Genomic DNA, 144,179 nt, shown 5'->3' with positions numbered 1-144,179 from the left:
GAAAAGGCTTGCCTCTCTTGTAAAAAGAAATTCTACAGTTGAGGTGATGGCTGTGTTCTGCCTGGAAAGAAACAAAGACCCCTGGAGAGAAGAAAAGATCTGGGAAAAGAGAAGTTGTTGCTATCTGTGGAGAAAGGCTGCTTTGTTGAGAGGAAGCTCTGTATTTTTAAAGGTATCAGATTCTTATTGCCTCCAGTCTCTGAAAAATCTCTGCCTCAGGAGTAATTCCTGTTGCCTCTTGTGTTTTGGGAGATCACGAAAGCTTCTCTTGCTAGACTGCTATTTCAAAATCCAAGTAGACCTGTTGTTACACCCTTTGCTGAAAGATCTGCATGATGCTGCTGCAGACCAAGAGCCGTGAATGCCTCCCCATCACAGACTGTTCATCAACCTTGCCTGGAGAGACTTCGCGTGACATCCAACTATTCAACTCTGGGACACCTCACCAACCCAGAAATATCCTACCAGAATGTGACAATCTAATTATTTTATTATTCCTAAAAAACAGTTGTAAACTAAAACATCCTTTTAAAACCAGTTAACCATTTTTTATTTTGAATCTATATGTGTGTGCATGAGGGTTAGGAAGAATAAGAAGTTTGAAAATAATCTTTTCCACATATAGAGTTTATCTCATTATTGTTTAAGACTTTGTTTATTAATAAATAGTTAATTTTGTTGTTGTTTAAGAAACCTGGTTTGGTGTGCTTTATACTGGGGGACAAATAGAGTGTTTAATTTGGCTATTTCGGTAAGTGGGAAATTTTACTAATATGCTATGACCTGTGGAGTAGTGGGACTGAATTAACAGTGCATTACTCCCGCCTTGGTCATAACACTGTCAATAATACCACATCTGCTCCACAGTGAATGCTTTGAGAACAATATCTGAGGGATCAATTCACAAGTAACAATCACGGCCTCAGCCAAGGCATTGATTCTGTCTCTCGGCTGATCAGTCAGCCTATGTTACTTTATTCTACTTCTCTGGCATTCCTGCCTCTGGGTGAACCTGGCTCTTATTGCTCTGAATGTGCAAGCACCTAGCTGTAATTTGCTGTGCCATTGGGCAGGGCTGAGTGGGAATATCACCCACCTTTCAGCACAGTTTGGGGCTGCAGTGATGTGGGGTAGGGGCAGTGTAAGAATCCTCACGCTGACACTTGTCGGATTTAACTGGCCCTTGGTTAAACAGGGCCACCCTGAACCTTTAGACAGGTTCTTATTTTATGCAGTGCTTTTGGAATGAATTGCTCTCACCCACGCTCTCAAGAAGTTTAAGATTTATGTGACGTCTGTGTGTGTATAAGCCCATACACAGCTCTCAGACGGGCCTCACAGTTCTGTTCACAGCTAGGCAACATATGTTAGGATCTGTGAAGCTGTGTGTTGATTTTATTGTTGCCAGCCTCACATTGATATGTACAATATAAATGCAGCCTCTGGCTGTCTTTATAGTTCTATATTGAGGCTGCAGGCTTAAAAAAAAGAAAGACTTACATTTATGTAGCTAATAAGAGCTGAACCATTGACCCAATATCCTCTCCATCACCAAGTCCACCTACTTGCACGTCCATAACAATCACCCATCTCCATTGATCTGCTGCTGAAACCATCATCCATGCCTTTGTTACCTCTAGACTTACCTATTGCACTCCTGCTTGGCCTCCCATCTTGCACCCTTCGTAAATCTGAGTTCATCCAAAACTCTGCTGCCCATATCCTAACTCACACCAAGCACCGTTCATGCAACACACCCTGTCCTCGCTGACCTACATTGGTTCCGTTCCGGCAATGTCAAAATTTTAAAATTCTCATCCTCGCCCTTTAACCCACTTTCCAATTCTGGTCAAACCTGATTTGCATCACTCCACCATCAGTGGCTGTGCCTTTAGTTGCCTGGACCCTAAACTCTGGAATTCCCTCCCTAAACCTCTCTGCCTTTCCATTTCCCTTTGTCTTTAAAACGTTCCTTGAAACATGCCTCTTTGATCAAGCTGTATTAACATCTCCTTATGTGGCTCTGTTTTTATGAAAGGAAAATCGTGTTTGACAAATTTATTAGAGTTTTTTGAGAATGTAACTTATGCATGGTAGATAAAGGGGAACCAGTAGATGTAGTATACCTGGATTTCCAAAAGGCATTTAATAAGGTGTCATACAAAAGGTTAATAGGCAAGATAAGGGCTCATGGAGTTTGGGATAATGTAGTAGCATGGATGGAGGATTGGTTAACATACAGGAAGCAAAGAACATAGAACATAGAACATTACAGCACAGTACAGGCCCTTCGGCCCTCGATGTTGCGCCGACCTGTGAAACCATCTGACCTACACTATTCCATTTTCATCCATATGTCTATCCAATGACCACTTAAATGCCCTTAAAGTTGGCGAGTCCACTACTGTTGCAGGCAGGGCGTTCCACGCCCCTACTACTCTCTGAGTAAAGAAACTACCTCTAACATCTGTCCTATATCTATCACCCCTCAACTTAAAGCTATGTCCCCTCGTGTTTGTCATCACCATCTGGGGAAATAGACTCTCACTATCCACACTATCTAACCCTCAGATTATCTTATATGTCTCTATTAAGTCACCTCTCCTCCTCCTTCTCTCTAACGAAAACAACCTCAAGTCCCTCAGCCTTTCCTCGTAAGACCTTCCCTCCATACCAGGCAACATCCTAGTAAATCTCCTCTGCACCCTTTCCAAAGCTTCCACATCCTTCCTACAATGCGGTGACCAGAACTGCACGCAATACTCCAGGTGCGGCCGCACCAGAGTTTTGTACAGCTGCAGCATGACCTCATGGCTCCGAAACTCGATCCCCCTACTAATAAAAGCTAGCACACCATATGCCTTCTTAACAGCCCTATTAACCTGGGTGGCAACTTTCAGGGATTTATGTACCTGGACACCAAGATCTCTCTGCTCATCTACACTACCAAGAATCTTCCCATTAGCCCAGTACTCTGCATTCCTGTTACTCCTTCCAAAGTGAATCACCTCACACTTTTCCGCATTAAACTCCATTTGCCATCTCTCAGCCCAGCTCTGCAGCCTATCTATGTCCCTCTGTAACCTACAACATCCTTCGCCATTATCCACAACTCCACCGACCTTCGTGTCATACGCAAATTTACTAACCCACCCTTCTACACCCTCATCCAGGTCATTTATAAAAATGACAAACAGCAGTGGCCCCAAAACAGATCCTTGCGGTACACCACTAGTAACTAAACTCCAGGATGAACATTTGCCATCAACCACCACCCTCTGTCTTCTTTCAGCTAGCCAATTTCTGATCCAAAGCTCTAAATCACCTTCAATCCCATACTTCCGTATTTTCTGCAATAGCCTACCATGGGGAACCTTATCAAACGCCTTACTGAAATCCATATACACCACATCCACGGCTTTACCCTCATCCACCTGCTTGGTCACCTTCTCGAAAAACTCAATAAGGTTTGTGAGGCACGACCTACCCTTCACAAAACCGTGCTGACTATCGCTAATGAACTTATTCTTTTCAAGATGATTATAAATCCTATCTCTTATAACCTTTTCCAACATTTTACCCACAACCGAAGTAAGGCTCACAGGTCTATGATTACCATAGACCTACTCCCCTTCTTGAACAAGGGGACAACATTTGCTATCCTCCAGTCTTCCGGCACTATTCCTGTCGACAATGACGACATAAAGGTCAAGGACAAAGGCTCTGCAATCTCCTCCCTGGCTTCCCAGAGAATCCTAGGATAAATCCCATCTGGCCCAGGGGACTTATCTATTTCCACACTTTCCAAAATTGCTAACACCTCCTCCTTGTGAACCTCAATCCCATCTAGCCTAGTAGTCTGTATCTCAGTATTCTCCTCGACAACATTTTCTTTCTCTACTGTAAATACTGACGAAAAATATTCATTTAACGCTTCCCCTATCTCCTCTGATTCCACACACAACTTCCCACTACTATCCTTGATTGTCCCTAATCTAACTCTAGTCATTCTTTTATTCCTGATATACCTATAGAAAGCCTTAGGGTTTTCCTTGATCCTATCCGCCAATGACTTCTCGTGTCCTCTCCTCGCTCTTCTTAGCTCTCCCTTTAGATCCTTCCTGGCTAGCTTGTAACTCTCAAGCGCCCTAACTGAGCCTTCACGTCTCATCCTAACATAAGCCTTCTTCTTCCTCTTGACAAGCGCTTCAACTTCTTTAGTAAACCACGGCTCCCTCGCTCGGCAACCTCCTCCCTGCCTGACAGGTACATACTTATCAAGGACACGCAGTAGCTGCACCCTGAATAAGCTCCACATTTCAATTGTGCCCATCCCCTGCAGTTTCCTTCCCCATCCTACGCATCCTAAATCTTGCCTAATCGCATCATAATTTCCTTTCCCCCAGCTATAATTCTTGCCCTGCGGTATATACCTGTCCCGGTCCATCGCTAAGGTAAACCGAACCGAATTGTGATCACTATCACCAAAGTGTTCACCTACATCTAAATCTAACACCTGGCCGGGTTCATTACCCAGTACCAAATCCAATGTGGCATCGCCCCTGGTTGGCCTGTCTACATACTGTGTCAGAAAACCCTCCTGCACACACTGGACAAAAACTGACCCATCTAAAGTACTCGAACTATAGTATTTCCAGTCAATATTTGGAAAGTTAAAGTCCCCCATAACAACTACCCTGTTACTCTCGCCCATGTCGAGATTCATCTTCGCTATCCTTTCCTCTACATCCCTGGAACTATTCGGAGGTCTATAGAAAACTCCCAACAGGGTGACCTCTCCTCTCCTGTTTCTAACTTCGGCCCATACTACCTCAGTAGACGAGTCCTCAAACGTCCTTTCTGCCGCTGTAATACCCTCCTTGATTAACAATGCCACACCCCTCCCTCTTTTACCATCTTCTCTGTTCTTACTGAAACATCTAAATCCCGGAACCTGCAACATCCATTCCTGCCCCTGCTCTACCCATGTCTCCGAAATGGCCACAACATCGAGATCCCAGGTACCAACCCATGCTACAAGCTCACCCACCTTATTTCGGATGCTCCTGGCGTTGAAGTAGACACACTTTAAACCAAGTTCTTGCTTGCCAGTGCCCTCTTGCGTCCTTGTAACCTTATCCCTGACCTCACTACTCTCAACATCCTGTACACTGGAACTACAATTTAGGTTCCCATTCCCCTGCTGAATTAGTTTGAACCCCCCCGAAGAGCACTAGCAAATCTCCCCCCCAGGATATTGGTACCCCTCTGGTTCAGGTGAAGACCATCCTGTTTGTAGAGGTCCCACCTACCCCAGAAAGAGCCCCAATTATCCAGGAAACCAAAACCCTCCCTCCTACACCATCCCTGCAGCCATGTGTTCAACTCCTCTCTCTCCCTATTCCTCACTTCGCTAGCACGTGGCACGGGCAACAACCCAGAGATAACAACTCTGTTTGTTCTTGCTCTGAGCTTCCACCCTAGCTCCCTGAATTTCTGCCTTAAATCCCCATCTCTCTTCCTACCTATGTCGTTGGTGCCTATGTGGACCACGACTTGGGGCTGCTCCCCCTCCCCCTTAAGGATCCCAAAAACGCGATCCGAGACATCACGAACCCTGGCACCTGGGAGGCAACACACCAACCGTGAGTCTCTCTCGTTCTCATAGAACCTCCTATCTGTTCCCCTAACTATGGAGTCCCCAATGACTAATGCTCTGCTCATCTTCCCCTTTCCCTTCTGAGCAACAGGGACAGACTCTGTGCCAGAGACCTGTACCCCATTGCTTATCCCTGGTAAGTCGTCCCCCCCAACAGTATCCAAAACTGTATACCTGTTGTTGAGGGAAACGGCCACAGGGGATCCCTGCACTGCCTGCTGGTTCCCTCTCCTTCCCCTGATGGTAACCCATCTACCTACTTCTTTTACCTGAGGTGTGACTACCTCCCTATAACTCCTCTCAATAACCCCCTCCGCCTCCCGAATGATCCGAAGTTCATCCAGCTCCAGCTCCAGTTCCCTAACGCGGTTCTCGAGGAGCTGGAGTTGGGTGCACTTCCCGCAGATGCAGTCAGCAGGGACACTCTTGGCAACCCTTACCTCCCACATTCTGCAGGAGGAACATTCAACTGCCTTAACCTCCATTCCCTCTATTCTAAATTCCTAACAAATCTACTGAAAAAACAAAAAAAAAAGTCAAAACATGTTAGCTTATCAATCCGACGGACAGAACTTTTTAAATAAAAAGCTTACCTTATCAACAAACCAGAGTCCTTTTTTTTTGGTTAGAGGAGGAGGATGGGTGGGAGACACTACCCGAGTAGTGTTTCGGGTAAAGCAACCGCCCAAATATGTAACCTCACTTACCCAGCAGTCCCCTGGTCCGCCGAAACTTTAAACTGAAACTGACCTCTCAGCTGTTAGCTCACTCGCACTAAAAGCTCCCGAAAAAAGCCGCTGTACCAAAGGGAAAATCAATTCAAACTGCCCAAATATGTATGCTTTTACTTACCCAGCAGTCCCCTGGTCCGCAGAAACAAAAGGTAATTAACTTTAAACTAAAACTGACCTCTCAGCTGTTAGCTCACTCGCACTATCAGCTCCCGAAAAAAGCCGCTGTACCAAAGAGTAGGCATAAATGGGGCATTTTCAATTTGGCTTTGACTAGTGGAGTGCTGCATGGATAGAACCATAGAAGCCATAGAAAAGTTACGGTACAGAAAGAGACCATTCAGCACATCATGTCTGAAAGCTGAAAAAACTTGCTGCCCATTCTAATACCACCTTCCAGCACCTGGTCTGTAGCTTTACAGGTTACAGCACTTCAGGTGCAGGTCCAGGTACCTTTTAAATGAGTCGAAGGTTTCTGTCGCCACCACCGATCTGGGCAGTGAATTCCAGACACCCACCACCCTCTGGGTGAAAAAGTGTTTCCTCATGTCCCCTCTAATCCTTCTACCAATCACCTTAAATCTGTGCCCCTGGTAATTGACCTCTCCACTGGGGGAAACAGGTCCCTCCTGTCTACTCTATCTAGGCCCCTCATAATTTTGTACACTTCAATTAAGTCACCCCTCAACTCTTCTGTTCTAAGGAAAACAACCCTAGCCTATTCAATCTTTTCTCATAACTGCAATTTTCCAACTCTGGCAACATTCTTGTAAATCTCCTCTGTATTCTCTCCAGAGCAATTATATCCTTCCTGTAATGTGGTGACCAGAACTATATGCAATACTCCAGCTGTGGCCTAACCAATGTTTTATACAGTTCCAGCTGCTTTTGTATTCTATACCTCAGTCAATAAAGGAAAGCATTCCCTATGCCTTCTTCACTTTATCTCCCTGTCCTGCCACCTTCAGGGACCTGTGGACATGCACTCCAAGGTCTCTCACTTCCTCTACCCCTCTCAATATCCTCCTGTTTATTGTGTATTCCCTCGCTTTGTTTTCCCTCCCCAAATGCATTACCTCACACTTCTCCGGATTGAATTCCATTTGCCACTTTTCCACCCACTCAACCAAACCATTGATATCATTCTGGAGTTTACAGCTGTCTTCTTCATTATCAACTACATGGCCAATTTTTGTGTCATCAGCAAATTTCCCAATCATGCCTCCCACATTTAAGGCCAAATCATTAACATATACCACAAACAGCAAGGGACCCAATACTGAGCCCCGTGGAACGTCACTGGAAACCACTTTCCATTCACAAAAACACATGTTGACTATTACACTTTGTTTCCTGTCACTGAGCCAATTTTGGATCCAACTCGCCACATTCCCCTGTATCCCATGGGCTTTTACTTTTCTGACCAGTCTGCCATGTGGGACCTTGTCAAATGCCTTACTAAAATCCATGTAGACCACATCCACGGCACTACCCTCATCAAATCTTCCTTGTTACTTCCTCAAAAAATTCAATTAAGTTGGTAAGACATGTCCTTCCCTTAACAGATCCATGTTGACTATGCCTAGTTAATCCATGCCTTTCTAAGTGACAGTTTATCCGATCAGAATTGATTCTAATAATTTGCCCACCACCGAGGTCAGACTGACCAGCCTATAATTATTGGGCCTATCCCTCGCACCCTTTTTAAACAATGGTACAACGTTCGCAGACCTCCAATCCTCTGGTACCTTACATGTATCTAGTGAGGATTTGAAAATGGTCCTCAGAGCATCCGCTATTTCCTCCCTGGCTTCTTTTAACAGCCTGGGATACAATCCATCCAGCCCTGGCGATTTATCCACTTTCAAGGATGTCAAACCCTCCAGTACTTCCTCTCTCATTATGCTTATTGTATCTAATATTTCACACTCCTCCTACAATGCCTGCACCAACCCTCTCCTTTGTGAAGACTGAGCCAAAGTACTCATTAAGAATCCTGCCCACATCTTCTGCATCCACGCATAAGTTACCTTGTACATCTCTGATCGGCCGTAACCTTTCCTTAGCTATCCTCTTGCTCTTAACATACTGATAAAACATCTTTGAGTTTTCCTTGATTTTATCTGCCAATATTTTTTCATGTCCTCTTTTTGCTTTTCTCATTTCCTTTTGTACTTCACCCCTGCACTTTCTATACTCCTCTAAGCTTTCTAAAGTATTACATTTTTTGTGACTGTCATAAACTTTTCTTTTTCTGCTTTATCTTACCCTCTATGCTTCTATATAACCAGGGGGCTCTAGATGTGACAGTACCACCCTTTTCCTTTTTGGGGACATGTCTACACAGTGCCAGTAGAATCTCGCTTTTGAATGCCTCCCACTGGTTTGCCACTGATTTTCATTCAAGGATCATCATCGAATGTACAGTAGCTAAATTTGCCGACGACACAAAGATAGGAAAGAAAGTAAGTTATCAAGAGGAGGTAAAAGTCTAAAAAAGGATATAAATAGAATAAGTGAGTGGGCAAAAAATTGGCAGATGGAGTATAATGTGAGAAAATGTGAATTTATCCACTTTGGCAGGAAGAATAGAAAAGCTGTATACTCTTTAAATGGAGAGAGATTGCAGAACTCGGTGATTCAACAGGATCTGGGTGTCCTGGTACATGAATTACAAAAGGTTATTCTGCAGGTACAGCAAGTGATTAGGAAGGCAAATATTGATGTGTATTGCAAAGGAACCGAGTATAAAAGTAGGGAAGTTTTACTACAGCTGTACAGTACCTTGGTGAAACCACATCTGGAGTACTATGTACAGTTTTGATCTCCTTATTTGAAAAAAGGATATAATTGTGTTAGAAGCAGTTCAGAGATGGTTCACTCAACTCATTTTGGGGATGAAGGGCTTATCTCATGAAGAAAGATTGAACAGGTTGGGTCTAGACCCATTGGAGTTTAGAAGAATGAGAGGTGATCTTATTAAAACATATAAGATCCTGAGGGGACTTGATAGAGTGGATACCAGGAGGTTGTTTCCCCTTGGGGGGAGACTAGATTTATGGGACACTGTTTAGGAAGAAGAATGGTGATGAGGAGAATTTTTTTTTCTCAAAGGGTCATTAGTCTGTGGAATTCTCTTCCCCTGAAAGCAATGGAGGCTGGGTCATTGAATTTATTCAAGATTGAGTTAGATAGATTTTTGATAGACAAGGGAGTCAAGGATTATGGTGGACAGATAGGAAAATGGAGTTGAGACCACAACCAGATCAGCCATGATCTTATCAAACGGTGGAGCAGGCGGTGGCATAGTGGTATTATCACTGGACTAGTAACCCAGAGACCCAGGGTATTGCTCTGGGGACATGGGTTCAAATCCCACCACAGCAGAAAGTGGAATTTGAATTCGATTACTAAATCTGGAATTAAAAAGCTTGTCTAATGATGACCATGAAGCCACTGTCGATTGTTGTAAAAACCCATCTGGTTCACTAATGTCCTTTAGGGAAGGAAATCTGCTGTCCTTACCTGGTCTGACCTACATGTGACTCCAAACCCACAGCAATGTGGTTGACTCTTACATGCTCTTTGAAATGACCTAGCAAGTTGTATCTAGTTGTGTCTAACCGCTACAAAGTCAAAAAAAGGAATGAAACCGGACGGACCACCCGGCATCGACCTAGGCACCGGAAACGACAACGGCAAACCCAGCCCTGTCGACCCTGCAAAGTCCTCCTTACTAACATCTGGGGGCTTGTGCCAAAGTTGGGAGAGCTGTCCCACAGCCTAGTCAAGCAACAGCCTGACATAGTCATACTCACGGAATCATACCTGGCAATGTCCCAAACACTGCCATCACCATCCCCGGGTATGTCCTGTCCCACCGACAGGACAGACCCACCAGAGGTGGTGGCACAGTGGTATACAGTATGGGAGTCCTCAACATCGACTCTGGACCCCATGAAGTCTCATGGCATCAGATCAAACATGGACAAGGAAACCTCCTGCTGATTACCACCTACTGCCCTCCCTCAGCTGATGAGTCAGAACTTCTCCATGTTGAACAGCACTTGGAGGAAGCACTGAGGGTGGTGAGGGCACAGACTGTACTCGGGGTGGGTGACTTCAATGTCCAGCACCAAGAGTGGCTCGGTAGCACCACTACTGACCGAGCTGGCCGAATCCTAAAGGACATGTCTGCTAGACTGGGTATGCGGCAGGTGATGAGGGAACCAACAAGAGGGGAAAACATACTTGACCTTGTCCTCACCAATCTGCCTGCCACAGGTGCATCTGTCCATGACAGTACTGGTAGGAGTGGCCACCGCACAGTCGTTGTGGAGACAAAGTCCCGCCTTCACATTGAGGATACCCTCCATCGAATTGTGTGGCACTATCACCGTGCTAAATGGGATAGATTTCAAACAGATCTAGCAATGCAAAACTGGGCATCCATGATGTGCTGTGGGCCATCAGCAGCAGCAGAATTGTACTCAAGCACAATCTGTAACCTCATGCCCTGGCATATCCCCAACTCTACCATAACCATCAAGCCAGGAGACCAACCCTGGTTCAAAGAAGAGTGCAGGAGGGCATGCCAGGAGCAGCACCAGGCATACCTCAAAATGAGGTGTCAACCTAGTGAAGCTACAACACAGGACTATCTGCGTGCTAAACTGCATAAGCAGCATGCAATAGACAGAGCTAAGCGATCCCATAACCAACGGATCAGATCTAAGCTCTGCAGTCCTGCCACATCCAGTCATGAATGGTGGTGGACAATTAAACAACTAACTGGAGGAGGTGGCTCCACAAATATCCCCATCCTCAATGATGGGGGTGCCCAGCACATCAGTGTGAAAGATAAGGCTGAAGCATTTGCAACAATCTGCAGCCAGAAGTGCCGAGTTGATGATCCATCTCGGCCCCCTCCTGAAGTCCCCAGCATCACAGATGCCAGACTTCAGCCAATTCAATTCACTCCGCGTGAAATCAAGAAACGACTGAAGGCACTGAATACTGCAAAAGCTATGGGTCCTGACAATATTCCGGCAATAGTACTGAAGACCTGTGCTCCAGAACTTGCCGCACCCCTAGCCAAGCTGTTCCAGCACAACTACAACACTGGCATCTACCCTGCAATGTGAAACATTGCCCAGGTATGTCCTGTACACAAAAAGTAGGACAAGTCCAACCCGGCCAATTACCGCCCCATCAGCCTACTCTCAATCATCAGTAAAGCGATGGAAGGTGTCATCAACAGTGCCATCAAGTGACACTTACTTAACAATAACCTGCTCAGTGATGCTCAGTTTGGGTTCCGCCAGGGTCACTCAGCTCCTGACCTCATTACAGCCTTGGTTCAAACATGGACAAAAGATCTGAACTCAAGAGGTGAGGTGAGAGTGACTGCTCTTGACATCAAGGCAGCATTTGACCGAGTATGGCATCAAGCAGCCCTAGCAAAACTAAGGTCAATGGGAATCAGGGGGAAAACCCTCTGCTGGCTGGAGTCATACCTATTGCAAAAGAAGATGGTCGTGGTTGTTGGAGGTCAATCATCTGAACTCCAGGACATCAATACAGGAGTTCCTCAGGGTAGTGTCCTTGGCCCAACCATCTTCAGCTGCTTCATCAATGACCTTCCTTCAATCATAAGGTCAGAAGTGGGGATGTTCCCCGAAGATTGCACAATGTTCAGCACCATTCGTGACTCCTCAGATACTGAAGCAGTCCGTGTAGAAATGCAGCAAGACCTGGACAATATCCAGGCTCGGGCTGATAAGTGGCAAGTAACATTCGCGCCACACAAGTGCGAGGCAAAGACCATCTCCAACAAGAGAGAATCTAACCATCTCCCCTTGACATTCAATGGCATTACCATCATTGAATCCCCCACTATCAAAATCCTCGGGGCTACCATTGACCAGAAACTGAACTGGAGTAGCCATATAAATACTGTGGCTACAAGAGCAGGTCAGAGGCTAGGAATCCTGCAGCGAATAACTCATCTCCTGACTCCCCAAAGCCTGTCCACCATCTACAAGGCACAAGTCAGGAGTGTGATGGAATACTCTCCACTTGCCTGGATGGGTGCAGCTCCAACAACACTCAAGAAGCTCGACATCATCCAGGACAAAGCAGCCCGCTTGATTGGCACCCCATCTACAAACATTCACTCCTTCCACCGCCGACGCACGGTGGCAGCAGTATGTACCATCTACAAGATGCACTGCAGCAATGCACCAAGGCTCCTTAGACAGCACCTTCCAAACCCGCGACCTCTACCAACTAGAAGGACCAGGGCAGCAAATGCATGGGAACACCATCACCTGCAAGTTCCCCTCCAAGTCACACACCAGCCTGACTTGGAACTATATCGCCATTCCTTCACTGTCGTTGGGTCAAAATCCTGGAACTCCCTTCCTAACAGCACTGTGGGTGTACCTACCCCACATGGACTGCAGCAGTTCAAGAAGGCAGCTCACCACCACCTTCTCAAGGGCAATTAGGGATGGGCAATAAATGCTGGCCTAGCCAGCAACGCCCACATCCCATGAATGAATAAAAAAACACTTAAATAAGTGCAATTATGAGGGCATGAAAGCAGAGCTATCTAAAGTGAACTGGCAAATCAGGTTAAGGGATAGTTCAATGGAGATGCAGTGCCAGACTTTTAAGGCAATATTTCAGAACACACAGAATAGATACATTTCACCAAGAAAGAAAAATTCCAAGGGTGGGACCCGCCATCTGTGGTTAACTAAAACAGCTAAAGATTGCAGCGGTTCAAGAAGGCAGCTCACCACCACCTTCTCAAGAGCAATTAAGGATGGGCAATAAATGCTGGCCTGGCCAGTGACGCCCACATCCCATGAATGAATAGAAAAATACCTCTTGTTCCCTTTAGGGTTGTTGCCAACTTCCAGCATACACGTCTCATTCAGTCAGGGGCACTAAGACGCAAGCAGAGCAATATTAAGAGCAGATATGGGCTGTCTCCATATTACTTACATTATTAATCCAGTGCTTTTCTTTTATGGATCGCAAACAGTTCCCAGTAGCTGTCCAACTCCAAGTGGATTATATTTTCTCTTCTTATAAAGTGAACACAGCTCAGAGTGAAATAAACTGCTCAATAAACTGTGGATCATGTTGCACTGGCAGTGTGGCTTGAATGTACAGCAGTGACAGCAGTGGAGAATGAATTGTTAATTGTGATCATTGACCTAGTCACAAAATTCTTCCATGGTCATCGTAGTCCTATTGACTTCGAGAAACCAATTACACTACTGGCTGTCCCTGGGATTTGCTAATGAATGATTTGTATTGTGTGTGCTGAGTGGAGTTAAAGTGATGTTACCTGATACAGGGGAAGAGGTAGCGAATTTCCTCCCTGTCGGGCTTTCAAATTCGACATATGTCAACAAGACTCATTAATTGGAGCCTGTACACATCTATGTCTTGAGCCTGAGATCAGTAACAAGGTTATGGCTCTTTTCATGAGTGAGAGCTGCTTTGCACAAGAACGATAAAGGAAGCAAGGGATTCGGATCCCAATCACACAGCTTGCTGTGTAAAGGCACCACATGGTGTAGTACAAGCTATGCCCAAGCCAGAAGGATGCAAGTTTAGGTTTATGCTGAGTTAGCTAATCTCAGCCAGGGTGGGTATCGAGCAAAAAGAATCTGAATTATTATCTCCAGGCCAGAGGTTTCCTGCTCCTCATTGGCCCCTGCTGGAAAGTATTTGGTCTTTAGGGGAGCAGAGGTCACCTTGAGTTTGATATGCTTCTGTGATCAAAATTGACTTGTCGGTGCTCATTGTGTTGTCTGACACACGAAGGGCAGCATTTTGTGTGAGGTAAAGGAGTGAACTCAATTGTTGATCACCCTCCTCTCGCATCTCATAAGGAGCAACAAGGAGAAAAAGATAAAGGGACCTCGTGCAAAGTACCTGAAGGGACTTTTTAAAAAAATATTTAGTCTTGGGATCTGAGCATTCTTTGAAGATGTGACAAAACACATTGATGAAGGAAGAGCAGTGGATGTGGTGTATATGGATTTTAGCAAGGCGTTTGATAAGGTTCCCCATGGTAGGCTCATTCAGAAAGTAAGGAGGCATGGGATACAGGGAAATTTGGCTGTCTGGATACAAAATTGGCTGGCCCATAGAAGTCAGAGGGTGGTAGTAGATGGAAAGTATTCAGCATGGAGCTCGGTGACCAGTGGTGTTCCACAAGGATCTGTTCTGGGACCTCTGCTCTTTGTGATTTTTATAAATGACTTGGATGAAGAAGTGGAAGGCTGGGTTAGCAAGTTTTCCGATGACACGAAGGTTGCTGGAGTTGTGGATAGTGTGGAAGGCTGTTGTAGGTTGCAACGGGACATTGACAGGATGCAGAGCTGGGCTGAGAAGTGGCAGATGGAGTTCAACCTGGAAAAGTGTGAAGTGATTCATTTTGGAAGGTCGAATTTGAATGCGGAATACAGGCTTAAAGACAGGATTCTTGGTAGTGTGGAGGAACAGAGGGATCTTGGGGTCCATGTCCATAGATCGCTCAAAGTTGCCACCCAAGTTGATAGGGTTGTTAAGAAGGCATATGGTGTGTTGGCTTTCATTAACAAGGGGATTGGGTTTAAGAGCCGCGAGGTTATGCTGCAGCTCTATAAAGCCCTGGTTCGACCACACTTGGAATATTGTGTTCAGTTCTGGTCGCCTCATTATAGGAAGGATGTGGAAGCTTTAGAGAGGGTGCAGAGGAGATTTACCAGGTTGCTGCCTGGACTGGAGGGCATGTCCTACGAAGAAAGATTGAGGGAGCTAGGGCTTTTCTCATTGGAGCGAAGAAGGATGAGAGGTGACTTGATAGAGGGGTACAAGATGATGAGAGGCATAGATAGAGTGGATAGTCAGAGACTTTTTCCCAGGGTGGAAAGGGCTATCACCAGGGGACATAATTTTAAGGTGACTGGAGGAAGGTTTCGGGGAGATGTCAGAGGTAGGTTCTTTACACAGAGAGTGGTGGGTGCGTGGAATGCGCTGCCAGCGGTGGTAGTAGAAGCAGATACATTAGGGGCATTTAAGCGACTCTTGGATAGGTACATGGATGATAGTAGAATGAAGGGTAGGTAGTTACTTGGATCTTAGAGTAGGTTAAAGGTTCGGCACAACATCGTGGGCCGAAGGGCCTGTACTGTGCTGAACTGTTCTATGTTCTATGTTCTATGTTCTATAAGCTTCAGCCTTGAAGGTCTGAAGATGGCTGGCAAAAATCCAATTTGAAGTTTAAAACACTGCTTTAATTGGAAACTCTGCTATTGCTTTATTTTGCAGTCTAAACTTGAAGACATGTTTTACTGACTGTTTTTAAGTAGCAAATATCAAAAAATTGGATATTGGTTTAAGGGAGAGAAGGATAAACAAAGGAGATATAGGAAAGATTCTGTCTGTTTAAAGTTTGTTTAAGAGGCTGGTGTTAAATCTTTTGTTATAAGAATGTTAAATAACTTCTTCTTTAGTTTTTGGTTTTATTACAGTCATTTGAAAAAGCGCCTGAAGAAAGAACAAGAAAAATGACGTAATTTACCATCTTTAAAAAAAAAGCACGTGCTATTCTGTTCTGTGTGTAATTAATAAGTATTATAAGTTAATAAGTCTGAATTAAATTATACTATTAAGGTTAACTGACCTGTTAAGTTGAAAAACTGGAAATTTCATTTGTGGCCACAATGAACTTTCAAGTTTATTTTGTCAAGTTTGGAGGAGTCTTCAGTTCCGGACATAAGACTTGTCCATATAACATTGGCAGTTTTGATTTTTAAATATTTATTGCAGTGAATTGGAATTTGGAATCAGCTTTGTTATTAAAAAATCCTGGCATTAGAAACCTCTTGCAAAAGATATTAAAAGTTTGGTAACAACTGGATTTTAATCTAAAATGCTGTCTTTCCTGATGGAGATGCTTTCCTTTGAAGTTCATAATGTTCCTAATGATTTTGTTGTTTTCAAACCCTAAAAATACCAAAAGGATTGAAAAAAGGTTTAAAATGGAGTAGTTCTTTTCGATCAGAGAAAAGGTTACGTAAAGTGACGCAGCTGAGAATATTTTGCTCCGCCCCCTTGGAGACAAACAAAGAAATTAACCCTGCTGCAGCTATTATTTTTCCACTTAATCCACCACACAATTTTTGCATTGCTGAGAGTAAAATTTATACATATTGGACATTATTAAATTTTAAATTTCTAAATTGACAGATATAATTGGACAAATTCACCCATTGGGCTCAGGGGCAGAGCCACAATGGATTCTTTTTTAAGCAGGTGATGGTAGATTCCAAGGCCATGTGAGAACTGATGCCACAGCAAGAGATCCAGCAACTTTAAGAATTTAAGAATTTAATTGCAGACATCAAATGTCACAGCATCTTTATCCTTGAACTCCCCCTTCCGAAAGATATTAAAGCTCTCAGATCATTTTTGGGCCTTGTTGGGTATCGCAAGAACCTTACTGATGGATTTGCCTTAAAGCCAGCCCCTTTATATAATCTCCTGAAAAAGAACTACTATCTGCCTAGCGGACAATTTAATCTGCTGAGTATTTCCAGCATCTGCAGTATTTTGCTTTTATTTTAGTGGACAATTTAATCTACCAGGTGTGTCAGGTTTTGACAGCAAAGGCCCTCCAGGGATCTTTTGTGTCAAAATCATTGGAGGGTGTACAAGGGAAGGAGCCAGCAATCAAACCAGCACTCAAAATTTATTAAAAGGACAAGAAGCACCAACCCCCAGGGTTACCCCCACATCCGAATTACTGACGAGTAAGGTTACAACCCAACAGCCACAAGTGACTGGTCTCCCTTGCCCTGCCTTAACTGCAGGACCAGAAAGTGGACTTCCGATAATAAAAACTAATAAAATTGTATAGATAATATAAAGCTTGAATTGGTACCAGTAATATTGAATATCTCAGATATCCAGCTATCTGACTGGTGCCCTGAGAAGACCTGAGAGTTGTAACTTTATTACTGTCACAATTGCTAAGACAAGAATTTGGTGATGAGGGAATAATAAAGGGAAAGAGACGTAAACGTAGTTTCATGAATGACGCAGCCACTGTCCTTAATACGGGAACTTCAATTGTCAATACTATAGATTTGGAAAATGTGGACCAGAAGGTTAGAACTCTTAGTCAGCTAGTAAAGGATACTTTGAAAAAGGAACAAAAGGGACAGAGTGGTGTAACTAAAGTAGGAAAGGATTTGATGAATACGGTGACAGGAAGGGTGATGAGACTGCCAAGGTATGTCGTAGCAGGTAGTGAGGAAGTAGGACCCACGGGAAGATTTGTTAAGGAGCTGTGCAGACAACTGTATGAGCTGAGGCAGGAGATTCTATAGAAACAGACATGAAAGAGGAACAGACAAAGGTGCCTGTTGTGGGAGACAAAGTAATGGTAAAAGGGAAGGGCCGATGGAAACACTGGTCCCAAATGAAGGTATATAAAGTCAACAGCAAATGGCAGACTCCAAAATAAACACCACCTGGTATGCAAAGAGATACCGGGAATGGAAGAAAATGAACTCATGACAGGACTGGTGAGAGTACAAGAAGGTCTATTAATGATATCATTTCAAATAATGAAAGTGTTTGTAGTACATATGGTCCGTGGATATTAGAACAAACGAAGGAAAATTGGAGGCAAATTGATGTGGGACAGGTGCCAGTTTGGATAAATGACACCCAGTTGGAGGACTTAGCTAGTCACACAAATGATAAAATTACCAGGTGCCAACTCAGAAAACTTGTTAAGGTATGGAAAGGTCAAGAGTGTCTAAGTACAAGATTTATGAGTATTGGAGTAGTGTTGGGAATATCTGTAATTCTGAGAGATAAGTTAGGGATGCAATTATATGAAGTAGAAATTATAGGGGTGATAAGGGGAAAGGAGTACATGAAATACCATGATATTTTATCCTACATTATGGAAATTGGAAAAAGGTAGTTGGAACAACATTGTCTGAGTGTAGTCTGGAAAACCAGGTGGTCATATGTCCTCATCCTATATATAAAACTTCAGAATCAAAACGTAGATTTAATGCCACTGTAAATTGCACCATGGAGACTAGGAAAGCATTGTCAGGGCTAACCCATGGGGCCTATCTGGGAAAGGGGAGATATTGCTTAACCACCACAACGAAGGAGTACCAGTATGGACATAACCGGACTTGTCCGGTGAGCAACAGTACGTTTTGTTTCAACCCACAAATACCAACCAGAGTGGGGAAGATGGAGTTGGTAGACATACAAAAACGAAAGACAGAAAGTATTAAGGAGGGTTTGACAAATTACCTCCGGGAATATGAATATACTATTCAGCCATTGCCCACACGCTTGGTTAAAGAGAGACAGCAGCTAGAAGCCATTGCTGTAGGGCACTACAATCTGGAACAACAGTCGAAGATGCTACAAGATGAGATTGACGAGATAAATGATTCTACCTGGTGGGAGGACTTATGGAACTGGGGGTCAAACATGCAGATACACCCCTGGTTTAGAATTATCTCCCATGTCCTGATAGTGGTTTCGGGTATCATGATGTTATATGTGACCTACTTAATTTGGCAACTTAAGAAATTAATTAGGCGATGTGAGAGGATGTATGAATACAGGTTGGACAGCTACCTGAAAGGCAATCTGTGTTCGAACTTGCTCTATAAAAGGAGAGACAATTAGTTATGCCATAAAAGGGTAATTGTATAACCTTTTCATATATACTTAAAATGAGTTAATGAATGATCAATGTACTCTAAGAATGAAATTGTATTATGTTTGTACAATTGATTATGTAATAGTGACGCTTAAATTGTGCTTTCATTAACATTACACTGCTTATGCTTTTGCTTTGAAAATGAAATTGTAATTGTACAAGTGTACTACCTAATAGACATGAGAGTGTGATCCCTTGGGCATCGCCTTGCAGGATCAAAGGGGAGTACTTGCGCCTTGATAGAGCCCGAATGCTGCACCTACATTCCAGACAGCTCCGAAGAGATCTCTAATCTGTCGGAGCACATCCGAAAGGAGGTAGAAAAGCTCAAACAACCCCCAACTCCCACCTTATGGAGTTGGGCAACTGGGTGGTTGGGCTCAATAGGGACCTCAGTGGTACAGGGTTTGATCTTTTTTGTTATAATCATAAACTTTGTATTTTATGTTTTCGCTTATTAAGTGCTGTTGTAAACAAGTAATTGGAGCCCCTGCCAAGCTTATGCCTTTACAGAGATCCCACCGTCTCCTTTTGTGGCGCAAGTGGGCAACGTATTAAGCGCAACCCCTCCGGGTGTTGAAGGCTGTTTCTAGACAAGCAGAGACCATTAAAGGCACCAAGGCGGGATTGATGGAATGATTCTTAAAGGAGTTTGAAGAATCAAAGGGGGGACTGTGGGAACAGAGTAAAAGTAACTGTGAGAACAGATTAAAAGTAAGCTCTGAAGCTGTGGAGTCAACTTGTAACAATAACTTGTAACAATAACAAGCAGAAGCTAACAGGACAACTGCAGATAGCTTATTAGCCACCCATCGTTGATGGTCAGTCTAACGAGTATACCAATCAGGCTCTGACAATACGAAATTGCAGAAGTCTGCAAACCACTCAGAAACAAAGGGGGGGGGCGTTACGGGTTTTGTTTGAATAACTATAAGAAAGGCTTGCTGTAGTGAGTTCTCTCTCTCTCTTCCCTCTTCTTTCTTGTTCTTTGTTTCTTTCTTTGTTTCTTTCTTTTGCATGTTCTTTGTTTTTTTTTTGTTTCGTTTGTAACCTTGCAATGTAACAACCATATACAGCAATAAAGTTTCTAAAAGTTACGGTCGGACTTTGTCTCTCCTTGTAATCGATGGGATCCATGTAGAAATGCAGCAAAACCTGGACAATATCCAGGCATGGGCTGATAACTGGCAAGTAACATTTGCACCACACAAGTGCCAGGCAATGACCATCACCAACAAGAGAGAATGTAACCATCTCGCCTTGACATTCAATGGCATTACCATTGCTGAATGCCCCACTATCAACATCCTAGGGGCTACCATTGACCAGAAACTGAAATGCAGTAGCCATATAAATACTGTGGCTACAAGAGCAGGTCAGAGGCTAGGAATCCTGCAGTGAGTTACCCACCTCCTGACTCCCCAAAGCCTGTCCACCATCTACAAGGCACATGTCAGGAGTGTGATGGAATACTCTCCACTTGCCTGGATGGGTGCAGCTCCAACAACATTCAAGAAGCTCGACATCATCCAGGTCAAAGCAGCCTGCTTGATTGGCACCCCATCCACAAACATTCACTCCCTCCACCACTGACGCACAGTGGCAGCAGTGTGTACCATCTACAAGATGCAATGCACCAAGGCTCCTTCGACAGCACCTTCCAAATCCGTGACCTCTACCAACTAGATGGACAAGAGCAGCAGATGCATGGGAACATCACCACCCGCAAGTTCCCGTCCAAACCACACACCATCCTGACTTGAAACTATATCGCCGTTCCTTCACTGTCGCTGGGTCAAAATCCTGGAACTCCCTTCCTAACAGCACTGTGGTTGTACCTACCCCTCATGGACTGCAGCGGTTCAAGAAGGCAGCTCACCACCACCTTCTCAAGGGCAATTAGGGATGGGCAATAAAAGTTGGCCTGGCCAGTGACGCCCACTTCCCATGAATGAATAAAAATTTTTTAAAAATTCTTTACCCACTTCTACAGTGTAACAAGAGTAAAATAACCACTCCACCTTTCGCCTTCAGTCCTGGCTGCGGGTATGAAATCTCACTCTTGAAACCATCTACCCGACAGGGCTGTCTCCGATTTGGAATCAGCCTGAACTGAAGCTGGAGGAGAATTCACATAAATTGCAGAGCTGGAGGAGATGGTGAGGGTGGGGTGGGGGGGGGGGGGAGGGTGCAGGGAGCACCAGTGTGTGGGCATTCTCACGGGCGTGGTGCTGCTGGATCCAGGGAAACCAGCCAGGAGGACAGCCTGGAGGAATACATACCTGCTGTAGAAGCAGGCATGTTAACTATGATTGGATAAATTCTTGAAGGTGTCATCACATGACCTCCTGCCTCCAACTGTACGCCCCCATGCTCCCGCCATTGGTCACCCAACATATCCATCCTTGCACAGCCCCGCCTTTCCACAAAACAAATTGTAAAGCAAACACATTCTTCATTGCCGAATTGGATGATTGCCATTATCAGTCAAACAGCCTTTGTTCCCATCTCATCTATTTTTATAACTAATAACTATATGAGGTTTCTCCTGGATTGCTCACAGCAGTGTCCTGGAGATTCACTACTAATTTCTGGAGACTCCAGGGCAATCCAGGAGAGTTGGCAACTCTGGGGAGAATTTTATGCTCTCCTCCGTGGTGGGTTTGGAGGTGGGGAGAGCATAAAATCGGATGGGATGCGGTGGGGGGGGTTCCTGCCACCATCCTGCCTCCACCAGAACTTAGTCCAGGATGGGAAAGCCTGTGAATGGTCTATCCGACCCGCCATCAACTGAGGCCTTTATCTGGGCAATTAACCACAATTAAGGACCCTGCCACCGCCGCAATTAGCCATGCAGTGGGCGGCCCTGTCACCACACAGGAAGCACGCCTCGGAAAACCGTGCAGGCTGCTCCCTGGCTCTGAGGGTGGGGTTCCCCCATTAAAAAGCACTTACTGCCTGAACGAGGGACCCAGCATCAGGAAGGGGGGTGTCCGCAGAGGGCCACCCCCCCCAGGGCTTGCTGCCAACCCGCTCCCCCAGGACCTCCGCCTCACAAGACCCCTCCTGCCCTGACCTACCTGAGGCCTGGTTCCAGCTATGCTCCTCAGCCTCTGGCAGGTGCACTTGGGGCAGCAGCCACTGCCTCTGTGGTGGCGCTGCAGCTGATGGCCTCTGATTGGCCAGCAGCTCTACAAGGGTGGGACATCCGGCGCCGGTGTCCTTCATCTTGTGGAAGGCCCTCTGCTGTCCAGTTAAATGCCTGATTGGCACTAAATTCGGCGGGCTTTCCAGAGAAGAGGTAATGCAGAGATCTCGGTGTCAGTTTCTCCAGACGTCGAGACCCAGAATCACAGAATTGTTACAGTGCAGAAGGAGGCCATTCGGCCCATCTTGTCCGCACCATCTCTCCAAAAGGGCAATTTACTTAATGCCCTTCCCCGGCCTTCTCCCCGTACCCTGCACAATCTTCCTTTTCATATAACTGTCTAATTCCGTTTTGATTGCTTCAATTGAACCTGCCTCCACTATGTTCTCAGGCAGCGCATTCCAGACCTTAACCACTCGCTGCGTGATAAAGTTTTTCCTCATGTCACTTTTGCTTCACTTACCAAATACTTTAAATCTGTGCCTTCTTGTTCTCGATCCTTTCACGAGTGGGAACAGTTTCTCTCTATCTGCTCTGTCCAGGCCCCTCATGATTTTGAATACCTCTATCAAATCACCTCTTAGCCTCCTCTTCTCCAAGAAAAACAGTCCCAACTTCTCCAATCTATCTTCATAACTGAAGTTCCTTATCCCTGGAACCATTCTCCTGAATTTTTTCTGTACTCTCTCCAATGTCGTCACATCTTTTCTAAAGTGCGGTGCCCAGAACTGGATGCAATACTCCAGCTGAGGCCGAACAAGTGTCTTATATAAGTTCAACATAACTTCCTTGCTCTTGTACTCTATGCCCCTATTAATAAAGCCCAGGATGTTGTATGCTTTATTAACCGCACTCTCAACCTGTCCTGCCACCTTCAATGACTTATGCACATACATACCCATGTCCCTCTGCTGCTGCACCCCCTTTAGAATTGTACCCTTTATTCTATATTGTCTCTCCTTGTTCTACCTACCAAAATGAATCATTTCACATTTCTCTGTATTGAACTTCCTCTGCCACCTATCCACCCATTCCACCAACTTGCCTATGTCCTTTTGCAGTTCTACACTATCCCCCTCACAGTTCATGCCGCCAGAATAAAAGTCCTCCCTCTGTGTGGAAGACAACCCTATGCTTTAGCCTCAAACAGGGAGATAAATCTCCATTCTTACCCATGAGTATATAGAGTAATAGTTACCAGATCAGGGAATATAGATCCAAAAATCTCCCTCTGGAGTTGACCCTAAGGGTAGAGTCTATGCTAAGGGTAGGTTGTACATGGTAGGGGAGATTTACTTGGGCTGGTGCCCAGGCACCCTGATGACCTGGGCGTAGCATGAGTTGGGCATTTTGGAGCTCACTCGTCTAAATGAACCTGTTGGATTTTACCTCCACTTACATTAGTGAGGTAAAACTGGGCGTGTTCCTTTACAGGTGTATCTTCTGATATTTGCTTTATTCAGATGATCCAGGTACAGAGCCAGGTAACTCTCCTCCAGGCTTTAACAGGTGAATGGCCTTTTGTAATTCCACACTTTCTTATAATCTTAACTTACTCATAAGGTCAGGTAACTCCTTCATGGAGCAGCACTACACATCTTCCACAATGCTGTTAATAGCAGGGATTACTACTGGTCAGGTTATGTGCTTTTAACAGCCTGACCTACTTATTTCAACACTATTTAGCGGCTGTGCTGCAGCCATCAAATATTAATGTGAATTACTGACCAGTGTTGTGAGTTGGTGCCAGTGTCATGTAAACTTTTCATTGTCCTATCAGCACTACTTTTGTAACTCTCTTTCCTTTGCCAGGTTCAGTGTGTGTTTAGCTTGGCCATAAAATGGCAGTGGGCAAGGACCAAAGACCAGGGGCAAGTGACTACAATTGTTTAGAAGGGACCAAGGACCATGGACCATGATCCAGGGACCAAGGACCAGGGAACAGGGAACAAGGACCAGGTATTGAGAACCAGGGAACAAGGACAGGGACCGAGGGCCAAGGACCAAGAACAAGGGACAATGGAACAGGGAATAGGGACTAGAGACGAGGGACCAGGCACCAGGGACTAAGGACCAGGACCAAAATACCAACGTACCAAGGACAAAGGACTAGGAACCAAACACCAGTAATCCAGTTGTTCCTGGTCCTGCACCCAGGCAGAAGAGGGCACAGGAAAATCAGCCTTCAGCTCTCACATTACTGGAGGTGGGAAACCTGCTCATGCAAAGTACAAATATCCCCACTATATACCTTAAAGAAATCCAAACCTCACATTCACATAAATGCTATTCTATTCAGGGAGTGTACCACGCACGTACAGCAGGCTATTACAGCTTAATAGCCCATGTATGAGTCTCAATAGGATCAAATATATCTTTCATAGACATTAAACCTGTGTAATTAGACAGTCGATAGCTCAATAAATAATTCACTGGTCAATGCACTGGCAGGCGGCAGGGGCTACTGGCCACATACATCAGTCAATATTCCAAGCAGTTTAAAAGCAACTCTTAGTAAGGGAGCCATGTCCTTGTATGCATGACTGATAGGAGTCATGCAGGAGCAGTAGGATGAAATTTACCGATCAGAGATGGACAAGGGCATGACCAATGTTGCCTCTAACTTCTGTTTGCAATGCACGTCCAGCTTGTTGCACTGTGTGGTCCATTTAAAGCTGACATATAATCGCACATGCTTGCATCTTAAAGGGGACGTTACTTGTGCATGGCCTCTTTGTTCCCTGGGTGCCACATTCCTGATTGCTGCATAGCAGCATACCTGCGGATCTTGGAGGGAACATTGATCAGGAGTAGGAGTCTACCTGATGTTTCGAGCCTGGGGTAACTGGGATACTCTCCCAGCTGAGTTGAGCTGACTCAGGCCAGGAATCAAAGGTGCCATCTTCCTAGTTTGAGCGAGGGTAGGATTGGGCTCGGCATCTATGCCCCCACAGTCCAGTAGCCTGCTACCCCTTACCGATGAGGCTCACGCATTAACAATAAGCCCTTGGGTGGAGTACTGGAAGGTGCCTACCATTGTTTCTCTTTTTAAAAAGAACAATTATGAGATTATAACTAACTTTGATTTCCTGTTATTGGTTCCTGTTTTTAATTTGACAGCAAATGCTGATGATATGAACAAGGAGACTAGTTTGGATGAAGTGCTCAATCTTGTCAGGCAAGCTCCCCCACCTGCCAAGAATAAGGAAAATTAATTTTGCCACATGAACATTGATTTTAAACTATTGTTGGTGAAGAAAGAACTTGCTTTAAAAAACAATTGGAGACTTTTACTGGAGAGAGACATTAGCATATCAACAGACAGTACTTCAAAGGACAAAGGAGCTATTCCCTGCTCCAATTTAATCCACAATGGACTTTTAATTACCGACATTGAAGCATTCCAGGTTAACTACTAAGATGGCCAAATACACAAACAGACGTGGTTGGACTGGTTTGGTCACATGGATAGCTGACTGTTGGAGTTTTTTGAATTTGAACTTCCAACAAGGAATTTGAAATCAGAAAAGCTGTTTTCTCCTGGACTGAGAACACCTCCGTCCTGTCTGCTCTCATCTCACTCTCACCAGCTTCGAAAACTATTGAAGACCCATGAACCCCAAGAGAGAAAAGTCTCTTACAGTGAACAAGGTTTAAGAAGAATACTGGGTCCCAACAAAAAGCAAGAGGACTACAGTGAGCTCGAAGCAGAGTAAACAATGCCTCAAACCTCTCTACTTTATTTGTCTTCTGCTCTTTTCTGTCCCTATTTGATATGTGTATCATGTGTGCATGCTAGCATGGGCACATCATATATTTGTAGGCATTAATCGTATTAGAGTTTAAGTTTAAGGTTTAATAAATTTCACTTTTCTTCTTTAAACCTAAGAAAGCCTGCTAATGCTCATTTCTTTGCCTGAAAATTGGAAAGTGGTGAACAAGGATTCACCAAAGGGGGTGCTCAAAACATAGTGTGTTTAAAATTAAACCCTGTTACAATAAGACCAGGTGAAGACAGCGAAAAGACCTGTAGACACCTTTCTCACCTGGTCATAACAACTTGGATAAATTAAATGAATATTATCTGCTGGTGGACTGTCAAAATCTGCTGAGGTGTGGTGCTAATGACTGGTACTGATATTTAGGTTGTCTCTCAAGCATTGTCAGAGTTCACAATGCCTCTGTTACAGCTGATTTATTTCCCAATTATTTTGCATGACTTGTCCCAGGCTGTCTGAGTCTTCCCTACTGCTCTGTTCTAAAACACTCTCCAGTATAACATTGCTGATTTGGCACCTCAGAATGTCAAACCATAGCAACAGAAGGAGACCTTGTTTGCTATTTTCAACACCAACTCACTTTTCTTTACATCTCTCAACATCCAGACTTCCCAAGTAAGTTATCCATCTCCCTTCTAAACATCCTATTGTCTTTGCATCTATAAAGAAAGAAAGGCTTGCATTTATATATCACCTTTCACAACCTCAGGACTTCCCAAAGCACTTTGGAAATACTTTTGAAATATAGTCACTGTTGTAATGTGGGAAACGTGGCAGGCAATTTACAAACAGTAGGGTCCTACAAACAGCAATGAGATAATGTCTAGATAATCTGTTTGTATTATAGTGTTATTGGTTGAGGGATAAATATTAGCCAGGTCACCAGGGAGAACTCCCCTGCTCTTCTTCAAATAGTGCCATGGCCACCTGAGAGAGCAAAAAGGGCCTGAATTTAACATCTCATCCAAAAGACAGCACCTCCAACAATGCAGCACTCCCTCAGTGTTGCCCTAGAGTGTCAGCCTAGATTTTGATTGCAAGTGTCTGGAGTGGGACTTGAACCCACCACCTTCTAGATCAGAAGCAAGAGTGGGACCCACTGAACCCCTTGGGGTAGAAATTTAATCACATATGCAAAGAGCCTAATGCCTGTTTCAGGGATGGGCACTGTATGATTATGTTGTTTCTTCGATCCCAACATAGCAGGCAGTGAACTTCCAGATGGAAATGTGCATGTAATTGGGACTTAGCAAGGTTTGAGTGCCTGAAAATCTGGACTAAATTTCTAGGCTATTGTGTTCCATCCACTTCCAACTCTTTGTATATGAATTTTTATTTTCTGGATTGCCTTTGATCTACATCAAATCTGCTTAATTTGAATCCTAAAATGGTATCCCTTTGTTCTGGGTTTGGGGCCCCATTGACCAGTGGTTGACCTACACTACTGTTGGTTCTTCCATTTAGACTCTTCAGTTTCAACCTTTCTTCACTTTCTTTCGCTCACTTATCAACCCTCCCATAACCCCTCATCTCCTCACCTCTTCCTCTGCTAAAAACAGAGGAGGGTTTGTTTCCATGGTGACAACCATCCTTCATTACCTATCCAAATCGTCTATTCTTGCTGTGTTACTCTTTACAATGAGTGTTGGCAGCCTACCCTTGCAGCCAGAAACTGCTACCTTCAGCAGGGATCACTGAATATCATAACTGATTAATTTTGGGATTCAGACTTACAGCATCCATTGTTTCAAGCTGTCAGATTTGTTGGGCCTGTGTCAGCTCTTTTGAATCTGTTTGCCAGTGAAAACAGTTTTGAAGTCTCAACTCGGTAGGGTCTGAATTACACTGCCCTTTCACCTCAGGCTGAATTCGCTCAGGCTGATACGATTAAGATCTCCCCATCTTTCTCTCTGTCTGTCTGCTGGCTGGAAAGGTCCTGAGTCTGAGTCATCCTTCCCAACAGTACAACAGTGACTGCATTTCATAAAAGTTCATTGTATGTAAAATCTTTGGTACTCTTGACGTCATGAAAGGTACTATATAAATGCAAGTTTTTCTTTTTACCCAGTTTCTGGTGGGTTCCAGATCACATCAGTCCATAGTTTGGCAGTAATTAGCAATGAATTTGCACAAAAAACAAATTTGGTCATTCTCAACTCACTAGTTAGTATATGCCCATATTTTGAAAGGCTTTACATTTCACCATCTCACTTGTTGAGGCAGTAAGGAATAATTGGTTTCAGAAATGGAAATCTGCTGATGTTGGCTTTATAGTACATTCTTGGGACAGGATAGAGAGAGCTTTATGCTACATCTGACCTATATGACACTAAGGTTAACTGTTAAGTGTCAGTCTTGGCTTGATGGTAGCACTCTTGCCTCTGAGTTAGAAGGTTGAGGGTTTAAGTCCCCATTCTGGAGACTTGAGCACATAATCTAGTGTAGTGCTGAGGGTGTGCTGTACTGTCAGAGGTGCTGTCCTTCAGATGAGGTGTTAAGCCATAGCCTCATCTGCTTTCTCAGGTAGATGTAAATGAATGTGCGGCCCTTTTGGGAGAAAAGCAGGGAAGTTCTCCTGGTATCCTGTTCAACATTTAACTGTCAACAAACTTTGCTAAAACAGATTATCATTCATTGCTTTTTGTAGGACCTTGCATTGTGCAAATTGTCTGCTGCTTTTGCATGAAAACCTTTGGAAACTAGAGAGGAATTTCCCATATTATGTTTTCCTGAATTGGCCTGAGGTTTTTTCCCCTCTGGTGTTTTCACCTCCCACTGGATAATGAGACTGGGTGGGGGGCTGGGGGAGGGAATTTTTGGTACCTGTAGGCTGCACTTTGGAACAGGCTGAATGGAGCAGTTGATGTGATTCCTGATCTCTAAGGTTTGATATCACTCGCTTGTAACAGCTGAACCATCATGAGGAAGACGTCTGTGTGAGTTAACATTGAGTCACTGAGCTAATAATATCACAGGAGCTCTGAGACATACTGAAGGATGACCTTCATCTTTTGGAGGCTTGTGAATTATCAATTCTTCATTATGAGAGAGGGAGAGAGAGACTGATAATGAAAATCAGATGCCAGAACCGCACTGATTGCCTGTGCTCTGTGTCAGGTTTCTTGTCCAGGGTTATTAGGTGCAAAAGCACTTTGAATAAGTGAGCAAAAAAACACAAAGAATGACTTGACAATGAGTGTGCCACCAGTGAGTCAGATGTACAGCAGCTCACACAAAAAATAAATCGCATTTATATCATTTTTCAATCCTGGCATAATGCACAAAGGCCCCAGGGTCAATCCCCAGGCAGTGCGGTATTGGCTGATCTCAGTTGGAGCGTCAGAGGGGCCTCAACAATTAGCCTGAGTGTCTCAGGGAGCTGAGACAGGGAGGGGTGGGAATCAGCAAGATTCCTGCTCCCAATCTCTATCAAGTGAAAGAAAGTATGCATGGACATTAGGGTAAGGATAGGAGCAGGCTCCGCCACGATGCCTCTCATAGTCAAATTCACTCTACCTAGGCTCACACATGGACAAGAAATAAGAAGTCTACTGGTATCCATGGAACCCTACAGCAACTTGGATCAGTGCCTTTAGGACATGATTTGAGAAAATTGGAGTGGGAATGAAAGAAGTTAATTGGAAAACAATAGGCTTCATGGACATGAGATTCTCAACAACATTAGTAGGATGGAGGGGGAGGAGAGAGAGAAAGTTAAAAATAAACACATTTAAAATTCATTACTCGAAGAAAGGCAGGATGGTGGCAACAGAAAGTGAGCGTGTGCCATCAGGACAGCTTGTGCTAGCTCTGCAGGTTGTATGCAAGTAATTTAAATAGTGTCATGTTCAATCCTCCTGTGAATTGAAGTTTCATTCTCAACAGATGGTGAGCTGAGGCAGTTAACATACCTCGCTTTTCTTGAATTTCACTTTTAAACTCTTCATCTTCTGTGTTTTATGGCGCACTCCTGCCTGCCTTTGGAATGCTGCAGATGAGCTGGCAGGTGAGGAAAGGAATAGTCACTATCACAATTGGTTAAACCACTTGATCAGTCAGTGATCAGAACCTGTAAAGATTACATTTTAATAACTCAGCTTGCACTTTCCATATATATATTATACGGAAAGTACTCTGTAATATACACAAGGGATCAATTAATCTGTAATACACAGGGGATCAATTAATCTGTAATATACAGCAGATCAATTACTCTGTAAAACACAGCAGATCAATTAATCAGTTGTACACAGAAGATCAATTAATCTGTAATATACACAGGGGATCAATTACTCTGTAATACAGAGCAGGTCAATTAATCTGAAAACTAGACAGGGAATCAATTACTCTGCAGTACACAGGGGATCAATTACTCTATAATACACAGGGGATCAATTAATTTGTAATATAAACAGAGATCAATTATTCTATAAGACATAGCAGATCAAATAATCAGTTGTACACAGGGGATCAATTAATCTGTAATCTACACAGTAGATCAATTACTCTGTAATACAGAGCGGGTCAATTAATCTGTAAAATACACAGGGAATCAATTACTCTGCAATACACAGGGGATCAATTACTCTATAATACACCGCAGATCAATTACTTAGTAATACATAGGGGATCAATTAATCTGTAATATACAGGTGATCAATTAATCTGTAATATACATAGGGATCAATTAACCAGCAATACACAGGGGATCAATTAATCTGTAATATAAACAGAAATCAATTACTCTAGAAGACACGGCACTTCAAATAATCAGTTGTACACAGGGGATCAATTAATCTGTAATATACACAGTAGATCAATTACTCTGTAATACAGAGCGGGTCAATTAATCTGTAAAATACACATGGATCAATTAATCTGTAATATACACAGAGATCAATTACTCTATAGTACACAGCAGATCAATTAATCAGTTATACACAGGGGATCAATTAATCTGTAATATGCAGGAAGTCAATTACTCTGCAATACACAGGGGGTCAATTAATCTGCAATATACACATGGATCAATTAATCTGTAATATACACAGAGATCAATTACTCTATAGTACACAGCAGATCAATTAATCAGTTATACACAGGGGATCAATTAATCTGTAATACGCAGGGAATCAATTACTCTGTAAAATACAGCAGATCAATTAATCTGTAATATACACAGGGATCAATTAATCTGTAATATACACAAGGCATCTTATCACACTGTAATATATTGATTATTATTTAAGATACATAAAATATGTATGATTGTCATGTGTTATGACCGAGGCTGGAGGAATGCACTGTCTTTCTCTAGTTCCACTTCTCTACGGGTCACAACATATATTTAAATGTTTTACCCAGTTGCCGAAATGGCCAACTATATACTCTGTTTTTATTTCAGAATAAAATTCACCCACCAGGTTTCTTCAATAAACAACAAAATTATTAATTTATTGTAAAACAAGATGTATTCAATAAAGATGCAAAGCATTAACTTGCAGGTTGAATTATGAAAGATCCCTTCTAAATTAACACAACACTCACTCACCCACACACACACACACACACAAACTGGTTAAAGAAAAAAATAAAGAAGTTTTCTCTGCAGAGATCTTTTCACAAAAAGACAAAAAAAAATACTTTGACCAAATACTTGTTAATTCTTGAAGGAAAAGGATAAGATATGGAATGATATCAGTTGTCCCTTTATTCTGGCATCCCAAATACAAGTAGATATCTGTCACTGGGATCTTCTTGGACCAGTTCTCTGCAGGCAATGTTGTGGATTAGTCTGACAGGCTTTCCAGGAGAAAGGCAGCATCAGGGGCTTCAGCTATCATACTGTATTCTCAAGGTTTCTCAAAGAGTTGGAGAAAGGATGAGTTGGTGGCTTCACTCTTAGCAGGCTTACCCCCAACTGACTCAAAACAATATCCAAAATAAAACCAAATCTTGACCACCATAAATTTTGACATGTCACTTCTCTGTAAACGACTTCCCTAGTCACCCAGGCTCCTGCTATTTACTTAGCTTAAGACATGTGAAATCCAGTAAGGGTTTGTTTTTAAACAAAAGCTCAAGTCCTTCCAGTGACCTTTTTTAAAAAAACAACGCCCAGCATCTATGGAATCTCTTCAGTCTTTCAAATGAATCCATTTCCACCATTTTTAAACACGAGTCCTCAAAATATTAAAAACTGGAAGCACTTTCAAAACACTTGTAAGCTATTGAGGGTATATGATCATTCTTGTGGTACCAAGAGAACACATCAGCCAGAGTGCATATTTCTGATTGATCCTCAGTGATCCTTGTTGATGGCATGTGTGTGGATACTGAGTAAGAATCGGATTTGATCAACTGTGGTATGATCCACATCTGGTTCACCTGCAGACTTTCATCACCTTTCACAGCTGGGTAGCTTGTCGACACTCATTGTACCCTACAGCTGGGTAGCCTTACAATATTTACTGTCCCCCACAGTCAAGTAGCCTGACTAACAATCACTACTCAAGTACAACTAACAGCCACTTGGGCTAGTTGGTCATTGCTGTGTTCACAGAGGGAGTCAATGTCTTCCGGAGGGAGAAAATTAGAAAGAGAGATGATAAATCTTGGAAAGGAATACAGTGAAGGGTAAATCCAAGGAAAATATTTAGAAAGTAGAGGAAGTAGTAAGGCAGCAAGAGGAATAATGAAGGTCAGGGATTAGCAGGGTAAACATAACTGAAAAAAATGTGTTCTGTTAACAATTGAAAAATTATACAGAGCAGAAAGCTGGTTTATAGATGCAAGTGTTCAAACAGGACTCCAGGGTCTTGTGTTTTTAGCCTGAGGTGCAGATGCGTATTTCTGGTATCAGGCAAACCCCCCACCTGCCAAGACTGAGGCACACATGATTTCACCACATGAACATTAAAACTTAAAATTGCAAGCCCCGGACTGGAAAGACACTTGCATAGTAACAGACAATGTTGAAACAATGGGGACCCAGCAGTTGCTTCCCCAATACACAGAAGTGGTCAGACCAGTTTTAGTCACATGACTCACTGGCTGTTTCAGAGGTTTGAATTGAGAGATTTAAATTGGGGAAAACAGTACTGGAGATCAGAAAGCCGTGTGCTCATGGACTGAGAACATCTCCTCTCCTGTTTGCCCTCATCTCACTCTCACCAGCTTCAGAAACAATTGAAGACATGTAAACTCAAAGAGAGAAAAAGTCTCCTACGTGAACAAGGTTTAAAAGGAACACTGGGCCCCAACGAAACACAGGACCATATCTTCAATCAAGGACTACAGCGAGCTCGAGGCACAGTTAGAAGAGATTGCCTCAAACTGTTCTACTTATCTTTTCTTCTGCTCTTTTCTGTCCCTATTTGTATGTGTGTATCGCGTGTGCATGCTAGCTTGGGCGTGTCGTATATCCATAGGCGTTAACCACATTAGAGTTTAAGTTTAAGGTTTAATAAATTTCATCTTTCTGCTTTAAACCAAATTATAATTGGAAACTGTGAACAAGGATTCACAAAGGGGGAGCTCAAAACACAGTGTGTTTAAAATTAAACCCTGTTACAATAAAACCAGGTGAAGATAGTAACAGACCCCTCGACACATTTCTCACCTGGTCGTAATACTGGCCTTATTTATTATTGAGGATAGCATCTCCTGAAGAAGCTACAAGCCAAGGCAGGGTCAGGAATATAATAATAAAAATATAATTTTGTTCTAGAACTTAAAGATGTCACTCCAACAATGGTGTCCTGGCCCGGGATAGAGAATTGAGACAGAAACAGGGCCAGTGACAAAATAATACATAACTTCTCTGGAGGCTGCATAAAACCACGCAACTATAAACAATGAAAAGTGATCTAATTCAGCTGTTTAAGAACATAAGAAATAGGAGCAGGAGTAGGCCATTCAGCCCCTCAAGCCTGCCCCATCATTCAATAAGATCGTGGCTGATCTGTCCCAGGCCTCAACTATTCTTTCGGGCGTGCTCCGCATAACCCTCAACTCCCCGATATTTCAAAAATCTATCTACCTCCTCTTTAAATACTTTCAGTGATCTAGCCTCCACAACTCTCTGAGGTAGAGAATTCCAGAGATTCACTACCCTCTGAGAGAAGAAATTCCTTCGCATCTCAGTTTTAAATGTGTGACCCCTTATTCTGTAATTATGTCCCCTTGTTCGAGATTCCCCCACTAATGGAAACATATTCTCAACATCTACCCTGTCGAGCCCCCTTAAAATCTTATATGTTTCAATAAGATCATCTCTCATTCTTCTAAACTCCAATGAATAAAGGCCTAACCTGTTTAGCCGTTCTTGATAAGACAACCCCTTCATCCCAGGATTAAGTTGATTAATGGATTTTGTTAGGACAGATAGAGAGAAACTATTACCTCTAGTAGAGGGAGTCTAGAACAAGGGGGCATAACTTTAATATTAGAGCTAGGCCATTCAGGGGTGATTTTGGGAAGCAGATCTTCACACAAAGAGTTGGAGAAATCTGGAGCTCGCTTCTGTAAAAAGTTGGTGAGGACGGAGGTCAATTAGAAATTTCAAAACTGAGATGATAGATTTTGTTTGGCATATCCTTGATCAAGGCAGGTAAATGAAGTTAAGATACAGATCAGTCATGACCTCATTGATCAGCGAAACAAGCTTGAGGGGCTGAATGGCCAGCACCTGTTCCCGTGTACCTCATTTATTTTTGTACTTTGTGTGGAATTCCACTCAACGTTGTCACAAGTAGTTCTTGATTCGATTGTATTTAGCCGACACAGATAATTCTGGTGAGATTCTGCTTTTCCTTGAATCCATTGAATTTGCAGTGTGTCACCAAAGAAGGCACAAGGGGATGTTAATGCTGAATAATATAAAGGTGGCAAGAAGCTGAAAGGCACAGGCCGTCCGCCAGGCACCTGGCACATTAATAAAATATAGAATATAGCCCAACAAGCAGATGGTGCAGGCTCAGTCATGACGCTGTCTCACTCCATCATGACATTGAAAGGTGCTGTCACACAGAATTAGCCTCTCTGCTGCTGCCTACAGTGGATTCTTAATAGTTATAAAGAAAAGAAAGATCTTGTACATTTATATAGCACCTTTCATGTTCTCAGGACATAGAAAAGTGCTTCACAGCTAATGAATTACTTTTACTCCTTCAGCTGCTTCATTATTAACCTTATTGAACGCCTTTCACATGAGACGTTAAACCCAGACCCTGTGTTCCCTCTCAGGCAGATATAAAAGATCCCATGCACTATTTTGAAGAAGAGCAGGGGAGTTCTCCCCGGTGTCCTGGCCAATATTTATCCCTCAACCAACATCACAAAAACAGATTATCTGTTCATCATCACATTCCTGTTTGTGGGAGCTTGCCGTGCACAAATTGTCTGCCACGTATCTGCAATACAGCGGCACTTCAAAAAGAAGTACTTAATTGTCTGTGAGGCACTTTGGGACGTCCTGAGGTAAAAGATGCTATATGATTATGATTAGAGATACAGCACTGAAACAGGCCCTTCGGCCCACCGAGTCTGTGCCGAACATCAATCAACCACCCATTTATACTAATCCTACACTAATCCCATATTCCTACCAAACATCCCCACCTGTCCCTATATTTCCCTACCACCTACCTATACTAGTGACAATTTATAATGGCCAATTTACCTATCAACCTGCAAGTCTTTTGGCTTGTGGGAGGAAACCGGAGCACCCGGAGAAAACCCACGCAGACACAGGGAGAACTTGCAAACTCCACACAGGCAGTACCCGGAATCGAACCCGGGTCCCTGGAGCTGTGAGGCTGCAGTGCTAACCACTGCACCACTGTGCCGCCCCTATAATGCAAGTCTTTCTTTCTTTCTTTTCCCTTCCATCATAAGGTTGTTGTTTGATGATGGCTCTACTATATTAAGTTCCATTCCAAATTCCTCCAATAATGAAGCAGCCCATGTCAGCCTACAGCAAGGCATGGGCTGGCAAGTGGGGATTAAACTTCACACCACAAAAGCATCAATTAATGATCACCTCAAACAGCAGAATGCCCAGGCAACTCTCTGTGGCCTTTGATGGACCACCATTGCTGATTATCACAATACCAGGATCCTGGGGACTACCATTGACCAGGAAATGAACTGGACCAGCCATATCAACAATGTGGCTACAAGAACCGAGCAGGAGCTGGGGACTCTATGATGAGTGGCTCACCTCCTGACTGCTCAGAGTCTCTCCAACATCGACAAGACTCAAGTTAGGAATGTGATGGAATGATCACCTGGAATGGTGCAGTCACAAGAATACAGAAGAAATTTGATACCATCCAGGACACAGAAGCCCACTTGATCACTGGAACTGCCAACAAATCCCCCAATCAGGTTGTTGAGATATTAAAATACTGACGCATTTGAATATAAAAGAAAGACCTTGCATTTTGATACCACCTTTCACAACCTCAGGATGTCCCAATTTGATACCACCTTTCACAACCTCAGGATGTCCCAAAGTGGTTCGAGGAAATGAAGTACTTTTTGAGGGGTAGTCACCGTTGCCACAGCAAGATCCCACAACAGCAATGAGATATTGACGAGTTAATCTGTTTTAGTGATGTTGGTTGAGGGATAAATATTGGTCAGGACACCAGGAAGAATCCCCTGCTCATCTTCAAATAGTGTTGTGACTAGATTCCAGCCCGTAACTTACTCCCAGGTACCCATTATATTATATATTTAAACCGTCTAAACTCATTGATTAGTTAAACATTGGGAAAATCAAAGCCATTATCTTCATTCCCTGCCACAAAATACCTTATATCCCCCTTATTCTCTATCCCCCTCATTCCATATCTTTCCATGGCCATTGCCTTAAGGCTAAGCAAGATCATTCACAACTTCGGCATCACATTCAACTCCGAGCTGAATTTCTGACCCCTTCCATTCTCCGTTATAAAGACTGTTTACTTCAACCTCTGAAACAGTGCCCAACTCCGTCCCTACTTCAACACATTTACTGCTTAAATCTAATTAAACGTGTTTATCACCACCAGGCTTGACTGTTCCAATGTTCTTCTGGTTGGTCTTCCACCCTCCCATCCAAAATCTTCATCCAAAATTCTGTACTGTCTCGCTCACACATCACTCCTGTGTGCACTGACCTACATCGGTTCCCAACGTCTCAAATTGAAAACTGTCGTCATTGTCTTTAAATTCCTCCATGGTCTCTCTAGTTTTTAACCTCCCCAAGCCCTACATCCCCCAGAACTCTCTGTTCCTCTGACACTGGACTGTTGTGCATCCTCCTCCCTGCTCCTCACCACTGGTGTTCATAGCTTCAGCAGCCTAGGCTCCAAGCTCTGGAATTCTCTTTGGAAACCCCGCTGCCTCTCCAACACTGTCTCCTTCTTTAAGACCCTCCTCAAAGCCTAGCATTTTGACCAAGCTTTTGGTTACCCCTCCTAATATCGCTGCCTTTGGCCCACTGTTCTTTGTGAAACCCCTTGGGATGTTTTTCCACCTTGTGGGCACTATATAAATGCAAGCTGTTGTTGTTCGTGATGGTTACATTTCAGTTTGTACCTCACTCCCAGGTATCATTATTCTACACATAAACCTCTAAACCCCTCAACTCGATTCCAGCCTGAAATTCACTCCCAGAAACCATTATACCATATATAAATCTCTGAACCTCTCGTTTAGACTGCAGCCTGTAACTCACTCCAATAATCCAGTATCCGCTAGACAATCTCTAAAATTTGAGACAAGTCAGTGTGTTAAGATAACCCAGTGTACAGAACATCATCAAAGAAAGAACAATTCTCTTAGTAAATGTGTTCAACTGAACCTGCTTCACGCTAAGGAAATGTACCAACACCTCTCTTTATCTGAGATCATCAACGACCCAATTGTTCCCTCCTGTATTAAATATCCACTGGCAATGTTTGAAGTAAAACTCACCAATGGTTCAAACTTGCAAGAAGTCTCCTATACGTATGCTGATAATGTTTGGTTATTCTTGTGACCTCCTCAACAAGTGAGCATATTACAATAGTCTTGTCTTTTATCTTTGTTAAAGTATAGCTGTTGGCATATCTCCTCATGTCAGTTTGTGTAGCCTGATACACGTTAATGACTGACAAGTGCTGGACCAATCAGGACCAACAGGAAGCACTCTAAATATGGTGGTGTAATTCAATGGGCTGAGGCTGTGGGTGGGACAGGATGAGCTCACCTGCTGCATTCTTAGAGCTACATTGCTCTGCTTCATGCATTGTGAACAATGTTGAGCAAGATATGGTTTAATGGGGGTAGTTTCGGGATCACAGAAAGCACAGGAACAGCCACAGAAAAATTCACCTCTCACTTTTTGACTTTGTCAGTTTATTATTTTCCAATTCCCCACGGTCGTGACCCTCCTTATCTCGGTAACCTCCTCCAGCCCGACAATTCTCCAAGATATCTGAGTTCCTCCAATTCTGACCTTTTGAGCATCCCTGATTTTAATCACTTCACCATTGGTGGTTGTGCCTTCAGCTGTCTAATCCCTAAACTCTGGAATTTCTCCCGAAACCTCTCCTCCTCTAAATCTCTCCTTAATACCTACCTCTTTGACCAAGTTTATGGCCACCTGTCCTAATATCTTTTTATGTGACTTGTGGTGTCAAATTTGGTTTGATAATGCTCCTGTGAAGCACCTTGAGACATTTTACTATGTTAAAGTTGCTGTAAAAATGTAAGTTGTTGTGTTTCAGCTGTGGAACAGATTTTCATTATCCCTGCTGTGGTGGGGGCAAGTACAATCAGGCATGTGGATAAGGGCCGGCCTATCAGCCACTACCAGTTTTACTCCCAGCAGTGAAAATATAAATCTACTCCCCCTAATGTGGAAACCAGGCGGTGGCAGTGTCAAAGTCCAAGCAGTGAACTTACCCTTTCGCTTCCCATCCACCGCCATATCTTCATGGGTGGCCGAGACACTCGCCTGAATCAGGCAGGATCCTCATAAATTCATGCAAATCGGGATCCTATCATGTACATAGGACCCTGCTGCCAATTTAATGGCCTGTATAGAATTGCTCCTCTCAGTAAAACTTCGCAGAATAGCAGAAAAAGCCCAAAAGGATAAGTGTTAACGGTAAGTGATTGTGGGCCCAGGAGGAAGGGGAGATTTCCTCTGAGCCCTACTGTAATTATATGAGCCGCCGTTGCCCTCCGCTTCCCCACCCAATGATTGCAAACACCTTGATGAGTCTACTTTCCAGTGCCCAATATACATTGGGCTAGAGTTGGCAATCTGCGCCAGGGTGCCCATTCAGTGCATGCAGCTCACCTCATGTCAAAATGGACCAGGCCTCCAGCATGAGGGATCAACTGTACAGCCCACACTCAGCAATGTTAGAATGAATGAGAGGCACAAAGAGAAGAGAGTGAGAACAGGAAGAGAAATACAGGAAAACCACCACAAAAATACAAGGCCTGATGTTAATCCATAAAGCCACTATCTCCAGGATTGTCACTGACCTCAGCTCCTCTGACGATCTTCCCTGTACAGCTTCCCACCTCATAGTCCCACAACCCCGGACAGTCCGCTTCTACCTCCTTCCTAAAATCCACAAGCAGGACTGTCCTGGGAGACCCATTGTTTCAGCCTGTTCCTGCCCCACTGAACTTATTTCCTCCTATCTTGATTCTATTTTTTCTCCCCTTGTCCAGACTCTTCCCACTTACATCCATGACCCTTCTGATGCCCTAAGTCATTTTGACAGTTTTCAGTTTCCTGGCCCTACCCGCCTCCTCTTCACTGTCGGAGTCCAATCTCTCTACACCTCCATCCCCCGCCAGGACGGTCTGAGGGCTCTCTGCTTCTTCCCTGAACAGAGGCCCAACCACTCCTTATCCACCACCACCCTCCTCTCCCTGGCTGAATTTGTTCTCACATTGAGCAACTTCTCCTTCAACTCCACTCACTTCCTCCAAATAAAATGTTGCCATGGGTACCCGCATGGGTCCTAGTTATGCCTGTCTTTTTGTGGGATAAGTCGAACATTGTTTCAGTCCTACTCAGGCTCCTTCCCCAACTCGTTTTCCAGTACATTGATGACTGTATCGGTTCTGTTTCTTGCTCTCACCTTGAACTGGAAAACTTCATCAACTTTGCTTCCAATTTCCACCCTTCTCTCATCTTCACATGGCCCATCTCCAACACTTCCCTTCCCTTCCTCGACTTCTCTGTCTCTATCTCTGGAGATGATTCTATCGGCTGTCCACTAGTATTTATTATAAGCCCACCGACTCCCACATCTACCTTGACTACACTTCCTCATACCCAGCCTCCGCGACACCCTGGTCCACTCCTCTATCATCCTCGACACCTCTTCCCTTTCCCACAACACCTTCCCATGCAATCACAGGAGGTGTAATACCACCTTGTTCCCATGCCCACATTTCTGTCCTCGGCCTGCTGTTCCAGTGAACATCAATGCAAGCTTGAGGAACAGGACCTCATCTTCCGATTAGGCACTCTACAACCTTCTGGACTCAATATTGAGTTCAATATTTTCAGACTATGAGCCCCATTACTTTTTGCTTATTTTATTTAATTTTATTTATTTTTTTACATACATATTCTTTTTTAATTATTTATGTATTTTAACCATGTGCTTGTCTTAAACGTATTTTTATATTTCAGTTATTGTTTCTTTTTTCTTTTTATTTTATTTTAGTTTGTTTCATATTCATTTTTTTTTTATCATGTGCCTGCCCACTGTTTTTTTCATGTTTATGCTTTGGGCCAGGGCTATTCATTTTTCTGTCAATTAACACCCTCTCTGCACAAACACTTTGCTTTCACCACACCATTAACATACCGTTTGTCTTTCCTCCATGACATTCTGGTCAGTTATTCTTTGTGACCCACTGTCCTATCAACACCTTCCCTTTTGTTATCTCTTGCTCCACCCCCGCTTTATTTGCTTAAAACCTATTACATTTCTAACCTTTGCCAGTTCTGATGAAGGGTCACTGACCTGAAACGTTAACTCTGCTTCTCTCTACACAGATGCTGCCAGACCTGCTGAGTATTTCCAGCATTTCTTATTTTTGATTTCAGATTTCCAGCATCTGCAGTATTTTGCTTTTATTTTATTAAACTTACTTTTCATGTTTTTGCTTTCATACAGAGCTGTTCATTATTCTGCCATTAGCCCTCTCTCTGGACTCATGTTTTGTCTTTCGTTACAACTATTTAGCACTCCATTTGCATTCTGTTCCATGACGTCTGTATTTAATCTCTCCCCGCTCTGTCCTATCACAGTCCTTCCTTCTTGTCCTTCTCCTGCACCTCCCACCCACCCCCCCCACCCCTAACCTCCGCATCCCCCCCCCACCCCCGCGCCTTTCACTTGCTCAAAGACTGTTACATTTCTAACTTTTGCCATTTCTGATGAAGGGTCGTAGATCTGAAACGTTAACTCTGTTTCTCGCTACACAGATGCTGCCGGACCTACTGAGTATTTCTGGCACTCTCTGTTCTCATTTCAGAATTCTAGCATCCGCAGTATTTTGTTCTGATTTTAATCTAACCCGCCTGGCAGGAAGCTGCAGAGTTTGGGTTGGAAGCCCATTTAGCCCACCAGATTCTGTTCTCTGCTGACTTAAATGGAGTGTGACATCAGGAAGAGTGTAAAATGGGCAACTGACCTCAGAGATCCGGGGCTAGAGAATGTGAGATAGAAAGAGAGGCACACAGACAGAGTGATAGAGACACAACACAATAGTAAACAGACAGAGATACATAGCGAGAAGAGACTGAGGCAAACACACAAGGGTGGATTTCAAACATCCCCACCCAGCTCTGCCTGCTGCCATCCAATAATTGAAGGGACACAGATTGAAAGTTTTGGGCAAAAGATGCAAGGAGAATATGAGGGAGCACATTTTTACACAGCAGGTCGTAATGCCACGGAACTCGCCGCCCACAAGGGTGGTGGAAGCAGAGATGATCAATAACTTCAAGAGGACATTGGATGGTCACCTGAGAGAAGTAGACGTGCAGGGCTACGGGGATTGAGCTGGGGAGTAGGGCTGACTGCATAGCTCCACGAAGAGCCAGCATGGATTCGATGGGCCAAATGGTCTCCTTCTGTACTGTAAATGACTCTATGACTCTAAGTCTATCGCAGCTTAGTGGTCCAGGAGTGTAGACTTATAGAATTAATGTCAAACCTTTTCCTCTTGGATTGTTGTGGCCAATTCAAGCCATCACATTTTAGAAAGGATGTAAAGGACTTTGAAAGAATGCAGAGGGTTTTTTTTTATTCGTTCATGGGATGTGGGCGTCGCTGGCTAGGCCAGCATTTATTGCCCATCCCTAACTGCCCTTGAACTGAGTGGCCATTTCAGAGGGCATTTTAAGAGTCAACCACATTGCTGTGGATGTGGAGTCACATGTAGGCCAGACCAGGTAAAGACGGCAGATTTCCTTCCCTAAAGGACATTCCTTCCCTAAAATCCCAGATGGGTTTTTACAACAATCGACAATGGCTTCATGGTCACACTAGACTAGCTTTATAATTCCAGATTTATTAATTGAATTCAAATTTCACCATCTGCCATGGTGGGATTTGAACCCACGTCCCCAGAGCATTTGCCTGGGCCTCTGGACAAGGAACTTCAATTCGGTGGAGAAGTTGGAGTTGTTCTCCTTAGACCACAGAAGGTTAAGAGCAGTGTCATGCTCACGCAAGGAGAAATTATGAATTATAAAATGAACTGATGAAATGAACCCAAAATAGACAACTTTTGCTGCAAAACAAGATGGAGTAAGAGGTCAGGTGATCTCTCCTCTACTGTAGATACACATGGTAACTGCTGGAACCCTGAACCAATCGTCATGTCTGGTCAAGTGTTGAAGAAAGCATTGGAAATGTAAATGGCCTATTCAATGTTAATGGCTACCCCTTTTCAACGAATTGGGTTGACAATGGCATGGTAGACATGGTGTCTCCAAATTCAAACTCAAATGAATGGGTGTGGAAAAACACCACTTTATCAAGATGGCATATAGATAAGCAACATCCAAACCCATTGTCTAACAGTGGCCACATCATTCAACACCATTTATGAAAGCACAATGGGAGAGAAACTTTGGTCACCTGACAGAAACCAAAGGCTAAATTTTATTCTTACACCTCCTGGAGCGGCGGCGAGCGAAAAAATTGGTGGCCCATAAGCGCAGGCCGCATGCCGTCTGCATACACCCGCCCTTCCTCCAGTCATGTGGCAGGGACTGGCAACCATGTGTGCCTCTGTGCAGGTACTGGCGCGATTTTTAAAGGGTTGCCGGACCTGAACAGTTGAAGCCCGTACCCACCTCCAAGAAAAACATTGTGAATTGAATTTTGGCCCATATCCCCCACCCATTAGAAAGAAAATAAATAGCTGCCCCGTTCCCACCCCCCAAAACACTTGCATTTAATATGTGACCTTCCCCCACAACTGCACAAAGTGCAGAGGTCACCCCTCCTCCCCCTACACTACACATGTAGATTTGACCCCGTTTACCACCCCCCCCACTACTCTACCCACTACAATAAAAGTCCTAAGATTCCCCCCTTCCCCACCTGGGCACCCTGGACGGGAAAGTGAAGGCATGTGAGTGCTGGCCGCCACACGCAAGATCGTGGACAGCTGGCAAGATTGCAGTGAAAGGTCTGTTAATTTATTCATGTCCTTTATTTAAATATTTAAAGTTGGGCCCTGTTGCCGAGCTGCAGGGGGGGAGGGGGAGGTGGAGGCCACCAAGGAGCCTCACCGCCGCCGCCAGGAATCAAACCTGGCAATCCCGGCGCTGGGCTCCGTGGCAGGCCACTGCCCTCAGCGATCTTCCGCCCCCTCAACGGAGCCTGATGTCGGGAGCTCAACAAAATTCAGCCCCAAGTCTCTGATAAGGCATTTCAATAAGAGACGTTTTCTGTGCAAAAAGCCAGAAGCCAGAAGGAAGAGAGAGACACACCCCAGCAAGAAGAAGGACCCTGCCAGAATACCATCTTTAAACTAGCTAGAGGCAGAGAAAAAAAGGTGACCTTTGAAACTCCCTGTTGAGAAATTGTAACAGGACTTTTGCCATTGAACTGTGACTGAGATTTGACCAAAGAAGCTGCAACAAAGCATCCGCCCACCTGAAACTTTCCAAGGTTTGACGTCAGTGAACCAGGAAAAAGGAAAAACAGGCCTGCACCATTTTTAAATGTCCCTCCCAGAAAACAAACAAGGTTTCACAACAAATGTTTTGAAAACCATCAGACCTAAATGCACGCTATCTTTTAATCACTGTCTTTTCTTGTGTGTGTGTGTATGTGTGTGAGTGGGTAAAGTTGCAAATACTTTCTGGTATTATTTAATAAACATGTCTTTTTTAAACCTACGAGAAAACCTGTCATTTTTCTGTTTATTGATTATTAAAATGTTCAGAAGATAAAACACTTTCTAGAAACACACTGTCTTCGGTCAGTTGCGAGGTGAAAAGGGGAAACCAACCCCATCATTTCCCACCTGTCCGTAACAGCAGATTAAATAGATGTGTTCAAAATTATGAATAATTTTGCTAGAGTTAACAAGGAGAAACTGTTTCCAATAGCAGATGGATCCATAGCCAGAGGGCACAGATTTAAGGTAATTTGCAAAAGAGGAGACAACTTGAGAAAAAAATGTTCACTGAACGAGTTGTTGCGATCTGGAATGACTGAGAGGGTTGTGGAAGCAAATTCAACAGAACCTTTCAAATGGGAATTTGATAAATACTTCAAGGAGGAAAATTTGCAGGGGAGTGGGACTAAGATGGATAGCTCTTTCAGAGAGCCAGCACAGAGGTGATGGGCTGATTGGCTCCCTGAGCTATATCTTCTATGCTCTATATCTACCCTCTGAGCCTATGCCCACCTCCCCAGCTCAGCCCCATTCCCCACCCTCTCCCCAGCCCAGCACGCTCCACAGCCCCGCCCCTCCACTTCCTCTCTCCAGCCCCTCTCCCTCCCTGCCCTTTCTCCAGCTCCTCCCCATCCCCACCTTCCCCCTCCCTGCCTTCGCTCCAGCCCCGCCCCAGCCCCTCCCTCTCTCCAGCCCCTCCCCAGCCCAGCTCTCTCTCCAGCCCCTTCCCAGCTCCGCCCTCTCTCGAGCCCCTTCCCTGCCCTCTCTCCAGACCCTCCCCTTCCCTGCCCTCTCTCCAGCTGCTCCCCTCCCCTCCCTCCCCTCTCTCCAGCCCCTCCCTTCCCTCCCGCCCTTCCCCAGCCCCTCCCCCTCCCCTCCCTCCACTCTCTTCAGCCCTTCCCCAGCCCCTCCCTTCCCTCCCCTCTCCAGCCCCTCCCCCTCCCTGCCCTCTCTCCAGCCGCTCTCCTCCCCTCCCTCCCCTCTCTCCAGCCCTTCCCCAGCCCCTCCCTTCCCTCCCCTCTCTCCAACCCTTCCCCAGCCCCTGCTCTCTCTCCAACCCTTCCCCAGCCCCTGCCCTCTCTCTTGCCCTTCCCCAGCCCCTCCCCTTCCCTCCCCCTCTCCAACCCTTCTCCAACCCTTCCCCAGCCCCTCCCCTCCCCTCCCTCCCCTCTCTCCAACCCCTCCCCTCCCTCCCCTCTCTCCAACCCTTCCCCAGCCCCTCCCCTCTCTCCCCTCTCTCCAACCCTTCCCCAGCCCCTCCCCTCTCTCCAACCCTTCCCAGCCCCTCCCCTCTCTCCCCTCTCTCCAACCCTTCCCCAGCCTCTCCCCTCTCTCCAACCCTTCCCCAGCCCCTCCCCTCCCTCCCCTCTCTCCAACCCTTCCCCAGCCCCTCCCTGCCCTCTCTCTCGCCCTACCCCAGCCCCTACCCTCTCCAGCCCCTCCCCCTCCCTGCCCTCTCTCTCGCCCTACCCCAGCCCCTACCCTCTCCAGCCCCTCCCCCTCCCTGCCCTCTCTCCATCCCTTCCCCAGTCCTCCCCCAGCCCCTCCCTGCCCTCCAGCCCCTCCCTTCCCTGCCCTCTCTCCAGCCCCTCCCCTCAGCCCTACCCCAGTCCCCCCCCTCAGCCCTTCTCCAGCCCCTGCCCTCTCTCCTGCCCTTCCCCAGCCCCTGCCTTCCCTGGCCTCTCCCCTCCCCTCCCCTCCCCTCCCCTCAGCCTTTCTCCAGCCTCTCTCCAACCCCTCCCACCCCCGTCCTTCTCCAACCCCTCCCACCCCCGTCCTTCTCCAACCCCTCCCACCCCCGTCCTTCTCCAACCCCTTCCCCCCTCCTTTCTCCAGCCCCGCCCACTCTCCAGCCCCTCCCCCTTCCCCGGTCAGGCTACCGTTGCCCCCTGGCGGCCGCCCGGTGTCCTGCGTGCTTTGGTGACGTCAGCGCGTAGCTTTGCGTGCCCCGCTCTGTCGGTGTTGTGGTGTCGCCGCTGCCTCCTCCAGCTGACCATGTCCGTCAATTACGCGGCAGGGCTGTCCGAGTACGAGCACAAGGGGAAATGCGGCCTTCCCGAGGTAAGGAGGCACAGGTTGCGCCGCTTCGGCCTAGCGTTGAGCTGTGCCCACTGATGGTGGGGGAAGATGCCGGGCTGTCACAGGGCAGCCCCAGAGTGCGGCCTTGTTGTATGCTGCAGGGTCACTGCACTGGCTCCTGGGGAGGGTTAATATCCAGGCCCAGGCCTGTTTGTGTCTGCAGTTAGATTGGGATTGTCAACAGGAACGGTCTCCCCAAGTGTCCACACAGCTTGGCCACAGAACTGGATTGAAGAAGAGGAGGTTTCCAGAGCCTGGGGCAGGGTGGCTGGAGGTACAGCAGGAGATGGTGGGGAGGGGGGGAACAATATGTCAGAGAGTGGGGGTACTGGTGGTTGAGTGTGGAGGAGGTGAGTGTGGGGGATGGGAGTAAGTATTGGGGGAGGGGGGGTTGTTGGCGAGTAGAACAAGGCCCCTAGTGTAATTAGTATTTTAATTAATTAAGGGAGTAAGTAAGTAATCTAAAGGTAAGTCATGACAGGAGAGCTCGCTCCTCCTGCACTATATGGGAAATCAGGGATGCTTCCAGTGTTCCTGACGACCATGTGTGCATTAAGTGTACCCATCTGCAGCTACTGGCTACCCGCATTACGGAGCTGGAGCTGCGGCTGGATTCATTGTGGAGCATCCGCGATGCTGAGGATGTCGTGGATAGCACGTTTAGCGAGGTGGTTACACCGCAAGTAATGGCTGCGCAGGCAGAAAAGGGATGGGTGACCACCAGGCGGAATAGTAGGCGCAGGCAGGTAGTGCAGGAGTCCCCTGTGGCCATCCCCCTCTCAAACAGAATAACCGCTTTGGATACTGTTGGGGGGGGATGGCCTGCCAGGGCAAAGCAGCAACAGCCAAGCTTGAGGCACCACTGAGGGGTCTGCTGCACATCAGGGGAGGCAAAAAAAGTGAAAGAGCTATAGTGATAGGGGATTCCATCGTAAGGGGTACAGATAGGCGTTTCTGTGGCCACAAACGTGACTGTAGGATGGTATGTTGCCTCCCTGGTGCTAGGGTCAAGTGGTGCAGTGGTTAGCACCGCAGCCTCACAGCTCCAGCGACCCGGGTTCAATTCTGGGTACTGCCTGTGTGGAGTTTGCAAGTTCTCCCTGTGTCTGCGTGGGTTTCCTCCGGGTGCTCCGGTTTCCTCCCACAGCCAAAAAGATTTGCAGGTTGATAGGTAAATTGGCCATTATAAATTGCTCCTAGTATAGGTAGGGGAGTATAGGGACAGGTGAGAATGTGGTAGGAATATGGGATTAGTGTAGGATTAGTATAAATGGGTGGTTAACGGTCGGCACAGACCCGGTGGGCCAAAGGGCCTGTTTCAGTGCTGTATCTCTAAACTAAAAAATAAATAAATAAATAAATGTCATGGAGCGGCTGCAGGACATTCTGATTGGGGAGGGTGAACAGCCAGTGGTTGTCGTACACATTGGTAACAACGACATAGATAGAAAGAGGGATGTGGTCCTGCAACAAGAATTTAGGGAGCTAGGTAGCAGATTTAAAAGCAGAGCCTCAAAGGTTGTAATCTCTGGATTACTCCCAGTGCCATGTTCTAGTGAGTATAGGAATAGGAGGATAGAGCAGATGAATGCTTGGCTGAGAAGATGGTTCAGGAGGACTTTAGTTTCCTGGATCACTGGGTCTGTTTCTGGCAAAGGTGGAAGCTGGACAAGTTGGACGGGTTGCACTTGAACTGGAACGGGATCAACATCCTTGCTGGGAGGTTTGCTAGTCTGTTGTGGGGTGGGTGGGGGGGGGGGTGGGGGAGCGGGGGTTAAACTAATTTGACAAGGGGATGGAATACAGAGTGGAGGTACAGTAAGTGGTGATGCACAGTCAAATATATAACAGAAACTGAGTCAGTCTTGAAGGCAGAGCAAATATAGACCTGCTAAGGCACAAGTGAAAAATGCAAGGCTGGATTGCATCTATTTTAATACAAGGTGTATTACTAGTAAGGCAGATGAATTGAGGGCGTTGATTAGCCCATGGGATTATGATATTGTTGCTATCACAGAGACATGGTTGAGGGAGGGGCAGGACTGGCAGCTCAATATTCTAGGGTATTGAATCTTCAGGCATGACAGGGAAAGGGATAAAAGAGGAGGTGGCATTGCACTGTTGATCAAGGAGTCAATTACTGCAGTAAGGATGGATGATATCTTAGAAGGTTCCTCAAATGAGGCCATTTGGGTAGAATTTAAAAACAAAATGGGGCAATCGCTTGGCTGGGAGTGTACTATAGGCCTCCAAACAGTCAGGGAGAGATAGAGGAACAGATGTGTGGGCAAATCTCAGAGAAGTGTAAAAATAATTGGGTAATAATAGTAGGGGATTTCAACTTACCGCATCAATCTTTGGCCTCCTTATCTCGAGAGACAATGGGTAAGCGCCTGGAGGTGGTCAGTGGTGTGTGGAGCAGTGCCTGGAGTGGCTATAAAGGCCAATTCTAGAGTGACAGGCTCTTCCACAGGTGCTGCAGAAAAATTTGTTTGTCGGGGCTGTTACACAGTTGGCTCTCCCCTTGCGCCTCTGTCTTGTTTCCTGCGAACTGCTAAGTCTCTTTGACTCGCCACGCTTTAGCCCCGCCTTTATGGCTGCCCGCCAGCTCTGGCGAACGCTGGCAACTGACTCCCACGACTTGTGATCAATGTCACAGGACTTCATGTCGCGTTTGCAGACGTCATTAAAGCGGAGACATGGACGGCTGGTGGGTCTGATACCAGTGGCGAGCTCGCTGTACAATGTGTCTTTGGGGATCCTGCCATCTTCCATGCGGCTCACATGGCCAAGCCATCTCAAGCGCCGCTGACTCAGTAGTGTGTATAAGCTGGGGATGTTGGCCGCCTCGAGGACTTCTGTGTTGGAGATACGGTCCTGCCACCTGATGCCAAGTATTCTCCAGAGGCAGCGAAGATGGAATGAATTGAGACGTCGCTCTTGGCTGACATACGTTGTCCAGGCCTCGCTGCCATAGAGCAAGGTACTGAGGACACAGGCTTGATACACTCGGACTTTTGTGTTCCGTGTCAGTGCGCCATTTATCAACTGGGATAGTCTTAGTGTAAAAGGCTTAAAGGGGACGGAATTCTTAAAATACATACAGGAGAGCTTTTTGAGCCAGTACGTAGAAAGTCCTACAAGAGAAGGGGCGGTACTGGACCTAATCCTAGGGAATGAAGCTGGACAAGTGGCAGAAGTGTCAGTGGGGGAGCATTTCAGGGATAGTGACCATAACTCTAAGATTTGAGATAGTTATGGAAAAGGACAAAGACGGGACAGAAATAAAGGTACTGAATTGGGGGAAGGCTGATTTCAATATGATAAAACAGGATCTGGCCATAGTGGACTGGGAGCAACTACTTGTAAGAAAGTCTACATCAGACCAGTGGGAGTCATTCAGAGAGGAAGTAGTGAGGGTTCAGAGCCAACATGTACCTGTTAAGATGAAGGGTAGGACCAACAAGTCCAGGGAACCCTGGATGACAAGGGATATAGAGGGTTGGATCAGGTAAAAAACGGAGGCTTATGGCAGACTCGGAGCACTGAAAACAGTGGAGGCACTAGAGGAGTATGGAAAGTGTGGGGGGTAGTACTAAAAAAAGTAATTAGGAGAGCGAAGAGGGGACATGAAAAAACACTGGCGGGCAAGATAAAGGAAAATCCTAAGGCGTTTTATAAGTATAATAAGGGCAAGAGGGTAACCAGGGAAAGAGTGGGGCCCATTGGGGACCAAAATGGCAATCTGTGTTTGGAGCCGGAGGACATAGGTGAGGTTTTAAATGATTACTTTTCATCTGTGTTCACTATGAAGAAGGACGATGTAGGTGTAGAAATCAGGGAGGGGGATTGTGATATTCTTTGAACGTATTAGCTTTGAAAAGGAGGAAGTATTAGCTGTTTTAGCGGGCTTAAAAGTTGATAAATCCCCAGGCCCAGATGAGATGTAACCAAGGCTGCTATGTGAGGCAAGGGAGGAGATAGCAGGGGCTCTGGCACAAATTTTCAAATCCTCTCTGGCCACAGGAGAGGTACCAGAGGACTGGAGGACAGCGAATGTGGTGCCATTTTCAAGCAGGGTGTCAGGGATAAACCAGGTAATTACAAGCCGGTGTGTCTACCATCAGTGGTTGGGAAACTACTGGAAAAAATTCTGAGGGACAGGATTAATCTCCACTTGGAGAGGCACGGATTAATCAGGGATAGTCAGCATAGCTTTGTCGGGGGAGATCGTGTCTAACTAACCTGATTGAATTTTTCGAGGTGGTGACTAGATGTGTAGATGAGGGTAAAGCAGTTGATGTAGTCTGCATGGACGTCAGTAAGACTTTTGATAAAGCCCCGCATGGGAGATTGGTTAAGAAGGTAAGAGCCTATGGGATCCAGGGCAATTTGGCAAATTGGGTCCAAAATTGGCTTAGTGGCAGGAGGCAGAGGGTAATGGTCGAGGGTTGCTTTTGCACGTGAAAGCTTGTGACCCATGGTGTACCACAGGGATTGGTGCTGGGACCCTTGCTGTTTGTAGTGTACATTAATGATTTAGATGTGAATATAGGAGATATGATAAGTAAGTTCGCAGATGACACAAAAATTGGTGGTGTCGTAGTGAGGAGGAAAGCCTTAGAGTATAGGATGATATAGATGGGCCGGTAAGATGGGCAGAGCAGTGGCAAATGGAATTTAATCCTGAGAAGTGTGAGGTGATGCATTTTGGGAGGACTAACAAGGCAAGGGAATGTACAATGGATGGTAGGACCCTAGGAAGTACAGAGGGACCTTATTGTACTTGTCCATAGATTACTGAAGGCAGCAGCACAGATAGATAAGATGGTTAGGAAGGCATATGGGATACTTGCCTTTATCAGCCAAGGCATAGAATATAAGAGCAGGGAGGTTATGATGGAGCTGTATAAAATGCTGGTTAGGCCACAGCTGGAGTACTGTGTATAGTTCTGGACACCACACTACAGGAAGGATGTGATTGCACTGGAGAGGGTGCAGAGGAGATTCACCAGGATGTTGCCTGGGCTGGAGCATTTCAGCTATGAAGAGAGACTGAAAAGGCTGGGGTTGTTTTCCTTGGAGCAGAGAAGGCTGAGGGGGGACATGATTGAGGTATACAAAATTATGAGGGGCATTGATAGGGTAGATAGGAAGAAACTTTTTCCCTTAGCGGAGGGGTCAATGACCATGGGGCATAGATTTAAGGTAAGGGGCAGGAGGTTTAGAGGGGATTTGAGGAAAAGAATTTTCACCCAGAGGGTTGTTGGACTCTGGAACGCACTGCCGGAAGAGGTGGTAGAGGCAGGAACCATTGCAACATTTAAGAAGTATTTAGATGAGCACTTGAAACGCCATAGCATACAAGGCTACGGGCCAAGTGCTGGAAAATGGGATTACAATAGATAGGTGCTTGATGGTTGGCACAGACATGATGGGCCAAAGGGCTTGTTTCTGTGCTGTATGAATCGATGTGTGGCGGGTGGTGGGGGTGAGTTTGGGGTGTGGGGATGGGGGGGGTGGTGGTGGGGGTGAGTTTGGGGTGTGGAGGTGATGGGGGTGAGTGGGGGGGGTGGTGGTGGGGGTGAGTTTGGGGTGTGGAGTTGATGGGGGTGAGTGTGGGGGGGTGGTGGTGGGGGTGAGTTTGGGGTGTGGGGGATGGTGGGGATAAGGGTCGCGGGAGTGGTGTGGGTGATAATTGGGGCGGGGGTGAGCGTAGGGTGGCGGGGGTGGTAGCGGTCATGCTGGAGGAGCTCACAGAGACCCTGAAGGGATTTCAAGATGAGGGTAAGAACCTTAAAGTGGATGCACTGGGAGACCAGGAGCCAATGCAGGGCGGGAATGTTGGATGAGCAGGACTGGTGTGAGATTGGGTGCAGTAAGCTGTGGGTCAGTGACAGTTTACAGAGGGAGTCTAACCAAAGGAGCATTGGAATAATTGAGTCTGAAAGCAATAAAACTATGTGGAATATAGGGACAGAAGGAGGCCATTTAGCCCCTTGAACCTATACTTAACTTCTGTTTACCTGCCTTTGATCTACATCACTTGATACACTTAATAAAATCTTGGTCATGAAAATTTCTATTGTCCCAGCATCTATAGCCTTTTTGGAGGAGTGAGTTACAAATTTCCAGTACTTTAAATAAATAAATAAAATAAATAAATAGAGATACAGCACTGAAACAGGCCCTTCGGCCCACCGAGTCTGTGCTGACCATCAACCACCCATTTATACTAATCCTACACTAATCCCATATTCCTACCATATCCCCACCTGTCCCTATATTCTCCTACCACCTACCTATACTAGGGGCAATTTATAATGGCCAATTTGCCTATCAACCTGCAAGTCTTTTGGTGGTGGGACGAAACCGGAGCACCTGGAGGAAACCCACGCAGACACAGGGAGAACTTGCAAACTCCGCACAGGCAATACCCAGAATTGAACCCGGGTCGCTGGAGCTGTGAGGCTGCAGTGCTAACCACTGTGCCGCCCAAATGTACTCTTCCCAAATGTTTCCTGATTTCACTTCTGGATGGCCTAACTCTGATTTTCAGGTTACGTCACCACCAGAGGAAATAGTTTATTGACTCCCTTAATAATTTTAAAGACCTCAGTTACAGCACACTTCAATCTTCTATGGTCAAGGAATTACAAGTGTAGTATATGCAGCCAGTTCTCATAATTTAAACCTCTGGTGAATCTGTGCTGTAACCCCTCTAACGCCAGTATATCCCTCCTGACATGCGGTGCTCAGAACAGAATGCATTGCTCCAAATGAGGTCTGACAAAGCGTCTGGACAACTGAAGCATAGCTTCCACCTCTTTGTGTTCTGGTCCCTTTTAAATAAAGGCCAACAATCCATTAGTCTTAAATACTTTTTGCCCCTGTCCACTAGGTTTGGGTGAATTGTGTACCTGGATACCCAGATACCTTTGCAGTTCCTAGTTTCTCACCATGAAGAAAACATTCCGACTTGTCTTGAATCCGAAGGCGGACAGGTTTACGGAGGTGGAAGTTTGCAGTCTTTATGGCAGAGCGGACTTGGGTTCGGAGGCTCAGCTCAGATTCAAATAGGACACCGAGGTTATGAACAGTCTGGGTCAACCTGCGACTTGCCGGGAAGGGGGATGGAATCAGTGTCAGGCATCTGTAGTTTGTGATGAGGCCAAAGACAATGGCTTTGGCCTTCCTAGCCTTTAGCAGGGGACATTTGACAAATCAAAGATTGGATGTCAGGCAGGCGCAGAGACAGTGGCGGAGTGGAGAGAGGTGGGGCTGACTGTCATTAGCGCACATGTGGAAGCTAATTCCATGTCCCCGGATGATGTCGCCAAGGGGCAATGTGTAGATGAGGAACAATAGGTCTTTGGCAGAGTCTAGAGATAAGCGTGGTACAGAAGAAGTCAGTAGTGGTGAGGCTCTGGTTATGTTCGTTGCAGGTGAGTGGGAGAAAAGAAGAAAGAAATTGCATTTATATAGTGTTTTTCATAACCACAGGATGCCCCAAAGCACTTCACAATCAATGAAGTACTTTTTGAAGTGTAGTCTCTGTTGTAATGTAGAAAGCACGTCAGCCAATATACGCACACCAAGGTCCCATAAACAGCAGTGAGATCCAGTTAAACCTTAATGATGTTGGTTGAGGGGTAAATATTGGCCGAGACACGGGGAGAACTTCCCTGTTCTTCAAATCGTGTCATGGAAAATTTTGCGTCCACCTGAGGGGACAGACAGGTCTTCGGTTTAACTTCTCATTTGAAAGGTGGCACCCCTGACAGTGCAGCACTCGCTCAGTATTCCACTGGAGTTTCAGCCAAGATTATCGGCTTAAGTTGGGGCGGCGCAGTGGTTAGCACCGCAGCCTCACAGCTCCAGCGACCCAGGTTCAACTCTGGGTACTGCCTGTGCGGAGTTTGCAAGTTCTCCCTGTGACTGCGTGGGTTTTCGCCGGGTGCTCCGGTTTCCTCCCACAGCCAAAGACTTGCAGGTTGTTAGGTAAATTGGCCATTATAAATTGCCCCTAGTATAGGTAGGTGGTAGGGGAATTGAGGGAAGGTGGGATTAATGTAGGATTAGTATAAATGGGTGGTTGATGGTCGGCACAGCCTCGGTGGGCCGAAAGGCCTGTTTCAGTGCTGTATCTTTAAATAAAAAAGGTTTGTAGGGTGGCGGGGGGGGGCTGGAACACTCAACCTTCTGACTTGGAGGTAAGAGCGTTCTAGCTGAAACCTAGGAGATCAGTCCCATTGAGCTGCATAATTGAAGAGAGGGACTTGAAGAGGACAGTGTAATCTCATATGCTGACTAATGTCAAGGGTTGTGGAGAGATTGAGGAAGGCTCATGCTCCATGGCCACAATCACCGAGGATGTCGTAACATTTTAAAAAAAATGTCTATCATATAAATGCTGATTGGGTCATAGCATTCATTTCATTTCAAAATGCATTGAAAAGTCTGTGGCATATTATCTCAGTTTAAAATGCAATATAAGTGTCAACATTCACCTGCAGTACAAGTCTTTAGGTATTATTGAGATACAGTTTTTCAGTGTTAATTGTCACAAATATTAACTGCAAAACTGTTGTCCCATCATTGCCTTCTGAGAATTGGCACCAAAAGGAATCTGCATGCAGTTGCAGGCTGTAGCCCCTGAGTGTCGCTGCTGAGCTGTCCTAACATCTTGCTCCCGTGTACTTAACCAGCAGCCATGCATATAGGTAAATATTGTAATATGAACTCATCAAAATCTCATGAATAATTAGCCTCTGTATCACAGTCCTGTAATTCTCAACCTACAGCCAAATGAATTCCTACATTGAGCAGTGCTAACTGACCCTAAACACCCGATTCTGTCACCCCGTGCACGTCACCCTCTTAAACTGACCCCACTGCAATCTTGTGCCTACTTCCTTGGCTATCTAGTTGCCCAGTTGGCTCTGCAGATCCATCAGTGACAATGATTAGTCAGTCTTGATTGTTTCTTTTGGTACTTTTGAGAGGTACGATCTCCCCCCTCATCCTCTCTCCCTGCTTCGCTTGTTCACCTGCAAACTGACAGTGATAATGCATGGCTCTGTTCGAAGAAGAGTAGGGGAAGTTCTCCCAGTGTCCTGCCCAATGTTTATCTCTCAAGAAACATCACTAAAACAAATCTGCTGGTTGTTTACCTCATTGCTGTAAGTGGGACCTTGTCTGCAAATTAATTAAAAGCAAAATACTGCAGATGCTGGAAATCTGAAATAAAAATAGAAAGTGCTGGAAATACTCAGCAGGTCTGGCAGCATCTGTGGAGAGAGAAGCAGAGTCAACGTTTCAGGTCTGTGACCTTTCATCAGTGCTGAGTATTTCCAGCACTTTCTATTTTTATCTGCAAATTAATTGCTGCATTATAACAGTGATTAAAGTTCAGAAGTATTTCGTTGTGAAGCACTTTGGGATGTTGTGAAAGGCTCGACATGCATACAAGTTTTTCCTTTCTTCTTGAAGCATCCAAAGTGATCACGTTCAATATGAGTAACATGCTGGTAAATCAACCCCTATAGAAGTTAAGACAGATGGGCATTCGATGAGCACGAAGACACCTTACTGTCAGAGCCCCAGTTTAAAAATATGTGGTTGTCTTAAGAAATTATAGACAAAACTAATTTTGTGTAGATTCTTTGTGAGTCTAATCCTATCTACCTGCTGATGAATTTAGTCCTAGCTTGTAGTATGAGTGACATTGTATTAACCACCCTCGATTACAGCTTGCTTCGAATAATGAATCTGCTTCCTCATGTTACAGAATCTAGAAATTCTGAAAGTGTGTGTCCTCATCAGTTGTTTGAAAACTATTTAAAGAAAAACTTTCACCTTTCACGGCTTCAGGATGTCCCCAAATCCTTTATATCCAATGGATTACTTCTGAAGTGTAATCACTGTTGTAGGGGCAGACACAGCAACCTACATATGCACAACAAAATCCTGTAAAGAGCAAGTGAATGAAAGACCAGATGATCTGTTTTTGGTGGTGGTATTTGAAGGAGGAATGTTGGTCAGGCTACTGGGAGAGCTCCTCTGGTCTTTCTCAAATGATACATTTTAAACAGGTAGACAGGCTTAACATCTCATCTAGAAAGTTGGCACTTCTGACAATGCAACATCCTACACACGGCACTGAAGTTCCAGCCCAGATTGTATGCTCGAGCCTCGGAGTAGGTCTTGTACACATGTCATTCAGACTTGGGTGAGAATGCTTTCAACTGAACCAAGCTGACATTTATCATTTGGTTTTAACTTTAGAATGACCTGGGATGGCAGAAAAAGCAGGGAATCTGTTCATAGCCACTCAGTTAAGTTTTGAATTGAAACCAAATTCCATTTTGTTATTTGTTGCAGAACTTTGATCCCCCAGAGGAACTGGAGAGGAAGGTGCTAGATTTGGCAGATCTCATACGAAATGCCTCTTATGTGGTGGTGCATACTGGGGCTGGCATCAGCACGTCCTCAGGAATCCCTGATTTCAGGTACACTGCCTTGGCTCCACAGTCTTTGTCTAGAGCAATGCCCTGTGACTGGATGTCCTGTTTATCTTCCAGATGTATGTGAAATGCTCGGCCAAAATGGTGCTGCCCAACTGACGCAATAACAGTCTTTGTTTGACATGGATCCCGTTTATTTCACAGCCCCTTAAAGTCTTTATCACTGCACCTAAAATGTAAAAAAGAGTAATAATTTGTGTTTAATTAATTGAAAATATTTTATTTCATATTTCCACTTGTAGGGGAGGCCAAAACTAGTGGTCATAAATGAAAGATGGTCAATTCTTTACCCAGAGAATGGTTAGAATGTGGAATTCGCTGCCTCAAATAGCTGAGACAAATAACTTCGATGCATTTATGGGGAATTAGATAAATATATAAGGAAGAAAGAAATAGAAGGAAATGCTGATCGGATTAGATGAAATAGGATGCGAGAAGGCTCATGTGGAGCATAAACACGGGCACTGAGCTGTTAGGTCGAATGGCCAGTTTCTGGGCTGTAAATGCTATGTAATTGTATTTGTACTTAAAATTTCTTCCTGGCCTCGCCCCTCCCAATATCTATATCTCCTGCAGCTCCTACCACCACCCCCAAAATCTCTTTTCCTCTTACCTGTTATGAATTCTCCCCTCACTTTACCCCACCATTGAGAGCCATGCCTTCAGCTGTCTAGGCCCCACACTCTGGAATTCACTCCCTAAACCCGTCCCTAAACCTTCCTCTCCTCCTTTGAGATCCTCCCAAAAACCAACCTTTCTCACCACACTTTGTCACCCAATATCTCCTTTGGCTCGGTGCCCGTTTTTGCCTAATTACACCTCTGAAGTGCCTTGAGGCAGTTGCTATGTTAGAGACTTTATGTAAATGTAAGTTGTATAAGAATAGCTTAATTGTCCTAATCACGTGTTCACATTAATGTTCACTTTGCCATCTTGTACAGGGATTGATAAGTATCCAGTGGGTTTGACCACAGTAGCATGTAGCCAATGATAGGTCAAGTACAGGTAGAGAGGGTGGTGGGGATTGACCGGGCTTCATCAGGCATTAGGTCATTGTTACTATATGTTCTAATAGGTCCTCTTTCTGGCAGAACCTGGAGTTACTTGAATCCTGTCGCATGTACAGGTTTGAGGCGCGTTTGAAGGGAGGAGCTGCTTATTTTCAGGTTATTGAGAGCGCACTAGAAAGAAATATGAATTCTATGGCTCACTTGTTCTATTTTCTGTGAGCCAGCAGAAGCTCTCTCCAATGATTGTAGATGGAGCTGCTGAAGCATGGCATGGCAGTGGAATCTCTCCTGCGCATTTGCAAACAGCCAGCGCTGACTATCCCCTCAGCTATGTTCTAGGCCACAAGCTGCAAAAATCAACGTGGCAGCAGATCTGTGTACATGGACATAACTCCCAAAACCACGCCAAAACAAAGTGGAAACCAGCTAGTAAATTAATGGTTACAATAAATTATCATAAGGCTCCAAAAAGGTCTAAAATAAAGCCATGAAATGTGGAGCCTTATTAAATTTGATCCAGTGGTGGCCCTCTGCTTTTTGTGGGCCCTCCCTCTTGGGTCTAATGTGCTCAGTGTCTAGCCAAAGCAGTATTCATACTCCAATGAAGAAATTTAGGACCAGGACGGCAGCATGGGATGTAATTGGGCTGCAATGTGATCTTATTGGTATTACCCCCTTATTGTTTCCAACCTTAACCGCCCATTTGTACTCCGAATATCATCAGCATTGCCTTCTCTCCCATCACCACAACATTACCTTGAGTCGCCCTCGGATCTACACTTGCCCCTCCCCCACCCTTTTACTCCTGTACATGCTGTCCCTTGGCAGTATCCTCTGAAAGCAGGGGATCAACTTCCACATATACACCGATGACATCAAGCTCTACCCCTCCACTACCTCTCTCGATCCCTCCACTGTGCTCAGACTACTTCTCTGTAATCCAGCCTTGGATGAGCTGAATTTTCTTCCAGTTAAATGTTGTGAAGACCAAAGTCAACCACAACCAAAAAGACTCTCTACTTCCACCTCTATATCACTTGCCTCCACTCCTGTCTTAGCTCATCTGCTGATGACATCCTCCTCTGTGCTTTTGTCACCTCCAGACTCATTCCAGCGCTATCCTGACCAGCCTCCCATCTTCCACCTTCCGTAAACTTGAGCTCATCCAGAACCTCCTTGCCTTTGTCCACCTCACACCAAATTCTGTTCACCCATTACCCTTGTTTTTGCTGACCTACATTGGCTCTTGATTTCCCACCATCCCCAATTTTAAATTTTCATCCTTGTGTTTAAATCCCTTCATAGCCTCACCCCTCCCTATCTCTGTAACCAGGCAAGTGCAGACATAGCTGCCTTCTGTGCTTGCTGTAATGGCTATTCAGCCCATCAAGTCCCACCCAGCTGGATGATGGTAGAGAGGCATTGGAGGATGATGGTATGTTCACCTGTGTCAAAGGTTGCAGGAAGGTTGAGGAGGGGTTATTTACACCTCCAAGTCATGTAGGATGTTTTGTGACTTTGATATGAGCTGTGTAGGTGCCAGGAGTGGAAACCTGATTGGAGAGTTTGAAACTTCAGCATAACCTTCTGTTCCTTTCTCCCTCATCTGCTTATCTAGCTTCCTTTTAACTGCAGCTATACTATTCACCTCAACATTCCACATTCTCACCATGTTTCAGGTGGTATCACAATGCAGTGCTTGTCCTGCTGTGAAACCCCACAGTTGGAATCCCAGCAAGCAGTCTCAGAACAAAGCTTGCCAGCCCAGTTTGTAAACCTTTAAATGGTAATGTTGACAGGGGACCACGTGGCGTGTGGACGATGGAGGAACAGGGCCTGGAGCCCAGGTTTGACACCACCTTCGAGGCAGCCCAGCCTTCCAAGACCCACATGGCACTGGTGGGACTTCAGAGGGCCGGCTTGGTGAAGTACGTGGTCAGTCAGAATGTGGATGGACTTCATGTACGGTCAGGTTTTCCCAGGTAAGTCTTTTGTACTGTTGTATGTTCCTACATTTTTGATTTACAGATCTTTAAGCAGTTTGTCTCAAAGCCATTCTGCTGCAAGCTTTATATAAACACTGAGGGAAAGGTATCTGTATTGGTAAATACTGTCTGACATACAGACTTAGTCATAGATCAGTTCTACCAACATACTTCAAAAATGTTTTAAAGTTTTGCTTTTACAATGTCTAAATTTTAGGGAGACTGGAATAACCCAAAAATAAACATGGGAAGTAGGAGTATGCCATTTGGCCCCTTGAACCTGCTCTACTATTCAACTAGATCATGGCTGATCTTCTACCTCAGTGCCATTTTTGTGCACTATCCCCATATCCCTCGAAGTCTTTAATATCTAGAAATTTATCGATCTCTGTCTTGAACATAATGATTGAGCCTCCACTGCCCTCTGGGGTAGAGAATTCCAAAGATTCATCACCCTCTGAGTGAAGAAATTTCTCATCAGTCCTAAATGGCCTATGCCTTATTCTGAGACTCTGTCCCCTGGTTCTAGACCCCCTAACCAGCGGAAACATCCTTCCAGCGTCTACCCTGTTGAGCCCTGTAAGAATTTTGTATGTTTCAATGAGATCACCTCTCATTCTTCTAAAATCTAGCGAATACAGGTCCAGCCTCCTTGATCTCTCCTCATAGGATAATCTGGCCATCCCAGGAATTAGTCTGGTGAACCTTTGTTGCACTCCCTCTATGGCAAGTATATCCTTCCTTTGGTAAGGAGACCAAAACTGTACTCAGTACTCCAGTTGCAGTCTCACCAAGGCTCTATACAATTGCAACAAGACATCTATACTCCTGTACTCTTGCAATAAAGGCCAACATACCAATGCCTTCCCAATTGCTTGCTGCACCTGCATGCTAGCTTTCAGTGACACATGAACAAAGACACCCAGGTCCCTTTGGACATCAACACTTCCCAATCTCTCACCATTTAAAAAATACTCTGCATTTCTGTTTTTCTCACCAAAGTGGATAACTTCACATTTTTCCACATTATATTCCATCTGCCATGTTTTTGCTCACTCACAGCCTGCCTAAATACCCTTGAAGCCTCTTTGTATCCTCATCACAACTCACATTCCCACCTAGTTTTGTGTCATCAGCAAACTTGGAAATATTACATTTGGTCCCTACATCTAAATCATTGATATAGATTATGAATAGCTGGGGCCCAAACACTGATCCTTGCAGTACCCAACTAGTCACAGTCTGCCAGCCTGAGAATGACCCGTTTATTCCTACTCTCTGTTTTCTGTCTGTTAATCAGTTCTCAATCCATGCCAGTATATTGTCTCCAATCCTATGTGCTCTAATTTTGTTTACTAACCTCTTGTGTGGGACCTTATCGAAAGCCTTTTGAAACTCCAAATACACCCCATCCACTGGTTCCCCCTTAGCTATTCTAGTTACATCCTCAAAAGAAACTCCCAACAGGTTTGTCAAATATGATTTCCCTTTCATAGATCCATGTTGAATCTGCCCAAACCATTATTTTCTAAGTGTCCAATTATCACATCCTTTATCATAGATTCTAGCATTTTCCCTACTAATGTCAAGCTAACAAGTGTGTAGTTCTCCGTTTTCTCTCTCCCTCCTTTCTTAAATAGTGGTGTTACATTTGCTACCTTCCAATCTGCAGGAACTATTCCAGAATCTCAAGGATTTTGGAACATGACCACCAATGCATCCACTATCTCTACAGCCACCTCTTTCAACACTCTGGGATGTAGATCATCCGGTCCAGGTGATTTACCAACTTTCAGTCCCATTAATTTCTCTAGTACTACTTTTTTACTAATACTAATTTCTTTTAGTTACCCATTCTCACTAGTCCCTTAGTTCTGTAGTATTTCTGGGAGGTTTTTAGTATTTTCCTCCATGAAGACAGGCACAGAGTATTTGTTTAGTTTCTTTGTCATTTCCTTGTTTCCCATTATTAATTCTCTGCCTGTAATGGGCCCACATTTGTTTTTGCTAATCTTTTCCTTTTTGCGTACCTATAGAAGTTTTTGGTCCGTTTTTATGTTTCTCGCTAGTTTACTTTCATATTCTGTTTTCCCTTTCTTTCAGTTTCTTGGTCCTCCTTTGCTGAATTCTAAAATGCTCCCAATCCTCAGGCCTACATTTTTACGGCAACTTTATAAGCCTCTTGCTTTGATCTGATACAATCTTTAACTTCTCTTATTAGCCATGGTTGGATCACCTTTCCTGTTGGATTGTTGTGCCTCAAAGGAATGTAAATTTGTTGTAAACCATGTATTAATTCTTTAAATTCTAGCCATTGCCTGTCTACTGTCATACCTTTTAATGTAGTTTCCCAATCTACCACGGCCAATTTACCCCTCATACCTTCGTAGTTTCCGTTGTTTAGATTTAAGACCCTAGTTTCAGATTGAACTACATCACTTCCAAACTTAATGTAAAATTCTATCATTATGATCACTCTTCCTTAAAGGCTTCTTTACTACAAGATTATTAATTAGCCCTTTCTCATTGCACAATACTAGATCCAAAATAGCCTGCTCTCTAGTTGGTTCTTCAACATACTGTTCTAGAAAACCATCTCATATACATTCTAGGAATTCATCCTGCACAACATTAGTACTAGTTAGGTTTACCCAGTCTAAATGTAAATTGAACACATGCATTTATTTAGAAAGCACGAGGATAAATATTATTTGAGATATTTGGTAGCCAATTAACCCTAATATTGGATGTCTGTGTCTCTTTGGTGCTCTGACTGGTCATTAATCTAACATTGAGACCCTTAATCCAAATATATGAACTTATGGGATCGGAAGACCCATTCAATATTGAATGTATAACTTTTAGCTAAGATTTTTTACTCCTTAGTGCATACCTTTAAAGGGAAGTATATTGCACTGAATTATCTCTGAATTCTAAATGAGGTACATCTGTACACTTCTTAGCATCCTGCTTCCATTGCCCTACTTTATGCTTTAGAATTACTAATTTGAGGTAGACATTTTTGTGTGTAGCTGCCAAGCGACATTAAGAAGTTATGTACCGGTGGCATCATGAGTGGGGACAGTGGATTGTGGCTAGAATCTCTTGTCCTTGATGTCACAGGGGGATAATTATAAAATGGCTGTAGGATGTGACGTATGCTGGCAGATGTACATGGATTTGCAGAGCTTCTTCTTTGCAGTACAGCAGTTAATATGAAATGGTGTCCTGTACAAGAATTCAAGGTGGGAATGTGGTTTTACAGATACGTTTGCCTGTAGATCTCTGGTATGCAAAGAAACCTTCAATTTTCATTAAAGGAAATAGTTACAGCCTCAACATGGCAAGCAGCAATGCCTTGGTCCTCCATCTGATAACATTTTTCTAAATTAATATTTCAATCCCCTCCAGCCCCCAAGAAAAAGAGCTAACCCCCTTTGGGTGAAAAGACATAAAGAATGGTGCTGGAGGATCATTTATACTTCGTATGGGAACGTACTGAGTCAGGTGAACTGGCCAACAAGATATAGAGACATAATTTCTCTAATCTTTCCGAAAGCACTCCCACCTGCCCCCTGCATGAGGATATCTTTGTTCAAAGATGGTATTTGTTGAAAAATTGCAACATATGCCAATTTTAACAAAAACTATCTCTGCTGCTGAGACTGACTTGCCGCTTCACCTTGTGCGTTCGTTAGCATTACTTGATTATCATAGTCCCAGCGTTGGCTGTTTCACCTCCACTCGCTACCTGTGAATGCTGATTGTAGAAGGATATGCAGCAGCTAGCATCATCTGTTCACTGGATCCATTGCTCTAATTGCTTTACAATGTTCCCAAGTCAGCTGGAACTAATGGCATTTATTTCTTGGATATCCGTGCAGAGAAGTTTTTTTGCAAGCATTTGTCAATTTAAACAAACTGGTCAATGGATGGAATACTGTTCTTCATCTTGCTTTATGTAGCCAGGTAAATATTCTGAAGTGTCCACTTTTTTTATTCCTCTGTTCTACTGATAGTGGAAAAAAACTCAGATACATGCCGGCAACAAGCCGGTTGAAGGCCCTGAGTTGGGCCATCCTTCTGGAAAACTCGTTATTTGGCGGCTGGTTTAATCTGAACATCAAGCATTTTTCAATAACCACTGGCCTATTTAAAGGGAGAAAGAAATAATTTGCATTCCAAAGCCCCTTTCATGACCTCAGGATGTCTCTCAGTCAATGAAGTGCTTTTGAAATGTAGTCAGTGTTGTAGCCAATTTGCTCACAGCAAAGTTCAACAAATAGCAATGTAATACCGATCAGGTAATCTGTTTTCAGTGATGTTGGTTAAGAGATAAATATTGTCTAAAACACTACAGGGAACACCCCTACTCTTCCAGATAGTGCCATGGGATCTTTTACATCCACTGGAGAAGGCAGACCTCTATTTAATGTCTTGTTCAGCCAGCACAGATTTGTTCAGGGCAAATCATGTTTAACTAACTTGATTGAGTTTTTTTGATGAGGTAACAGAAAGGGTTGATGAGGGTAATGTGATTGGTTATGGTGTACACGATCTTCTAAAAGGCGTTTGATAAAGTGTCGCATAACAGGCGTGTCAGCAAAGTTAAAGCCCGTGGAATAAAAGGGACAGTGGCAGCATAGATACGAAGTTGGCTGAGTGACAGGACACAGAGACTAGTGTTGAACTAGTTTTTCGGACTGGTAGAAGATACATGGTGAGATTCCCTGAGGGTCAGTGTTAGGACCACGGCTATTCTTGATATATATTAATGACCTAGACCTGGGTGTGCAGGGCACAATTTCAAAATTTACGGATGAGACAAAACTTGGAAGTATTGTGAACTGCGAAGATAGTGATAAACTTCAAGAGGACGTAGACAGGCTGGTGGAATGGGTGGGCATGTGGCCGATGAAATTTAATGCAGAGGTGTGAAGTGATTCATTTTGGTAGGAAGAACGAGGAGAGGCAATATAAGATAAAGGGTGCAATTCTAAAGGAGTTGCAGAGCAGAGGAACCAGGGGCTATGTGTGCACAAATCATTGACAGTGGCAGGGCTGTTTGAGAAAGTGGTTGATAAAGCCAATGGGATCCTGGGCTTTATAAATAGAGGCATAGAGTGCAAAAGCAAGGAATTCATGACGAGCCTTTATAAAACACTGGTTCGGTCTCAACTGGAGTATTGTGTCTAATTCTTGGCACCACATTTTAGGAAGGATGTGAAGGCATCAGAGGAGGTGCAGAAAAAATTTACAAAATGGCTCCAGGGTTGAACTTCAGTTAGATGGATAGATTGGAGAAGCTGGGGCTGATCTCCTTAGAGAAGAGGAGACTTGATAGAGGTGCCCAGGATTATGAGGGGTCTGAACAGGGTAGATAGGGAGAAACTGTTCCCATTTACAGAAGGGGCAAGAACCAAAAGACACCGATTTGAGGTGATTGGCAAAAGAAACAATGGTAACATGAGGATAAACCTTTTTATGCAGTGAGTGGTTAGGAACTGGAATGCACTGCCTGATGTAGGCAGATTCATTCGAGGCCTTCAAAAGGGAATTGTATAATTATCTGAAGAGAAATTTGCCTGGCCATGAGGAAAAGGCAGGGGAGTGGGGCTAGGTGAGCTGATCTTGCAGAGAGCCAGCACAGACATGACGGGCTGAATGATCACCACCTGTGCTGTAACCATTCTATGATTCTAAAGACAACACCTCCGACAATGCAGCACTTCCAAAGTACTGCACGAGATTTTGTGCTCAATTCTCTGGAGTTCTCATCCCTATTTAAAACATTGGAACACCGTGATGCATGGCCGATTTGATGGCCTTTTACAGTATTTTAGTAATAAGTGTTTTGTTTCTGTTATTTAACCTTTTGAGGGATTTTCAGTTTAAACTGTAACATGTTTCTGATATGAACTTGGGTTCAGGGATATTAAGGGTTAATTCTCAAAGGCCCAGCGTCCTTTCTATCACTGGCGCAGTCAAGTAGACGCAGATAGGATTGTTAATGAGGTCATCCTGAAGGTAATGAACCAGCCATTGAATCTGTCACCCATAACAATCTGAGACAATAGGTGAGTCATTATCTTGTTTCGAACACTTCTAAAATGCAGTTACACGAGATGGTGTTCTTGTGTACACAGCATGGAGTTGTCCATCATGTTCACTTTTGAAAGACCCTGAGTGGTTTCATTGTGAAATCCACAGCTCAACCCACCACCTAGATAACATTGGGCAGAAGGTGGACTCCTGACACCAGGGTATCCAAGCTCCACTTACAAGAGTTACCAGCCTGCTAAACCCGAGATATTTAGGGTAGACCTGAAATTCTTGACAGCCCGATCCTCCTCCCTTTCCCCCCACCCCCCCCCCCCCCCCACCCCCACCAATCAAAATGTGAATCCGCTTCTATATCAGCTAGCTGTTCAGTTTCTCTACAACCTTACTAGCCAGCCTCCTTACCTTCACTAATAAAACAAAAAATGCTGGAAATACTTCACAGGTCAGGCAGCACCTGTGGAGAGAGAAACAGTTAACATTTCAGGTCATAGTCATAGAGAGATACAGCACTGAAACAGTCCCTTCGGCCCACCGAGTCCCTGCTGACCATCAACCACCCATTTATACTAATCCTACATTAATCTCATTTTTCCCTCTCATATCTCCACCTTCCCTCAATTCTCCTACCACCTACCTACAGTAGGGGCAATTTTTTTTTACAATGGGCAATTTACCTATCAACCTGCAAGTCATGTGGGAGGGAACCGGAGCACCCGGAGGAAACCCATGCAGTCACAGGGAGAACTTGCAAACTCTGCACAGGCAGTACCCAGAACTGAACTCTGGTCGCTGGAGCTGTGAGGCAGTGGTGCTAACCACTGCGCCACTTGGTCTGTGGTCCTGTGACCTTTCATCAGAATTGGGAAAATTTAGAAATTTAATAGGTTTTGAGCAAGTGAAAGGGGGGAGGGTGGGAAGAACAAGAAAAGGGAAGGTCTGTGATAGGGTGGAGGGCAGGAGAGATTATATGACAAAAGGCTTCATGATGCAAGGCCAAAGGGTCCAAATGGGACCAAAAGAGCCAATGGGACATATAAAGAAGCAAAAGATGTGTCTGGAGGAGGTGTGAATGATAGGATCCTGAATAGGATCCTTGCTTTCACTGTTTGCTAACCACAACTCGTACAGAATGCTGCACCTTCATTTTCACTTGCTCAAAGTCCTGCATTTCCAGCACCCCAGTCCTTGCTGAGCACCATCTGCTCTGTTTGCCTAATTTACTTTAGGATCCTTGTCCTCATTTACAAATCCTTCTGGCGTCTCCTCACCTTACTTTGGTGATCTCTTCAAGCTGTACGTACTCACCACTCCTCCAACACTGCTCTATTCCTTGTTTTTCCACCAGTATCAGTAGCAGCTCCTTCAGTGACTGGCTTTTACTCACCCTTAACTTCTCTTTCCAACTTTCCAACTCGCCGTTCATTAACCACCTAAAAGCTTTACTTATTGAGCTTCAGTGCCCTTAACCTAAACTATTTTGATTTTCTTTCACCTTTCAGTTTTTTCCTAGCATCATGTGAAATGTTTTGAGGTGTCTCTCTGTGGCTATCAGCTTAGTTAATGCTCACACCTCAGAATGTTGTTTGTTTAAGGCCTGCTATAGTCTTGAACACATTATCATCTTTGCAGGACTGAGGGGATGCTATGTTGTCCTTTTTTTGGTTGGGACAATACATGAAGGTCCCATCGCCTGCTCAGGTGGATGCAAGAGATCCTGTGGCATTACTCTTTTCAAATAATGAGTTCATTCGGTGTCCTGGCCATGATTTAGTCCACAACTAACATCATTAAAAGCAAATTATCTCATTTACCATTTGAAGAATCTAACTGTGCAGTAATTGACTACCTGTTCATCTACATGATAACTACATTTCAAAAGCAGTCCATTGCTGTCCTCGTAAAAACGTGATAAAATGCTCATTAAATGGATGTTCTTGCAACAACAATAACTTGTATAGTGTCTTTTTAAGGTAAGAAAATGCCTCAAGCTGCTTCACAGTAGCATTATAAAGCAAAATTTGACAGCCTTATAAGAAAATATTAGGGCAGATGGCCAAAGGCTTGGTTGGAGAGGTAGGGGTCAAAGTGTTAAAAGGAGCAAAGAGAGACAGAGGGGTTTAGAGAGGAAATTCCAGAGCTTAGAGCCTAGGCGGCTGTAGGCCCAGCCACCAATTGCAATTAGAATCGGGATGCTCAAGAGGCCAGAATTAGAGATGAGCAGATAGCTTGGAAGATTTTAGAGCTGGAGGAGTTTAGAGATAGGAACAAGACCATGGAGGGATTTGTGAACAAGGATGAAAAATTCAAAATCGAGGCATTTCTTATCTGGGAGCCAATGTAAGGAGAAAAGTAAGTTAGGAATGAAAATGAAGATGGCCTACTTTGCATCTAATTTGCATCTTCCTGAACCTTGTATTTTGTCAAATTATGCAAATCAGTAATTTACTGTAAACTCTGGGGCTCTATTCAGCTGTGCTGAGAAGTTCAGCTTGGATCTTCGTGGCTGTTGAACATTTATTGTATTTATGGCTGGTAATACTTTATCTCACTCTTGCATGACTTTGTTCAGGTAGGCAGGCAAATGGAATGCCAGCGAGCCAGCTTTCCGACACTAGAATAGTGAAAATACTTCAAAATTAATTAAAGTGTTTTTTGGTCATCTTGAGGCTGTGAAATGTGTGCTACAAATGCAAATTCATTCTTTTTCCACCACACAGCCAAATGCTGCAGATAATTGTGTGTGTGAGCAGGTGATCTGGTTTCACAGCATGTTGGCACTTTGTATTTTCTGTCTCTCTGTCTCTGTCCCTTCTCCAGACAACATTCAGATGTATGCTACAGTAGGCAGACACCAAGGTGAGGTTTATTACCCTCCGACCCCTTCTACCCCACCCAAAATGATAGGATGAAAGTCTGCTTACCCTGCAGGCTGTAAAGGTCCAGTGCCAACCTGGGTCACAAAGCAGGCTTTAAATGGGACTACGGCCTTTCTACAGGAGTTATTCTACAATTAACACATATAATGGAATACTTGTATTTTAAGCAGTTTGCCTCAGCCCATCTGCTGCTGAACCCTCATCCATGTTTTTGTTGCCTCTAGATTCAACTTCTCCAATCCTCTCCTGGCCAGCCTCCCATCTTCAATCTCCAATCACAAGCAAGAATCTTAAATTTAAACAAAGCCAATTACGTAGGTATAAGGGGAGAACTGGCTAAGGTAAATTGGGTTAATAGACTAAAAAAAGTATGGCAGTAAATAAACAGTGGGAATCCTTTAAAGAAACAATTCAAAAGTTCAAACAACAATACGTGCCATTGAAAAATAAAAACTCAGCAAGAAAGACCCATCCGTGGCTCACTCAGGGAGTTAAGGATACTATTGAAAGAAAAGGCTTGCAATGTTGCAAAAAAGATTTGCAAGTCTGCGTCTTGGGAGTATTTTAGAAACCAGCAAAGGGCCACCAAAAAGTTGATGATAAAGGAAAAACTAGAATGAGTAAACTAGCTGGTAATATAAAAACAGATTGTAAGAGCTTTTATAGGTATATAAAGAGAGTAGCTAAAGTAAAGGTTGGACCCTTAGAAGCAGAAATAGGAGAAATTATCATAGGGAATGAGGAAATGGCAGAGGCGTTGAACAAATATTTTATGCCTGTCTTCACAGTAGAAGAGTTCCATACCAGAAATAGACGGTAACCTAGGGGCCAAAAAGAATGAGGAAATTAAGGAAATTCATATCAGCAGGGAAAAAGTATTGGACAAACTTAAGGGACTAAAATCTGACATCCCCAGGACCTCTGGTTCTAAAAGAGATAGCTGCAGAGATAGTGGATGCATTAGCTATGATTTTCCAAAATTTCTTAGATTCGGGAACAGTCCCATCAGATTGCAAGTTGGCAAATGTTGCACCACTTTTGAAAAAAGGAGGGAGAGAGAAAACTACTGACCAGTTAGCCTAACATCAGTCATTGGGAAAATGCTGGAATCTGTGAAGGAAGTCTTAAGAATGCACTTAGAAAAGCACAGTATGATTAAAACAAATCAACATGGTTTTACTAAAGGGAAATCCTATTTGACAAATTTATTAGAGTTTTTTGAGGATGTAACTAGTAGGGTAGATAAAGGGGAACCAGTAGATGTAGTATATCTGGATTTCCAGGCAGGAAGCAAAAGGTGGGCATAAACAGGGTGTTTTCAAGTTGGCAGGCAGTGAATAGTGGAGTGCTGCTGGGGCCTTAATGACTTGGAGGAAGAGGCAGAGAGTAATGTATCTAAGTTTGCTGATAACACAAAAATAGGTGGAAAGGTAGGCTGTGGGGAGGACACGGAGAGGCTGCAAAGAGGTATAGACAGGTTAAGTGAGTGGGCAACAAGATGTCAGATGGAGTATAATGTAGGGAAGTGTAAAGTTATTTGGTCGTAAGAATAGAAAAGCAAAAGAGTTTTTAAAAGGTATGAAACTTGTAAGTGTTGATGTTCAAAGAGACTTGGGTGTGCTTGTACAAGGAACGCAGGATAAGGGGCCAGTCATTTAGGACTGAGAGGAGGAGAAATTACTTCACTCAAAGGGTTGTGAATCTTTGTTCCATTGTTGAATAATTTAAGGCTGGGATAGACAGGTTTTTGGTCTCTCAGGGAATCAATGGATGTGACAAGCAGGCGGGAAAGTGGAGTTGAAGCCTAAGATCAGTCATGATCGTATTGAATGACGGAGCAGGCTCGATGGGCCATATGGTCTACTCCTACTCCTATTTTTTATGTTCTTCCACCCACTATAAACTTCAGTTCATCTAAAACTCTTCTATTCGTATCCTGATTCACACCAAGTCTGATTCACCCATTACCTCGCTGACTTACATTGGTTCCCAGTCCAGCCACACCTCAAACTTAAAATTCTCATCCTTGTGTTCAAATCCCTCCAGGATCTCTCCCCTTCCTATTTCTGTAACCTCCTGCAGCCCTACAACCCTCTGAGATCTTCGAATTCCTCCTGCACATCACTGACTTCCATCGGTCCATCGTTGGCATCCGTGATCAGCTGTCTAAACCCTGAGTTCTGGAACTCCCTCCCTAAAAATTTCCGTCTCTTTCTCCTCCTGTAAGATACTCTTTATAACCTACCTTTTTGGTCAAGATTTTGGTCACCTATCCTAATATTTCCTTATGTGGCTTGGTGTCAAGATTTGTCGGATAACACTCCGGTGAAGCGCCTCAAGCCATTTTATGATGTTAAAGACGCATCTAAATGCATGTTGTTGATGTGAAACCCTTCTAACCTAGAAGAGTTTGACATTGTCGCAGGGTGCCTAAAATAAAAACATATTCCTTTATACAGCAGAAACACTTTTTTATATTCGTTCATGGGATGTGGACATCACTGGCAAACCCAGCATTTGTTGCCCATCCCGAATTGCCCTTGAGCAGGTGGTGGTCAGCCTTCTTCATGAACCACAGCAGTCCGTATGGTGAAGGTACACACGCTGTGCTGTTAGGTAGGGAGTTATAGGTTTTTGACCCAGTGACAATGAAGGAACGACGATATATTTCCAAGTTAGGATTGTGAGACTTGGAGGGGGTCTTGCAGATGGTGCTGTTCCCATGCCCATGCTGCCCTTGTCCTTCTAATTGGTAGATTTGAAAGGTACAGTCGAAGGAGTCTTAGCGAGTTGCTGCAGTGCATCTTGTAGATATTACAGTTGCCAAGGTGTGCCTGTGGTGGAGGGAGTGAATGTTTAAGGTGGTGGATGGCGTGCCAATCAAGTGGTTTGCTTGGTCCTGGATGGTGTCAAGTTTCCTGAGTGGTGCTGGAGCTGTATTCATCCATGCAAGTGGGGAATGTTAATCATACTTTTGACTTGTGCCTTGTTGATGGTAGAAAGGCTGGGGAGTCAGGTAGTGAATACCCAGCCTCTGACTTGCTTTTGTAGCCACAGTATTTGTGCGGTTATACCAGTTAAGTTTCTCTTTAATGGTGACTCCCAAGGTGTTGGTGGGGGGATTCAGCAATGCCATTGAATGTCAAGGGGAGGTGGTTAGATTCTCTCTTGTTGGAGATGGCCTTTGTATGGCACATATGTGGCGCGAGTGTTTTGCCACTTATCAGCCCAAGCCTGAGTGTTGTCCAGGTCTTGCTGCAGGCGGGGCATGGACTGCTTCAGTATCTAAGAAGTTGCGAATGGTACTGAACAGTCCAGTCATCAGCGAATATCCCCACTTCTGATATTATGATGGAGGGAAGATCATTGATGAAGCAGCTGAAGATGGTTGGGCCTAGGACACTGCCTTGAGGAACTCCTGCAGTAATGTCCTGGGGCTGAGATGATTGGCCTTAGACAACCACAGACATCTTCCTTTGTGTTAGATATGACTCTAGCCATTCCCATTGACTTCAATTTTGCTAGGGCTGCTTGATGCCACACTTGGTCAAATGCTGCCTTGATATCAAGGGCAGTGACTCTTAACTCACCTCTGGAATTTCAGGTCTTTTGTCCATGTTTGGACCAAGGCTGTAACGAGGTCTGGAACTGAGTGGTCCTGGTGGAACTCAAACTGAGCATCAGCGACTGTGTCATTGCTAAGTAAGTGCCACTTGATAGCTCTGTGAATGACACCTTCCCTTACTTTGCTGATTGAGTGTGGATTGACGTGGTAGAAATTGGCCAGGTTGGATTTGACTGCTTTTTGTGGACAGGAGCTTCTTTCACTTGGAGCACCAACAAAATAAAATGAGAAAACTGACATGGGATTGCTTTGTCTTTGCTTTGGACTGAGGTTGATGGACAACTTGTCCAGTTTGAGGAGAAAATAAATAAATTTCAATTACTCGGACGCCTAACTGAAGATATTTGTCCTTTACAATCTATGCTGCCATTTCAGAAAAAGGAAAATCTGTTCTGCAGTTTCAGTGCCTTTGGGTATGAAGTCACTCAGGTTCGAGGCCAGCACTGTTGGAAATGTCATTTCCAATTGTTAGAGATGACATTTGAATCCTGTATAATAATGGGCAATGACTTTTTTTTTACTGAAAGGCCTTGCAGATCTGATCTGATAATACTGAAGATGTTTTTGTTGAATATGTTGCCCAATTATTTGATGGTTATTGAATGCCTTTGCAAGAAACTGGATTCTCCATTGGATTTTAAACTTAATTATTTGCAGCAGCTAAGGGTATCTTGTTGTCAGACTTGAATGAAATTATCACAGAATATTGCAGAAAATGCCTGTAAAATGCTTTAATCCTTTGGGTGAGGTTAAAAATCAATTGAACTGATGTTCTGTCTTAGACATTGAACTTTACATGGTTCTAATATTAGTGTGTTGTTCCTGGAATTGTGAGGCACCTAACTGCATCTTTCTGGTTCTCACTTGGATCCTGTAAACCCAGGGTGGGTGGGAGTGGTGGTGCCCTGTTCAAAGTTGCCATATGATCAGCTAGCTATGCAGCTTACATACGCAAAATATCCTTTTAAGGTCTGATGTAACTTTTTGACTAGAAGTGCAGTCCTATCTGTATGGCTTTATTTTAAATGGAACTTTGTCCCTTGGCGAGATGATGAGTTTATATCAGTCACTTGGGGAGCCACTGTTTTAGATTCCCATTTTACACTTGGAATTACTGCAGTGATGTGAATTGATTGCCCAAGTCAAAGGCACTCCATTCACTAATTTGGAGGTTGGCATACAAAGAATGATGGACAGGAGAAGAGCCTCTGGGCCATCCAGCCTGTCCCACATAACATCACAATATCGAGAATCTCCACCCCATCCAAAAATCATGTGATCTAGGAGAGGCAAAAAAACCAAATAAAAACCCAGGCCCATGAGGTGGGGGAGAAATTCTGGAAGGTTTCTCTCCAATCCCATTTGGTAACCGAAGCTAGTCCAGGAGGCGACTCTGGTCCTGATGAACGTTATATAGTACAAGGTGATTGGCCTACTTGTGTGCTGTGACCTTTCTATGATTCTGTAGGTGATCTCCACCCCGTCTAGAATCTCTTGATGGTCATGGTCAACAAACAGGGTTCGAAGCTTGCAAAATGAGTTGGAGAGAAAGGAAGGAGGGACTCCATTCGGGTCTTCTCTCATCAGCGTCTAGTTGCTTGTCTGCTTACTGCAGAGAAAACAAAAGTTTAAGCACTTGAAGGGTGGGCCTGTCACATGACAGTGACCCAGTGATTCAAGGATGGTCATTACTACTGTATTCCCTCTTCCAACTTATTAAGTCCATATCTAGGAATCCCCTTCTCACAGCTAAGGTCTCATTGTTCAAGTGTTTAGGTTGAGTTGTTCGTCTCCACCAGTTGAATACCTCACGTGATGGCCTCGATGCCTTGCTAATGGGAACAGGATATGTGGTTCACTCAGATTCCCCATTGTTGATGGGTCTTTGCAGACATGCTGTCTCCATCTAAATGTATTGGAATGTAGAAGGTACAGTAATGCAAATTGGAGTTGCCATCCTTAGCTGCAAGCATCGAGTCGCCTTTAGTTACCGTTTTTAAAATTCAATTCAGGTTTCCGGCCGATGGATTAAAAATCATCATTCGACATAAAGCGCATTTTTGTGACAATCTCTGTTTATACTGCTCCCTATTATATCATCTCTCATCTGCCAGTCTCTTCCCTTCCGATCAGAAAAGGCATAAATTCAGTATGGCCCTGGGCTTACAGGAAAGTATGGGCAAACCTTTGGCCTATGCCTCTTGAGATACATTGCATAAAGCATGTTTGATGACTGGTAACCAATTTTACAACAGATAGAGGATGAAAAAGTGAAATTGGCAAGTATTGCGCAGCATTCCATCAGGAAGTGAGGGGCTTAAGACAGGATCTTGGATTAAATGACAATGAAAAACTGTAAACACGGAAAATATGAGATGTTCACTTTTGCAACACAGCCAAAGTTTTTTGGAAGCACCTTGACAGCTGTGCCACAGAATGGCAAGTAGAATCATGGAATGGTTACAGTACAGAAGGAGACCATTCTGCCCATCATATCCATGCCAGCACTCTGCAACAGCAACTTAGCTAGTCCTACTCCCTGCCCATTCCCCATAGCCCTGCAATTTTCTTTTCTCTTCAGGTGCTTATTCAAGTCCGTTTTGAAAGCCATAATTGAATCTGCCACCACACTCACAGGCATTCTAGATCTTAACTACTAGCTGCGTAAAAATGTTTTTCCTTATTTTGCTTTTGGTTCTTTTGCCAATCACCGTAAATAGGTGTCCTCTGGTCCGCAGCCCTTCTGCCAATGGGAACTGTTTCTCTCCTACTCTGTCTAGACCCTTCTTGCTATTGAATGCTTCTATCAAATCTCTCTCAACCTTCTCTTTAAGGAGAACATCCTCAGCCTCTGCAATCTATCCACGTAACTGACATCCCTTCAATTCTGGAACCATTCTCAATTTCTGAACCCTCTCTAAAGCCTTAAAAGTTTGACCCCTGTTTTCTAAATCTAGACTTAGCAGGTGCCAAGCTGAGGTGAAGTGCTTCCTAATTGAGACAGAAGGCACACAACTTGAACTAAGCTTGGCATGATGTCTTGAGAGAGTCTAGTCTTCTTAGCCGAAGAGTAGAGACTGAGATGGAATATGGAAATATCTATCCGTCATAAAAACTTTACATCTACGTGCATCTCCTAATTGACCTATTGTCATACTTTTGTGTCGACTTGTTCCCATTATAAATTCCCATATCCATATTTATAATGGGTTTTGTCTGCATAACATTCTTGCAAAGGAGGAAGTTTCTGAATTGTCTGTGCCAGCTCAGGTGCCTTTCTGATTTTTCTTCAGGTGTTACTTGTAAATGCTAAATTTAATTGTCTCTTTTTAAGCTCTTGACACCTTTGAACTATCTATTAAAAATGAGAAGCAAATCAGCTTTGTGACTGTTCCCTTTAACTTCTCTTCACCCACTCCTGGGCCTCTTGACACCATCCTGTGACATGATTTTTGCTTTTAATTATGAAATATTTTTTCATCTTCCCCCCACTGCCTGTGTCAAACTAAAAGTGCATGTTTTAACAATAATTCTTGCAGCTCCCTCCACATACATCCATCCCTGCTTGGTCCCCAGATCAGCTATCACAGCTGAGATTCTGCAGTACTTTTTAAAATGTTGCACGCATTTTAATTCAGTGATAATAAAATTAATTTACTTCTGTGAGTGCTCTGTCCAAATCTCTCATTTGCTGGGGACCGTAGTTGTTAAGATTGACAGTGATGGTGTGGAGTCAGTTTCATGTGGAAATTTGAACTGTTTAATTTATCTATTGAAAGTGGACTAATGTCAATAAAAAAGTCAGTGACTGTTGGCTCTGCTAGTTGTTACCCCTCCCCCCTGCTGAGTTGCAAATCTAATTCCTCCTTTTATTGCAAAAATATACTTTATTCATAAAAATTTGCAAAAATACATTACAAAGCAGTTCAGAACAGTTCAAATTTCACATTTCAGAAAGTACAATAGAGATCAGATTTTTTCAAGACAGAAAAGCATGAATTGCCTCTCAATTCTTGACATTCCATTTTAAATGCAATGTACATTGGCTTTACATAGTAAAAAACATTTTGGTGCATACAGCCCAAGGGGTTTTACACAGGTTCCAGCCCCTCAGTTCGCTATGGCGGGAAGACCTTGCAGAGTGGCCTTCTCCATTGAGCCTTTGCGGCGGCTGCCGCCCCAAGCTTTAGTGCGTCCCTCAGCATGTAACCCTGGATCTTGGATTTTGCCAGTCTGCAACACTCGGTCGTGGACAACTCTGCTGTGGAAGACCAGCAGGTTTCGGGCAGACCAAAGTGTGTCCTTCTTCACTGAGTTGATGGTCCTCCAGCAACAGTTGATGTTTATCTCAGTGTGTGTCCCTGGGAACAGCTCATAGAGCACAGACTCCTGTGTTACAGAGCTGCCCGGGATGAACCTCGACACAAACCACTACATCTCTTTCCACACCTACTTTGCAAAGGCACGTTCCATGGAGGTGGGCAACAGTTTCTTCCCCACCACAGCCACCTCGAGGGCAGCTTGCAGAGGTGGAGAGATTCCGGGCATGCCTGAGGAATGTGACAGGAAGGCCCTTCTCACCACCAGCCAAGCTACGTCTTGGTACTTGTTTGAAAGTTCTGGCACTGAGGCATTCTGCCAAATGACTTTGCAAGTCTGCTCGGGGAACCATCTGACAGGATCCATCATCTCCTTTTCCCGCAGGACCTTGAGGACATTCCAACTGGACCATTGCCTGATGGATTGGTGGTCAAAGGTGTTTTTTGCATAAACCTTTCCACAAAGCATAGGTGGTACGGCACAGTCCAACTGAATGGAGCGTTCCGTGGCAATGTGGCCAGACCCATCCTTTGCAATACCGGGGACAGCTAGAGCCTCAGCATATAGTGACACTTGTTCTTTGCGTACTGGGGTTCTATGCACAGCTTGATGCAGCCGTAGACAAAGGTGGAATCTAATTCCTCCATCCCAGCACTGAGGTAAATTCCCCTCTATCCCCCACAGCTGAAGTGATATTCCCAGCCCTCAACTACTTGTCCTGTCACATTTCTGTCCTTGAAGCTGCCACTGGCGAGAGGATGTCATGACAGTGTGACATGTTCACATTGGTCATTTCCATTATTAACATGGACGTAAGCATTTCAAATAGAAAAAACGAGGAGGACATGATTTGTGACTTTAAAATGGGAGCTTCTGTGTGCTCTGGTCTAATGATTCATTGTGTTCTCCACCTGCTTCAGCTGCAGACTACTTCTGGTCTGGGTTCCTCATGTGCAACCCCACAGGAGATCGAAATAAGAATTTTTAATGTCTGACATGGGAGCTTTATCTTCCCCCCCCCACCCCCATTCATCTCCAAAATACCAATCCAATTTGGAAAATTAACTCTGCCAAGTTGTCTTATCATTGGATGAGTGAGGGGGCCAATTAAAGTAACACTTCGGCTGCACAGGAAGCGTTCACACTTACAAGTGTGAAGAATGTTTATTTAGTGAGGTGTGAAGAATCTTGAGTATAGGTTGTGGCCAAGAAAATCAAAATGCATCAGAGTGGGCAAGCTGCAGTCATGAGCAACATTTGCTTAGGAAGAGATTGAAAAAGGTTACTGCTCCTGTTGGTGCTTTGTCACTAGTCAGTATAGTGTAGTACTTAACTGGTAGAATCTCATTAATTTGTCACACATAGATTGATTTTCAGCATCTCCATCTCTGCTTTCTCACACTTAACATTTGCTCACAGAGATGTGAAATACCTTTACAGGCATGTTTTTCCAAATTCTGTTGAATCTGAAAGCAGAGGTGATGAGAGAAATAAAGGCTTTTGAATGAAGAACTATTTTACAAAGGCAGGAGATACGGAGCAGATTTGGAATACTGGTTAGATGCAATTTTCAAACCGCTGTTTTCTTGGCAGAAATCTTGACTGGCTGAATGGGCAGATTTATTGAACACTGAGATACCAAATGTATCCATTTGGTTGTTGATTTAAATCACTGCTGCTGATAAAGTTCAATTGGAAATATTTTATCAGGAGTGGAGTTGCTCGATGTTGGTGCAGGCAGAGTAAGAATTGCACTTCTGCCCAAAAGTTAATTTCCCACTTCACATATATACAAACTCTGAAAATCTTCATTAAAATGAAGTGAGCTACATTCCAGTCTGCATGATTATACGAAGTGATGTCACTGTGGTGGCTTGACGCTGAAGTTTGTGCCCAATGGCTGATGTGTGGAATAGAAATGTCATGTTGATGCAGTAGAAAGGCTACTAAGCTTTATTTATTCTCAAGATGTAGGCATCACTGGCAAGGATAGTATTGCTTTTACCAAGGGTGAGAAGTGTATATTGTCACAACCGAGGTGGGAGGAGTGCACTGTCTTTTCTAGTTCCACTTCTCCACGGGTCACAACATATATTTAAACGTTTACCCAGTTACTGATGCGGTCAATCATATATTCTACTCTTTATCCCAGAATAAAATACACCAACCAGGTTTCTTTAATAAACAACAAAATTATCAGTTTATTATCAAACAAGACTTATCCAGTAATGAAGCAAAGCATTAACACACACATAGAAATATGAAAGTTCCTTTTTTAAATTCCCCACAGACACGCTCATGCACACTGGAAAAAAAATACAGAAATTCTCTCTACAGAGGTCTGTTACAAAAAAGACAAAAAATACTTTGGCCAAATACTTGATAATTCTTGAAGAAAAAAAGAGAAGATATGGAAGGAAGTCAGTTGTCTCTTTTAGTCAGGCATCTGGGTATACGGGGATGGGTCACTGGGATCTCTTCTAAAGCAGTTCTTTTCAGGTGGTGGTGAGAATTAATCTGGCAGGTTTTACCAGCTTTTCAGGAAAGATACAGCACCAGGGACTTTAGCTCCCACACTGGATCTTTGCAGGGTTTCTTCAAAAAGGTGGAGAAAGAGGTGAGCTGGGTGGTTTCTTTGGCAAGTTGATCTCCAACTGTCTTCAAAACAGCTCACACCCCAACAGAACTGAAAACAATATCCAAAACTCAAACAGAAAGTCAACCTCTCGTCCTCCATAAACCTTGACATGTGACTTCTCTGTAAATATCTTCCTCAGGTCAGCAAGGTTTCTATTGTTTATTGAGCATAAAGCATGTGATTTCCAGCACAGGTTGTTTTCAAACAACATCTCAAGTGTCCTTTCAGTGAACTTGTTTCAAAAAAAAATTATGGGATCTTTTCAGCTTCAACACAAGTCCTCAAATAAAAGCATTAAAAAAATGGAATCACTTTCGTAACAGTATTATAATTTTGATTCACAAGGAATTGGACATAGTTATACAGCACAGAAACAGGCCCTTCAGCCCATCGTGTGTGTGCCAGCCATCAAGCACCTATCTTTTCTAATCCAATTTTCCAGCACTTGGCCCATAGCCTTGTATACTATGGTGTTTCAAGTGCTCATCTAAATATTACTTAAATGTTGTGAGGATTCCTACCTCTACCAGCCCTTCAGGTAGTCTGTTCTAGATTCCAACCACCCTCTAGGTGAAAAAAGTTTTCCTCAAATCCCCTCTAAACCGCCTGCCCCTTACCTTAAATCTATGCCCCTGGTTATTGAGCCCTCCGTTAGGGGAAAAAGTTTCTTCCTATCTATCCTATCAATGCCCCTCATACTTCTGTATACCTCAGTCAGGTCCCCCTTCAGCCTTCTCTGCTCCAAGGAAAACAACCCTAGCCTGTCCAGTCTCTCTTCATAGATGAAATACTCCAGTCCAGGCAACATCCTGGTGAATCTCCTCTGCACCCTCTCCAGTGTAATCACATCCTTTCTATAGTGTGGTGACCAGAACTGTACACAGTACTCCAACTGTGGCCTAACTAACGTTTTATGCAGCTCCATCATAACCTCCCTGCTCTTATATTCCGTGCCTCGGCTAATAAAGGCAAGTATTTCATATGCCTTCCTAACCACCTTACCTACCTGTGCTGCTGCCTTCAGTGATCTATAGACAAATACACCAAGATCCCTCTGACCCTCTGTACTTGGTATGGTCCTTTTTTTTAATTCATTCCTGGGATATGGGCGTCACTGGCTATGCCAGCATTTATTGCCCAGCACTAATTGCCCTTGAGAAGGTGGTGGTGAGCTGCCTTCTTGAACTGCTGCAGTCCATTTGGGGTAGGTAGACCCACCGTGCTGTTAGGAAGGGAGTTCCAGGATTTTGACCCAGCGACAGTGAAGGAACGGTGATATCGTTCCAAGTCAGGATGGTGTGTGACTTGGGGGGGAACTTGCAGGTGGTGGTGTTCCCATGTATTTGCTGCCCTTGTCCTTCTAGTTGGAAGAGGTCGTGGGTTTGGAAGGTGCTGTCTAAGGATGACTATGTCAGGCTGTTGTTTGACTAGTCTGTGGGACAGCTCTCCCAACTTTGGCACAAGCCCCCAGATGTTAGTAAGGAGGACTTTGCAGGGTCGACAGGGCTGGGTTTGCCGTTGTCGTTTCCGGTGCCTAGGTCGATGCCGGGTGGTCCGTCTGGTTTCATTTCTTTTTATAGACTTTGTAGCGGTTAGATAATACAACTGAGTGGCTTGCTAGGCCATTTCAGAGGGTATGTAAGAGTTAACCATGTTGCTGTGGGTCTGGAGTCACATGTAGGCCAGACCAGGTAAAGACAGCAGATTTCCTTCCCTAAAGGCATTAGTGAATCAGATGGGTTTTTACAACAATCGACACTGGTTTCATAGCCATCATTAGACTAGCTTTTAATTCTAGATTTATTAATTGAATTCAAATTCCACCTTCTGCTGTGGTGGGATTCGAACCCATGTCCCCAGAGAAATACCCTGGGTCTGTGGGTTACTAGTCCAGTGATAATACCACTACGCCACCGCCTACCCATGGTCCTACCATCCATTGTATATTCCCTTGCCTTTTAGTCCTCCCAAAATGCATCACCTCACGCTTCTCAGGATTAAATTCCATTTGCCACTGCTCCGCCCATTTTGCCAACCCATCTATATCGTCTTGTAATCTAAGGCTTTCCTCCTCACTATTTACGACACCACCAATTTTCATGTCATCTGCAAACTTACTGATCATACTTCCTATATTCACGTCTAAATCATTAATGTACACTACGAACAGCAAGGGTCCCAGCATCGATCCCTGCGGTACACCACTCGCTTGTACCACTCGGTCCTTCCACTTGCAAAAACAACCCTCGATCATTACCCTCTGCTTCCTGCCACTAAGCCAATTTTGGATCCAATTTGCCAAATTGCCCTGGATCCCATGGGCTCTTACCTTCTTAACCAATCTCCCATGCAGGACCTTATGCGGGAATTGCAGTTGTGTGGGACAGACCGGATAGACCAGTGGGTCTTTTCCTGTATTGTTTATATATTTGTTTATTCCACAAGGACTTTAGTGACCTAGACTTTGAAAAGCAGTAGTTTTGTAACACAGGCTTCGGCTCTGAAGTGTGTAAATCATTAGAAAATCATACAGCAGGTCCTAATACTTCACAACATATCTATTCTTCCTTGAAAACAGAAGATAAACATGCAAATGCTTCATCAATTGTTCTTGGTGATCCTGAAACTGAGAGATTGTCTAGCTAATGCTAAGGAACATGACTATCTTTGCCTATTCCCTTGTAGAGACTCTTGGATTTATCTTAATGACAACCGAAGCTTTATACTGAAGCAAGACTAACCAAGATGTACTTTTCCATCTCACTTTGAAATTCAACCAGCAACATATGTATTTGTTCCATATCATCAGGCTGTCACGTATGCGAAGGATTTAAAACATGGGTTGCTTGCAGGCTGGGATATAGCAAACAAGTTAAACCATTGATCCACTCTGTTGCTTTCTTTGGAACAGAGGATGTTGAGGGGAGGTTTAATTGAGATGTATAAAATTATAAGGGGGCCTAGATAGAGTGGATAGGAAGGACCTATTTCCTTAGCAGACAGGTCGATAACCAGGGACATAAAGTATTTGGTCGAAGGAGTAGAGGGAAGTTGAGAAATTTTATCACTCAAGGTGATGGGAGTTTGGAACTCACTGCCTGAAAGGGTGACAGAGGTAGAAACCCTCAATGCTCTTGAAACAAGTACTTTGATGTGCACCTGAACTGCAGTAACGTACACAGCTATGGGCAAAGAGCTGGAAAGTGGGATTAAGCTGGATAGCTCTTTGGTCAGCACAGACACTTTGGACTGAATAGCCTTCAGTACTGTAAATTTCTGTTTCTAAGATTTGGTAAACTGCAGATAGTCAACAGGAAATGTTTCAAAAACACTTTCTCCTGAATCCTGTAGAGGTCACTGTTCATGTATTAGCTGCTAGATACAAAACCACTTGCCACTGAGTTGTAAAACTTTTTGAACTAAACAGCCTTCACAGAATAATGGTAAGTAAAAGAAGAAACTTGCATTTATATAGAACTTTTCACAATCGCAAGTTGTCAAAAGTCACTTTACTACCAATGAAATACTTTTGAAGTGTAGTCACTGTGCAGAGATGAGTCCTGCTTTAGTAAGGCCAGTAGGAACAATGTCAAGAGGTAAACATCCAAATTAAAACATTAGCATTTTAAAATGTATTTGTTCATGGGATGTCAGCATTGCTGGCCAGGCCAGCATTTATTGCCCATCCCTAACTGCCATTGAGAAGGTGGTGATGAGCTGACTTCTTGAACAGCTGCAGTCCTTGGGCTGTACATACACCAACAGTGCTGTTAGGAAGGGAGTTCCAGGATTTTGACTCAACAACAGTCAAGGAACGGTGATATAGTTCCAAGTCAGGATGGTGTGTGACTTGGAGGGGAACTTGCAAGTGGTGGTGTTCCCCAGGCATCCGTTGCTGCACTTGTTCTAGGTGGTAGAGGTTGCGGTTTGGCAGGTGCTGTCGAAGGAGCCTTGGTGAGTTGCTGCAGTTCATCACTGCTGCCACTATGCATCGGTGGTGGAGGGAGTGAATGTTGAAGGTGGTCAGTGGGGTATCAAACAGGCGGGCTGCTTTGTCCTGGATGGTGTCGAACTTCTTGAGTGTTAGAGTTGCACCCATCCAGGCAAGTGGAGAGTATTCCATCATACTCCTGACTTGTGCCTTGTAGATGGTGGAACATTCCTAGCCTCTGACCTGCTCTTGTAGCCACAGCAAGTATGTGGCCGGTGCAGTTCAGTTTTTGGTCAATGGTAACCCCCAGGATGTTGTTAGTGGGAGTGCGAATGTTACTATTAATAATAAAATACTCAGCAGATCAGGCAGCATCTGTAGAGAGAGAAGCAGAGTTACCTTTTAAGGTCAAAGACCTTTCATTTAAATTAAAAGATGTTTGATGTGTATTGTTGCTAGTATTTTAGATGCGAGGTTGAGCTTGGTTTACAGAGATCTGAGTCATTGTAAATCTAAGCAGTAACTCATTTATTGTAATTGCATGGACAATGTATCCTTTCCATAAGCCTGTCTAGCTTCTGCTACTAATGATGCTTCTTACTTCTCCCTAACCTATTACACATGTGATCTCTTGTGTCATTATCACAGTGGGAGGTGCTACACTCACTGTCCCAAACATTATCCCTTTCAGACCCTTACACTACATTAGAGATAGGGTTTTCAAGCAAGTTCAGAGGGAGGGAAATGGTAAGTGCAGAGGAGATGCAAGAAGGGAGCAAAAGGGGTGATCTCACCAAAGCCTTTGACCTTGTCAGCAGACGTGGTCTCTTCAGACTACTAGAAAAGTTTGGATGTCCACCAAAGCTACTAAGTATCATCACCTCATTCCATGACAACATGAAAGGCACAATTCAGCATAGCGGCGCCTCATCAGACCTCTTTCCTATTCTGAGTGGCGTGAAACAGGGCTGTGTTCTTGCACCTACACTGTTTGGGATCTTCTCCCTGCTGCTCTCACATGCGTTCAAGTATTCAGAAGAAGGAATTTTCCTACACACAAGATCAGGGGGCAAGTTGTTCGACCTTGCCCGTCTAAAAGCGAAGAACCAAGTACGGAAAGTCCTCATCAGGGAACTCCTTTTTGCTGACTGCTGCATTAACATCTCACACTGAAGAGTGTCTGCAGAGACTCACCGACAGGTTTGCGGCTACCTGCACTGAATTTGGCCTAACCATCAGCCTCAAGAAAACGAACATCATGGGACAGGACGTCGCAAATGCCCCATCCATAAATATCGGCAACCACACTCTGGCAGTGGTTCAAGAGTTCACCTACCGAGGCTCAACTATCACCAGTAACCTGTCTCTCGATGCAGAAATCAACAAGCGCATGGGAAAGGTTTCCACTGCTATGTCCAGACTGGCCAAGAGAGTGTGGGAAAATGGCGCACTGACACAGAACACAAAAGTCCAAGTGTATCAAGCCTGTGTCCTCAGTACCTTGCTGTACAGCAGCGAGGCCTGGACAACGTACGTCAGCCAAGAGCAAAGTCTCAATTCATTCCATCTTCGCTGCCTCTGGAGGATCCTTGGCATCAGGTGGCAGGACCGTATCTCCAACACTAAAGTCCTCGAGGCGGCCAACGTCCCCAGCATATACACCCTACTATGCCAGCGGCGCCTGAGATGGCTTGGCCGTGTGAGCCGCATGGAAGATGGCAGGATCCCCAAGGACACATTGTACAGCGAGCTTGTCACTGGTATCAGACCCACCGGCCGTCCTTGTCTCCGCTTTAAAGACTTCTGCAAACGCGACATGAAGTCCTGTGACATTGATCACAAGTTGTGGGAGTCAGTTGCCAGCGATCGCCAGAGCTGGCGGGCAACCATAAAGGCGGGCCTAAAGTGAGTCGAAGTGACTTAGCAGTAGGCAGGAAAAAAGTCAGAAGCGCAAGGAGAGAGCCAACTGCGTAACAGCCCTGTCAACCAGTTCTATCTGCAGCACCTGTGGAAGAGTCTGCCACTCTAGAATTGGCTTTTATAGCCACTCCAGGCACTGCTTCACAAACCACAGACCACCTCCAGGCGCTTACCCATTGTCTCTCGAGACAAGGAGGCCAAAGAAGAAGATGATAGGGTGAAGAATAGAAATGATTAAATGACAGTGATTCCTGGCAACGCAGAGGCCCGCTGACGTCATCAGAATGTGCCAAGTTGCGCACAAGTACAGCTACATCTTGTCAGGACTAAGTGGCGCATGTGCGGGATGAGATCACCGTGCAGCACCAACGTCATCACTTATCCGCGCCTGGTCCATCTTCGTGCATGAGCAATACAGCGTCTTTGGCTATCCAGCCCCCGCCCCCCCCCCACCCCCCCCCTTCCATTCAGCTAGGGCAAGCAGCTGAATGGGCAACTTTGAGGCTGGAGCTCTCTCCCCTCGCTCCTGGCCTCGATGCTTCCCCCGCTCAGCTGCTCGCTCCAGACCTCACTGCTTTCCACCCCCCCCCCCCCTCCCCAGTCTCCTGGCCGATTGTTCCTCACTTCGCATCACCCCACTCTCCGGCCGCTCACTCCCTGCTTTCCGACCACCACCCTGCCAGCTGCTAGCTCCATGCCGCGCCGTTTCCCTTCTCTCAGCCACTTGCTCCTACGTCGCCCCGTTACCCCTTGCTTCTTCGGGTGGCGCGTTGAAACAGAACAAATGTGGGAGCAAATAGCCGAGAAGAGGGAAGCGACGCAGCATGGAGCTAGTCAGTGAGGGAGTAGGGAGCGAGCGACCGGAGAGCGGGGTGGCGCAAAGCAAGGAGTGGGGAACAATCGGCCAGGGGAGTCAGGGGGAGCACTGAGGTCTGGAGCGTGTGGCTGAGGTGGGGAGAGCAGCCGTTGGGGCAGGAGTGAGAGGCTGTGTTTGGGTGAAATCAGTCCTGGTCAGTCATATAATCGAATCACAATAATGAATTGGCAGTGCATTTTATACTCCAATATGTCCAATTTTCCTTTCCATCAGATTGCCAATTCACTGTCTTCCAATGGAAATGCAATCATAAAATTTCTTTTGTATTTAATAGGATTACTGGAATATTGAATCTGAGGATTACAGTTAGTATCCTATAACTACATAGTAGTATATTACTGGGCTTCCATCCAACTTAATGTAAGGTTAGTTTGCTAGAAAGATCTAACCATAAGTATTTCCTGTGATAAATTGAGCGGCACCATCTTTAATCCTGGCAGCTGCCTGAATGTCGCAGACACTGACGTCCCAGTTGAAGAGCCTGCATTTGCGCATGCACCACCTAGTGGTTGTCTTGACAGCAAACGCAGCCAATGCCAGAACGGATGATGGTGCAAGGCAAAAGAAGATGATAATGGTACAAGTAAAGAAGCAAAAGATGTATTCAGAAGGGATTAAATAGTTAGAATGTCCAAGAGAAAATGGGAGTGTTGGTTAAAATCTACCTCGATCTTAATTTACAAAAATTACACTTGGAGAAGGTTTCAAAATGCTAATGCCAAATTTCATAAAATCCCCAGAAAGAAATCTCTTGCCTTCAGCATTCACATACTCCTCGATAATTTCAAAACCCATCGCTTACTACTGTAAGTTCTGCTTTTGCATGATGTAATAAAATTAATCGAAATCAGAAATAACACACAAAGCCCAAGTTGTTGCAGTTTCATCCTAACTCCATATCATCACCTGCCAAAATTTGAACAACGATGTTTTTTGAGCTGTCTACATTTTAGGGTTGTCAGCTTTTTTGAATTTGCTGATGAGCGTTTGACAGCTTTTTAGGTTAGTATGAATGTACGATTGAGAGTACAACTAGATTTATACACACACCATCCAATTACGTGTTCTCCCCAGTATGTATTGCGGTCACTTAACATAGTGCTACATAGAAATTACAACAACAACTTGTGTTAACATAGCACCTTTACCATAATAAAATGACCCAAGGCACTTTACAAGCGTTATCAAACATAATTTAACACTCACCCTCTTAAAGAGATATTAGCCAGATGGCCAAAACCTTGGTCAAAGAGGTAGGTTTTAAGGAGCACCTTTAAAGGTGGAAAAAGAAGTAGAGAGGTGAAGAAGTTTAGGGAGACAAAGAAACAGACCATTTCGTCCAACAGGCTTATGCTTTATGAACCTCCTCAGCCCCTCCTCTTACTCTATCAGCATATCTTATCTATCTTATCTAACGTCCCCTTAAATGCATCAATGCCATTTGCTTCAATTGCTCCCTGTGGTAGCAAGTTCCACATTCTCGCCACTCTCTGGATACGGAAGTTTCTCCTGATAGATTTATTAGTGGTTATCTTATGTTTATGATCTAAGGTTTGGTTTTCCCCACAAGTGGAAATATCTTTACGTCTACCCTATCAAGTCACTTTATACTTTTAAAGGCTTGTATTATGTCACCCCTCAGCTTTCTCTTTTCTGGAAACGAGAACCCCAACCTGTTTAATCTTTCATGATAGTTATAACCTCAGCGCTGGTATCAACCTTGTAAATCTTATTTTCACCACCTTCAGCATGTCTGGATCCTTTTCATAATATGGAGACCAGAATGTTGCATAGCACTTTGTGTGGTCCATATAATTTTCACATAACTTTCTGCTTTTCAGTCCTATTTGTCTAGATCCTAATCCCAGTGTATTTTTGTATTTTTACAACCTTGTTAACCTGTGATTCTAATTATAATCTGTGTATCCATACACCTGGATCCCTTTGTTCCTCTACCCCATTTAGACTAGTATTTTCCAAGGAGCATATGTGGCCTCCTATTCCTCCTACCAAAATGCATCAGCTCAAACTTGACCTCTTTTCAGCTCATTGAGTTTTCAGTTTACCTAAGCCTTCAGGTAAAGAGCAGTTAGTTAATGTTTGCAGTTCCTGGGTTTGCAAACCTTAAACTGATAATGTTGGGGATCTCAGTACTACAGGAACGTGCAATAATATATGGTTTTGAGCCTGTGCATATGCTGAATGCATGTTTCTTACCAAAAATAAAACCTAGAATTCCCTTCAGTTCACTCACTCCTTGGGATTGTGACCCTCTTTGTGCAGTAACCCATTTTCAGGATAAAGAATGAATCTATGTCATCAGTAATGCTGACTCTGAAGGTGTTGCATTATAATTTCAGAAACTGTTGAAAGCTTTGTCTCCTATTCCCAAATTATAATTGTTTTGGGTGTGCATTGGAATCTAAGGACTCCATTTGAACTGTGCATTTATACCCTTAAAAGATCTAGTACAGAAATGGTCTCTTAGTGTAAGGATATCAACAGGCAGGCATAAGAAAAGGAAGTTTAGTTCATTTTAGCTAGACTGTATCAATCCCTGCAGCGATTCAGGAAGGTGTCTCACCAACACCTTCTCAAGGACAATTCGGGATGGGCCTGTACCCTATTAACGAATAAAAAAAATCTTCCTCACAACCAGAGTAAAATGCATCCTCAGCTATTCATGCAGTATACTGTTTATACCACAGGTTAAAAGGATGCACATATACTTTATGTTTGATTTCAGTTCATCTTGCTCTTGCCGACTTTCTTCTCCCTCCCCCCGCTCCCCCCTCCCTCCCTGCCTATCTTATAACTCTTAGTTATCTATTTTATTTATTCATCCTCATGAAATGGCCATCACTAGCAAGGCCAGTATTTATTATTCATCCTTCGTTGCACTTGAAAGTGGTCCTGGGCCGCCGCCTTAAACTGCTGCAGTGTTGACTGTACTCCTACAGTGATGCTACATAGGGAGATCCGGGATTTTGACCCAGTAATGATGAAGGAAGATTGATGTATGTCAAAGTCGTGATGGTATGTGAGGGCAAGATGGAGGTGATGGTGTTCCCATGCACTTACTGCCCCGTATATCTTGCCATTCCAGGGTAGACTGACACATAATCACTTGCTGTTGAAGAAATATTCACAAGATTGTAGCTTGTTATCCAGTGCCTGGTTTGAGGGAAATGACTTGGTTAAAGCAGCATCGTTGGCAGCACTTACTTGGGAATATATATATATATATATAGTGCATCTTCCAAAGCCTATTTTGTGAGCAAATGGGGAATCAAACCTGTGCTGGACTGTTTGGCTGTACCGAAAAACCTGTGTATATTTGAAAGTGTGGCCTGGAGTGTGCCTTTCAATGCAGTAACTTTTATTTTGAACATCTTCAGCTTCATTTATTAGTGGGAAGGAGTCTTTGATCATGTAGAGTGTGATGGCTGGTGGAAATCAGGCTGTGACTGGGTAACTTTTATCAAAGACTGCATGAGTGATATTTTCATTATTGAAGCCAGAATGATTGCAAAAATCAACTAGCATCCTATACAGTTTTAATGGTTCCAGCCCTTCATATGATTCAATTTTCATACGAGCAATAGCATTTTCAATCTCTTTATGGCCAGAGGCACTTGAGGCAGGATCATTGAAACTAATTCTGGAGCTTCACATCTCTTCAAACAAATACGTTTGAAATTCTGTTCAACTCTTCACGAGTGCATGAAACGTGTTAGCGCTTGATGGATCCATTTTAATTTAAGGCGTTGATAGTTGTATAAAGGTTTTTAATGCAGGTTTTAAAAGGGGATATTTTGATTGACTATGCATGCGTTATGGGTTGCAATAATATTGAAGGTGACGCAGGGTTGGTGCGGGCACTGCAGTACCATGGAGGAGGGGTGTGAGCTGTTCCATCTTGATTTCCACAAAATAAAAAAGAAAGTCAAAACTTGCATTTATATTGTACATTTCATGATCTCAGTACATCCTACTGCTCTTTACAACCAATGAAGTACTTATTGATGTATAGTCACGGTTGTAATGTAGGAAACATGGCAGGCAATTTGTGTACAGCAAGCTCCCACAAACAGCATTGTGATAAATGACCTGATAATCCCTATTAATGATGTCGGTTGAGGGATAAATATTGGCCAGGACACCGGAAGAATCCCCTGCTGTTCAAACTATTGCTGTGGGATCATTTGTATTCACCGAGTTCCAATCACACCATGGCAGCTGGAGGAATTTAAATTCAATTAATTAATAAATCTGGAATAAAAATATAGTCTCAGTATGATGATCATGAAACTATCAGATTGTCGTTAAAACCCATCAGGTTCACTAATCGGCATCGACCTAGACACCAGCAGCACATCCTGCCCAGTTGACCATCCAAAGTCCTCCTCACTAAATCCTGGGGACTTGTGCCAGAAGTCTCAGAGACTTGTTAAGTAGCAGCCTACCATAGTCACATTCACTGCATCATACTTTATAGACAATGTCCCAGACTCCTTCATCACATTGGGAGTCCTCAACATTAACTGCAGATCCGATGAAGTCTCATGGCCTCAGGACCGACATGGGCAGGGAGCCCTCCTGCTGATTACCACCTCCTGCCCTCCTTCAACTGATGAATCAGTACTCCTCCATGTTACACACCACTTGGAAGAAGTACAAAGAGTAGCAAGGGCACAGAATGTACACTGGGTGCGGGACTTCAATGCCCATCACCAAGCTTGGCTTGATATCACCACTACTGACCAAGCTTGCCGAATGCTGAAGGACATACCTGCCAGACTGGCCCTGGCAGGTGTGAGGAAACCAACAAGAAGGAAATACCAATTGATCTCGTCCTCACCAATCTACCTTTAAAGCCGCATCTATCTATGACCATATTGGGAGGAGTGACCACAGTCTTTGTGGAAGCAATGTCCCATTTTCACACTGAGGACACCCTCCATCATGTTGTGCGGCACTACCACCGCACTAAGTGGGATAGATTCAAAACGATCTGGCAGCTCAAAACTAGGCATCCATGAGGTGCTGTGGTCCATTAGCAGCAGAATTGTATGACACTACACTATGTAACTTAATGGCCTGGCATATACCTTGTTACGACCAGTTGAAAAGGGGTCTAGGGGTTCCCTCTTAGCCTTTGCCTGGTTTAACCATAACAGGATTTAATTTTAGAAACACTGTGTTTTTAGCTCCCTCTTCAGTGAATCCTTGTTCACTTCTGCAATTGTAAGTCAAAGAAATCAGACAGGTTTCCTTAGATTTAAACAAGAAAGGTAGAAGTTTATTAATCTTAAACTCTAATCTGGTTAATGACTACGAATATGCAACGCGACCACGCTAGCATGCATACGCGATAAACACACATGCAGGTAAGAGACAGAAAAAGTAAAAAGAATAAAGGGGAAAAGTTTGAGGCAATTATTCACTGTCCTTTGAGTTCAATGTGGAGTCTTTGTTGCCGGTAAGTCCTGCTATTTGTTGGGGCCCTGTTCATGCTTCAACTTGTTTCAATTTAAGAGTCTTTTCTCTCTTGAGGTTTACGTGTCTTCTGTGGGTCCAGTGACTTGGGAGAAGGCAAGAGAGAGCCAGCCAGGAGAGGGGCTTCCTTGTTCGAGCTTCCGTTGCAAATTGCCTTTTGAATTCTTTTCTGTGTGACACAAATAAAAACCCAAGTTGGCCAGTAGGTCAATCATGTGACTAACTGGCTTAACCACTTCTGCTTTTGTGGATTGTATTGTCTTAGCAGGCCCTGGAATGAACTTCCTTACACCTTCAATGTCTGGTGATCAAAATCCATTATTAATTGTTTCCACAAGCAGCGTCTCTTAGTATGCAAATGCCCTGCCTGCCCAGTGTCTGGTGATCCTCAAACAAGTCATTTCTTCACTCCAGCAACAGTTTAAAATTGATCATATGGCAAAATTAATATGCCTCGTTCTTGGTAGGTGTGAGTCTGCATGACACCCTCATTATGTTATTACCATCAAAGATAGATCCAAGGAAGAAGCATATAAATTTGCAAGAAAAAACAACAGATCTGAAGATTGGGAGCAATATAGAATTCAACAAAGGAGGACCAAAAGATTGATTAAGAAGGGGAAAATAGAGTATGAGAGTAAGCTTGCGGGGAACATAAAAACTGACTGTAAAAGTTTCTATAGGTATGTGAAGAGAAAAAGATTGAAGATGACAAATGTAGGTCAGGAATAGGGGAATTTATTATGGGGAACAAAGAACTGGCTGACCAACTAAATGCATACTTTGGTTCTGTTTTCACAAAGGAGGACACAAATATCATACCAGAAATGTTGGGGAACACGTCTTAGTGAGAGAGAGGAACTGAAGGAAATCAGTATTAGTAGAGAAATGGTGTTGGGGAAATTGATGGGATTGAAGGCCGATAAATCCCCAGGGCCTGATGGTATGCATCCCAGAGTACTTAAGGAAGTGGCCCGAGAAATAATGGATGCATTGGTGGTCATTTTCCAAGATTCTATTGACTCTGGAACAGTTCCTACAGATTGGAAGGTAGCTAATGTAACCCCACTATTTAAAAAGGGAGGTAGAGAGAAAGCAGGGAATTATAGACCAGTCAGCCTGACATCGGTAGTGGGGAAAATTCTAGACTCCATTATCAAACATTTTATAGCAGAGCACTTGGAGAACAGTGGTAGAGTTGGGCAGTGTCCGCATGGATTTCTGAAAGGGAAATCGTGCTTGACAAATCGACTAGAATTGTTCGAGGATGTAACTAGTATAGTTGATAAGGGGGAGCCAGTGGATGTGGTTCATTTGGACTTTCAGAAGGCTTTCGACAAAGTCCCACATAAGAGGTTAGCGTGTAAAATTAAAGTGCATGGGATTGGGGGTAGTGTATTGCGATGGATAGAAAATTGGTTGGCAGACAGGAAACAGAGTAGGGATAAATGGGTCTTTTTCTGAATGGCAGGCAGTGACTATTGGGGTACCGCAGGGATCAGTGCTAGGGCCCCGCTATTCACTATATATATATTTTTTATTCATTCATGGGATTTGGGCGACGCTGGCCAGGCCAGCATTCATTGCCCATCCCTAATTGCCCTTGAGAAGGTGCTGAGCTGCCATCTTGAACCGCTGCAGTCCATGTGGGGTAGGTACACCCACAGTGCTATTAGGAAGGGAGTTCCAGGATTTTGACCCAGCGACAGTGAAGTAACGGCGATATAGTTCTAAGTCAGGATGGTGTGTGACTTGGAGGGGAACTTGCAGGTGGTGGTGTTCCCATGCATTTGCTGTCCTTGTCCTTCTAGTTGGTAGAGGTCGCAGGTTTGGAAGGTGCTGTCTAAGGAGCCTTGGTGCATTGCTGCAGTGCATCTTGTAGATGGTACACACTGCTGCCACCGTGCGTCGGTGGTGGAGGGAGTGAATGTTTGTAGATGGGGTACCAGTCAAGCGGGCTGCTTTGTCCTGGATGGTGTCGAGCTTCTTGAGTGTTGTTGGAGCTGCACCCATCCAGGCAAGTGGAGAGTATTCCATCACACTCCTGACTTGTGCCTTGTAGATGGTGGACAGGCTTTGGGGAGTCAGGAGATGAGTTACTCGCTGCAGGATTCCTAGCCTCTGACCTGCTCTTGTCGCCACAGTATTTATATGGCTACTCCAGTTCAGTTTCTGGTCAATGGTAGCCCCGAGGATTTTGATAGTGAGGGATTCAGCGATGGTAATGCCATTGAATGTCAAGGGGAGATGGTTTGATTCTCTAAAATAAAAGCAAAATACTGCAGATGCTGGAAATCTGAAATAAAAACAAGAAATGCTAGAAATACTCAGCAGGTCTGGCAGCATCTGTGGAGAGAGAAGCAGTTAACATTTCAGGTCAGTGAAACTTCTTCAGAACTGGTTAGATTCTCTCTAGTTGGAGATGGTCTTTGCCTGGCACTTGTGTGGTGCGAATATTACTTGCCACTTATCAGCCCAAGCCTGGATATTGTCCAGGTCTTGCTGCATTTCTGCATGGACTGCTGCAGTATCTGAGGAGTCAGGAATGGTGCTGAACATTGTGCAATCATCAGCGAACATCGCCACTTCTGACCTTATGATTGAAGGAAGGTCATTGATGAGGCAGCTGATGATGGGTGGGCCTAGGACACTACCCTGAGGAACTCCCGCAGTGTTGTCCTGGAGCTGAGGTGATTGACCTCCAACAACCACAACCATCTTCCTTTGCGCTAGGTATGACTCCAGCCAGCGGAGGGTTTTCCCCCTGATTCCCATTGACCTCAGTTTTGCTAGGGCTCCTTGATGCCATACTCGGTCAAATGCTGCCTTGATGTCAAGGGCAATCACTCTTACCTAACCTCGAGTTCAGCTCTTTTGTCCATGTTTGAACCAAGGCTGTAATGAGGTCAGGAGCTGGGTGGCCCTGTCGGAACCCAAACTGAGCGTCACTGAGCAGGTTATTGCTAAGCAAGTGCTGCTTGATGGCACTGTTGATGACACCTTCCATCACTTTACTGATGATTGAGAGTAGGCTGATGGGGCGGTAATTGACCAGGTTGGATTTGTCCTGCTTTTTGTGTACAGGACATACCTGGGCAATTTTCCACATTGCAGGGTAGATGCCAGTGTTGTAGCTGTACTGGAACAACTTGGCTAGGGGTGCAGCAAGTTTTGGAGCACAGGTCTTCAGTGCTATTGCTGGAATATTGTCAGGGCCCATAGCCTTTGCAGTATCCAGTGACTTCAGTCGTTTCTTGAAATCACGCAGAGTGAACCGATTTGGCTGAAGTCTGGCATCTGTGATGCTGGGGACTTCAGGAGGGGGCCGAGATGGATCATCAACTCGGCATCTCTGGCTGAAGATTGTTGCAAATGCTTCTGCCTTATCTTTCGCACTGATGTGCTGGGCTCCCCCATCATTAAGGTTGGGGATATTTGTGGAACCACCTCCTCCAGTTAGTTGTTTAATTGTTCACCACCAATCACGACTGGATGTGGCAGGAGTGCAGAACTTAGATCTGATCCGTTGGTTATGGGATCACTTAGCTCTGCCTATCGCATGCTGCTTATGCAGTTTGGCACGCAGATAGTCCTGTGTTGCAGCTTCACCAGGTTGACACCTCATTTTGAGGTATGCCTGGTGCTGCTCCTGGCATGCCCTCCTGCACTCTTCATTGAACCAGGGTTGGTCTCCTGGCTTGATGGTAATGGTAGAGTGGGAGATATGCCAGGGCATGAGGTTACAGATTGTGGTTGAGTACAATTCTGCTGCTGCTGATGACCCACAGCGCCTCATGGATGCCCAATTTTGCATTGCTAGATCTGTTCGAAATCTATCCCATTTAGCACAGTGATAGTGCCACACAACACGATGGAGGGTATCTTCAATGTGAAGGCGGGACTTTGTCTCCACAAGGACTGTGCGGTTGTCACTCCTACCAATACTGTCATGGACAGATGCATCTGCGGCAGGCAGTTTGGTGAGGACGACGTCAAGTATGTTTTCCCCTCTTGGTTCCCTCACCACCTGCCGCATACCCAGTCCAGCAGATATGTCCTTTAGGACTCGGCCAGCTCGGTCAGTAGTGGTGCTAGTTGAAGTCCCCCACCCAGAGTACATTCTGTGCCCTTGCCACCCTCAGTGCTTCCTTCAAGTGCTGTTCAACATGGAGGAGTACTGACTCATCAGCTGAGGGAGGGCGGTAGGTGGTAATCAGCAGGAGGTTTCCTTGTCCATGTTTGATCTGATGCCACGAGACTTCATGGGGTCCAGAGTCGAGGACTCCCAGGGCAACTCCCTCCCTACTGTATACTACTGTGCCGCCACCTCTGCTGGGTCTGTCTTGCTGGTGGGACAGGACATACCCGGGGATGGTGATGACAGTGTCTGGGACATTGTCTGTCCGGTATGATTCCGTGAGTATGACTATGTCAGGCTGTTGCTTGACTAGTTTGTGGGACAGCTCTCCTAACTTTGGCACAAGCCCCCAGATGTTAGTAAGGAGGACTTTGCAGGGTCGACAGAGCTGGGTTTCCCGTTGTCGTTTCCGGTGCCTCGGTCGATGCCTGGTGGTCTGTCCGGTTTCATTCCTTTTTATTGACTTCGTAATGATTTAGATGAGGGAATTAAATGTAATATCTCCAAATTTGCAGATGACACAAAACTGGGTGGGAGGGTGAGTTATGAGGAGGATGCAGAGAGGCTTCAGGGTGACTTGGACAAGTTGAGTAGTGAGTGGGCTAATGCATGGCAGTTGCAGTATCATGTGGATAAATGTGAGGTTATCCACTTTGGTAGCAAAAACAGGAATGCAGATTATTATCTGAACGGCTCGAAACTGAGAGGGGAATATGCAGCGATACCAGGGTGTTCTCGTGCACCAGTCGCTGAAGGTCTGCTGGTCCAACAGGCAGCAAAAAAGGCAAATGGTATGTTGGCCTTCATAGCGAGAGGATTCGAGTACAGGAGCAGGGATGTCTTGCTGCAGTTATACAGGGCCTTGGTGAGGCCACACCTGGAATATTGTGTGCAGTTTTGGTCTCCTTATCTGAGGAAGGATGTTCTTGCTATTGAGGGAGTGCAGCGAAGGTTTACCAAACTGATTCCTGGGATAGCGGGATTGACGTATGAGGAGAGATTGAGTCAGTTAGGATTATATTATCTGGAGTTCAGAAGAGTGAGGGGGGATCTCATAGATACCTGTAAAATTCTAACAGGACTTGACAGGGTAGATGCAGGAAGGATGTTCCCGATGGTGGGGGAGTCCAGGACCAGGGGTCATAGTCTGAGGATGTGAGGTAATCCTTTCAGGACTGAAATGAGGAGAAATTTCTTCACCCAGAGAGTGGTAAGCCTTTGGAATTTGCAACACAGAAAGCAGTTGAGGCCAAAACATTGTATGTTTTCAAGAAGGAGTTCGATATAGCTCTTGGGTCTAAAGGGATCAAAGGGTCTGGGGAGAAAGCAGGAACAGTTGGATGATCAGCCATGATCATAATGAATGGCAGAGCAGGCTCGAAGGGCCGAATGGCCTACTCCTGCTCCTATTTTCTATGTTTCTATGAGTCTTTTCTCTCTTGAGGTGTACGTGTCTTCTGTGGGTCCAGTGGTTTGGGAGAAGGCAAGAGAGAGCCAGCCAGGAGAGGGGCTTCCTTGTTCCAGCTTCAGTTGCAAATTGCCTTCTGAATTCTTTTCTGTGTAGCACAAATAAAAATCCAAGTGGGCCAGTAGGTCAATCATGTGGTCAGTCACTTCTACGTTTGTGGATTGTATTGTCTTAACAGGCCCTGGAATGAGCTTCCTTACACCTTCAATGTCTGGTGATCAAAGTACACTATTATTTGGATCAGGGAATAGTCCTTTGTCTCCACAAGCAGCGTCTCTTAGTATGCAAATGTCCTGCCTGCCCAGTGTCTGGTGATCTTCAAACAAGTCATTTCTTCACTCCAGCAACAGTTTAAAATTGATCATATGACAAAATTAATATGCCTCATTCTTGGTAGGTGTGGGTCTGCATGACACCCTCCTTATATCATTGCCATCAAAGCAGGGAACAAACCTTGGTTCAATTTGGACTGCAGGAAAACATGCCAGAAACAATACTAGGTATACCTAAAAATGAAGTCCCAACCTGGTGAAACTACAACACAGGATTACATGCATACTAAAGAGTGGAAGTAGCATGCTATAGACAGAGCTAAGCGATCCCGCAACCAACAGATCGGAAAAGAGCATGCAGAGCTACATGTGTGCAGTCTGTGATATGTTCTGGGCTTGGAAGGGGAATCCTGTAGTTTCTAAACAGTCTTATAATATGGTTGTCCTGATCATCACTGGATTGTCCAGAGAGTCCGCCACTTCCCCCCTTCCACTCCCTCCCCCAACCAGAGCTCTATCCAGCTGCTGTCAATTGTTTGAGGTGCGAAATGAAGGTGTTTACTTTTGCAGACATGACATTGGGCACTTGCTGATAATTACTCGGTCTGATATTTGGCTGATGTTACTAGTGGTACATCTAGGATGCCACATTTTCAGACTCCAGAAACTACAGCAGAGGCATGCTAGTCCATCGAGGAGCACTCCTGGTTGCGGCTTCCTTTGTAAGGGGATCCTTTAAAAATTAGATTTTAAAAATTTGCAGTCAAATCTTACAGTGCAGGCCTCAGTCCTTGGCTGGACCCCCAAGTGTGTTCCACTTCTATCTCTGACCGTACACTAGCTCCCAGTGAAGACCCAGCGAGTGAGAACTCTGTCATTTGAAGTCCTTGCCGCACTCCATTCTTCACTGATAGCCATATTTGTTTTGAAACAATTGCTGTTTCCACTTGTAGGGGTGTCCATAACTACAAGTCATAAACATAAGATAGTCACCATTAAATCCAATAGAGAGTGAATGGAATGTGGAACTTGCTACCTTGTGGTAAAGGCCTGCTACCTGACCCGAACCTGATGGGACCCGACGACATTTGTCGGGTTCGGGTCGGGTCGGGCCCATCTTCAGGATCCAGCTGTCGGGTCTGGGTCAGGCTGGGCCGGACACACAGGGTAAGTGCTCTGCTGGTAAGTATTGAAATTTAAAAAATTAACCTGAGCTGGGAGTCTGGGACGAAACAGAGTCTGCGCAGTGAGCGAGTGACATCACTATGACATCATCACGCATGCACTGCAGCTTCCTGGAGGTTCCGAGTCCGAAGGTAAGTCAAGGGATGGTCCATCCAGTCGGGCTCGGGGCAAAATTGGAGGGGCTCTGGTTCGCTGTGGTTTAGTCGGGTTCTTTTTCCCGACCTGAGCAGGCCTTTACCTTGTGGAGTGGTTGAGGGAAGCTAGATAAGCCCATGGGGGAGGAAGGAAATGCTGATGGTGTTAGCTGAAGTAGGGTTGGGAGGAGACTCGTGTGGAGCCTAAACGCTGACCTGGACCAGTTGGGCCAGATGGGCTGCTTCTGAGTTGTAAATTCTGTGTAAATACACAGGCTGGGTTTTCATGTTCTGACTGGGTTTTCTTTCCACAGAGACAAGCTGTCAGAACTCCATGGCAACATGTTTGTGGAAGAATGCACCAAATGTGGCAAGTAAGTTCTCTCCATTTCTGCAACCCCTCATTCCTAGGTTTAATATTCTGATGCAATTATTATTATTTAAAATTAATATTTAATACAATGCTGCTCAACAGACTTGTGAGCAAAGTTATAGCTTTTGGATACGAAATTGGCTGTGTGACAGGAAACAGAGGGTAGTGATTAACCTATGTTTCACGGGCTTGAGGAAGGTTTGTAGTGGAGTTCCCCAGCGCTGGGAGGCTTGACCTTCCAGATATATATTAATTAATATATATTAATGGCCTAGACCTTGGTATACAGCACAGTTTCAAAATTTGTGGGTGATACGAAACTTAGAAGCATTGTGAACTGTGAGCAGGATAGCATAGAGCTCCAAAAGGACATAGACAAGTTGGTGGAATGGGTGAACAATGTGGAGAAATGTGAAGTGATTCATTTTAATAGGAACAACATGGAGAGACAGTATAAAATTAAGGGTACAACCCTAAAGGAGGTGCAGGAGCAGAGGGACCTGGGTGTATATGTGCATTATTAATTGAAGGTAGCAGGACAAGTTGAGAGAGTGGTTAATAAAGCATGCAGTACCCTATGTTTTATTAAAAGGGGCAGAGAGTACAAGACCAAGGAAGTTGTGTTGAACTTGTATAAGACTCTAGTTAGGTCTCAGCTGGAGTATTGCATCCATTTCTGGGTGCTGCACTTTAGGAAAGATGTGAGGGTATTGGAGAGAGTACAGAAAAAATTCATGAGAATGGTTCCAGGGATGAGGAACTTCAGTTATGAAGACAGATTGGAGAAGTTGGGACTGTTTTCCTTGGAGAAGAAAACGCCGAGAGGTGACTTGATGGAGGTATTCAAAATCATGAGGGTCTGGACAGAGTTGATAGGGAGAAACTGTTCCCACTCATGAAAGATCGAGAACGAGAGGGCACAGATTTAAGTTAATTGGCAAAAGGAGTAGTGACATGCGGAAAAACTGTCATGCAGTAAGTGGTTAAGGGCTGGAATGCACTGCCTGAGAGTGTGGTGGAGGCAGGTTCAATCGTGGCATTCAAATGGGAATTAGACTGTTATCTGAAATGTGCAAGGTTACAGGCAGAAGGCGGGGGAATGGCACTAAGTGAATTGCTCATTCGGAGAGCCAGTGCAGACACAATGGGCTGAATGGCCTCCTTCTGTGCTGTAACAATTCTTAGATTTTGTGATGCTGCAGTAGCAGCTGGATAGATTTCAGCTCATTCACTAGGGCCTGTGTATCATTTCCCCCGACTGTACATTACCTTTTCCAAAAATTCAATGAATTGTATGTATTCCCGGTATCTCATTTAAGATTAATTTTAATGGACTGCTGAAAAATCTAAAATTGAGAAGATCAAAAAGTAATTATCAGTTTGTTGTCATCCAGTGTCTAGCTGGACATCCCACTGGTGTCTAATATAGCTTTATTTGGAAAGGGGAAAACTGGTGAAAAGTTAAGGATGTTGATAAACTTAACACTTCTTTAAAAGTTGAACCTGTGCTGCCATATATTCACAACTGTGAATAATATCTCACTATCTTGGAACTATTACATTTGTTTAAAAAGATGATATCCTAGTTGATGGTGGTGCATTTTTCCTATTGCCCTCCTCAGTCTCTTTGACATGGTTGACTGCACCATCCTTGTTCAACCGCCTTTCCTTCATTGTCCAGCTAGGTGGGATTGTCCTCACCTTCCACAGGACAGGAGGTTGAGACTGCAAACAGCCTGATTCAGCCTGAGTTAATAGCTGGGTGGGGAGTGGAATGAGTGGCGAGGTTACAGAGTTTGTGTCGGGGCCTGAAGACAATGGCTTTGGTCTTTCCCATTCATAGCCAAAGTATGTCCAGTATTGGTTGTTCTTCATGCCCAGTACCATTACCTCTGCAGTCCAATAAGGATCTGCCCTTGTACCATTCCTCTTGTCTTCATGTTTCTCCATGGTAACATCATCCACAGACATGGGTCATCTTCCACATGTACACTGAAGACACCCAACTCTACCTCTCCACCATCTCTTCAATCCCTCTACTGCCTTTTTTTAGACTGTTTGATATCCAGTCTCAGATGAGCCCCAGTTAAACATTAGAAAAACCAAAGCCATTGTCTTCAGCTCCCCAACACAAACTCTAGCACTGATTCCAGCTCATCCTCACCCCCAGCCATTGTCTCAGGCTGTTCGCAATCTTGACCCTAAGCTAAGCTGCTGTGATCCCACTTCCTTTGCATCACAACGATAGATTACATCCACCTCAGTATGATCACCCATCTCAGCTCCTGCCTCAAACATCCGCCACTGAAACCCTCATCAATGCCTCTGCCACGTCCAACTCGACTATTAAAACGCTAACCTGGCCAGCCTCTCATTTTTTCATGTTTTATAAACTTCAGTTCATCCACAACTCTGTACTAAGTCCCACTCATCCATCACCATGTCCTTACTGAACTACATGATGATGTACATTGGTTTACAATCCCACAACACCTCAAATTTAAAATTCTCATTCTCAAGCTTGAATCCCTTCATAGCCTTTTCTCTCCCTTTCTCCAGCCCTACACTTGTCCCCCCACCCCACCCCCCCACCCCCAACTTCGCATTTCCCCAAACTTCCTTGTGCAACCCTGCCACCCCACCACTGCCAACCTCCCCCCACCACCACTTCCCCCCCACTGTTGGCAGCTGTGCTTTCAGCCTTTTAGGCCCATGCTTTGGAATTACTTCCCTAAAGCTCTTTGCCTCTCTACCTCCCTGAAGCCATCTGTCTCCACCCCCCCAACCCGGTTCCTCTCAACTTCCTTATCTTCCTTAAGGACCCTCTTTAATACTCATGTCTTTAACCTATCTGAATGTCTCCTTTGTCTCAGTGACCATTGGTATCTGACTACACCTATGTGGAGTGTCTTGGAGCATTTTTCTATGTTAAAGGTGTTATATAAATTCAGGGTGTGAGCTTTAGCAATAGCTGAAACATACTTATGCTCGAGTACTTACCGCATTGACGAGCACATAAACCATCCCTACAAATAGGCTGCACTCCTAATCTGATCACTGACCTCGGTCAAAATTATTAACTCTCATATAGGCTGCACTGTCAAACTAATTTTTGCGTAAAACTTCAAATTGGCTGCCGGTATTTCTGGATCTGAGAGGAAGATCCTATTCTGTAGGTTGAAAACTGGTTTTGCACCTTTTCTTTCTCCGTCCACCTACCAGTTTGGCGGCGAGTTACATTTTACAGGCCAGCAAAGAAGCTGCAATTACTGTGTCTGTTTCTCCACATCCTCTTTCCCCCTCCCTCCCCACCCCCACCACCGCTGCCCCCACCCACCCACTCAACAAGGGCAGTCAAATTTGGGTCTTCAGGCTTGGGAATGCCTGCTGTGACCTTGTTGGTTGGGATTCTGGCTCTCACCATCAGAAGTATCTGAGCAACTGTAAGTCAGTCATTGTTCAGTTGCTAATTTTGTTGGGGACTGTGCAGCCCAGCAGGCTTTTCTATCCATTCGTGCTCCATAACATTTCTTACTTTGGCTTTATATTGTAAAATCAAGCTGTTGTGTCTAATGAACACAATTTAACACAGTGGTGGATTTTATCACAATGTAGAGCTTGAGTGAACTCACTGCGTAATGCAGGAGCATGTAAGACTATTAAGAAAAATTGGTAGTGAATGGGAAAGATTGAATACTCAGCTGGAATGATTGTTTCCTTTGTCCTTGAAAGGTTGAGGGCTTTTCATTTTCCTTGCATTATAGCAATATCTAGGTCGTTATAGCCAGTTGCTATTACTTTTAAATGACCACTGAACTTCATCCTGTCAGGAATTGCCGAGTGCAAATGTGTAGCTCCTCTTTTTCGCTGAGTTATAACAAAATTGTGCTCATGGTTCCTGAACAGCATAGATTCATATTGCTCTTGATGCTATTGCTTCACTTATTTAGGAATCCTGGATTCTGTTATCCACTGTTGTCGCAAATGATTTAATTTGTGCATCCAGCTTTCCACCTCCCTAGGCTAGCCCTGTTTCCTGTCATATCTTTAGTAACTGCATGAGTGAGAAGTAGTTTTATGCTAAAGAAGTCAGTATTATACATCCTCCTGATTTGCCTCGCCAGCGAAAAATAGACTTCTGTTATGAAATGCAGTTTATTAGCCTTTAATTTTGGTAAGGACATAGCATTAACAGTAGTAGTTGTAGAGCAGTTTAACTTATGCCATTCATTAAGCTTAACTCTTCCTTCTGATAGGATAAACATATCCATCAAAATGAAGAGACATTAGAGTAACAGATAGATGGGATGCCTTGTCTTTGTATATCTCGTGTTTGTGTTTCTTTGTGTTTGCATTTTACTTTGACATATATGTTGGCGGTGAAGGACAACCATGAACCAAGTTAATGTAAGTTAAGTTGCTCATATAAAACAAAATCAAACATTAAACCCTGCACTGGGAATTTAATCAAGTTCACTCGTCCACCGATGCCTCTTGCCTCCCACCTATTTCCACCATAAGAATGTTCACAGAGGTGGCACTCATCTTTCCACAGTCGAGTGTTGCTGTTAAACTAACTGTGCCAAGGTGAGAGAGTAGGTTAGGATGATTGTTACAGTTGGAGTTGTTTCCCCAGCACCATTTTTGTGGTCATGGGTCTACAATTTTCATAAGCAGATTGAGTCTCTTACAAGCCAGAATCTACATCTTTACTGTGCCCAGGTATACAACAGCAGCTTGCATTTATATAGCCTCTGTGACATAGTAAAACATCCCAAGGCCTTTTACCAAAGTGTTATCAAAACAGAATTTCACACTGAGCCACATACGGAGATATTAGAACAGATGAATGACCAAGAATTTGGGTAAATTGATAGGTTTTAAGGAGGGTCTTTTAGCAGAAGAGGGAGGTAACAAGGTTGGAGAGATTTGGGGAAGGAATTCCAGAGTTTGGGGCCCAGAGGACTTGAGGCACAGCTGCCAATGGTGTGGTGAGGCAAAAGGGTGATGTATAAGAGGTTGGAATTCGAGGAATGCAGAGTTGGGACAGGCTCGTTCTAGGTCTTGAGGTTATAGAGATGGTAAAAGGAAATACCATGAAGGGATTTAAGCCTTGCCCTAATCTTGAGTTTTTTTTAAATGTTTCTGTAAGTAACCAACCAGTTTAGTAACTTTAGCTATAGTTAAGTCAGATAATTTGTACACATGCTGGGAGCATCCATTCAGTTCATCCATCCTCTGTGCTTTAACACTGATGTGTGTCCTCAATTCATTAAGGTCTGTTGGATTCCGTATCCATGTGATCTAAAAACTGTTTGCATTGGCACTCTGCATAAGCACTATTTATTCCAGTGAGCTAATTCTCATGATATAGTTGGCATCTGTTTAGTGGAGGGCTGATGACAATCCTTGTGGTTTTAGCTGATCTGAAAACAAGATTGCATTTTAAAAACTACAACAAAACATCCACTTTTGACTTCAGTTACATAGGAAGAACCTTGGAACAGGAGTAGGCCATTCAGGGCGGTATCCTAGTCAGCTTTTTTTTTTCATGGGATGTGGGTGTGTCGCTGGCTATGCCAGCATTTATTGTCCATCCCTAATTGCCCTTGAGAAGGTGGTGGTGAGCTGCCTTCTTGAACTGCTGCAGTGCTTGGGGTGTAGGTACACCCACAGTGCTTTTTTTTTATTCATGGGATGTGGGCATTGCAGGTCAGGCCAGCATTTATTGCCCATCCCTAATTGCCCTTGAACTGAGTGGCTTCTAGGCCATTTCAAGGGCATGTAAGAGTTAACCACATTGCTGTGGATCTGGAGTCACCTGTAGGCCAGACCAGGTAAGGACAGCAGATTTCCTTCCCTAAAGGACATTAGTGAACCAGATGTTTTGACAACAATTGACAATGCTTTCATGGCCATCATTAGACTAGCTTTTAATTCCAGATTTATTAATTGAATTCAAATTCCACCTTCTGCTGTGGTGGGATTTGAACCCATGTCCCCAGAGCAATACCTGGGTCTCTGGGTTACTAGTCCAGTGACAATACCAATACGCCACCGCCTCCCCTTGTTAGGAAGGGAGTTCCAGGATTTTGACCCAGCAACAGTGAAGGAACAGTGATATAGTTCCAAGTGAGGATGGTGTGTGACTTGGAGAGGAGCTTGCAGGTGGTGGTGTTCCCATGCATCTGCTGCCTTTGTTGATGAGTTGCTGTAGTGCATCTTGCAGATGGTACACACTGCTGCCACTGTGTGTCGGTGGTGGATTGGGTGCCAGTCAAGCGGTCTGCTTTGTCCTGGATGATGTCCAGCTTCTTGAGTGTTGTTGGAGCTGCATTATCCAGGCACGTGGAGGATATTCCATCACACTCCTGACGTGCCTTGTAGCTTGTGGACAGGCATTGGGGAAACAGCCTCTGACCTACTCTTGTAGCATTTATGTGGCTTGTCCAGTTCAGTTTCTGATCAATGGTGCCCTCCAGGATGTTAGTGGAGGATTCAGTGATGGTAATGCCATTGAACGTCAAGTGACGATGGTTAGATTCTCTCTTGTTTGAAATGGTCATTGCCTGGCACTTGTGTGGCGTAAATGTTACTTGCCACTTATCAGCTTAAGTCTGGATGTTGTCCTGGTCTTGCTGCATATGGACATGGGCTGCTTCAGTATCTGAGGAGTCATGAGTGGTCCTGAACATTGTGCAATCATCAGCGAACATCCCCACTTCTGACCTTATGATGGAGGGATGGTCATTGACGAAGCAACTGAAGATGGTTGGGCCTATGATACTGATGTTCTGAGACTGAGATGGTTGACCTCCAACAACTACAACCATCTTCCTTTGTGTTAGAAATGACTCCAACAAGCGGAGAGTTTTCCCCCTGATTCCCATTGACACCAGGTTTGCTAGGGCTCCTTGATGCCATACCCAGTCCAATGCTGCCTTGATGTCAAGGGCAGTCACTCTCATCTCACCTCTGGAGTTCAGCTCTTTTGTCCACATTTGGACCAAGGCTGTAATGAGGTCAGGTGCTGAGTGGTCCTGGTGGAACCCAAACTGAGAATCAGTGAGCAGGTTATTGCTGAGCAAGTGTTGCTTGATAGCTCTGTCGATGACCCCTTCCATCACTTTGCTGACTATCAGGAGTAGACTGATCGAGCGGTAATTGGCCGGGTTGGAATTATCCTGCTTTTTTTTTGCACAGGACCTGTGTTCAGTTAAATCATGGCTGAATTGTACCTTAACTCCATTTACCTGCTTTTGTTCCATATCTTGTTATATTGCCTCACAGATATCTGCTGATTACAGTTTTGAAATTTTCAGTTGACCCCCAGCCTCAGCAGCTTTTTGGGAGGGAGCGTTCTAAACTTCCATTCCCCTTTGTGTGAAGAAGTGTTTCCTGACATCATCCTTGAATGGCCTAGCTCTAATTTTAAAGTTATATCCCCTTGATTTCTCCTTCCCCACTTTTCCTATCAAATCTTTTAAAACAGCTCATTTAGATCACCCATTAACCTTTTATAGCCAAGGGAATACAAGCCTAATCTGTGCAACCTACCCTCATAATTTAATCCTTTTGTCCCAGATTTCATTCTGTTAGAAAATTAACTTGCTTGACACGTTCGATGGGCCTTACAAATTATCACTTACTTTGCTACCTGATTGAGTGCTGGATGGAAATGAAGAGAGCAGTGCCTGTTAACTCAACTGAACTAGAGTGTCACACATGTGATTTCTGTCACTTTTCTCTCAAGCTAGATTGGTGATCCACTGGTTCTTTTCTACTGCAGGCAGTATGTTCGAGACTCAGTAGTCGGAACAATGGGGTTGAAAGCGACCGGCCGATTATGTGATGTTCAGAAGGCGCGGGGTCTACGAGCATGCAGGTATGGGATCCTGGTCATGTTATATTGCACACGTTATCTCCAAACATTGAATGATTGTGCTGTATTTTGGAGCATTGACAATCCCAGTTGCCTTTCATGTCTCAGTTAATTTTGACTTGTGTTCATTTCTTTGCACATGTTGATTGAATGTATGTTTGTAACGCTTTCCCATCTGTAGCAAGTGATATCAGTGCCTCTACTTTTTATGCATCCACTTGAAGACAGTTAGTCTTGCTGGATTTGAGTTCCACAGACATTGTGCACCCTTCAGTACCTCACCTGAAAGGGCACACTACATGGGTTAGACTAAACAGTGAGAATTGGCAGGCTAATCAACCATAGAGAGCATCCCACCCAAGCTTAGTCCTGACCTCATCTGACATCTACACATTTGCAGTCCGGGCTGCTGCGTGATAGTTGGGAGTGGGAACCCTATACCTGACACCAAGCTACTTTTGACAGTGATTTCTAACCGAGGTATTGAAGGAAAGAAACTCCATTTGGGACAGACATTTCCCATTTGAATACTTTGCCTTAGTCTGGTGAATGCAGTCAGTTACATGTTATAAAAACAGGTCTGCCATTAGTACCTTCTCTGGTTCAGTTCTATCTCCTAAGTGGTGTGAGCATCTTCCTTTTATGGGAATTAGCTTGCAGTGTCCTGTATCTATTTATAAGAAAACCTGACCCAAGGGCATAACAGTAGTGCCCTTGTGCACAATACTGGATATCCATGTCTTTTCACATGTGCCTCTTCAATCTCCCCAAAAGTGGACTGGGCAAACCCTTGCTGCAACAAGGCCAGATACAAATTGATAAGCTGTTTTATTTTATAGCAGGGCGATGATACAGAATAGTGATTATTATCAGACTGGCTCAATTGAATTCCTACAACTTAGCTTCGCAAAGTATTATAAAATAAAGAATACTCCACACTTCCCCAGATTAGTGGCTCATCAAATTGAATTAAACAAGATGGCTTATAACTATCCTCCAGTATTTCTTACTACCTCATCTCAGCAAAAGAACACACAAGAATTAGGGACAGGAGTAGGTCATCCGGCTCCTCGAACCTGCTCAGCCATTCAATAAGATCATGGCTGAACTGATTGAGGCCTCAACTCCACTTTCCCGCCTACCGCACATAATCCTTCACTCCCTTGTCGATCAAAACTCTTATCTAACTCAGCTTTGAATAAATTCAGTGACCCAGCCTCCACGGCTATCTGAAGAAGAGACTTCCACAGACTAACGACCCACTGAGAGAAAAAATTTCTCCTCATCTCTCTTAAAAGTGAGACCTCTTATTCGTAAACAAGAACACAAGAAATAGGAGCAAGAGTAGACCATGTGGCCCATTGAGCCTGCTCCGCCATTCAAAACAATCATGGCTGATCTTCGGATTTAATTCCACTTTCCCGCCTGCTTGCCATATCCCTTGATTCCCCGAGAGACCAAAAATCTATCTATCGCAACCTTAAATGTATTCAACGATGGAGCATCCACAACATCTGGGGTAGAGAATTCCAAAGATTCACAACCCTTTGAGTGAAGTAATTTCTCCATCTCAGTCCTAAATGATTGGCTCCTTATCCTGAGACTGTGCCCCTGTGTTGTAGATTCCCCGACCAGCGGCAATAATCATTGCCTCTACCGTATCCAGCCCCTTTAGAATCTTATATGTTTCAATGAGATCACCTCCCATTCTTCTGAAGTCCAGAGAATACAGGCCCAATTTACTTAATCTCTCATCATAGGACAATCCCCTCATCTCAGGGACTAATCTAGTGAACCTTTGCTGCACTGCCTCCAGTGCAAGTATATCCTTTCTTAAATGTGGAGACCAAAACTGCACACAGTATTCCAGATGTGGTCTCACCAAAACCCTGTACAATTGTAGCAATACTTCCTTATTCCAGTACTCCAATCCTCTTGCAATGCAGGCCAACACACCATTTGCCATCCTAATTGCTTGTTGTACTTGCATGTTAACTTTCTGCATTACTTGTACAAGCACACCCAAGTCTCTTTGAACATCGACATTTACAAGTTTCACACCTTTTTTTAAAAAAATCTGCTTTTTTATTCTTATGACCAAAGTGAATAACTTCACACTTCCCTACGTTATACTCCATCTGCCATCTTGTTGCCCACTTACTTAACCTGTCTATATCTCTTTGCAGCCTCTCTCTGTCCTCCCACAGCTTATCTTTCCACCTACCTTTGAATCATCAGCAAACTTAGACACATTACTCTCTGTCTCTTCATCTAAGTCATTAATATATTTTAATAGCTCAGGCCCCAGCACTGATCTTTGCGACACTCCACTATTTACTGCCTGCCAACTTGAAAATGCCCAGTTTATGCCCACTCGTTGCTTCCTGTCTGTTAACCAATCATCTATCCATGTTAATATATTACCCCAATTCGATGAGCCTTTATCTTGCCAATTAACCTTTTGTGTGGCACCTTATCAAATGCTTTTGGAAATTCAGTTATACTACATCTACTGGTTCCCCTTTATCAACCCTACTAGTTACATCCTCAAAAAAACTAATAAATTTGTCAAACAGTATTTATTTCCCTTTAATAAAAACACGTTGACTTTTTCTAAAGATACTGTGATTAAACTGTGTTCCCTAGTTCTAGTCTCCCCACAAAAGGAAACATCTGATTTCCACTCTATCAAGTCTCCTCGGGATCTTATATGTTTCAATAAGATTACCTCTCATTCTTCTAAACTCCAATGGATATAGGCCCAACCTGCTCAACCTTTCTTCATAAACTAAGCCCGTCATCCCCGGAATGAGTTGAGTGTACCATCTCTGAACTGCTTCGAACGCGATTATATCCTTTTCGAATAAGGAGAACAAAGGTGTACACAGTACATCAGATGTGGTCTCACCAAGGACCTGTACAGCTGCAGTAAAACTTCTCTACTTTTATATGCGATTCCCCTTGCAATTAACACCAACGTTCCATTTTCCTTCCTAATCATTTGCTGCACCTGCATACTAACTTTTTGCGATTTATGTACCAGGGCACCCAGATCCCTCTACCACAGAGTTCTGCAATCTAGAAGTGTGAGGTGATGCATTTTGGGAGGACTAACAAGGCAAGGGAATGTACAATGGATGATAGGACCATAGGAAATACAGAGGGTCAGAGGGACCTTGGTGTACTTGTCCATAGATCACTGAAGGCAACAGCACGGGTCGATAAGGTGGTTAGGAAGGCATATGGGATACTTGCCTTTATTAGCCGAGGCATATAATGTAAGAGCAGGGAGGTGATGGGGCTGTATAAAATGCTGGTTAGGCCACAACTGGAGTACTGTGTACAGTTCTGGGCACCACACAGTAGGAAGGATGTGATTGCACTGGAGAGGGTGCAAAGGAGATTGACCAGGATGTTGCCTGGGCTGGAGCATTTCACTATGAAGAGAGACTGGATAGGCTAGGGTTTTTTTTCCTTAGAGCAGTGAAGGCTGAGGGGAGAGATGATTGAAATATACAAAATTATGAGGGGCATTGATAGGTTAGATAGAAAGAAACTATTTCCCTTAGCGGAGGGGTCAGTAACCAGGGGGCATAGATTTAAGGTAAGGTGCAGGAGGTTTAGAGGGGATTTGAGGAAATAAAATTTCACCCACAGGGTGATTGGAATCTGGAACGCACTGCCTGAAGGGGTGGTAGAGGCAGGAACCCTCGCAACATTTAAGAAGTATTTAGATGAGCACTTGAAATGCCATAGCATACAAGGCTATGGGCCAAGTGCTGGAAAATGGGATTAGAATAGTTAGGTGCTTAATGGCCGGCACAGACACGATGGGCCGAAGGTCCTGTTTCTGTGCTGTATGACTCTGACTCCCTCCAGTTAAATAGCATACTGCTTTTCTATTTTTCCAGCCAAAGTGGACAAGTTCAGATTTTCCCACATTGTACTCCATCTGCCAAATTTTTGTCCACTCATTTAACCTATCTATATCCCTTTGTAGACGCTTTACCTCCTCATCGCAATTTACTTTCCTTCCTATCTTGGTGTCATTGGCAAACTTAGTGACCATACATTTGTTCCCTTTATCCAAGTCATTGATATAGATTGTAAATAGTTGAGGCCTCAGCACTAATCCTTATGGCACTCCATTCGTAATGGTTTGTCACCCCGAAAATGACTCATCTATCCCTACTCTCTGCTTCTGTTAGCTAACCAATCCTCTATCCATGCTAATATGTTTCCCCTTCACCATGCGCTCTTATTTTGTATAGTAACCTTTGATGTGGCACCTTATCGAATGCCTTTTAGAAATCCAAGTGCACCACATCTACAGGTTCACCTTTATCCACCTTGCTTGTTATTTCCTCAAAGAATCTAATAAATTGGTCAAACATGATTTCCCTTTCACAAAACCATGTCGGTTTTGCCTGGTTGTATTATGATTTTCTAAATGTCCTGCTATTATCTCCTTAATAACGGATTCTAGCAGTTTCCCTGTGACAGATGTGAGGCTAACTGGCCTATAGTTTCCTGCTTTTTGTCTCCCTCCTTTCTTGAATAGAGGTGTTACATTAGCGATTTTCCAATCCTCTGGGATCTTTCCGGAATCGAGGGAATTTTGTACCATCACAACCAATGCATCTACTATCTCTGCAGTCACTTCTTTTAACGCCCTAGCTTGCAAGTCATCAGGTCCAGGGTTCTAATAGTTTTCCCAGTACCTTTTCCCTAGTGATTGTTTTAAGTTCCTCCCTCCCTTTTACCTCTTTATTTTCAAATATTCTTGGAATTTTTTTGTGTCTTCGACAGTGAAGACTGACATTGATTATCTGTTCAATGCTTCTGTCATTTCCTTGTTTCCCATTATTAATTCCCCAGTCCCACTCTCTAAAGGACCAATGCTCACTTTAGTTACTCTTTTCCTTTTTAAATACGTAGAAATCCTTACTATCTGTTTTTATATTTCTAACTAGCTTTCTTTCATACTGTAATTTCTGTCATTTTTTTATTAGTCATTCATTGCTGGTTTCTTTAAATCTGTCCAATCTTCTGACCTACCACTAACTTTGCAGTATTTTGCACTTTTTCTTTCAATTTGCTACTGTCCTTATCTTCCTTAGTTAGCTGCAGGTCATGCATCCTTCTCTGAGTCTGTCTTGTCAATGGAACATATTTTTGCTGAGTGATTTGAAATATCTCCTTCAATGTCTACTACTGTTTTTCTGTTGTCCTACCTTTTAATCTATTTTCCCAGTTCACTTTAGCCAACTCTGTCTTCATACCCTTGTAATTGCCTTTATTTAGGTTTAAGACTTAAGTCTTAACCCTCAAACTGAATGTGAAATTCTATCATGTTACGAAAGCTCAAAGCTCTCGCAGCTATCTCTTTAACAAATCTAATTGTCTTTTCAGTGTTCCTGTTTTCCAAAAGCCTTACAGCCTGTGTTTGAGTTTTTAAAAAGTCTTTTATTCAGTCAGCAAGGGAAGAGTTGCCAGCCCCCTTGCTGAGTGCCTGGGATCAGCAACTCTCCAGCACAATTGATAAATACAGAAGATTTATATATGTTTGCATGTGTATGTATAATGTTTGCATGAATGTATACATTGGCATATACATGTGCGCACACATACCCCAAACACCCCAATCTAGCCTTGCCAGCATTTCTTACAATCTCCTGTTTGGCTGGAACACTTTAAATTCAGACTTTCGTGGACTGTTTTTCTGCTCCGATGTCTTGCCTGATTCCACAGAATTGGGTTGCATGCATGACACATGAACCGTATCCTTTCTGTGGAGAGAAAGTGAATAACAAAATTGAATCATCCAGGTGTAAAATAATTCATATTACATTGCTTGATGAGTCAGGAGATTATTTATGATGAGAATTAATAACATTGCAAAGTTTGTTCGATTTTATTTTAGCCACATATTAAATTGAGAGCAAAATAAACTCCCTGTTGTGTTTCCTGGTTTTCAGTCAGTGTCAGACACATATGCTCTTGTTGTAATGATGATTGGATGAATGGAAGCACAAAAGGATTGAAAGGAGGGTAGGGGAGTGGGTAATTTAATGCAGAAAAATTGCTGGCTACATAGCCATGGGAGCTGTAGATTTTGCTCCATCATGACGGCTTTGACCCACGCAATTAGTTGTAAATGTGCCTGCCTTCCCATTTTACTTATGCAGTGTGTATATTTTATATATATTGCTGTGTGCATTCCTGCATAGATTTCAAGTTTTGGGCCCAAATGTTCAGAGTGAATATAGTGAAAAGGTCTAGAATGATGTCCCCAAGTAATGTATTTGAGAACTGTGAGGTCACTTAACTTCGACCATGTGAAGTTCATTAAGGGAACTCGTCAAGAAGAGCGAAGTCAATCAGGCCCAGTCTCATTCATGGTCTGACTGGATCACTCCCACCCTGCACTGACCATCTTGTCCCATTATCTTCTGTGAGGCAAAAAAAAACACAGAACATGTAACCAATTCAGGAGCCCTCTGTCAAAAAATCCTTTCCAACCCCTCAGAGGTGACTAAGCAAACCCCAAAGGGCCCATATGCACTCTTCATTATCCAGGAATGATTTACTCTTCTAACATGATGATCTTGCTTTGCAGGATTCCATTTATTATTAAAAGTCCTTATTCAAGGACTGTAATGAATCAGTCTTCATTGCCTCCTTCAGAATCCTGTTCCACACCCTCTGGGAAAGTAAAGCTTTGGGATATCCAATTTTACCTCTGCTTCCTCAGTTTGTACAGGTGGCCCCTAGTTCTACTTGAACCCATCATATTAAGCACACTCTATATATGATTTCCCTACCTTTAATTATCATAAAACTTCCCCCCCACCCAGGAGTCTCTCTCTCTAACACATACAAGCCCAAGGCATCGAATGTACATTAAAAACAGAAAGTGTTGGAAATAGCAAGTCTGGCAGCATCTGTGGCGAGAGAAACTGTTTGTGTATTTCCAGCATTTTCTGTTTTTCCAGCACTTTGTTTTTATTTCAGAGAGCTTAAATCAGAATTGAACATGAAATGCTCACTGCTGCCGTTGGTTACTTAACTCATGACTCCCATCAGTTCCAATTTAGGAGACTTATAGCCATCTGTGTGTGTTTCTTGATTAGCAGTGTTGAAAAGGTCAGTGTGTTTCTGGAGGAAAAATTCTTCAGGCTGCTCCAAAACTTGACTCTTAAATTATGTTTCCAGAGGAAAGTTGCGAGATACCATTTTGGACTGGGAAGATGCTTTACCTGAACGGGACCTCAGTTTGGCAGATGAAGCCTGCAGGTATGTCTGAAACTTCAGTAGTGGCAGAAACTGTCCAAAAAAAATCAGTAACTTTTTAGCATCTTGTTTCTTTGTTTTCAAATTTTAGTAAAGGCAATTCTTTTGACTGTCCTAATTGGATAAGCGTGGGCTGTGCCACACAAATGTATTTGCAAATTTCTTCGTCCCATTACTGAACTCTTTTGACAATATTTGAGGCATCAGTTTGAGCTTCTAGACATTAGATTATTTAATATCAAGGACATGTAGTGTTCACAAGATTACCTACCTCTCGGTGCATATTTTGTTCTTTGCTACTTTATCACTGGGTTCCTAATGCTACTTGTTTTGAAACAACTTTGTGCTTTTATTCATTCTCAGGGCAGAGGCATTGCTGGCACTTATCGGCCACTTCAACAGGCAGTTAAGAGTTATCCACTTGTGTTGTGTCCCATTAATATCCTCTGATTGGTTTATGTTAGATTATAGTTCTGCCAGCATAACTCAAGTGGATAATCTAACCCCAGTGTCAGCGGGCGATTTTTCCTAAGGGTATCACAGATGTCCTTGATCCTATCCACAGACTCAAGTAGGAACCTTTGCATATCAATACATGAGTGCAAATCCTGAGGTCTTTTTTCCAGTTCCCATCCCCAGCCCAGGATACTGATGAGAGTTCTGGCACCGCTAATGCTATTCTGAATGAGATTAATTAACTCACCATGGCCTGAGAGTGAACCTCGGCAGATGATCCTCTTGTGGTGATGCTAAAATGTGAATCATTTCTCCAGTGACCCATCAGGTAGCTAAAAAAATTATACCTTTTTTATAAATTCCTGTACCGACAGGTACAGTGGATTTGTTGTCCATGTTGAGCTACTGGTCAGTTTTCCTCTTCCTCATTGGCTGTGTGTTTAAGTCTCTGTTTATCTTTCTACTTAGTTGCTTTGTACTTTCATCATACACTGGTCACATGGCACAATACCTCTCCAGCCAACCCCATGGTACACAGCCAACGTGTCTTTCTACCAGTTATATTCTCAGATAGAACTGCCATGACCTACCTACCTTTCATCCGTTGTAGACACTGAAACTAAAATTGTCACATAAGCTCTAAAGAATGTTATCAGTTCTGAAAAAAAATCACGTTTGCCCATCTCATCTTTCAATCCATCCAACAACTCTTTTTCCCATTCTCTGACTAGAGCCTTAATCACTCAACTGAGCCTTGGGAGCATTCTTGGTCTCAGGCAAAATGCTCTTCATTGCCTTCTTTGAGTACAAGATCCTACAAACAGATTGGTCATGATCCATTTGAACAGCGGAGCAGACTCAAAGAGCTGAATGGCCTATTCCTGTTCCCAATGATCCTTTCCACTCCTCCCAACTCTTTTACCACTGAGTTGTGATTCTTAGTCAAACAACCAGTCTATAAACATCCATGAGCAATGAAACTACCACTATCTAAAGCGCTAGAAACCCGAACTTTACAGTTCCATCTCGGAAGCTGCAGGTTCTACACTTCACTGTTCTCTGCTGGTTGAAGCCCAGACCTGGCTGCCTCCTGCTCCCAAAGCCCCACTCATGATTTACGGAAAGAAAGACCTACATTTAAATGGAATTCTGTGACCAAAATCAGAATGATCCGAAGCTCCTTCACAGACATTGAGTTACTTTGAAGTGCATCGGCGACAACTGCAACTGTCATTTTGCACACAGCACAAACCCACAAACAGCAGTTAGATGAATAAACAACTAATGGTTTCACTTCTTATGAACACCTTCCTCTATTCTTTCTATCCTCAACTCTGGGCTTCTTGTTACTGTGCCATCCCCCAATGCAGCCTTGAATTTCACCACTCAACCCTCTCTCCACTGAGGTCCCTGTATGGCCCAGTGTTCACTACATGTGTCTCTTTGCCCTTTTATTGCTTTAAGAAAGAAACTCATAAATGTAATCACAGTTTACACTGTTACGGTAAGTACATAATTTAGAAATAACTGCAAAAGTTGATAAATATGCCATATTTTAAAACAACCAGGAAGGAATGCTGAGGAGAGTTACATTAAGTGCTAATTAAATTGGAAATTGCTAGCCAAATACAAGTGAAATTAAGAAATCAAAATAGATATAATTAGAGAATAATGGATCATTTTATGTTCAATATTTTTTAAATTGTAATATTTTAGTCTGAACAGTGCCATAGGTTATCAGCTAGTTATATGTAAATTGTGATGTGAATTCCAACTTTTCTTGATCCTCGGCTGAAAAACCAGATCTTTGCAGATATTTACTCTGTTTCCTTCCCTCCTCCCCACAGGCAGTCCGACCTGGCCATTACTTTGGGGAGTTCTCTTCAGATCAAGCCAAGCAGCAATCTGCCATTCAATACAAAAAAGAGGGGAGGAAAGCTGGTTATTGTTAACCTTCAGGTCACCAAGCTGGTAGGTACAAATAATCCAGGGAATGAGAGTTCAAATCCCACCACGGCAGTTTTGCAATTTGAATTTAGGTTGTTGTAAAAATCCAACTGTTTTACTAATGTTCACATAAAGGTTGGGGATGGAAACCTTCTGTTCTTAAACACATCAACATGCTTCTCTCTTGGCGTGGTGTAGCGAGCCTCTGTTTTGTGCAGAGCAACTAGAGATGTCCAGTAAGTACCGACCTCACCAGTAACACCTAAATCCTGAGAATGTATTCTTAAGCTGTACTGTTTTTATATGCATGCAGTTAACAGGGATATTGGGTTACCAAAACAACCCACTAACAAAAAGGATGGGGAAGATGTATATTCTGTAATATTATCATGCTGAGTAATACTGGGAGTATCATTTGCTACTGTAGCTTGCTTGCTTCATGATGGTGTAAATAACTTTACTGGAAGGTGTTTGTATCTGTCACAGTGTATTGCCAAGCTTTATAAGTATTCAAGTCTGAGGGAGAAAAGGAAAGAGAAAGAACTTGCATTTATATACTGCCTTTGCCAACTTCAGGGTACTCAAAACAATTCAGAACGAATTAAGTACTTTTGAATTGTAGTCACTGTTGTAATGTAGAATACATGGCTGCCCGTTTGGTACAGCAAGGTCCCACTAACAGCAATGAGATGATAACCATACTAGCCTAAGAAATAGGAGCAGAATTGATCATATAGCCCCTCGACTCTGCTCTGCCATTCAATAAGACCATAATTAATCTTCAACCTCAGCTCCACTTAACTGCCAGATCCCCACATTCTTTGATTCCCTGAGAGTCCAACATCTTTTGATCTCAGCCTTGAAAATACTCAGCGACTTTATTTTCCTTGTTTTTTTTATTCATTCATGGGATGTGGGCATTTCCCCTGAGAAAGTGGTGGTGAGCTACATTCTTGAAGCTGTGCAGTCCGTGTGGTGTAGGTACTCCCACAGTGCCGTTAAGTAGGGAGTTCCAGACTGTTAACCCTGTGACAGTGAAGGAACGGCCATATATTTTAAAGTCGGGATGATGTGCGACTTGCAGGGGAAATTGCAGGTGATGGTCTTCCGTCGTGCCTGGTGCTCTTGTCCCTCTACACAGTAGAGGTCACAAGTTCACAAGGTGCTGTTGAAAAAGCCTTGGTGAGTTGTTGCAGTGCATTTTGTATATGATACACACACAGGCCACGATGGTGGAGTTGAGTGAAAGTTTAAGGTGATGGATGAGCTGCCAATCAATTAGGCTGCTTTGTCCTCGATGGTGTCAGGCTCCTTGAGTGTTGTTGGAGCTGCACTTATCTAAGCAGGTGGAAGGTATTCCGTTGCACTCTTGTCTTGTAGATGCCGCAGAATATCTAGCCTCTGACCAGCTCTTGTAGCCACAGTATTTATGTGCCTGGTTCAGTTAAATTTCTGGTCACTGGTGAGCCCCCCAGGATGGGGGATCGGTCAAATGCTGCCTTGATGTCAAGGGTGGTCACTCTCCCCTCACTTCTGGAATTCAGCTCTTTTGTTCATTTTTGGATCAAGGCTGTAATGAGGTTTGTGGTCCTGCAAGAGCCCAAACTGTGCATCGGTGAGCAAGTTATTGCTGAGTAAGTACCCTTTGATAGCACTGCCGACCACACCTTTCAACACTTTGCCGATGTTCAAGAGTAGACTGATGGCAGGGGTAATTGGTCAGATTGGATTTATCCTGCTTTTGTGGACAGGACATAACTGGGCACTTTTCCATTTTGTTGTAGTTGTACCTGAGCAGCTTGACTAGAGGCTCAACTAATTCTGGAGCACAAGTCTTCAGTACAACATCCAAGACGTTGTTGGTGCCCTTAGCCTTTGCTGCATTCATTGCACTCAGCTGTTTCTTGATATCACATGGAGTGAATTGAATTGACTGAAGACTGGCTTTTGTGATGGTTGGGACCTCGGGGAGGCCGAGATGGATCATCCTCTCAGCATTTCAGGCTGAAGATGGTTGCAAACGCTTCAGTCTTGTCTTTTGCACTCACGTACTGGGTCCCGCCATCGTTGAGGATGATTATGTTCATGGTCCTCCTTCTCTTGTTCGTTGTTTAATTGTCCACTACCATTCAAGACTGGATACAGCAGGACTGCAGAGCTTTGATGTGATATGTTGTTGGATTGCTTAGCTCTGTCTGTAGCATGCTGCTTTTGCTGCTTAGCATGCATATAAACTGTGTGCAGCTCACCAGATTGGCACCTCATTTTTAGTTATGTCTCGTGCTGTGTCTGACATACTCGTCACTCCTCATTGAACCAGGTTTGGTCCTCTGGCTTGACGATGATGATCGAGTGAGGGATATGCCAGGCCATGAGGTTACAGACAGTGGAGGAGTGCAATTCTGCTGCTGCTGATGGCCTATAGCACATCATGGATGCCCAGTTTTGAGCTGCATGATCTGTTCTGAACTTATCCCATTTAGCACAGTGGCAGTACCACACAACATGGAGGATGTCCTCAGTATGAAGACAGTCTTCATCTCCACTAGGACTTTGCGCTGGCCACTCCTACTATTACTGTCATGGCAGATCATCTGCGATGGGTAGATTGGTAAGGACAAGGTCAGTAGGTTTTTTCCCTCTTTTTGGTTCTCTCACCAGCTACTGCAGGTCCAGTCTGGCAGATATGTCCTTCTGGGCTCAGTCAATAGTGATGCTACTGAACCACTCTTGGTGATGGATGTTGAAGTCCCCCGCCCAGAGTACATTCTGTGCCCTTGCTACCTTCAGTTCTTCAAAGGTGCATTCAACGTGAAGGAGTTCTGATTCATTAGCTGGTGGAGGGCAGTACCTTGGGTGTGCCTTTGTCATGGCCGGAGCTTAGGTCAATGCGGGTCCAGTTTTATTCTTACTAGACATTTTCATAGCAGTTTGATACAACTTAGTAGCTTGCTAGGCCATTTCAGAGGGTTGTTAAGAGTCAGCCACATTGCTGAGGGTCTAGAGTCGCATGTAGTCCAGACCAGGTAAGGGCAGCAAATTTCCTTCCCTAAAGGACATTAGTGGTTTTACATTACATTAGACAATAGCAGGTTTTACGATAATCCAGAAGTTTCATGGCCACCATTACAGAGACTAGCTTTTTATTCCAGTTTTATTTAATTAACTGAAATTAAATTCCCTAGCTGCCATGGCAGCATTTGAATTCGTGTCTCCAGATAATTAGTCCAGGTTTCTAGATTACTAGACAAGTAACATAACCACTATGCAATGTTTTGTCTTTCACCACACTATTAACATACCGTTTGCCTTTGCTCCATGACCTTCTGGTCAGTTATTCTTTGTGACCCTGTCCTGTCAACACCTTCCCTTTTGTTATCTCTAGCCCCACCCCTGCTTTATTTGCTTAAAACCTATTACATTTCTAACCTTTGCCAGTTCTGATGAAAGTTCACTGACCTGAAACGTTAACTCTGCTTCTCTCTCCACAAATGCTGCCTGACCTGCTGAGTATTTCCAGCACTTTTTGTTTTTATTTCAAATTTCCAGCGTCTGCAGTATTTTCCTTTTATTTTAGAGTTTGGTTCATTGCCACTTCCCTTCCAGGAATGCCTCCCTTAAAGAAGTTCTGCTCTTCTCTCCGATGGGCTTTTCATTTGTCACTTTTACCTTGTTCACCTTCATTGCTTTCTGTTTCCCTCCCAGTGTTTGATAAAGTGTCTACCAAAACTCGTTCCTCAGTGACTGTCTCCAGCTCAGACTTATTCCACGTGGATTCCAACTGAAGTTTCATCCTTCATGTTTTGAATCCACCCAGGATTACAGGTATTTCCGAGAAATACAACGTTCCTCGGACTGCTGTTCTCGCCCGTCCTGAGATCCACACTCAGTGCTATGCACTGCCACATGTACATACTGGACCTCTCACTCCAGAAGCACCGCCTCACCTTATCTCAAAACTGTTCAACTCTGCAGTTTCATTTCATCCTTCGTCTTATCTGACGCAATAACAACAAACCTTTTTTTCTTCCTTTCAGGCGTTAAGGAACGCAAACTCCAACAGCTGATGGGGGTTAATGCCCCTCCAGATCCTCCTTCCCCTTCATGTCCCTCTGACCCCACCCCTTCTGATCTGATCCCTTGCCGTGTATTCGCTATACCCTCTGTCTTTCCCCGCTCTGACGCTGAACGTTCTGTACTCAATAAAGGACTTCATTTTATCCCCTCATGTCCCCACCTCAATGAATTTCGCGCTCGGCATGCCGTTGAGCTCTTCTTCCGTAGCCTTTCCCTCCGGGCTCACTTCTTTGACCAGGAGTCCTCCCTTCAACCATACACCCCAGCAGCCCCATTCACCCGCCTCCAGCATTCTCTCTCCTCCTGGACCCCTCCCTCTGGCCTGTTACCCACTCTTGATCTTTTCATTGAAAACTGTCAGCGAGACATCAGCCGTCTCAATTTCTCTGCCCCCCCTAACTCACTCTGACCTGTCTCCCTCTGAACTTGCTGCAGTCCGTTCTCTCAGGTCTAACCCCGACATTGTCATCAAACCTGCAGACAAGGGTGGTGCTGTTGTTGTCTGGCGTACCGACCTCTACCTTGCAGAGGCTCAGCGCCAACTCACAGATATTTCTTCCTACCTCCCCCTGGATCATGGCCCCACTACCAAACACCAAGCTACTGTCCACAGGACTGTCACTAACCTCATCTCCTCTGGAGATCTTCCCTCTACAGCTTCCAACCTCATAGTCCTACAACCACGGACAGCCCTCTTCTACCTCCTTCCTAAAAGCCACAAACAAGACTGTCCTGGTAGACCCATTGTTTCAGTCTGTTCCTGCCCCACTGAACTTATTTCTTCCTATCTTGACTCTATCTTTTCTCCCCTGGTCCAGTTTCTTCCCACCTACATCCATGACTCTTCTGACACCCTACGTCATTTTGACAATTTCCAGTTTCCTGGCCCCAACCGCCTCCTCTTCACTATGGACGTCCAACCTCTCTACACCTCCATCCCTTACCAGGACAGTTTGAGGGCTCTCCGCTTCTTCCTTGAACAGAGGCCCAACGAGTCTGCAACCACCACCACCCTCCTCTGCCTGGTTGAACTTGTTCTCACATTGAGCAACTTCTCCTTCAACTCCACTCACTTCCTTCAATTAAAAGGTTTTGCATGGGTCCTAGTTATGCCTGTCTTTTTGTGGGATATATTGAACATTCCAGTCCTACTCAGGCCCCCTCCCCAACTCTTTTTCATTGATGACTGTATCGGTGCTGTTTCCGGCTCCTGCCCTGAACTGGAAAACCTCATCAACTTTGCTGCCAATTTCTACCCTTCTCTCACCTTTACATGGTCCATCTCTGACACTTCCCTTCCCTTCCTTGACTTCTCTGTCCCATCTCTGGGGATAGGCTTTCTACTAATAATCATTATAAGTCCGCCGACTCCCACAGCTATCTCGACTGCACTTCACACCCTGCCTCCTATAAGGACTCCATTCCATTCTCCCAGTTTCTCCGTCTCCGACGGGTCTGTTCTGATGATGCAACCTTCCACAACAGCGCTTCTGATATGTCTTCCTTTTTCCTCAACCGAGGATTCCCCCCCCCCCCCCCACTGTGGTTGACAGGGCTCTCAACCGTATCCAGCCCATTTCCTGAACCTCTACCCTCACCCTTCCCCTCCCTCCCAGAACCGCAACAGGGTTCCCCTTGTCCTCACTTTCCACCCTCCAAATCCAAAGGATCATCCTCCACCATTTTTGCATTATCCAGTGTGATATTACTGCCAAACGCATCTTCCTCTCCTCTGTCAGCATTCCGAAGGAATTGTTCCCTCCACGACACCCTGGTCCACTCCTCCATTACCCCCAATACCTCGTCCCCTTCCCATGCAATCGCAGGAGGTGTAATACCTGTCCTTTTATCTCCTCTCTCCTCACTATCTAAGGCCCCAAACACTCCTTTCAGGCGAACCAGCAATTTACTTGTACTTTCAATTTAGTATACTGTATTCGTTGCTCACAATGTGGTGGTCTCTACATTGGGGAGACCAAATGCAGATTAGGTGACAGCTTTGCGGAACAGCTCCACTCGGTCTGAAAGCATGACCTCGAGTTGTTGGCCATTTCAATACAGCCCCCTGCTCTCATGTCCACATCTCTGTCCTGGAATTGCTGCAGTGTTCCAATGAACATCAACGCAAGCTCGAGGAACAGCATCTCATTCACCGATTAGGCACGCTACAGCCTGCCGGACTAAACATTGAGTTCAATCATTTCTGAGCATGAAGGGCCCCCCTTTATTTTTTATAGTTTATTTTTCTTTTTACTTTTTTTTTTACCATGTGCCTGCCCACTTTTTTTTTTATGTTTGTGCTTTGGGCCAGGACTGTTCATTTTTCTGTCAGTTAACACCCTCTCTGCACTAACGTTTTGTCTTTCACCACACCATTAACATACCATTTGCCTTTGCTCCATGACCACGTAGTCAGTTATTCTCTGTTAACCTATCCTATCAACACCTTCCCTTTTGTTATCTCTTGCCCCACCCCCACTTTATTTGCTTAAAACCTATTACATTTCTAACCTTTGCCAGTTCTGATGAAAGGTCACTGACCTGAAATGTTAACTCTGCTTCTCACTCCACAGAGGCTGCCAGACTTGCTGAATGTTTCCAGCATTTCTTGTTTTTATTTCAGATTTCCAGCATCTGTAGTATTTTTCTTTTATTATATAATCACTATGCTACTATATCCACTGGGATAGAGAATTCCAAAGATTCACAACATCTTGAGTGAAAAAATTTCTATCCCAGTCCTGAATGGCCGACCCTTTATCCTAAGAGTATGCCCCCTTGTTCTAGACTCTCCAGCCAGGGTAAATGGTCTCTTAGCATCTACTCTCTCAGTATCTTATGTTTCAGTGAGAGCACCTCTCAGTCTTGAGGGTAATAGCCCGTTCTACCCAATCACTCCTCATAGGACACTCCTACCAGGAATCAATCGAGTGAACCTTTGTTGCACCCTCTCTAAGGCAAGTCTGGTCCTTCCTTAAGTACAGAGAGCAAAACTGTCCACTGTACTCCTTGTCATTTTACCAAAGCCCTGTACAATTTCAGCAATTCCTTACTTTTATATTCCAAACCCATTACAATTAAAGCCAAATGCCTTTGTGTTGCTAATTGCCTGCTGTAACTGCATATTTTCTTTGTGCTTTGCATATGACACCCAAATCCCTCCGACAACATATTATAGTTTCTCTCCATTTAAAAAATACTGCTTTTTTATTCTTCCTACCAAAGTGAATAACTTCCATTTCCCCACATAATGCTCCATCCTTGCCCATTCACTTAACCTGTCTCTATCCCTTTGTAGACTCTTTGTATCCTCCTCACAGCTTTCTTTCCCACTTGGCATTGTATCATCAGCAAACTTGGATACATTGTATTCTGTACCTTCGTCTAAGTCATTAATATAAATTGTAAATAGCTGATGCCCAGCACCAATGCTTGTGGCACCCCACTTGTAACAGTGCTAACCTGAAAATGACCTGTTTATTCCTACTCTCTGTTTTCTGTCCTTTAACCAATACTCTATCCATGTTAATATATTACCCCCAACACCCCATAAGTCCTAATCTTGTGTAACAGTCTCTTGTGTGGCAACTTATAAAATGCCTTCTGAAAATCTAAATATACAGCTCATGTGGAAGTGGCATTTTACTGGTTTCTGTGAAGACCTTTCAACGTTGTTGATTACTTAAATCCTGGACAGAGTGAATTCCACACAAAGCAATTACAGCTGACACATCTGTGGTCAGGTGCACCTTCACTGCAGTGAGAACAAGCTCTGTAATCAGACTGTGGGAACTGGAATCCCCACTGCTTGATCAGTGTGGTTTATCGGAATCTTTCTGTGCTTCAAAAAAAACCTTCATCCTGTTCAAATTTCTGAAACATCTGTCCTGTTTAGAATTGCTCTAGCTGCACCTTGCTGAAAATTTATATACAATGGAAAAAGAACGAACAAACTTGCATTCAAGACATCCCAAAGTGCTTTACAACCAATATATTTAATGCAGCAGCCAAATTTGCACGCAGCAAGGTCTCAGAAATTGCAATGAGATGATGACTAAATATTCTAATCTAATGTTGCTTGAAGGATAAATATTGGCCAAGAACCTGGGAAGAACTCCCCTGCTGCTCTTCAAATAGTGCTATGGGATCTGTTACATCAGCTGAGAGGGGAGAGACATCCTCATTTTATTGATGAGCTTTTGATCCAGAATTAGCCATTTGTGTATCATTGTCTTGGAGCTGAGGCATCATTTGATTTGGAATCGTGGTTCCTATCAGGAGAGAGGTGTGCATAATCTAATCCCAGAGTAATGCAAATATCCTTTTACAGTTCTGATCTGCTCACTAATTAATTCCCATCTTCGAAATGATGACAATTTCTCATTGGTACCAAACCAACCCCTCCCAACATCACATGCATCTCATCTCGTCAGTCTCACTTACTATAGCAGCTTTTTGCCATTAGGGAATGGCTTTTCAACATCATTTGGAATTGGTGTTATTGTAACTGTAAAACCGAGCCCACATTTTACAACTCCTCCTTTTACCTCTCCAGCTCTGGAACAGTTGCTAACTTTCAATCAAATGCATAACTACAGTCATATGCAGTTTGAAGATATTGCTGGTATTTTGTTGGTGGTCCTATACCTCGGTTTCTATAATGTTCTATGCCAAAGACCATTTAGGAAATTCGAAGATTAATTCCTTAAGTTGAAATTTATGCTCAAGCTGGCATGCACCATTATTGCGGTCAGAGGTGCAGTGTTTTATGAAGAATTGCTTTAATGTTCTGGATGCAGGGGTGTAAACTCAGATCCCTGGTGACTTTGTAGACCTTTGAGGTTCCGACCATGACAAGGAGGCAACTTCTTGTCAATGAGCCCTGGCAGTTCAAACTGAAGCCCAGGCAACTTGATCAAAATTTCTTACTTGCTGATTTCTCCTTTTTGAATTTTGAGAGGCTGGAGGTTTGGGAAGGACTTGTTTAAATACTTAGTAGTGAATTAATCCTAAATGAGAACACCAAGATCAACCTGAACTATCTGCAAATTAATGGGATTGGGGATTTAGATTTTATTTGTGGGCCCTGAAGCTGCTTGTTAGACAGACCCATGAGCCCACAAAGGTTAACATTTGGACATCGCCAAGTATTGAGAACAGACTTCTGAGTCTTATTCCACAATTTGTTTAACTTCCATGTTCTCCACTTTGTCAGGTCGAAGTCAGTCTTCATTAACAGAATGAGAATTGAGCTGTATGTTTAAAGGTCTTTTTATATGGATGGGGGTATTGCATTGGACAGCAGATTCTCTCCCTGTCATCTCTCTGCATTCCGTACCCCCACCCTTTAATAAATAACTGTGCTTCCCAAATCGGAATTTCAACATAATGGCAAAAAATCTATTTGTTAATAGAGCTTGAGTGTCATTTATTGCTATATTCAGCATCCATAGTGTCCATCAGAAGCTGTCAGCTCTGGGCACGATGGTTTGTCTGCTTGACCTTTGATATATGAATATAGCTTTCTGTTGCTGTGCGGGAATTTTGTAAGCAAGATCCCACATGAACCAAGAATCCATAAGTAATAAAAACAAGAAATGCTGGAAATACTCAGCGGGTCTGGCAGCATCTGTGGAGAGAGAAGCAGAGTTAACGTTTCAGGCCAGTGACCCTTCTTCAGAACCAAGAATCCATAAGCATAGGCAACTGCATTGGTTGGGATGGTTTCACAAAGATCTCGACAATTTTTCATCCTAGATTTTGCAAGACCATTCAAAGATTTTGAATAACCTTTTTCTTTGATTATGTGTAAGGGGATCTTAATGACAAAGCTCATAGTGATAAAATATTAAACACACTATGACATTAATAAACTCTAAAAATGAAATTATAGGAGCTCCCAATTCCACCTTTAACTGTAAAATAGGTGGGTGAAAAAACAGAACCTAGTCCAAGCATTCCTTCACAGTAGGATACCAAAAGCACCACCATTTTAAAATGCCTGAAAGAAAGTGAATTAATTAAATCTGAACATTTTTGGCTGCTCTCTTTAAAAAATCTAAGATGGGATGGGAAGAAATGTGAATCAAATTCCCAGTAAGTTACATTAATGGTACTTGGAATGCTTGGAAAAGATTAAATGTTTAATATTGTGGTAAAAAGTGTGTAATTTTGAGCATATATACAGGAGAAGGCAAAGTTGTGGGTAGTGTATTCTCTTGAAGTATTCTTGTTAAATATCTACGCACTTTTCTTTGGTGGGGCAGGTGAGAGAGGTTGTGATTCCAGCCCCTGCTGGAGCAGCTGAGTAGGAGTCTGGAGTAGGTCAGCTTGGAGCTGCCTGAAAGTGGACAATCGGTGTGAGCTCATTACGCAGCAACCACTAGGTCTCAGACCGGTCCAAAGTGGCAGCTCCCAGTGAACCCAGATACACTGTTCAGCAGAGGTCTGGAGACTTGAAATGGCTGGTCTCCATGAGGCTCAATAGCATCCACAAATAAAGCTGTTTATTAAAGAGTGTAAGATATAAAATGGAGGTAGTTCATATTGCTGCCTTCTTTAATGGTTGCATTAAGATCAGATAACTCTGCCCCTATTAGTAAATGCTACAGTATTTATTTCTCAAAAGGCAAGGATACTACAAATGAAGTCACATGGCGCAAAGTATGTCAGCCATGGCTGAGTAGGGGGTAGCGCACTCTCCTGAATTAGAAGGTTGTGGGTTCAGGCCCCATGCCACAGATTTTAACACAATCTAGGCTGACCCTCCAGTGTCATACTGGGGGAATGCTGCATGGTCAAAGGTACTGTCTTTTGGTTGAGACATTAAACCAAGTCTCCCTCGGCTATCTCAGCTGGACATAACAATTCCTATGACACTATTTGAAGAAGAGCAAGGTAATTTTCCCCAGTATCCTGGCCAATATTTATCCCTCAGCCACCATCACCAAAACAGATGGGGTACGGTAGCATAGTTCTGTTACTGGACTAGTAATCCAGAGACATGAGTTCAAAGGAAATAGGAGCAGGAGTAGGCCATTTGGCCCTTCAAACCTGCTCTGCTGTTCAACTAGATCATGGCTGATCTACCTCAATCCCAATATCCCTTGATGCTTTTAATATCTAGAAATCTATCAATCTTTGTCTTGAACTTACTCAATGACTGAACCTCCACAGTCCTCTGGGGTAGAGAATTCCAAGGATTCACCACCTTCTGTTCCTTCTCATCTCAATCTTAAATGGCCTACGCCTTATTCTGAGACTGTGTCCCTGGTTCTAGATCCCCCAGCCAGGGGAAACATCCTTCCTGCATCTACCCTGTTGAGCCCTGTAAGAGTTTTGTATGTTCCAATGAGATCATCTCTCATTCTTCTAAACTCCAGAGAAGACAGGCCCAGCCTCCTCAATCTCTCCTCAGGACAATCCCACCTTGCTAGGAAACCCATTCTGGTGAACCTTCGTTGCGCTCCCTCTATGTCAAGTATATCCTTCCTTAGGTAAGGAGACCAAAACTCTACTCAATACTCCAGATGCAGTCTCACCAAGGCTCTATACAATTGCAGCAAGACATCTTTACTCCTGTACTAAAATCCTCTTGCAATAAAGGCTAGCGTACCATTTGCTTTCCCAATTGCTTGCTGCACCTGCACGGTAGTTTTCAGTGACTCGTGAACAAGGACACTCAGGTCCCTTTGGACATCGGCACTTCTCTCACCGTTTAAGAAATACTCAGCATTTCTGTTTTTCCTACCAAAGTGAATAACATTTTTCCACATTATATTTCTTCTGCCATGTTCTTGCCCACACACTTAGTCTGGCTAAATCCCCTTGAAACCTCTTTGCATCCTCCTCACAACTCACATTCCCACCTAGTTTTGTGTCATCAGCAAACTTGGAAATAAGGTGGAGGATTTAAATTCAGTTAAATAAAAATGGAATAAAAAGCTATCAGTAATAGTTACCATGAATATACTGGATTGTTGTAAAAGCTCATCTGGTTCACTAATGTCCTTTAAGGAAGAAAATCTGCCATCCTTACCTATCTGGCCCATATTTGACTGCAGACCCACAGCAATGTGGTTGATTCTTAACTGCCCTCTGTAATGGCCGAGCAAGCCACTCATTTGTATTCAAGAAGGCAGCTGACCACCACCTCGGTCAATTAATGATTGACAATAAATGCTGGCCTTGCTAGTCATGCCACACCCTGTGAATACATTTTTTTAAAAACCTGGTCATTATCTCATTGCTGTTTGTGGGACCTTGCTGCGTGCAAAATGGCTGCCGTGTTTCCTACATTAACAACCATGTCTACGGTTCAGCTGTAAACTACATTGGGACATCCTGAAATTGTGAAAGGTGCGATATAAATGCAGTCTGTTTTCTTTCCTCTTGAAACATTTGTCGTATATATTTGTATTTTAAGTGATACGCTTCTTCAGTGAAAAGTCACCCCAATGCCAGTCAAACCAAATCAGTTGGATAAAAGCAAAATACTGTAGATGTTGGAAATCTGAAACAAAAGCAGAAAGTGCTGGAAATACTCAACAGGTCTGGCAGCATCTGTGGAGAGAGAAACAGATTTAACGTTTCAGGTCGATGACCTTTCATCAGAACTGGTAAAGGTTAGAAATGTAATAGGTTTGAGCCAGTGAAAGGGTGAGTGGGGGAAGAACAACAAAAGGGGAGGTCTGTGATAGGGCAGAGGGCTGGAGAGATTAAATGACAACAATGTCATGGAATAAAAGGCAAAGGAAGTGCTAATAGTTGTAGTAAAAGACAAAGCATTTGACCAGAGAGAGTGTTCATGGCAGAATAATGAACAGCTCTGTCTAAAAGCAAAAACATGAAAAACAAGTTTAAGTCTGGCACATGGTTTAAAAAAAAGAAATCAAAATGGGGTTTATGGTCTGAAATTATTGAACTCAATGTTGAATCCAGAAGGCTGTAAAGTGCCTAATCAGAAGATGAGGTGCTGTTCCTCAAGCTTGCGTGGAGCTTTTTTTTTCCCCTCCTGGTCCAGTCTCTTCCCACCTACCTCCATGAGTCTTCTGATGCCCCACGTCATTTCAACTATCTTTGGTTTCCTGGCCCTAACCGCCTGTTTACTATGGATTTCCAATCTCTCTACACCTCCATCTCCCACCAGGACAGTATGAGGCCTCTTTGCTTCTTCCTTGAACAGAAATGCAACCAGTCCCCATCCACAACCACCCTCCTCCACCTGGCTGAACTTGTTCTTATATTTAATACCTCCTTCAACTCCACTCACTTCCTGCAAATAAAAGGTGTTGCTTTGGGTACCCACATGAGTCCTAGTTATGTCTCTCTTTTTGTGGAGTATGTTAAATATTCCTTTTTCCAGTCCTACTCAGGCCCCCACTCCCAACCCGTTTTCCAGTACATTGATGACTGAATCAGTGCCATTTCCTGCTCTAACCCGGAACTGGAAAACTTCAACTTCCACCCTTCTCTCACCTTTACATGGTCCATCTCCGACACTGTCCTTCCCTTCCTCAACTTCTCTGTTTCCATTTCTGTGGATTGGCTGTCTACTGATATTCATTATAAGCCCACTGGCTCCCACGGCTGGCTTGACTACACTTCCATGCTCCCTGTCTCCTGTAAGGACTCCATTACATTCTTCCAGTTTCTCCGTCTCTCTACAATCTGTTCTGATGATGCGTTTCCTTTTTACTCAACTGAGGATTCCCCCCTACCGTGGTTGACAAGGCCCTCGACCGTGTCCGACCCATTTCCTGCACATCTGCTCTTAATGCTTCCCTGCCCTCCCAGAAATGCAATAGGGTTCCCCTTTTCTTCACTTTCTACCCCACCAGCCTCCACATCCAAAGGATCATCCTCCGCCATCTCTGCCACCTCCAGCATGATGCCACCACCAAACACGTCTTCAGCTCGCCTCCTCTGTCAGCATTCTGAAGGGATCATTTCCTCCATGACTCCATGGTCCACTCCTCCATAACCCTGACACCTTATCCCCTTCCCATGCAATCACAGGAGGTGTAACATCTGCCCTTTTACCTCCTCTCTCCTCACTATTCACAGCCCCAAACACTCCTTTCAGGTGAAGCAGCGATTTACTTGTCCTACTTTCAATTTAGTATACTGTGTTCACTACTCTGTATTGGGGAGACCAAACACAGATTGGGTGACCGCTTTGCAGAATACCTCTGCTTAGTCTGCAAGTATAACCCTGTGCTTCCAGTTGCTTGCCATTTTAATTCATCACCATGTTCTCACACCAACATTTCTGTCTATGGCCTGCGACAGTGTTCCAGTGAAGTTCAACACAAGCTTGAGGACCAGCACCTCATCTGATTTGGCACTTTACAGTCTTTTGGACTCAACATTGAGTTCAACAATTTCAGAGCATGAACCCCATTTTGATTGTTTTTTTTAAACCATGTGCCGATCTTAAACTTGTTTTTCATGTCTTTGCTTTCGGATGGAGCTGTTCATTATTCTGCCGTTAACATTCTCTGGACAAATGCTTTGTCTTTTACTACAACTGTTACTACTCCCTTTGCCTTTGTTTCATGACATCTTTGTCATTTAATCTCTCCTGCCCTCTGCCCTATCACAGACCTTTCCTTTTGTCCGCGACACCTCCCCTTTCACTTGCTCAAAACCTATTACATTTCTAACCTTTGCCAGTTCTGATGAAAGGTTATCCATCTGAAATATTAACTCCGTCTCTCTCTACCCAGATGCTGCCAGGCCTGCTGAGTATTTCCAGCACTTCCTGTTTTTTTTTCAGGTCAGTTGGAGGCTAGTGCATTCAGTTGACATCAAGTGTCTGTACCTATAAACTAAGGGTAGGTATCCTGGTTACAGCCACAGATCTGCCATTCCTTCCTACATTTAGTACCCACTGAGAATACAAGCTGACCTTAACACCTTTGTTATCTGACTCGTGTCAGTACTGTAAACATGTCACTTCTTCTTCTTCTTCTTTGGCCTCCTTGTCTCGAGAGACAATGGGTAAGCGCCTGGAGGTGGTCAGTGGTTTGTGGAGCAGCGCCTGGAGTGGCTATAAAGGCCAATTCTAGAGTGACAGACTCTTCCACAGGTGCTGCAGATAAAATTGGTTGTCGGGGCTGTTACACAGTTGGCTCTCTCCTTGCGCTTCAGTCTTTTTTCCTGCCGACTGCTAAGTCTCTTCGACTCACCACGCTTTAGCCCCGCCTTTATGGTTGCCCGCCAGCTCTGGCGATCGCTGGCAACTGACTCCCACAACTTGTGATCAATGTCACAGGACTTCATGTCGCATTTGCAGGCGTCTTTAAAGCGGAGCCATGGACGGCCGGTGGGTCTCGTACCAGTGACGAGCTCGCTGTACAATGTGTCCTTGGGGATCCTGCCATCTTCCATGCGGCTCACATGGCCAAGCCATCTCGGGCGCCGCTGGCTTAGTAGGGTGTATGTGCTGGGGATGTTGGCCGCCTCGAGGACTTCAGTGTTGGAGATACGATCCTGCCACCTGATGCCAAGGATTCTCCGGAGGCAGCGAAGATGGAATGAATTGAGACGTTGCTTTTGACTGACATACGTTGTCCAGGCCTCGCTGCCGTAGAGCAAGGTACTGAGGACACAGGCTTGATACACTTGGACTTTTGTGTTCTGTGTCAGTGCGCAATTTTCCCACACTCTCTTGGCCAGTCTGGACATAACAGTGGAAGCCTTTCCCATGCGCTTGTTTAATTCTGCATCGAGAGACAGGTTACTGGTGATAGTTGAGCCTAGGTAGATGAACTCTTGAACCACTTCCAGAGTGTGATCGCCGATATTGATAGATGGGGCATTTCTGACGTCCTGTCCCATGATGTTCGTTTTCTTGAGGCTGATGGTTAGGCCAAATTCATTGCAGGCAGCCACAAACCTGTCGATGAGTCTTTGCAGACACTCTTCAGTGTGAGATGTTAATGCAGCATCATCAGCAAAGAGGAGTTCCCTGATGAGGACTTTCCGTACTTTGGTCTTCGCTTTTAGACAAGCAAGGTTGAACAACCTGCCACCTGATCTTGAGTGGAGGAAAATTCCTTCTTCTGAGGACTTAAATGCATGTGAGAGCAGCAGGGAGAAGAAGATCCCAAACAGTGTAGGTACGAGAACACAGCCCTGTTTCATGCCACTCAGGATTGGAAAGGGGTCTGATGAAGCACCACTATGCTGAATTGTGCTCATGTCAGTACTGTAAACATGTCACTTCAATGTATAATTTAAAGCTGGCATGGCAGTTTATATAGACCGAAGCAGCAGGGTCCCTGGAAATCATGTAATGTCGAGAATCATGTATTTGGAATTTTTCATCCACGTTTGATACTTTTTTCTGTAATAACTAAAAGCATTCTTTTTATTGCTCAGGATCTCAAACTTGGTGTATTTGTCATAAATGTATGGCTTCAGTTTACTGAAAGGGTGGTGGAAGCAGATTCAGTAGTAACTTCAAAAGGGAATTGGATGGGCACTTGAAAAAGAACATTTGTCATAGCTGCAGAAAAGAGCAGGGGAGTGGGACTAATTGGATAGCTCTTTCACAGAGCAGGCACCGTGTGCTGAATGGTCACCTGTTCTGTTCTCTGATTGCAGTGCTGTACGTGTATCTGAGAAGGAGGGTGGGAGTGATTTTGAAATGAGATATTAGTTAAAGCAGGGTTTTGCTCTGTTCTGATCCAGATAATCAGCTGAAAATTAAGATTTCCTGGGCACTTGGTGCCCCCTTTAATTTTCAGTACTCAGCCTTTTCAGCCAGATGCCGAAGTGAGGTTGAGAGAGCTTGAATGTGTCCTTGATGAAATACATTCTGCTTATTATGTGAGAATTATTACAATATTTGATTCTGAATCTCCGATATGCATTAAAGTCTCATTGTTTATTCCACTTCACCAATCCTTGCTCTGTGTACAGTACTTTAAATTGTTTTCTTGTGTCCCCAGGACAAGCATTCAGATCTGCGGATATTTGGTTACGTTGATGAAGTTATAGCCAAACTAATGAAGTATCTTGGCATCGAAATCCCCAAATGGGAAGGACCACAGGTGGTGGAGACAGCAGAGGCAATTAAACCAGAAACAGGGATACTCCTTCCCGTCAAAGCAGACCTTGACAGTAAACCAAAAATCAAAGTCAGGCAGCAAGTTAGAGACACTGAAGAAGAGGGGACAAGTGGATCGGGATTGCTATTGCCGGCCTCTTCAAAAGCCAATGGCTCCTTTAAACAAGATTGCCAAGAGGTGGACTGTAGCAGTTTTGAGACTAAGCGCATCAAACTCGAGCCTGTCATGGTGTGAAAAGTTAGCGCTTTCTACAATACTTTGGGACTTTTTTCTACAAATATAAATGCTTAATTGCAACTTTATATTTAAGTGTTTTAAATTCTGTGCAAACTGGATTTTAAATCCAAAGTGCAACAAATCTTGCTGTTTGTGGCTTTCTGTAAGTTTTTAGAGGAAGTATAAGTTGAGCCCTAAGGTAAAAGGGTCCTTTTAATTGTAGCTCTAATAAAAGAAGCAATGGAGGCCTTCATTCTGTAGTGCGCTAAAGGGAACATTAGGAATGTTTAAGCATTAACTAATGCAGTTTATTTAGATTTAAGCAACAGGGACAGCCTTGGTCCCTGGAATTCATGTAATGTTGAGCATCAGTGTATTTGTGTCTTTGGAAATTGTTTGGCATATGTTTGATACCTTATTTTCTATAAATAAGCAAAATGATTGTTTTGCTGCTCAGTGTTTCAAACTTTATGCACTTGTCATAAATCAATGGCTACACTGTGGTGCTGTACAGATATTGCAGTTGGGAAAGTGTTGTGAATTTGAAATCTGAAATGTGAACAGAATTTTACTCTTTTTTTTTTAGATGAGTCACATGAAAATTAAGATCTACTGGGGGCTTGATGCCCCCTTTAATTTCCAGCACTCAGCCTATTCAGCCAGTTGTCAAAGTGAGATTCAGGTAGACTGGACATCTCCTCGATGAAATTAGTTTTTTTTCCTTGTTATCTGAAGATTATTCCAATATTTGTAATATGGGCACAATGTTTTTCATACTGAGATTTTCCATCAAGCTTGAATTTAATTTCTCCACAGGCAGCTGTAACTTTTCACTGGTAACCTTATTTCCCAGCAGTTAATCTGCTATGAGTGATGAATAGTAATACTGTGCTTCCATTTATGTGGTGGCTAATGATATCAGAAAGTCTCAAAGGATTTCACACATTGAAGTGCAGTGATTATTATGCAGACAAAGCCTAGCAATGAATGTGAAACCAAATAAATATTGAATACTGCAACACTAAAGCATTCTGTTGTAAGCAAACTTTAATAATGACAGCGCAGATCTAATCCAGTAGCATTCTGTCAGCTTGAATTGCATTCAATTGTTGCAGTTGCTTTTTTATACATGTGATAGAGATCTCCACAAATCCAAATGTTAATTTGAACTCTTCATGTCAACTTTATCCCACTGGTCATACTATAGCCTCTGAATCAGATGTTGTGGGTTCAAGTTCCACTCCAGAGACTTGAGCACATAATCCAGTCTGATGCTTCAGTGCAGTACTGAGGGAGTTCTATGCTGTCAGAGGTGCCATCTTTCAGAAGAGTTGTTAAACTGAACCTCTTAGGTGGATGTATAAAATCCCATGGCATTACTTCGAAGAAGAACATGGTAATTCTCCCTGGTCTCCTGGCCAATGTTTATCCCTCAACCAATGTTATTAAAAATACAGGTTATCTGATCATTATCATGTTTGTGGGACATTATTGTGTGCAAATTGGCTGCCATTTTTCCGACATTACAACAGTGACTGTACTTCAAAATACTTAATTGGCTGTAAAGCACTTTGGGACACCCTGAGGTCGTGAAAGGTGCTGTACAAATTCATTCTTTTCTTTCGCTTGAGAAAACACAGCTGCAGTTTCCATTAACCTAAAAGGTTTCCAGTTGAGATGCAAGTCAATTAAAGTTGCATAGAATTGCATTGAATATACAGCACCAAAACAGATCATTTGGCCCAACTAATCTCTGCTGGTGTTTATACTCCATACACTTCTCCCATTCCGTCCACCTCGTCTCAGCCTTTCAGCATATCTTTCTATTCCCTTTTCTCTCGTACTTATCTAGTTTCCTTTTGAAAGCATCTAAGCTTTTGCCTCAACCATTTGCTGTAGTAGCGAGCTTCACATTCCAATCGTTCTCAGTAAAGAAATTTCTCTATTGGATTTATTAGTATTAATTCATGGCCTCTCGTTTCAGATTCTCCCACAAGTGGAAGCGCTCCCTGCAGTTGGAGTGGAGCAAAGCGGTGTTTCTTTTAATGATGAACCATCCTGTTGGAAAGGCTGAGGTGCTCTCCCTGAAGTTCTGTGATGCTCGATTGGTACAGTTTGAGAAGACGTGCTGCATGATGCTCTATAGTCTGCAGCCAATATGAGGGCTAGCACAGCCTTCATTCATTTTAATGCTGAAAAGTCCTTTCAACTAACAGGGTTATGCCAAGCTGTTACCTGCAGTTGGTACACACTCGGGATTTCACTGCGTTTCTGACAAAAGGTCATCGATCTGAAACATTACCTCTACCTTTCTCACACCACAGATGCTGCCTCACCTCAGTGTTTCCATCATTTTCTGTCTTTACTTCACATTTCCCACACCAGCAGTATTTTGCTCTTGGTTTACCAGTGCTTTTAACAATTAAATAATCCACAAGTAGAAGAAACATCTGGGCCGCTGGTTTAGGAAAAATCAGGTGATGCCAGCTGCTACAAGATTGTAAACCTCTAGACAGTGATGAATATTCTCTTTAATGTGCTGTATGCTGTTTAAAGCATATAATTGCTCCTATGTAGGACTTTTTATCTGTTCATGGAACATGGGTGTCACTGGAAAAGCCGGATTTATTGCCGAATCCTAATTGCTCATGAGAAGATGGTGAACTGCTTTCTTAAACCACTGCAGTTTCTGTGAAGGTACTCCTGAAATGTTATTCGTGAGGAAGTTCCAGGGTTATGACCCAGCAACGATGTAGAAATGGCTATATATTTCCAAGTCAGGATATGTGTGACTAGGAGGTGAACTTGCAGGTGCTGCCGTTTGCATGTTTTTTGCTGCCTTTGTTCTTCTTGGCAGTGGAGTTTGCAGTTCGGGAGGTGTTGTTGAAGGAGCCTTGGTGAGTTCTTGCAGTGCATCTTGCAGATGCTTCACACTGTAGTGAAGGGAGTGCCAGTTAAGTGGGTTTCTTTGTCCTGGATGGTGTTGAGCTTCTTGAGTGTGACTTGTGCCTTGTAGATGGTGGACAGGCTTTGGGGCGTCAAGAGGTGAGTTACTTGCCTCAGGATTCCTAGCCTCTGACCTGCTCTTGTAGTCATGGTATTTATATGGCTACTGCACTTCAGTTTCTGGTCAATGGTAACCCCGAGGATGCTGATAGTGGGGCATTCAGCAATTGTGATGCCATTGAATGTCAAGGGGAGATTGTTAGATTCTCTCTTGGTGGAGATGGTCATTGCCTGGCACTTGTGTGGCATAAATGTTACTTGCCACTTATCAGCCCAAGCCTGGATATTGTCCAGGTCTTGCTGCATTTCTGCATCGACTGCTTCAATATCTGAGAAGTCGCGAATAGTGCTGAACATTGTGCAATCATCAGCGAACATCGCCACTTTTGACCTTCTGATTGAAGGAAGGTCATTGATGAAGCCGCTGAAGATGGTTGGGCCTAGTGCAAAAGAAAAGACTGCAGCGTTTACAAAAATCTTCAGCCAGAAGTGCTGAGTGGATGATCAACCTCAGTCTCCTACTGAGGTCCTCACCATCACAGAAGCCAGTCTTCAGCCCATTCAATTAATTCCATGTGATATCAAGAATCGGCTGAATGCAATGGATACAGAAAAGGCTATGGGCCCTGACAACCCAGCCTTGGTGCTGAAGACGTGCTCTAGGACTAGCCACGCCTCGAGGCAAACTGTTCCAGTACAGCTACAACACTGGCATCTACCTGACAAAGTGCAAAACTACCCAGGTATGTCCCATCCACAAAAGGCAAGACAAATCCAATCCAGCTAATTACGGCCCCATCAGTCTACTCTCAATCATCAGTAAAGTCATAGAGGAGGTTGTCAACAGTGCTATCAAGTGGCACTTACCAACAAACTACTCACCAGTGCTCAGATTGGCTTCTGACCTCATTACAGCCTTGGACAAAAGAGCTTAATTCCACAAGTGAGATGAATGTGACTACCCTAAGCATCAAGACAACATTTGTGTGTGACTTTGAGGGGTCCTTGTAAAATTGACACCAATGAGAATCAGGGAGAATACTCTCCATTGGCTGGAGTCATAACAAATATAAAGGAAGGCGGTTGTGGTTGTTGGAAGTCAATCATCTTCAGCAGCTTCATCAATTGACATTCCCTCCACCATAATGTCAGAAGTGGGGATGTTCACTGATGATTGCACAGTGATTGTCAACTACTCAGATACTGAAGCAGTCCATGCCTGCATGAAACAAGACTGGGACAACAGCTTGGTCTGATAACAGGCAAGTAATATTCGCACCACGTAAGTGCCAGGTAATGACCTTTTCCAGTGAGAGTCTAACTACCTTCCCTTGACAGTCAATGGCATTACCATCGCTGAACCCCCCCCCACATCAACATCCTGCAGAGGTTACCATTGATCACAAACCTAACTGGAAAAGCCACATAAATGTGGTAGTAAGTACTCTGTAGCAACTGCATGTTGGGTCTTGGCACTGGACTGTTGGGTACCAATTTTGCTGCAGACTTGGGTGAGGGAACTAGATGTAACATTTCCAAGTTTGCAGATGACACAAAGCTAGGGGGGGAATGTGAGCTGTGAGGAGGATGCAAAGAGGCTGCAGTGTGATTTGGACAAGTTGGGTGAGTGGGCAAATGCAGTATAACTGGGATAAATGTGAGATTATCCACTTTGGTTGTAACAACAGAAAGGAAGATTATTATTTGGGAATAGATTGGAAAAGGGGGAGGTGCAACGAGATCCGGGTGTCCTTGTACACCGGTCACTGAAAGCAAGCATTCAGGTGCAGCAAGTAGTTAGGAAGGCGGATGGTATAGTGGCCTTCATTGCAAGAGGATTTGAGTACAGGAGCAAGGATGTCTTAGTGCAGTTATACTGGGCCTTGGTGAGACCACATCTGGAGTATTGTGTGCCGTTTTGGTCTCCTGATCTGAGGAAGGATGTTCTTGCCATGGAGGGAGTGCAAAGAAGATTTACTAGGCTGATTCCTGGGATGGCAGGTTTGACGTATGAGGAGAGATTGGGTCAACTAGGCCTATATTCGCTAGAGTTTCAAGGAATGAGAGGGGCTCTCATAGAAACCTATAAAATTCTAACAAGACTAGACAGTCTAGATGCAGGGAGGATGTTCCCGATGGCTGGGGAGTCCAGAACCAGGGGGCACAGTCTGAGGGTACGGGGTATGCCATTTAAAACCGAGATGAGGAGAAATTGTTTTACTCAGAGGGTGGTGAACCTGTGGAATTTTCTAGCGCAGAAGGCAGTGGAGGCCAAGTCATTAAATATATTCAAGAAGGAAATAGATATATTTCTTAATGCCAAAGGGATATGGGGAGAAAGTGGGAACAGGGTACAGAATTGGATGATCAACCATGGTCTTTTTTGAATGGCGGAGAAGGGCCGAATGGCCTACTCCTATTTTCTATGTTTATATATCAATGGTTTGGTTGAGTGAGCACAAATGTGGCAATTGGAATTCAATCCAGAGAAGTGTGGGGTAATGCATTTGGGGAGGGCAAACAAAGCAAGGGAATACACAATAAACGGGAGGATATTGAAAGGGGTAGAGGAAGTGAGATTCCTTGGAGTGCATGTCCATGGGTTCCTGAAGGTGGCAGGACAGGTAGATGAAGTGGTGAAGAAGGCATATGGAATGCTTTCCTTTATTGGCCGAGGTATAGAATACAAAAGCAGGGATGTAATGCTGGAACTGTATAAAACGTTGGTTAGGCCACAGCTGGAGTATTGCGTACAGTTCTGGTCACCACATTACAGGAAGGACATAATTGCTCTGGGGAGAGTACAGAGGAGATTTACAAGAATGTTGCCAGGGCTTGAAAATTGTAGCTACGAGGAAAGATTGGATAGGCTAGGATGTCGGGTTTTCCTTAGGACAGAGGAGGCTGAGGGGTGACTTAATTGAAGGACCTGTTTTCCCCTAGTGGAGAGGTCAATTACCGGGGACACAGATTTAAGGTGATTGGTAGAAGGACTAGAGGGGACATGAGGAAAAACTTTTTCACCCAGAGGGTTGTGGGTGTCTGAAATTCACTGCCCGGATCAGTGGTGGAGGCGGAAAAATCTCAACTCATTTAACTGAAGTGTTGTACCTGCAAGGCTATGGACCAGGTGCTGGAAGGTGGGATTAGGTTGGGCAGCTAGTTTTTTTGAGCCAGCGCGGACACGATGGGCTCAATGGCCTCTTTCTGTGCTGTAAATTTTCTATGGTTGTATAGTTCTAGGTGGCTTCTGAACCTGTGACTGGATAATTGTACTTTACTGCTATTTGGTAGCACTTTGTAGCAGTCTTTGGGAACTGCATATAACACCAATGGTGCATTAGAGGTGTACTTTGGAATTGTTTCTTCTGTTAAAGGGAGCTGCATACTACCTATACATACATACATAGAGGGTACATCCTGTGCTTCAGGTGAACCTCAGTCTATTGTGTGAAGAGGGAAGACATTTTTTGGGGAGTGGACAGGTGAAACTAGGCTTAAATAATGGAATTTTAAGTACGGAAAGAGTTTGTACAAAGGCCTTGATAGAGGCCAGAGGACAAGATTCTAAGAAACCTCTACTTCCTGAACTTGAAATAAATAATAGAATAATCTGCAATAGATACTAACTTAATGAGCATTTCAAAGGGAATTGAATTGATTCCAGTTTCAGTCGCGAGCAGAGGAAATGGAGAACTTTATCAGGTCAGGTCCTGAGGGACTTGGAAGAGTGAATAAGTTCTCCATTCTTGAGATTGTATGCAAATAGTTGAGTTGTGTGTTGCACAAGGTGGATGATGATGAAGTATGCACATTCATTGAAATTAATTACTTGAGGCGTTACATGGGGAGTTCCAGGATTTGCCCCATGCTGATAATTCAATGAATCAACTCTTTTCATGCTGGTTTAATGAAGATGCTGGATTATAATGTATTTGTTGAGAATTTTCCAGACTAGGGAGGCGGACATTGGGTGGTAATGATGTTGGGTGTTTTTCCTAATGAGGTGAATGTGAAAACGTGGTAATTGCTCCTAGTAATTGACTCCATGGACTAATTACACTGCTGTGTCCTCAGAAAATAAACCTGTTGGATTTGTACATGGCTAATAAAAAAATAAAAATAAATGATTTATCATTAATTTCATTCAAACTAGTCAATCTCCTGTGACAATTTACTATGATGTTAGAGGCCAGTAAAGGGAAAGTAGAAAGATATGAAAGATGAAGAGGAAGGTCGAAAGCAGTTCGTCAGTGGTTAGGTGGGATGGTAGAGCAGGTTTAGAGCTGGGCGGGGGGGGGGAGAAGATAGAATAAGTTTAGAGGGAGGCAGGGAAAGAATGTGAGCAGAGTTAAGAGGTTAACTAGAAGGAAAAGTTGACCAGAGTCAGAAGCGGGAACTGCTGATGAAAGCAATGACATCAGTATGGTGGATATGAGAAGAGGAGAGCTGGAAGGATGGGGTGTGGGGAAGGAAGGGGGTAAAGGAGGGAGACTGGAGATTGAATAAGAGAAGAGAAATGCCTGTTAATCTCTCCTGGGATTGGCTTGTAAGAATGAAAGTAGCTTTTTAGATTTAAACAATGCAAATTAAGTGTTACGGTTAATATTTGAACCAGACTCGTCTTTGAGCAAATGGAGCAGTGTAGTTACACACAACCATAGAAAATAGGAGCAGGAGTAGGCCATTCGGCTCTTCGAGCCTGCTCTGCCATTCATTATGATCATGGCTGATCATCCAACTCAGTAACCTGTTCCCACTTTCGCCCCATACCCTTTGATCCTTTAGACCCCAAGTGCTATATCTAACTCCTTCTTGAAAACATACAATGTTTTGGCCTCAACTGCTTTCTGTGGTAGCAAATTCCACAGGCTCACCACTCTCTGGGTGAAGAAATTTCTCCTCATCTCAGTCCTGAAAGGTTTACCCAGTATCCTTAGACTATGAGCCCTGGTCCTGGACTCTCCCACCATCGAGAACATCCTTCCTGCATCTACCCTGTCAAGTCCTGTTAGAATTTTATAGGTTTCTGTGAGATCCCCCCTCACTCTTCTGAACTCCAGCAAATATAATCCTAACCGACTCAATCTCTCCTCATACGTCAGTCCCACCATCCCAGGAATTAGTCTGGTAAACCTTCGCTGCACTCCCTCTATAGCAAGAACATCCTTCCTCAGATAAGGAGACCAAAACTGCACACAATATTCCAGGTGTGGCCTCACCAAGGCCCTGTATAATTGCAGCAAGACATCCCTGTTCCTGTACTCGAATCTTCTCGTTATGAAGGCCAACGTACCATTTGCCTTTTTTACTGCCTATTGCACCTGCATGCTGATCTCCAGCGACAGGTGTACAAGAACCAGTCTCGCTGCATATTCCCCTCTCAGATTTATAGCTGTTCAGATAATCTGCCTTCCTGCTTTTGCTACCAAAGTGGATAACTTCACATTTATCCACATTATACTGCATCTGCCATGCATTAGCCCACTCACTCAACTTGTCCAAATCACCCTGAAGTCTCTCTGCACCCTCCTCACAACTAACCCTCCCACCCAGTTTCTGCAAATTTGGAGATATTACATTTAGTTCCCTCATCTAAATCATTAATGTGTATTGTGACTAGCTGGGGTCCTAGCACCGATCCCTGCGGTACCCCACTAGTCACTGCCTGCCATTCAGAAAAAGACCCATTTATCCCTACTCTTTGTTTCCTGTCCGCCAACCAATTTTCTATACATCGCAATACACTACCCCCAATCCCATGCACTTTAATTTTACATGCCAATCTCTTAGGTGGAACTTTTTCGAAAGCCTTCTGAAAGTCCAAATAAACCACATCGACTGGCTCCCCCTCATCATCTCTACTAGTTACATCCTCGAAGAATTCTAGTACATTTGTCAAGCATGATTTCCCTTTCGTAAATCCATGCTGACTCTGCCCGATTCTACCACTGTTCTCCAAGTGTTCTGCTATAAAATCCTTGATAATGGACTCTGGAATTTTCCCCACTACCGATGTCAGGCTGACTGGTCTATAATTCCCTGCTTTCTCTCTACCTTCCTTTTTAAATAGTGGGATTACATTAGCTACCCTCCAATCTGTAGGAACTGTTCCAGAGTCTATAGATACTTGGAAGATGACCACCAATGCATCCACTATTTCTAGGGCCACTTCCTTAAGTACTCAGGGATGCAGACCATCAGGCCCTAGGGATTTATTGGCTTTCAATCCCATCAATTTCCCCAACACCATTTCTCTACTAATACTGATTTCTTTCAGTTCCTCTCTCTCACTAAGCCCTGTGTTCCCCAACATTTCTGGTATGATATTTGTGTCCTCCTATGTGAAGACAGAACCAAAGTACGCATTTGGTTGGTCAGCCATTTCTTTATTCCCCATAATGAATTCCCCTGTTTCTGACTGTAAGGGGCCGACATTTGTCTTCACCAATCTTTTTCTCTTCACATACCTATAGAAACTTTTACAGTCAGTTTTTATGTTCCTCACAAGCTTGCTTTCGCACTCTATTTTCCCCTTCTTAATCAATCCCTTGGTCCTCCTTTGCTGAATTCTAAACTGCTCCCAATCCTCAGGTCTCTGGTTTTTCCTGGCGAATTTATGTGCCTCTTCCTTGGATCTAATGCTATCTCTAATTTCCCTTGTAAGCCATGGTTTGGCTATCTTTCCCATTTTACTTTTGCGCCAGACAGGGATAAACAATTATATTAAAAGCAAAATACTGCGGATGCTGGAATCACTCAGCAGGTCTGGCAGCATCTGTGGAAAGAGAA

At 44.0% G+C, this 144,179-nt stretch overlaps 1 protein-coding gene across 1 annotated transcript; it reads left to right on the top strand.

Moving 5' to 3' along the window:
* Positions 1–46,458: 46,458 nt before the first annotated feature.
* Positions 46,459–141,487, top strand: sirt6 (sirtuin 6). The gene is made up of 8 exons (XM_068016613.1): positions 46,459–46,576; positions 56,978–57,105; positions 59,930–60,112; positions 99,376–99,435; positions 107,224–107,319; positions 114,532–114,612; positions 116,913–117,036; positions 134,046–141,487. Exons 1-8 carry the CDS (start codon positions 46,511–46,513, stop codon positions 134,397–134,399), a joined length of 1,092 nt encoding a protein of 363 aa, XP_067872714.1. The 5' UTR covers positions 46,459–46,510; the 3' UTR covers positions 134,400–141,487.
* Positions 141,488–144,179: the final 2,692 nt, after the last annotated feature.

The sequence above is a fragment of the Heterodontus francisci genome, chromosome 36 (assembly GCF_036365525.1).
Source record: "Heterodontus francisci isolate sHetFra1 chromosome 36, sHetFra1.hap1, whole genome shotgun sequence".
NCBI lineage: Eukaryota > Metazoa > Chordata > Chondrichthyes > Heterodontiformes > Heterodontidae > Heterodontus > Heterodontus francisci.
This window is presented reverse-complemented; position numbering and strand designations above follow the sequence as displayed.

Excerpts from the sequence above, each read along its gene's own strand:
- sirt6 (XM_068016613.1), top strand. The coding sequence starts at position 46,511 with ATGTCCGTCAATTACGCGGCAGGGCTGTCCGAGTACGAGCACAAGGGG. Across the intron at positions 60,113-99,375 it reads GTACGGTCAGGTTTTCCCAG|AGACAAGCTGTCAGAACTCC; the intron begins GTAAGTCTTTTG and ends TTCTTTCCACAG. Across the intron at positions 117,037-134,045 it reads ACCTTCAGGTCACCAAGCTG|GACAAGCATTCAGATCTGCG; the intron begins GTAGGTACAAAT and ends TTGTGTCCCCAG.